The sequence below is a fragment of the Phaenicophaeus curvirostris genome, chromosome 2, assembly GCF_032191515.1.
Source record: "Phaenicophaeus curvirostris isolate KB17595 chromosome 2, BPBGC_Pcur_1.0, whole genome shotgun sequence".
Taxonomy (NCBI): Eukaryota; Metazoa; Chordata; class Aves; order Cuculiformes; family Cuculidae; genus Phaenicophaeus; species Phaenicophaeus curvirostris.
The window spans coordinates 99,389,446-99,512,424 of NC_091393.1; the positions used below are offsets into that span (position 1 = coordinate 99,389,446).

General features: G+C 38.5%; 4 protein-coding genes across 10 annotated transcripts; 3 read left to right on the forward strand and 1 right to left on the reverse strand.

Annotated features, from left to right (window-relative positions):
* Positions 1-4,908: 4,908 nt before the first annotated feature.
* SLX4IP (SLX4 interacting protein) lies at positions 4,909-80,104 on the reverse strand. Of its 6 annotated transcripts, none has more exons than XM_069850186.1 (9): positions 79,966-80,104; positions 78,663-78,845; positions 74,506-74,611; positions 44,645-44,734; positions 40,810-40,933; positions 25,865-25,942; positions 22,679-22,767; positions 8,210-8,322; positions 4,909-6,695 (listed from the first exon to the last, which is right to left on the reverse strand). In XM_069850186.1, the coding sequence occupies exons 3-9, from the start codon at positions 74,530-74,532 to the stop codon at positions 5,882-5,884; spliced, it is 1,335 nt and encodes a 444-aa protein (XP_069706287.1). In that variant the 5' UTR covers positions 74,533-74,611; positions 78,663-78,845; positions 79,966-80,104; the 3' UTR covers positions 4,909-5,881. The 6 variants fall into 6 exon arrangements, with proteins under 6 accessions (XP_069706287.1, XP_069706288.1, XP_069706286.1 ...); XM_069850187.1 differs by having other exon boundaries at positions 74,506-74,554; positions 79,961-80,104; XM_069850185.1 differs by having other exon boundaries at positions 79,961-80,104.
* Positions 80,105-80,252: 148 nt separating this feature from the next.
* On the forward strand, positions 80,253-81,510 carry LOC138716997 (uncharacterized). 2 transcript variants are annotated; one of them, XM_069850157.1, is made up of 2 exons: positions 80,253-80,378; positions 81,302-81,510. In XM_069850157.1, exon 2 carries the CDS (start codon positions 81,319-81,321, stop codon positions 81,508-81,510), a length of 192 nt encoding a protein of 63 aa, XP_069706258.1. In that variant the 5' UTR covers positions 80,253-80,378; positions 81,302-81,318. The 2 variants fall into 2 exon arrangements, with proteins under 2 accessions (XP_069706258.1, XP_069706259.1); XM_069850158.1 differs by lacking the exon at positions 80,253-80,378 and adding an exon at positions 80,656-80,676.
* An 820-nt stretch (positions 81,511-82,330) lies between these two features.
* Positions 82,331-82,621, forward strand: LOC138716998 (uncharacterized). Its single transcript, XM_069850159.1, has one exon. It carries the CDS (start codon positions 82,331-82,333, stop codon positions 82,481-82,483), a length of 153 nt encoding a protein of 50 aa, XP_069706260.1. The 3' UTR covers positions 82,484-82,621.
* Positions 82,622-82,707: 86 nt separating this feature from the next.
* MKKS (MKKS centrosomal shuttling protein) lies at positions 82,708-88,684 on the forward strand. Its single transcript, XM_069850156.1, has 4 exons — positions 82,708-83,710; positions 84,213-84,388; positions 85,084-85,194; positions 85,694-88,684. Exons 1-4 carry the CDS (start codon positions 82,720-82,722, stop codon positions 86,132-86,134), a joined length of 1,719 nt encoding a protein of 572 aa, XP_069706257.1. The 5' UTR covers positions 82,708-82,719; the 3' UTR covers positions 86,135-88,684.
* Positions 88,685-122,979: the final 34,295 nt, after the last annotated feature.

The following is a 122,979-nucleotide window of genomic DNA, read 5'->3' on the forward strand; positions in this document are numbered from 1 at the left end:
TGAGCTGCCACCAAGACCTTTAAAAAAAAAAAACCATCATAAAATCCATCCCCATTGCAGCCTCAGCTTTGCTGGGCCTACAGCAGATTGAACCTGCTGAATCTGGGTTTGGTTCAACTTAAGCTGAACATCGCCACATCAAAGCCACTGCACCTCCGCATGGAAAGGGCCCTTCTGACAGAGGCAAGTAGTGAGAAGTTGCTGATGGTGCACATTCCATCCCCCTTAACGCAAATGTATTCATGTCACGGGGTGGGGGTAAGAAAGCCTTGGGAACATCTATTGCTGCGTTGCTAATAGGAGCAAATGGCAGCCACACAGTGCTTGGGGTAACATAAACACATTTAGGGCCTAAACATGAGACTGGCATCTTCAAGCAACTTTGCTGATGAAGTTGTTTTCCTTTCCATGGAAACACCACTTGTTCTTACATCAGCTGAGACACCTGCACAGCAGGAGTTAATATTATTAATCAGCTAATCAGCTTTCTGCCAAGCTAGAAAACGTATGAGGTTACACTTTCCACTGCTCCCTGACAATTTCACGGTTCCACTTCTCTGCCAGCCATCAGTCTGAAGCTAGCCTTGCCTCCTCAGCCATCAGAGGCCCAAATCCCCACCCTGGCTCTCTGCAGAGTCCCTCTGGACCAAGTCACAAGATTCATGTTTCTGACAAGGGAAGTACCAAATTCAGCCTTTTCCTCCCCAGAAGATAAAAGTGATTGCGTAAGCCGCCCCTCCCTCCTAAAAGGAGCAAGAATATTTAAGATTATTTAAGAATTTGTCAACTTCCTCTTTTGCAGAATTGACACCAGTGCCCACCATGACTAGTGCAGTGCACACAGTTTGGTTTGAAAGGTTAGCTATTGTTCCCAAAATGGGGGAAAAACCATAAAACAGCAGCACAGTGACCAATTCCAGATTCTGGAGGTGAGGAGGAGGAAAGCAGGGAAGGCTTCGTATGATCTGTTGGTGACCAGACAGAGGTTCAGCGTACCTAGCAGTGGGACTGCAGTAGAGCAATGTGCTATCAGACAGGGCGCCAGACTGAAACCCCAGCCCAGATCTTTCAGTGAGTGACTTCTCTGTGATGTGCAAATTGTTTCAACCAGTTTCTCTACAGAGTGGAGAAACAAATCTCTATTCTTCTCATTCTAGCACTATGAGATCATGTTAATATTAAAAAGGAGCATGCCCATCTCCAGAACTGTAACTCAAGACACTTTTTTCTTTAAAGATCTGATGCATAAATCAAAAAGACAATTATTCTGGCAGCAAATAAAGCAGTTATGGAGCTGTATTACCAATTCTTACTACTGAGGTCCTATGTCTCTTGTAAGGATCTAATTTTGGCAAAATGGAAGCATATCAGTGGAATTCTCATTCAAAAAAGGTGTGCTGTCAGCTCTCACAGGAATAGATTCCCAGTTCTGGAATAATTGAAATGGGTAGTAAACAAAGTAGGATGGTGGGGGTTAATTCCCTGTACAATTTCCAGGTTACAGCTAAAACGCCTTGTGACACTACGTAATTTTCACAACCTTCTTACTACTTCTCAGCATAAGTTGACACCAAACAAACAAAGAAACTTTGTTTGAAAATGTCACCTTATTGCCACTGTGGAAAGGACAAGGCCCACTTTAATTAAAAAATAAAAAACAAATTCAGTAAAAGCTGAACAAGATGGGAGAACTGTATTCAAACCTACTTGAACAAATTGATGAAAGGATTTGCAGCAGGAGATCCTTAACCAGCTTTGCTTTAACCTTGAAGAAATTGCTTACCCTCAGTGCTGCCCCAACCATCAAAATAAGCATATTCATATCCCTCCCAGGTTCGGCTGCAGAAGGCTTTGATATCCCTTTGATGCAAGGCTCCATGTGCTGCTCTTCCCAATCCCACTTCATCCCATTCACATAGGTTTGGGGATGCTAGTTAATGCTTGTTAGAGAAGAAAAAAGCAGAAAGCAAAGTGAGGAGTGCCTTTTATTAAAGCTAATTTCTGGGGGCAACCCACACTTCTCACTGCTGTCTAAAAGACTACTGCTACTATTAACTCTGTTTGCTCAAGCTTGCATTGGTGTGCTTTAATATGGTATGAAACCTTTTATTAGATCGTCATTCAGGCAAGGAGACAACTACTCAGATCATGCAATCTGGGATGCTCTAACTACACTTCACATCCTTCACTGACAAAATAAACACCTTCAGATGGCAACTTAACACCTCACTTGGTCAAAACTTTCTCTAGCAAGGAAAGCTTTGGTTCTTAGCATTTTCCTTTTTTTTGCTAGGAACAGGTGCTCTTGTCAAGTCAAGCTCAACATAGAAATGCAGCTATGCAGTTGTAATAACATGCTAACATATGCTCTAGACCCTGGTAAGCAGAACTACAGTCTAACAGACAATATCAGAACTAGCACAAAGCTTATTACTCAAAATAACTCTTGTGATAGTTGAAACCTTCCTACCGACCAATACTGGGTAAGGGAGGCTTTGCATCAGTCTGCTTCCTCTTTATAAATAAATATGTAAAAGGCTGGTCTAGCTTTTGATGTGTGTTTAAACACAAAAGTTCACTAAACAAATATTTTTAACTACTTTGATGTAAAGAATAATAGAAACGATAGCCTGTACACATTAGAAAGTGTTTGGCTAGGAAAGGGCTGTTTCACTATCAGCAAACAGCACAGACCAAATTAACCAGATGATTCATTAAACAAAACCCCAAAGCTGGCTGGTTTTGAACAGTTATTTAAGATAAATATGCATACTTCAATGTAAGCTCTGCATTATGGGCTTTAGCCACTCTCAGGTCCACACATATTTCAGAGGAGTTCAAAGAAGCTCTGAAAATGAAAAAAAAAAACAACCAACCAACCCAACATAACAAACAAACTCAAATGAAGAAGGAATGAACCAAAGACATAGTTTCTGTGCTTCAATAGCAGTTTCAGAAAGGAACGTAGCCTTAAATATTTATTACTTTTAACACAAAGGTATGCTAATGCTGCTCTGAAGCAAATTGCTAACAGAAAGCCAAGGCCAAGACTTGCAACCTGCTAATTTAATTCCAGCTCAGTTTCCAGCTTCTTTTTTTTTTTTTCCTAAGCCTGATTTAGGAAATCGGTTTTGTGGTTCAGGAGCGTGTCAGACCACACTGCTCCAATGGTCTGGGTGCAGGCAGATTGCAGATAAATGCAAAGACTGAGAAGACAACCTTGGGCTTAGAGTACAGAGATAACAGAGGCATACAGTAACACTACAGACAGGATGTCATAGCACCACGTAAAACACCCAAAAGGTTTGCAAAAGGGAATTTTTTGTAACAGTCCTGCTGCACAGACAAAAGAAAAAACATTTTTTAGCAGTGACACCATCTAAAACCCAGAAATTATCATGAAATCAAGGCTTTTCCCTGAATATCCACATTTCTGAGAGGATCCAAAAGGCAGCTTTTTGAAGTAACTAAGCTCTAAATACACCGTGATAGAGAGCCCAGGAACCTCAGAAGTCAGTTATTACAGTAAGAGTGATTCAGCTATGCCCTTCTGAGAAAGTCCACCTGTATTTGTCTTTACTCTCTAGGCTCCGACACCTTCAGTCAATCTAGACCGACATTTCTTAGCTGGTACAAGATCACTATTTTAAAAGGAGGATGCTCCCATACCCTCAGTGACGTGATGGGAAACAGCATTGTAAGTAACGTAACAGAATATCCTAAAGGAAAAATCAACTATTTAATCTACTCAAGCCCCCTATAAATGTATGACATTCATTTGGGTGCCTGCAGGTATTTTTTCCAGTTAAGACAAAAACTAAATTGTAATTTTAAGGTTGAACTACAGATAATATGAGCATGCAATGATACAAATTATTTGTGGTTGCCCTTCGGTTTCTAACACTTTAATTAAATGGATTTGGAAAGAAGAAAGGCAAAAAAGGGAGAAGCTTCAGAATCCAGAACAAGTAAGCAGTAACAGTTTGTGGCATACCTACTCAAGACCATCCACAATTTTCAAAGATAAAATCAGTACATTTGCCAGCTGAACAAAGCAAGCATAAGGTCTTTTTCCTAATCAAAATGAACTGAAAATAAGTAACTGAAGTGATTTCGTAAACTCAACATGTCTGGTACTGCATAATCACCTAAAGCTCTCCTGTAGCTATCTGTTACAGCCAAGAACATCGTGGGAAATTCAGAGACTCAAGCAAAAGCAAAGCAGTCTAGAATAGGTGCTTGCACCACTTTTTATCAGCTTATTTATTGCAAACACTTAAAGACACCATCCAGAAAATATACACTAAACCTTTAATATAAAATATTAAGAGTAATTAAGATAGAATAATTTATTTTTCTGATAAATACTTGAATGTCCTTATATCTCTTGTATATCCATCAAAAAGGTGCTTTTTACTCCCTTCCTGGCCCAGTATCTCAAGCCCATACAAAAGACAAGAGCAAACCTACCTCAGCCTACTCCTCCCCCAAACTGAGGTTCATTGCAGCTTTGGTTTTCTTGTTACCAGGAAAGAACTTTTGTCAGAGCCTGCAGATTGGTAAGCATTTGCAAAGCACTGTGAGAGACACCACGCAAACAGGCTGAAAAGAAAAAAGAGAAAGTGTCTTCCAGCAGCCACACAGAATCTTTTTGACTTATGCAAAAGCAGAAGTTGATTATAGCAGAAAGATGCTGCTCAACAGACAGCATCTTGCTGTCAGCTGCAAAGTTGCTAACTCTCTTAAGGACCTGTATTACACTACCAACTCTAATGCTTATGGATGAGTCTTCTTATTAACCTAAATGAGGATATCCACCATCATAAGTATACGTCAGTAAGGTTTTTTCAAAACTGCCTCATGCAAAATGTCTGTGGTCACACTGATTTTGAGAGAATGATGGAAGAACTTCGCTTAGAATTTTATTTCAAAAGGATAAGCATGAAATAAGAAGTTACATTTCCTTAGCACATTGGCATACAAGTTACAAAAGCAGTATTAAAAAGCACTGTGCAATTAAAAATTACCCCCACCTTAAAATAAGAAATAACTTGTGTATCACTAACACCTGATAAATAGTTCTTGCACACAGACATGGCATGATTTTGAAACAGGAATGCATGAAGATGTGTGTGCACGTTTATGTATGAACTTCTCCCAGCAGCTATGTTGCACATCCAGGTGCCTGCATGTATAAAACCAATCTTCATTTTTCCAAAGACTGAAAGCATGACAATCACTTGCATCCACAATCCAGGTTAGAAATACATGTTCCTATCAAAACTGCACGAGCACAAACTATAGTTATTTTGAAACCCCACTGAAAAGGCTGGCCTTAAATTATCAGGAACAATAAACCCTGGTTAAAGATTTATTTGAAATAATCTCAATCCACCTTACTGTTGTAAAGATCACACAAATAAACCATGAATTTCCTAACACAGAGCGAGAAAGGATTCATTTTTACTAAAATAAAATATATGTTCAGAAACAAGCAAAAAACTGAATAATTGCAGCTGCTAAGAGACCACAAAAGTGGTTTAACTTTTGCTGTCATCAGCTGAAAGGACTTTTTAATGGTACTAAAACATACACAGATCTAAATTTTGTTTAGCAAATATTATAAGAGATTTTTCTTTCTATAAATACTACACTGGTTTGTACAAAACTAATGTCTAAATACAAAAGACTGAACAGAATTATCTTCATTAGAGTTCCAGATGACTAAAATACTTAGTTAACTAAATTGTCTTAAAAAGTTTTATTTGGCTTAGTATTGTGAATATTTTTCATTATTTTGAATCACTTCCTACTTTTTGCATATGTTTTCTGAACACAAACTTGGCTGTCCAACTATGCTATCAAGGTAATATTACAGGCTTTATGACTTCTTAAGCCTCCGTAGTTTTAACTTCCTGAGACCATTTTCAGCTTCTTTTTTTCTCTTCTGGGTAAGCTTTTCTGAAGAAACAGCCTGCAGTTCTAAATAAGACGATGGCATCACAGGCAGTAATTCTTCAGCGGTTGTGCTTGGCTCATTTTGGCTTGTCTGCATTACATTGTTCCTCACAGAAAGGGGGCGGGAGAGGTTTTCTCCGGAAGTTAGTTCCTCACCAGACGCAGTCTTTGTCAAGTCTTGTTTAGAAAACGATCTGGACTTAAGTGGGGTCTTCTCCTCCAGGAATAGACTTAAGCAATTATCATCACGCTTATTCATTTCTGTATTGCTAGGAATTAGAGTACCTTCAGAGGATACTTCTTTTAAACACACTAACTTTTCTTCTGAACCACAGCTCTTTTGTTGAGCCTGTGTTTTAGTCACTTTTTTACTTTGTTTTGGACCTAACAGTGCTGACTCAGAACTACAAGGAGGGTTCTCACTTAGAAGACTCAACTTCAACCATTCCACAGAGTGAGGTTTTTGCTGGCTGCTAACATCATCTCTCTGTCTCTGATTAACATAATTTTCCAGCTCTAAAACAGGAAGCTCCAAGTTGTTCTCAGCTGTATTTATGCAGTTCTTTAGCTTTCCTGTACTCCCACATTTCTCTTCAGATTGAGGACTGAGAGAAACCTGACAGTCTTTCTTTCTGTTCCCTGTCTGTGAGTCCACCGAGCCAAGATACACTTCCTTGGAGTCCTTGCTGATTTGAGGTTTGCTTGTGCTACTTTTCCTTGGTTTTGTCCTTTTCACACTGCAATAAAAAGGAATTTTGTTTTTAAATTAGAAAAAGAATCTTTACTGCCTCAATCCACCCTTCTTACAAACTCTGAAATACCACTAAGGCAGCACTCTTCCTGAATGTGGAAAAAATCCCTGTATATCATCTTGACAAGCAGTAATGTTTGTCTAGCATGGATAATATCAAGTGTTATCCATCTGATTTTCCACTGCACTAGGGGAACCCTATTTATTAATGACTAAGCCATGAAGGAGTTCACATTCTGTTCCAAGAGGCAGAACTGGATTCATTACAGATGTTAAAGGTCAACAATGCATAAGTATATTGAATTCCTTCCCAAACTGGCTAGATAAAATAGTATTTCATAAGTGCTTAAATGATTTCAAACCATTCCCATATATCCACATGCATAATGTATATCTAACAAATAGAGGGGACAGGCAGGGAGAGACAGTGTGCGCGTCTCTGTGTAAGAGTTCCTAATCTCTACTTTAGAATGTTCCTCTGGAATTTTTCCCAGGACATTTCAAAGCATTATTTTAAAGTTAACCACTACTCATCTAATATCAAGCCTGTTCATCTGGGAAGGACTTAGGTAATGCAAGTAGATGATATTCTGAAAGGAATTATACAGGAAAAGGGAATCACAGGGGACAAGATGGAGTGTCGGTACACAAACACTCCTCAGCAGTGTGTTATCTACAAATCTAGATTTCACACAGGCTGTAGGATGAACTTTGTGCACAAGAACTGAGGCAGCCTATGGAAGATTTTGAGTCTAAAGATATTACTGTAGATTCACCCCCATGCTGAGACCACTTTCTGCTGCTCTGCTGATGCCAAGCATTTCCCAGGTTAGCACATATAACTCCTCAGTCTTCCAAAATAGGTAAATCTGGCATACCAGCATATCTAATCTCATTTCTAAAGACAACACAGATGAGACAGCATGGGTAAACAAAAAGAAAAGTTGGCAGGATTCTCAGCAAATCCCTGATTTCCACAGTTGATCGGGGGGCTACTGGCAGCTTGCATGACTAAGAATGGCATCCTGGCACAGCACAGGACCCATAAAATGTTCAGCTGACCAACTAACCCTACCCACCCACCACACTAGGGACACCCTTTAGTTGTAACCAAAGATCCAGGCTACTATCATGGTACACTGCAGAATCTCAAAATAAACAAAGATATATTTGCAAAGTGTTTTTCACCAGATTCAAACATCGCTTATTTATTTTGGCTCAGAGCTTCATTCAAGTCAAAAACACCCTGTTTTGATTCTGCCTAGGCTATGTGAGATATCCATGTGGGTTGTAACAACTTTTTTCATGCCATGCAAAATAACAACGATCATTTTATGTGCTTATCCACACTACACTTCTTTAAGCAGTCTCTTAGTAATTTAAAATAATCTTTTGTAGAGCAGTTTATATAATTCAAAATTTTATTACATAGGCTAGGTTCAATTTACCCAAATTTCACCAGATTATAAATCTAACAATTTAGAAAGAATAGCAACATACATTTCTTTCAAGATGTCTTGCTTTATTTGCTTGTTCAGACTAATATTATGCTTCTTGCTCTCAGCAGATTCAGTAAAATATTCAGATGTCCTATTGGAAAGTTCTTCTTTCTGCTCCAAAAGAAAATACAGGTATAAGACATGACACATAAAGCTATGATTATTCAACATAAAATTCTATTCCTAATACACTTACAGATGTTCTTTATTATTTACATCTGAACAGTCTAAGGGAATCAGAATTATTTTTAAATCTTTTAATATTTGGGAGTCTAGTCAGTTCCCACCCCTTTCAGACTCCCAGCAAACATACTTCATATGCTAAAATATACCACAAACAAACAAGACTGTAATGTAAAGGATGTAGCTTTCCAAACCGTCTGAGGAAACTGTTGGCAAATATTTGACATCTTTGTGGCTCAAACTGTGACAAATGCCAGGAATCTCTCTTGCAGACAGGAGCATGTTTGTCAGTTTTTTCTCTGAAGAGACTGACTGGCGCAGTGGTCTATACACATATTCTCAGAAGAATTCCCATAATTTTCCATACTTACAAAAAATATACAGAGTATTACTTGCTCATTTAAGAAGGCAAGGGTTAAAAGTTTTAATACTAACATTCAAATGCTCACAGCTTGTAGTGGTTGCCTACTACAGGACAACAGGGGAATTCTTTCTGGTTTCAGCTAACAGCAGCACCATGCTTTTCTATAATACAAGTTTGGTGTAAGAGGGAGGGAAGGAAAATGCTCTTTTTCTTCAAGCAGTGAGCATTTCCTTTCACAGTGAAACAATCTCAATGACACAAGGGCCATTTGCTAACTTCACTATTAACTAACACATCAAAAAAGTATTACCTCTGAGGCTATGGAGAGAGAAGAAAAAAATGTGGCAAAGTCAAGACGAGAAGAAGCTTTGTGCACCCCTTTTCTTTGACAGCATTTTTTTTTCATGAGCCTGCATGATGCAACTTCTGGTTGCGGCTTATCAAACATCGGGAGTGCTCATTTATACCATTTCTTGCACCACACTGTGAAGCTAGCACTGGAGACAGGTGGTACAAAAGAACGGAAGAAAGTAGAGAAAGACTGTGGAGGCACAAGGCCAAATCATGTACATGATGGTTGCCTAGTCATAATACACCTCAGGAACCTGTCACATACAAAGGATTAAGCCCTGCACATTTTTATATTTATTTCTGTCTTAAAGAGAGTAGGGTAAATCCTCACCACTCTTTCCAAAAGAATAAACCTGTGGAAACAACTTCCTGTTTTGTCAGCAGAAAAAGGGTAGTCAAGCAAGGAAATAAAGCCATACTGCCAGTTTAAAAAACTACAGCTGTTTTGAGCTTTCTTTTCAGAGACAAATTACGCAAATGTTCTTGTGTGTATTAATAGATGCATGAAGTTCTGTCCACTAATGGTGTAACACATGTGTTTACAGAAGAAAGAAAGAAAGAAAACACATGAGATACATGCAATATGATTTCATCCTCAGAAATCAAGCCTAACTAGTTTAATCTGAGGGATTAATTGGTGCTTCTATTCTTGTTAGAAGTATGGTCTCCTCTAATTTGACTAAATATATCTTCATGTTTTGTAAACTATTAAAGAAAAGAACATTATTAATATACTCAAGAGCCTAGTTAAGTTTAAGAAAAGGCACAGACTCTTAACTGTAGAGTCTGTAGAAACTCTTCTGATTTCCAGTAACACTCTCACAACACAGGCTAATAGATCTTGCATAATCATTTGGCATCAAAGCACCTGGAGAGCAATCTTACTTAGCCAGAGAACTTCTGCCAGAGCAGAAGCATCTGAACTTTCCTTATTCTGCTTTATGGTAACTGGTAAGGCTAATTCTAATAAATTGTCTTCAGCCCTCAGCTGAGGACATCAACACGGCACATTGGGACAGCATCTCCAGTCCACTAAGGCAAGTGTTGTAGATTTGGTAAACAATGGGTGGAAAGTAGCACTTTGTACAAAATCCAGAGTAGGATGGGAGACAGTTCCTATCCACGCATACTTCAGTACTACAGATAAGCAATAAAGCTCATACTTCAATACCGCAAATAAGCAATAAAGCTCAGTTCTGACTTGCACCTGATTATGAACAGGGCATGATGGTTGCCTGGAGTGCACCATCCTGCCAGGGTGTGAAGAGCAGACCCCAGAAAGAGGCAAAGATGATGAAGCCATGTCTCCTGTGAGCTGAGTCAGACTGGAGCTAATGGTCCAGAATCGATGGGCTAACATATTCCCTCACTACACCATTGTCAACCTTTTTTTTTATTTTCAAATAGCTTATCACATAAAGTAGTGACAGAAAAGGGTTAAGGCAGTAAAAAAAAATAAAAATAAAAATGATTTATATGTGAAACACTTCTGAACATGCCCTCTAAGTACAGTAGATTTTCCCCTTCGAACCACACCCTGTGAGTGCTGTATTTTGAGAGCTGAACAATTAACATACGGCATATGAGTCAGTCTTTGAAAGACTCTGTGGGAACCAGAGAGCCTTTTGCTATTAGGAGTGATGTAAACTCCCTAAGGCTGGAATAAGTCCACAATAGAAGGCAAAGAGAGTCATAAATAACAACAATGGGCACTCCATATACTACTAAGACACTCAGCCATTATTGGTGATACTTCCTTTATTTTCTTTATTAGACTTAATAATTTTAGTTAATTAAAAAAAATAAAAAACACCATCTGTTTTGGGAATACTATTTATTTCCTATGGGAACTTCAGGACTTGCTAAAGAAAGAAAAAAAGCTAATCTGCTCTCATCCTGTCTAGTAATCCCAGATTCCTTTTAGGCAGTGAAATAATTAAAGAAAAATATTCCAGGCATAAAAAGGAGGACAGCAGAAGCAGACATCATATAAACAATGACACCATGACAGAGAAAAACGTCAAAGCACCGCCAGACTTGTGACTTGACTCTGAAAGAGCTGCAGGGAGTGGGATTGCTGCTAACAAATTAGAACCACATTTCTTGGCAAATTGTTAAAGACAGACATATTTACATTTGTTTAGAGACTGGGTGGGCACAGAAGATTAAAATGCTTCTTGAGCCCTTGAACTGCCAAGTTCTATTAGAAATATGTGCTCTTAAAATCCTGGGGTAAATTCACTCTTTTTTGTCCCTAAAACTCAGCAAAGAAGGGCTCTCAGAAATGAAGCTTACAAAGTTTTACTACCTTACCTACTCATAATACTGTCTTCTCAAAACCTGATTTTAAGATGCTTAGTACTTATCCAAAGAGATATCTAAGAAAAAAAACCCTCTATTAAGACCTACAGAGAAACATGACTGCTAGGTGCATAATACACTTGCTTTAAGGTTTATTAATTTGAAAATTCATTCTTTACTATCTTTCTTAACTACCTCACTCAAAATGAAAGGAAACCCTCAAAAATGCAAAAGTGACTGCCATCTGCAGCCCCTTCCATGACAGCTGAGTCAGCAATACAGCTTTAAATATCTATAAAAGAACAACTCACAGGTGTGCACTTGTGAAGAATCCTTACAACTCATTATCCTGAGGAAGACTGAAAAGTTTGGCCTTTTCAGCCTTACAATAATACTCATTAAAATATTGGGGTTTTTTTCTAGTCTAGGGCTTGGGATGCTGGGCTGAAAGAAAAATTTCTGAAGTGAACAATACTGCTATCCTTCCTGCCTCTCATTTGGTTTCATATTTTCTAGTTGTCTTACTGTGCTCAAGATAGGAGTTGCATAGGCTTATGTGCCAATAAAGTAACACTAAGGGATAATTAAATTTTGTGTCTGGCTAACAAATAAAGCCACAATAAAAAACACACATTGTTTCTGAATTACATTTATCCATGTGGCTTAACTTGCTCATTCAAAAAAATTAACAGAAATCATCAATGGGTCCAATAAATCAGATTTAGCATCAGAGTGGCATTACAGGAAGGGACTCCGAATATAATAATGTAGATGAAGCAATGAAATAAAGTATTATCTCAGACACACACAAGTGAATAGAATTAGAATTGGTAAAACAAGTCAGTCAGAAACACTTATGTAGGGGAGCTTTATGTGACATTGCAATTCCATGACTTCTCTTAATGTCACTCTAACCAGTATCAGGGAGGTCCTACATCTGAGTTGCGGCAATCCCCGATTTCAGTACACGACGGGGGATAATGTGATTGAGAGCTGCCCTACAGAGAAGGACTTGGGGGTGCTGGTCGATTTGAAGCTCAACATGAGCTGGCAAGGTGCACTTGCAGCCCAGAAGGCCAAACGTATCCTGGGCTGCATCAAAAGAAGTGTGGCCGGTAGGTTGAGGGAAGTGATTCTGCCCCTCTATTCCTCACTTGTGAGACCTCTTCTGGAGTATTGTGCCCAGTTCTAGAATCCTCAGCATAAGAAGGAGAAGGAGCTGTTGGAATGGGTCCGGAGGAGGGCTACCAAAATGATCCGAGGGCTGGAGCACCTTCCATACAAGGACAGGCTGAGAGAGTTGGGCTTGTTCAGCCTGGAGAAGAGAAGGTTCCAAAGAGATCTTATAGCGACTTTCCAGTACCTGAAAGGGGCCTACAAGAAAGCTGGAGAGGGACTATTCATAAAGGCTTGTGGTGATAGGACTAGGGACAACGGGTATAAACTGGACAGGGGCAGATTTAGGCTTGATATAAGGAAGAATTTCTTCACAATGAATGTGGTGAGACACTGGCACAGGTTGCCCAGGGAAGTTGTGGATGCCCCATCCCTGGAGTTGTTCAAGGCCAGACTGGATGAGGCCTTGGGCAGCCTGGCATAGTGGGATGTGTCCCTGCCCATGGCAGGGGGGTTGGAACTAAATGAACTTTAAGGTCCCTTCCAACACAAACTATTCTATGAGCTCAACCATCTAAGATAATCTTTAGGTTTCAGAACTGCTCTTATAATGACTGGCCAGACAGGACTTTCTCCAATCTGATAAATGGAAAAGGGTTCCTAAAGCAAGTGAAGACACTTGCCAGTGAAGGATGAATCAGATATTATAATCTGACTGATAAGAAATTGACAGAGACGGTACTTTGGGTCTAGTCTTCTACCCTCTCACATCACACATGAAGGAAAAGCTTCCCACAATTTCACGATGCAAATTTTTCAATGTTTCCAATGTGGTGACACATCTGTCCTAGCAATTCTACTTATGAACTCCTACTACAACATAAAACATTTATAGAAGTATTCCAAGTAAAGAAACGGATGTTACTCTCAACCTGAAATACAGTTCCTTGATTGGACTTGTGGAATAGCGCTCTGCATTTTAAAATGGACTATCCTGCTCTATATGTCAGTAAGTTTCAGAAAAGGAAAAAACACTAAGGATCATTCCATGTTACACATGGGAGTACTGATTTTTTCATCTGAAATAGCTATTTTTAAAGAATTTCTGTGGTTTTAAAAAATGCATTCTTTTCGTGATTGAAATTGGAGGAACAACTAGAGAAAACCGCATCTGTCTGGAGAGGAGCAGAACTGCATCACCTACCCATGGCCCTAGCATGGAAGGCAATATCTAACTCCTGGATGAGTACAGCCTTCATTATCTACTACCAAAATTAATTTTGGCTTGACATCATGGATCTTAATAGTTACAGTTTTGCTTGTTAAGCATCCCCGTGGTCAGTACTGTCTACTCCAAGAGCTGGCCCAATCTGTTACAAGCCTCTCTGATCCACACTCCACTTTCTCAAAATACAAGGTGTGAACCCAGGTTTCTCCTTCAATACTTATGTCCTGGCAATTCCAAACACTCCAAAGGTCCCCAGAGCATCATCAGATTACCTTAATGCATATGACTTCTTATAAGGAAAATGCCTCCTTGTTTTTGAAGTCTTTCATTTGGATTTTAGTAAAGTATAACATTTAGCAGGAATCCTAGACTATTACTAATGTAGGGAATTCAGAGTTCTTTAGATTTGCACTTGAATACTTGCTAGATAACAACAAAAAGAAAAATTCCTAATGAGCTGTAAATGGCATAAGCCAAATAAAACATGCTTCATAAAAAACCTGAAGTTGCAGGGTGGCCTTTTTAAAAATTGATACATATCTGTAGCACAGATAGGAGAACATACACATAACACTTTCTAAAGCCACATGAGGTGGCAAACGAACGATTTATTTACATACTGAGAAGCACATGATACATGCTGCATGTATTTGCTTGAAGGCAAAAAGCATTGAAATTAATGTTAAGTAATTGAGCTATTAATCATTCTGATTTTATATACTGATACTACAAGACACAGATTCTATCTTCAGAGAAAGTGTCCACTGATAAGAAATGGAGACAAAGACAATAGCTTTTCAAAAAAAAAAATTCTCAAGGATACTAAAGAAAAATTTAAAGCATACTAGTGCTGAATATTTCTTTTTTTAAGAAAACCCGTGTCTTAGAAGCATGCATCTTTAGCTAGTGTTTCCCATCAATTTTAAGGTTCCTGCCTCCAGTAGTTATGGAAGAGGACATACATGCAAGATACACGGTTTATACTTTAAAGACTTCTTAAATAAGAAGATATCAATTTTATGTGGAGCTTGACGCCTTTAGCTAACTTACAAATCATAAGGGAAGGAATCTACTACTCAATTGTACCTGGAAACATATCAATTTTATGTGGAGCTTGACGCCTTTAGCTAACTTACAAATCATAAGGGAAGGAATCTACTACTCAATTGTACCTGGAAAAGCAAAGCGCCCCTGTAATCCTGTACAGCTTTTAACTGTCTGACATGAGGATTCTCTATCTGCCTACCAAATCTAAATGGTGTACCAGAATCAACCAGTATAGATGTCTAAACATCTATCAGTGATAAGTAAACATTGTATTTATCCTTACAGATACAGTACGGGTTGTATGACATAACAGAATACAATATGTAGTACATAATGTCTACAACACCATGCTTTATATACTTCTATACTTCATATACTTCAATTCTTACAGAAAAAAAAATCTAGAAAAGAAAACAACCATTTTAAAAAGCAATCACTCTCTTCACACAATTACAATAGTGTTTAATAACTGCAGGAGATCTTGGTCTTGCTGATTATACAGAAGCAAAATACATAAAATACTCAAAACCATGCAGCTTAGGAGATAACTACTCTTGAACAATATAGTCAATGTTTAAGCTTGGTTTCCAAAACAAACACCCCAACAAAGCTCCCAAGATTTCTGAGCTCAAGCTGAGGATCTACCCTTCCAAATAACTTCTAAACTCAGAGGACCATCTCAAACAAACACAACAGACTCATTGAAGTTCCAAAGCCAGTAAGCTATCGTATAGCTAAAGAGAGGTGAGAAGAAGAAAAACACTTTTGTTTTAAGTATTTTAAATTGTTGTAAATGTCTCCAAAGAGGGAAAGGCAGAGCCAGCTTGGTTGCTGCAACCTCTCAGTCTGAGGACTGAGAACAGTTGAAACAAGGCACAGCATTCTGGCCAGCAGTTCAAAGCCACATTACAGGCACAAGTCAACCGAGGGAGTTTCACTGGGCTAAGAAACCCAAGGGTGGTACTGAGACCTATGAGGGCACCAAGAAGCACTGCAAATGTTGCAGTGGGCAGTTTAGGGAACATAGGAACAAGCTGAAAGTACGTAGAAGATTTTTATACCAAAGACAGCTGGGAGCTGGGGTCACTGACATGGATGTGGCATAGGAAACATGAGGCTATAAGCAGTATCATGATTAAAGTTGATTGGCAGGAAGCAAAAAATGATTCAGGATAAACACAAAAGAAAGCGGTTTTGTTAGTTCCAGTAATGACAGAACGGTCTGTTATGATTTTTGTCCTCCTAGGGATTAAGGACATTGTATGAGGAAACAGTGAAAAAAACAAATGCAATCAGTATCAAGATACACTTCCAAACTCAGCCTTGGTTAGGCTGTAGTCACCATCCATTAGAACCAAATGCAAGCTTATGGACAGTGAGACTACGGTGAGAAAATATGCACATGAGAACTATTTGCATAAAGGCTGGGTGTGAATGACCCAACTGAACTGAAGACACTTCAAATCATTCAAAAACCCTTTCGTGAACTTTACCATCACATATTTCAGCTTACTGTTCAGTCAGGTTATGAAATTCTTGTTAGTTGTAACAGATTTCTGCTGAAGACTGGGGAATAGATTCTCTTTAAAACAATTTAAAAAAATCTGTCAAATATTCTTTGCCCAACAGGAATACAGAGAATTATTATTTATTATCAAAACCTGAAGTAATCAAAATTTTCTTAAGTCACAGAGTCATCAAAATCTCACAGATGCACAGCAGATAAATACAACCTTTACCTCATTGTACTTCTAAACTTCAACACTGCCACCCTTTTAACCTGCACCTTTGCAGGAGGTGCCCATCGTCCCAAAGTCCGCAGAGAGGAAAGAACATCATTCAGCGCAAAGTCCAGAATCTTAGCTCAAATCTGCATTAACCACCAGCCTAAGCTGCAAAAGCAAGAGTGTAAGAGGGGAGAGGAAAATGAAGGAGGTGAAAGGATGATGAGAGATCAGAATATATTAAAAACCACAAGGCTTTAACAAATGAGATCTTGTGAACACTGGTAAGCAGTTAAATTTATATCAATTGGAGGAACTCATACAAGAGACAACTACCAAAATCAGTAAGAGGTTACTCAATTTGTCCCTATTTTTAAAGACTGCTTCATATGGAAATAATTTTTTGTAACTTATACTGCAGTTACAAGACCTTTTGTATTTCTTTATTCTACCTTTCATATGGATTTTGCACAATGAGAGGTACTACTGTTACTGCAGATGTACTCAGATGCATTACTTTTTAGTTCGTTCCACATATCTTGTCTGTTTTGCAGATAAATAATGCTATGGAACAAAGATTTTCAAATCAGTTCCTTGTAACAATATCTTGGCCTTTTTCCAGAGATTGTACAGTTAATTCACTCGGTGGTATGCATGAACACATTAATTGCTCTTTTCAGTAAAAATACTGGTCATTTATCAACAGATGATTTTCATTTATAGTCCTAAGGCCCCTCTACTCAGCCCTATGAGATTTCTCTGAAATTCTTCACAGCCTTTTCCAGTCTTGACTAATTGAAATAATTGTGTCAGGTTTCATTTCATCATTTGTCCACTTCTCTGGATCATTAATATAACAAACAGCAGACAGCTATTAGGCATTTGCCATGCAGAAAATAAATCAGTCAGCTTGTAAGCTATAAGAAACTAAGACAAGTTCAGACAAATCTGACTGAGGCAATTCACAGTATTACCGCTCTCAGGTGACCTCCCTCTCGTTTTGCAGGGTTTCCTACCCCCACTGCTGGGTTGGCAGAAGGGAGCACACACACCCCCCAGCTGCTCCCACCCACAATTCGATGAGCTAGCTTAAAAATCAGAAAAGTTTGGTTTGCATGAATTCACAAGGCTGTGATATGCAGCAAGATGAGATGCAGGCACACAGCCCTTTTGGCAAATTCTGCTACAGGAACGGTAATCTCCAAGGAGAAGAGGCAGACAGCTGGGACAAAAGGCAATACTGTAAAACTGCCAAAGCGTTCTTCATGACAGGGTCAAAGACATTAGTACAATTACTTTGTGATGTAGTTTCTTAGGGAGCACCCTTATGATTCAAGCTAATTTAAAACTATCCTAACACTGAAAGGGAAATCTCACCCTTACCCAAAACACGGTTCTGCCAAGTCTATCAACACCAGCGTTTATGTAGCCATGCAGTGAGACTTTGACTGATGTGATCCAGCTGAAAGCTAACCATGCAAACAACAGAAAAACTTCAAAACCAAAAGAACATCCTTGTTTTCAGAGGGGTCAATGAATTAACTGAGATCCCCACAAATGCCACTAAAGACAGATACTGAGGACAAAAAAGCGTGGCTAAAAGAAGGGAAAAGAAGGCAGGAGGGAGGGCACATTTCAGCATCATCAGTCTTGCATCAGCTTGAGCAGAATGTGAAAGATGAGTAGAAAAAGTGATCAAAGCCTGAAGTGTAAAAAGTAATAGCCCACCAAAAGATAAATGCAATTCTCTACCTGTTCCACTATGTGCTATTTGGATAGGGTTCATTAGCCTGCAGTTTCCTCCTCTCAATGTTATTTCAAAAGTAGTGAGCCCTCTTCATACAGTTAGTCTAGCTATGTTAGCTATATTGACTGAAAATAATTTAGCATGTTATCTGAAAACACATGAAAACTAGATTTTATAAAATTTAAAAAAGGATAATGAAATCAAAATCCATCAACCAGACAAGTATAACAACAAATAACTTGTGTTTCTGATGTTATTTCAAACCAGGGTAACTATCACCTGCTACTTAAAGGGGTGGTCCTGCTTTCTTCTTCCAAATCTTGGCTATGTGCTCCCACATTTATTTATGCAACAATTGGCAGCTGTAGGGGTACAGGATATATCAGTTCAGTGAACTGACATGATGGAAAACTAATCTTCCAATAAAAAAACAGAAACTTCACAAATAAATTGTTTTCTGCTGAATCAAGTCAACAAACTTACTCATTCTCAGCTAAAGAATCACTTGGTCCATTGTAATCAAAAAGGAAAAGGAATACATAGCTGGAACTAGAGGCAATGTGGACTGACTTTTTCAGTAGTGGCCCAACATCACAACAGCTTAACTGTGGTATTAAATATATATGCATATATACACACACAGAGAATGTTCCATGCCAAGATTAGCACTTATTCACTATGAATTGTGCAACTGTATTTCAGTTTCCTTCTTCCCCTACTCAATCTGTTATCACTTCGCAATAATCTTTAAAGTATTTAAGATACCTTAATTCCACATAAAGTCTTCCATTAATTTTCACAAATCGCCCCATCTGAAAAATCATTTTCATTCTACCTTCCAATAGACACACTGTTTCAGCAGCACATACTATAATATTAATAGTCTCCTGTACATGTTTTCATGAAAGAACCAGAAGCATCTTCCCAACAATATCAAAATCCAAGCAAATCATGCCTATTACACACTTAGGAGTTTTAAGAAAGAGAACTGCCTAATGCACCTGAAGTATGGTACAATGACACAATTTCTTAAATTAGACATGTATAAATATGAGTGGTGTGCTTTTCTTTATCTGTTGGGGATTTAATAAGCAGTGGGCATATCTTTAGCATTTTTCTTCTTCTTGCATACCTATATAGGTTTTATTGTTTGCCTTTTTTTTTTTAAGAGTAATATCCTGTTTGGAAAATAATCTCTTTTCTGGTATAATATTCTCTGTAACTTAAGAAGGCTTACTGGAAACTTCGAGATCTTTTTGATCAACACAGTATCTCCTAATCCCCACTTTCTTTTCAGATTTCAAATGAATTGGGATGCATATTTCCACTTTAATATCATCATTAGCTTAGCTTCCTTCATGCTTTCCCTACAACAGCTTCCTCTCCTAGATTCTAGTATAAAGCCAACAGTTATCAATGAATACTCCATTGTAAGCCCATTTTCAAACGCTCTCAAGTCTCCAAGAAGCTTTCCACCCATTTCCACTGTTTCTTCAGATAACCCATTTCCAATTTTCCATTTTAGCTGTCTACATAACAATCATCTAGACAGTGTCATAATTGACAAAGATGACTAATCTCTCCAGAGCTCTTACATACTTCCCTGCATTTCCTGTTTTGCCATGTTCCCAAAACTACCGTCTTTTTCAAGATAAAATATTCGAGATTACAAACAGTTTGGAAAACTAGGAAAAAACTGGTTTTATGTTTAAACTCAGCATGAATCAGCCACGCTGTTCTCCCACCTTTACCTTGAGTCTCCAAATATGCTTATGTATTTTCACTAACTTGCTGTATTGTTTCTTTCATAGAGATTTCCCTTCTTCCAAAATGATTATCACTGCCTGCAGCCTGATTTTAGATATGACCACAGGAAAACTTGTTTCTAAATAGATTTTAGAAAACAGAAAATTACATATCAATAGATTTTCTTCTATTTTATTTCAGCTCTACTCCTTAGAAGTGCTCTTGGATCTTTTATTAGTTTATCTGTAAAGCTAATTTGACAGACTGCCTAAGCCACCTTTTCCTTGGTGTTACAAGATGCATCAAAGAAGGCTTCAAATTGCTTCTCTCAGCAATTGATGCTAAGGTTTGTGCTTATGAATATCTCAAATGCAATCTAATTATGATCTATCCTAAAACATAGGACATAAGAATTTCATTTCATATCTGGCTACATCCCTTGAAACTCTTGATCTAATCAAAGCCTATTCAGAGAGAATAGCCTAGAAAGCAGTAAAAATGCAAAGAATATAGTGCTGAAGCCAGATGAAGAGAGAGTTGCAATGAGTGAAAGAAACATGTCTTCATCAGGGTGATATGAAAATGGTTCCAAAGTAAAGGAAGGACACTAAGCCTGAGCTGTCTTGACAGAGCTAAGGAATGAAAGCTGGACCCAAGCTGTAAAACAGTACAACAGCAGTTAAAAAAAAACAAACTTAAAAGTGACAAAATCTCCATTAACTTATAGTCAATTACTTTTATAAAACACAGATAGGCCCTGAAAACCAAGGGTGTGAGCTGATTAAACGTTTGAAAGAACTTACATGCAACATTATGAAATTATTTAAACCTAAACAAAATACAGAGGAAAACAAAACATATGCCTCATTTTTAGCCTACAACACTGGAGTATATCAACTGAAAGGTCTTCTGGGTGGTCTTTTGTAGTCCAGTTTAGCGTTCAAGCATACTCACTGCTAAACCGCATACAGAGAAGTATACACACAAAGCGCAGACCCTTAGCCTTTACTTCTGGAGTACCAGAAACTTGAAATTACCTCTCAGTGGCAATCAAACCTTCCCCCAGTTTGGCAAGTACTAAACTTGGTACTTTATATATATAACCAACTCAGTACTAATGTGCTGAAGAAATTCTGGAACAACAAAAGAACCTGGAGTGGACCCTTTTAGTTAGAGTGGCAAAAATTAATAAGATACTCCAAGGCATTTGCTGAGGGTCTGTTCATATCTTGATAGTTTTTCAAATCAGCAAAAATGCCTGAGGGATAACTTCATCTTTTTCTCTCCTACTGACCTCCTGCACTGACTGTTCCAGCCAGTTCTATGTGCACATATTGCATCTGTAAGTAAAGCAAAATTCCAAGACTTTGTCATTGCTTAGGTTATTATCCTACCAAGAAATTTATTTATTTCTTTTTAAACATAAAACTGCTTAAGCCTCCTTTTTAAACAAGGAGTTTCCATAGATGAAGATCCAATTTTGAAGTAGTCAAGCTAAACTCTATAATATCTTATTTTTCATTTGCCTTCTTTTTAGTAGACAGAATCATATGAAAGAAACTAAAGAGAATTTCTTATCTTTTATGGAAAGCTTAAAAATACCAAATGGGATAGTTGGATATCTCATAAGAGATACTTAAGCAAGGGAAAAAGAAAAGACAATTTTTTTCTCAGTCAAAAGGGAGAGCTGGGATTTTCTACTTAAAGTATCTACGTAGTTTTCAAGACAATAACAAGAAAACGATAATTTTCAAAGTAGTAAAATACTTCCAAACCAGTGAGACATTTTTCTGAGAGAAAAACATTTGCTTGATCCTTTGACATTGAAGGATACTTACCCATGTAAGAATCAAGATAATAAAATCAGCATTTAGTACAATAAATCAACACCCTGCTTGATATTAAAAAAATACTAAGTTGAATGAACACTAGAAAAACTTCAAGGGCCAAATATACTCTAATGCATCTAAGATAAGCTACTAAAACTATACATAGACCTCAATGTGTAATTCTGACTCTTACTGTGAGCACGCAAGAGACTGCCTGCCATATAGCAGCCACCTGGGTCAATGTGAGCACTCCTGAGACAATCAGCAGTTAACTGCAGCATAAAATTCATAAGTCTTTGACCCTGATAAAGCCTTAAGGACGAAATATTAAAGTAGAATTGCTTATGGCATTTAACTACACACCAGTGCCTTTTTCTCAATAAATGGCTGAGGACTTTTTTTGCCAGCAGGGCTAGCACTGCTCCATTTTAGTTGTTTTACAGAACAAGTGCTAAGAAAGCAGACAAGAAACCCATGCACATTAAAAAAACTGCCCCACTGTAATACTGGAAAGTATAATTTTACAAGGACAAAATATTAAGGAAAACAGATTCTTAAATCAAGGCACTAAGACCATACCTAGCTTTCTAAACACATCGTGTTTTTCTCTGAGAATACACGGCTCAAAAATGTTGAGCTTCCAAAAATTACCATTTTTATCTGTTTCAAAGTCACTTCATGATCTCCTTTTGAATATGTTGGCCCAACTGTTAATGTGGCTTTCTGTTTCCAAGATGTCAGTCACAAATATGTGATAACTGCCTCCATATACAAATATTGATCTTAACCACTATAAAATAAAGCAGAAAGTTTAAGGAACCGGTTTGTACATACCAATACACCATTCTCACATGTCCAAGTACTTGGGTTAGATTCAAGTTTATTGACACAAACTATAAATCGGTCCGGAAACACACGTAGCTCTATACAAAAGTAATTGAAGAGAAGATCAGAAAAATTATATACGTGATCAAAAATGTGAATAACAATGCTTATACATGGTATTTTAGTAAGCAAAATAAATTTTTTATAATTCCGCACTAACTCACCTTGTACACTCCACTAGTTTCTTAACTACTCTCTTCGACATCCCACCCCTACTTCTGTTTGGCTTTTTTAAATCATTAAAAAAAAAAAAATCAGTAAGTCAGAGAAAGTTTAGTTCCCAAGAGGAACGCCATGGCTGCAAATTAGTCCACCTACATCCCTGGACAAGTATACCAGCCAGAACCAACAGACAAACCACGTAACGATGATTTCTTTGCACTATTCTGGTGATGAGTCTTTTCATCACAAAAGCTCCAAATCATGTTTATAATACAGCACAACATAATCAGTCAGGACTTGGCATAAAAAGTCAGCATAAGGCTAAGTGTTTCAAACTCTGATGACATTGGTTTTTGAAGGCATTAAACAAATAGGTTAACTGCTACAGAATTACATACTTTACTCAAGATCATGAGTTTGTTTTGAACACAAGAAAGTTTCTATTACAAAGAATGAAAAATTGAAGGGTTTTCAGGTTAGAATAGACCAGACAAAGCTTTATTGAGTAAGCAGCAATGCTATGAAAAAAAGCATAACTGGATATTTTGCTATTTTATGTATCAGATTATTTTCAGATTAGTATCTCAATATTTTCAAGTTCAGTTGTTTTTGTTGTTGTTGATTTTGCTTTGGCTTAGTTTTACAAAAAGATAGTTACTAATTTTTTAAGTTTGTCATACTTCAAAACCAAGCTGTAGCAGCCTTCCAGACCTGAAGGAGGCCTACAAGAAAGCTGAGGAGAGACTTTTTACAAGGGCATGTAGTGAGATGATGAGGGGGAATGGTTTTAAATTGGAATGGGGAAGATTTGTATTAGACATTAGGAAGAAATCCTTCATGATGAGGGCAGTAGGACACTGGAACAGGCTGCCCAGATAAGTCATGGATGCCCCCTCCCTGGAAGTGTTCAAGGCCAGGTTGGATGAGGCGTTAAGCGGCCTGGTCTGGTGGGAGGCGTCCCTGCCCACGGCACGGGGATTGGAACTGGAACTGCTTGGAACTGGTTGGATCTTTAAGATCCCTTCTAACCCAAACCATTTTATGATAATAGTCTGTTTGCTGAGACAAGAAAGAGACAAAGCATGCAGAAAAAAAAAGATGAGGTTGACCTAAGATTTTTTTTTGTAGTCTCTTCACAATGAACTGAGTATAAGGCCAATGTGCACTATTTGCCAGTGATGACCAGATCATTCATATGGGTGACTGCCTGTCGCACAAGGTACTGCTTCTTCAGCAACAGCACATCTCCATTGCTATCTGACAAACCCCTCCTGAGGGTGTAACCAGCAGCGACTTTTCTAGGGTCATTACAATGAAAGATGGGGATGTTTAAACAGATTACCTTGCATATGCCATTGGTTGAAAATGCATGCAGAAAGACCTCAGATGCAACTGTGTTGGCACAACAGCTTGTTAAGCTACTATAACTTGATAATGAAAATGAACTTTTCATAATTCTTTCAGAAATATCAACTCTTTTAGCAAAACTGTGTCCAAGGAAGTAGTCACACTATGCCTTATGTCCAGACTTTTGTTTCCCTGCTTGTATTCTCTAGACCAGAAAAGCCACCCCCAAAGGTCTAATACAATGGGTTTCAAGCTGAGAGCAGTCTACGGACAGCTTCTAAATGGGCTACAAAAGAAAAGCAGGAAAACAGTTGCAAGGACTGACTGTGTTATGTGGTGTTCCAATAACAGCCTCTTTGGTAAGCTTACTTTAGATACTGAGCGAGCAACACTGATATAAAATGTAGAATGTTCTTCTATTGGGCTCAAAATCTCGTTTTTGTTTGTGAAGGACTAGGTGTATCACACAGAATAGAAATAATGGTGCCAAATTATCCAGGTTTTGAGGGTATATGATTATTTTGCTATTTACTGGGAGCAAAAAACAGCAAAATGAAGTTCCTTTCTTGTTAAGGACTTCATATGGAAGCGAAGTTTTGACAGCAGCATCATAGCCCTTTTTTTTCGCAGCACTGGTAGGGCGAGTTCACTCCTGTTAGACACATTTATTGTTACATTTTATAATAATCTCACTTGCCAGCTACCAAAATGAATGTATCATTAGGTGTATGCAGACACTTAAAAATAACTCAAATTTAATACACAGAAAACAATGTTGGAATACCCAGGCAGACACTCTGCTATCCTATTGTAACTTTTCTTCTCCAGGAGGCTGAGAGAACAATTTTGACAAAATATTTAAAATCAACATGCCAACCTCTTTAACTAATATGGACTTAGAGTAGAACTAGTTGACATTTTAAGGCAGATTTAAACATTTATGGATAAAACAAATTCCTATAAAACTATGAAAATCCTTAAAAATATCCATTCAAGTATTCAGTATTCCTAAGGGCAGCTAACTGATTTATTTTGTTTTCTTTTAATACAAAAAGCTTAACACAAAGGGCAGTGATCATTATAGCACCTTTTTACTGCCGTTGGCAGGACAGGATTGATATCACTTCCTTACAGATCATCTCGGCTTGAGAAAACATGAAAAAGATCTGGTCCAATGACATCACCTATGTATAGACTTTATAGCACTGAGGTGAATGAAAGCCTTTTCTTGCATACACTTGTACTGTACAGCTGATGTCATAAGACACTCAAGCAATAACGAAGTGATTCATACTGCAACCTCTAGTTGATTCACCCTGCAGAGACTCAGTAAAATGCTGAGTCTCATCATACTTGCAGAATTTGGTGTGGCTTAGCTGATTACCCTGGAGCAAAGCATACACAACTTTAAATTTAAGTTTAAAAAACATCCATTGTATGTTAAGAAACACTTATCCGTTTTTTTAGCAAATGTTCTCTGGAAAAAAACAAAACCAAGCTCTGAAAAAAATTTGACTAGGTAGACCAAAATCTGACCAAGTATTAGTTTATGTTCCCCTTTTTTTATAATTCCAGAAATGCAGAATACAGAATACTAAGTAACACTATAAGAAACCGATTACTTACCACGATAATGTTTCCCTACAGCACAACGGAGATTAACCCATCTCTTCATAAAGTAGGCAGTAATGTGAAAACTGTTGGCTGCAACGTAAAACAAAGACATAATTATAATTAACTGCAAGGGTATATCTTGGGCATTTTTTTCTCTAAGTGTTACACATCTATGAAAACAGGAGTGAGACAAAACAGCAGTTCAAGAATACAAAAGAAAACATAACATTAAAGGAATATTTTTAAATATTAACATATTGAAGTCTCAAAAAGCTGGTGGCTAAAGTACAGGAAAAATCTAAACAAGCACCTAGTTCTGGTATCCAACCAGAGAAATAAATTTAAATCAACTAATTGGTCAGAGATGTCATCTGCCTAATAGCCTAATGTCATGGTCACATGTCCAATAGGCTGGAGTCCTATTCACCATGATGCTTTCTTATGTATTCTACACAAACTCTACAGACAACCCTTTACTTCACTGACTTCTACAGAAAGGTGACATACTCAGAGCTGATAGAAAAAATGCCAGCTATAAAAAAAACAACCAACCAACCAAACATGAAAGGTCTTAATTATCTACAATTCCACTGAATTTAGTGATAAATGCATACATTTATACTTGTTAGTATATACAAGTAAATAGAGCTAACCTGGCTGACCCAGCAGATACCTACATAATACACAGATGCAGCCTCTATTCCTGAGAATGACAGAAATCCTTGTGCACCAGGAGCATAAGAACAGGACAGAGAGGATTGTATTACAACGAAGAGACTATTAGACTTCAGCTAAGGAAATCAGCTTTTACTTTTGTTCTACTTAAATTCCCCAAACGACCCTGAGTAAATCAGTTACGACTTGATTCATAAAAGTATTTAGCAACCTAATTCCCACTGAAATGGAAAGAAGTTAGCAACTGTTACTCCTCCTCCACAGTCTCTCTGTACACCTCACTAAAATGAATGCGCAAAAGAGGGTGGTATTTCTCCTAACTCTGATGAGTTTTGCAAGACTTAAATTATTGCTGCTTCCAAGACAGTCAGATACCCTAGGTGCAATTACTACAGAAAAATTAGAAAATCAAGTGCTACTGCTGTTCTTCTAATCTGACTGCTTTGTGAGAAGAAAGGAAAGCTTGTCCTGATCTCAGTCTCTACTGAGAAAACGCCAAGGCAGGTCTTATTTCTAAGGATAAGCCCCAAAATACACGTGCTCTTCTGCACAGTCTACATCTCTCCTACTTGTATAAGATATCCTGGAGCTCACTAACAAGTGCTGTTCAGCATCACCTCTCAGTAAGAACTATGGCTATTGATCACAATCAATCCCTTTGAAATTTATCAGCCATCTTTTTTCCTTCCCCTCAGGAAAAAACCTAAAATTTGACTTCCCTTTAGTGATCAAATCAAGAAGTAACAAGTTGAACCATCTCTTAAAAATGATGAGCACTAATGAAAAATTTGGATGTAATCCACCAGCTTTATTAATTATATACTTATGAGCACAATTAAAGAAAATTACTTTTAGCTATTTCCAGTTTGGCACTCACAATTCTTTACTGTCATTAGTAGGGTTTGCCAAGTCGAAGAATTTACCTTGTATATAAATAATTTATCAGTGTGATAATAGTATCTTCCACTGAGACCTCTGTTAATGCTGAAAAAGTAACACCTACTTCAAATCTAACAAAATAATTATGTAAGAGATCAAGACACCGCAACACTATTTTTGCAGAGTCAGCTTAATTCTGAAAGCCTTATAAAAGCCTTCACAGTGAGTTACATCTGAGCTAATAAGCTCAGCCCAGAGGGTCTCACACTAGAAAACAGTTTTCATTTCCATGATTATTTACTACTTTCTGAAAAAGCCTGAATAGATAACTTGCTGCTACTTATTGCTAAATGTGAGAAAATTTTAAGATGCATTGCATAAAAGATACGTCTGTTTTGAAAGTATCATACAGCTATGCTCATCAAATGTTTTGAAATCCTCTTATATGTGACATCTGATCTAACCCATAGTCAGCTGGAGTTTGCAAAATTTCCCTAGTTTTGAAGTTTCCAGAGTCACTGCAGAACTATAAAAACTGTGATATCCTCTTTCTCCTTATATATTATCCAATGAACCATTCTGCTTCATGAAATAAGAAACTAAAATATAAGCTCCACAAGAAAACCTTCTTACCCAACAACTTCATGCAGCTTTCAGCCTTTTAAACTTTCCACACAGTTACTCAGCATGAGTCTAAGTCTGTTCTCAGTTCCAAACTTGTCCACCAACAATGCTGTTTCTATACTGGCATACGCTAATGTTGGCTTTGGGCAGGCTGAGGGTTAATCCTCCAGGGAAAACAGCCACCCTATACTCAGTAAGGACCAAAAGTTGCTATTCCTAATATCATTTGGTCCTTCCTTCCATATATGTACCAAATGATCCATCACCAACTTATTTTAAGCATACCATCAAAGTTTTAACTTCAAGTTACATACGCTGTTTTGCAGCCAGTGACAAAGAGAAACTTCACAGATCTTACGCTCAGCAAATCCACTTAGCCCAATCTGAAGTTTCCTCTTCATCATGCGATGAAGACATAACTTCATTCGTAGATTACCAACACAGGCAAAGAAATAAAATTGCTGTAAGTTATTTGGACTTTTGTTTCTCTTGCTTCGAAACTGTGTACCCAAATCATCAGATCTGGGTTCCAAAGAAACAAACAATAATGAAAACCAAACAAGAAAATAATAAAAAAACCCAACCAAACCAAACAAGCATCAAAAACCCCCAGACCCTGAAACCTAAAATGAAACTGAGTAAAAGTGGTTCTAAAAAAGCCACAGTTCAGTTTCAGCCGAAATCCACACCAGTTGAGCGCTGCCTTTTAAGGGAAGGGTAATTGGCCCTGCTTGTTATATTTCATAGCCCCATGACACCAAGAGGAAGTATCAGACACTGACGCCTTACTGTAAGACTATCCAGCAACACTCATTTTCCAAAGGAGTCACAGCCAAGCTGACTTGTGCTTCCAGAAGCCTGCCAAGAAGAGGGCTGTGGTACAGTGTGGAGCAGTGGGAAGCCTTCTCCCACGGCTATTACAGACCATTCATCTGGGAGCCTGGGAAAATGCCTCTGAGCTGCTGAGTTATCTGGAGCACCCTGGCAGGTGTTCACTTCCCAGTACAATCTAGCACCTGCATGGCTCTGTAACTAAGTTCAATCAAGCCTTCTCCAAAGCCACAGTACAAGCCCAAGAAGGCTGGCTGCCCCCCAAACATTTCCATATCTGACAGGCACTTATTTCTCATCTCACAGTATTTTTCAATCACCATTAAGAAAAAAACCTATTTTTCCTCCCAGCCCAGATCTTTCGCCTTCATGATTAGTGCTGCCTCTACATTTGGAAAGTCATAACAAAGTAAATCATTGCAACACAATATTAAAAAATCTTAAAAAAAAAATAGGATTAATTTCTAATGTTACAATGTGAAATTAAATACATAGGTGCGTTAGACTTTCTGAAACTCTATATTGTACATTTAAAATATATCTACATTCTGCTTGTGCTAATTATTCCACACAGATTAAGCTACGCTAGTAATAATGTTTACAGTATATAGAGCTTTTCATCTTCAAAGTGCTCTACAAACATATTATTACACTGCTTTTTAGCAGTCATACTTCTCCACTTAAAATTATTCACCACCAAATCCAAATTCCTGATAGTTTGTAAACAAAACAAAAAAGGAGCATTTCATTCTAAACCTACTGTTAATCACACAGCTTTCCTTCCCCAAAACAAACATTCATGTTCATAGCATGTGCTCCAGAGTAGGTTGTCATTTCTAATTTAGAAGAGATTCAAAACCAAACTTTGGCAGGTAGCTTTAAGTTCAAGTCTAGGACAGATCAGGGACAGTAGACACAAGACAGCTGTAAAAAAGCCTGTAAAGACTTCCTGAGCCTGTTCTGATGTTCGGAATGGGTACAGAATTTCTCTATTATCTCCTACACACACATACACCCCACAAAAAAGAAAAAAACCCCAACTGCATAGTTAATGATAACAAACTATTTCACCTAGTACAAATTTTTATGCACCAAATAGTGGGTTTGAGAAGAACTTAAGCAGCTCAGGTTGGCATCCATTCCTTCTATCCGTTTTGCCTTCAGCTCTAAGAATTTAAAAAATTACTTTGTTAAATTTTCATTACTTCAAGTGATAATCACAAGCAACTACACAACAAAGTATGTACTGAACAATGCAAAATAAAGTCCATAAACTTTAAATAGATGTTCAATACCTAAGAAAAGACATTCAAGCCACTAAATTCATATACAAAAAGTAGAGATTAAATAAAAAAACAAAAAACCCAAGACTTAGGTGCAGTATTAAGTGCGTGGGCATTGCTGCAGGGTCTAATCCTGCAAACTCTTATACCTGCAAATAAATTTAGTGATATAATTTGCCTCTGTCTTTTTCCAAGGCACCTTACAGTCAGTTCAAACCAAGTATAGACAAAATAGATTACTGATTTGCTTTCTCCTTACTTCACAACTTTATTAGTATTACCGCCATTCTTCTATCTGCTAAATCTTCTAAACCCAGGCCAGTTGCTAACACATATAAGTAAGAGTTCTGTTCCATCAAGGATATGGGGACCAGAGTTAGTTCCTATCAGAGAGCAGGGTCCCCAACTGGTGAAAAGACATTAACCTTTAAATGCCTCTGATCAAGCCAGGATTAGATATGCCTAGCTGAATCCTCTCTGCTATCAGAACACTGATAGCTGGGCATGGCAGGCTGTCTAAAACCTTCAGAACGAAGCATCAACATTGAAATTGGACTGAGCCATTTTATGAAATCCAACAGTAGGGTTGTTGTGCTCTCCTCTGGCAGGAGAGGTGCAGAATTCACTCCAAAATCAGAACTATACTGGCCGAAGTGGATCCAGGATAAGGCATTTCTTAGCCTGCTTGTCATAGGTATCCTGGAGGAAAGAATTGAGAAGAAAAACCACGTAAGAGACCACTTGGCTGCAAGATGAAAAATGCACCTGGTGGACGTCCTCAGAACACACCGGCTCTGAAGGAAAATCAACCTCTTCCCCTCAACTAGTACTTGAGAGTGGAGAGGCAGTCTGATGCAGTCCTGGAAAATAGCTCTTAAGATACAGTATCTCAACATCCATTCCTAATTTATAAGCAATAATAGCTAGTACCAGCTGATAATAATACATTCAAGCTGATAAATGTAAAGCAATGTATTTGATGGTCAGTGTACCATTACCATAGCCACCTGCTTTCTAATAGGACACAGCATTTGATTTCAGCCTTTTGTTTCAGACTTGATGACCGTACTATTAGTTGTACATGATGGGCTTTAACACACGAACTGAAAGCTATTTATGAATCCTCACTGTTTTGAACATATCAACTGTATTCTATAGAAAGCCACATGCCTGGACTTCCTTAACTACTGGAATGGGCCAAACAACCGAGAGAAAGGCTGAGAAAGGCATCTGTTGTTACCAGCCAAAAGGCACAGAGAACTGGAAAACAAGACCTGTGGTAAATTCTGTCTCTTTCTTCAAAGTGGCTGTATCACCATGAAGGAGCAGCTTAGATAAAAACCGCCTGATGCCACATTTGCACATCAAGATGAGCATCTCCCTCAAACTGCCAGACACCACTGTATCCAAATGGAGCAATGTTATTTATATCAATCAGTCAAGGTAGATTCCAGATAAAATGAAACGCAGTCACTGTGATGGTGAAAAGTTTTCCAGGGCACAAGAGAATCCATACAGTTGCCTTTAAAGTACATACCTTTTTCAAAAAATAAGTCCTTTCAGCCTAACTTTCCCTGTGTTTTTTAACTTGAGAAAGCCCATGAGCTCTGAGAAATTTTTTTGATGCCATGAAATACTTGCAAGGGAGGATTTTGTATTTTAAATGTCAGGAATCTCTACAAAGCAAAGTCTCTTTTAGCACAAAAACTCAAAAAAACAAAAGTGGAGATTAGGCTTTCCGAATTTAACAGACAGGACTGGCTCCCCTTACTGTTCACTAGAACATTATTGTGGGTGACACTACTACAATGCTGAAAGACTTTCAAGTAAGGTCAATCAAACCGTTCACAGTTCTCAGGATCTGTTTCTTTTCCCTGGTAATAGGAAATAACTTCTGCAAAACTTCTTACCAGAGAGGAGAGAATTTTAACCCTATACCTCCCACAGCTGACAAGGTTTTCATCTTATACCAATAACAAGTTCCTTAGGCAAGGGTCACTAGAAGAGTCAGGGATCTATTACATCACGTGGCTACAAAAACCTATGGGTTTGGTGAAAAAGCCCTACTACAGTCTGCCACTGGAGATATGATGGAAGGCAATAAGAAGGAAAGAAAAGGTAGTAGCAGGTATTTTCAGGAGGACTTTAAAAAGATGGCATAATTGTGAAAAGGTGGCTTCTGCAAAGCTGATCCTGATATATAGCAGTAATAAATGTTCTTGTCTGTCTTTCTCGAGGAATCCTGTTGGGATAGGACAATGGAGCTAAGAGGTAGATGCTGATGTCATGAATCCTCTTTCCTTCTATGCCACCATCTAGAGGACACTTCAAAAGAAAGTGAGTTCTAAGAGATGTGTGCAGACTTGAACCAGTATGCGTTTCATGCTGTTGTCTGAATAAAGCAAATCATGCCAGAGGTTCATGGGTTTTTTGTCTTTTCACACAACAGATTCTTGTTAGGTTTATAACAAGTCAGAATGTAAGGAAATTCTGAAGCTTAGCAAATAGGTGGAAAGTCACCACAATGAAGCTTTCTGTATTTTCTCTTTTTAAATGCTAGCAAATAGACCGTAATTAAGTCAGCTGCTTAAAGACACTACTTCCAAATAACTCCCACTCGCTTTCTGCTCTCAAGAACTCTGATGCAAATGAGATATCACCAAAAAGACCAAGAACAGCCTATGACCTTGATTGCCTGATCAGTACCACTCAGCTCTAGCAGCGAAGCAGGTGCTGGTTGTGTTGCAAAGAGATGGAGGCAGCAAAACAGTTTGTAGCAAACCGCTCATTTTAGCTTACACAAGAAAACTTTATTATAAAGGACTGCCTGAATTATACAGTGCAGTATGTTGGAGTTTCTGCCATTAATGTAATGAATGCTAAGCGCAAAAATATCCCAAAAGGAACATTCTCTTTCTCAATATTAGATCTCAAATTTAAGGTTGAAAAATCTCAAATTAAGATGAAAAATCTTGAGATTTTCTTGTGCCATGGGAAGACAACAGAAAAAGAACAGATAGGCATTGCCTGTATCCTATAACCCATATGCGCGCACACACAAAAAAAAGAAACTAAATACCTTAAGCAAAAGAACAAGAGAAAGATACTCTAAATAAATACAAAACTGTCACCTTCTAACCTTTCTAAAGCAAGCTTTGTCATTTAAACAACTTTGTTTTTCATGAATTTGTACAGCAGGGAGTATGTTTCTCTCTTGAATAAGTGTAATTCACTCTGCATTAGAATATCTCTTATCTGTTTGAAGTTGATGAACTATATCAAGTTCTGTCACCATACCCACAATGCCTATTCAAGATTATTTTCCTCCTCTTCTCAAGTAAAAGTCTTTATTATTTGCTGCACACTACTGCATTTTTATTTACTTCTATACGTTTTTAATAAATTAAGGCCTAGGCGCTGCAAAGCTTTGCTGGTGTAGTTTTGTCTGCGGTCTGTCACTTGTGCTTTTGTAGTCAACAGAAATACTTAGAGTGTAATAAATGCAACGCACCTAGCACCCTCTTTGGTGAAATGAATGCACATAACACTGCTCTCACTTAACTACTTACACAACGAAAGCACTCGTAACTTTTTTTCAGGAATTGGCCCTCCATCTTTATCTGGATGGATTTCTGTACAGCCTTAATAAAATTTTCCAAATATAAATAAATCCACAAAAATGTTCGCAATTTAAAAAACTGTACTTGCTCTCCACCTTTGTCATATGATAACAAAACTTAAGACCAAAAGAACACAAAGGAGAATAATATTGTGTAATATGGTAACATGGAAAGTTTAAAAGAAATTCCAACACATATTTGGCCATGAAATTATACCCACAATTATTTCCAGTTATAATAAAAATAGAAAGGACATCAATGTCCAGTACATATCTATAATGATTTTTTTTTCTTAAAATGTAATGACAATTCTTTTTTTTTTTTTCCCTTGGAGTGCTGGTGACAGTTTGAGGACTTTTATATCGAGACTTCTAGGGAATGCAAAGGTTAAAGATGTGTTTAAAAAAAAAAGAGGTTCTCACAGTTTAAAGAGAGCAAAACAACACATTTAGGAAACCAGACAGCTAAAAGGTCAAAACGTTACACTTCCAGGTCAAACTTCTGGTTGCAATTAAGTAAATTCCTCTAAGCATTTCTAGGGAAATCATATTTCTTTTAGGTTTTATTTCAAATCCCTGATCTTTCTTGCTTACATTGTAACCAAAACAATAGTGCAGTCTTTAGAAACATTTGGTAAAGAGTGCTTACTTTTCTTTTTTTTTTAAACGGAACCTGACATTCCATCTCAAAGTAAAAATCAAATCCTTATTTTTTCCATCCCATATAACATAAAGTGAAGCTAATTAAAAAAAAAGGGAAAAAGAAGCTATCAAATCTAGTTAATTATTAAAGAATAGATACAGTCTTTCTTTTCCCCTTAGATTTCCCTTTTCATCCACTTTCCTTAACTGTATTTTCACGGTAGGGTTTGGTTCAGAGTTTCTGGGCTGCTTTTAATAAATCAAGCTACTTTCCTCCTCCCGTGAAGTCATCCAGAAAACCTTCACACCTAAGATGCTGACAATAGTCCTGATGCAAAAACTGATGTGCCAGCCTACCAACAATCTCATGACTCCAATCATTGCCCAACAAGACTACCTAGCTCTAAAAAAACAGAATCTCTAGCCCCGTGACACAGAGTTCCAGAGTTTTTTCAGAAGTCCCAAACACACAGCCACCACAGCTGCCCACAGACAAAGCATTATCTGCACATGGACAAGCAACACAATAGGAAAGCAGTGTACGTGGGTTATTGTAACGCACCAGAGGTAGATCTGGTATGCATCTAAACAACACAGCCCGCTATGCAAGTTGGCAAGTGATACATGCAATCATATGTACCCAAGATGAAAAAATAAAAAGCCTAGAGGTGTAGTCATAGTACAGTGATACTTTACCCAAGCACAATATATATGACCAGATTCACACATTATTTGTAAACGTTCTACTTCAGCAGAGTGCACAAATTACATTAAATTGCCCTCACTGCTTTATCTGTAGCATATTCAGTACAGCACAGTCTTCAAGCTATCCCACACACATATTGGTAAAGATTGGACAGCTAAGGAAAGTCAGATCTATCATACTAACCAATAATTTCTTCTCTAGTATTTTACACATTCCAATGCAAGGAATTTGAGCCTCCATTAAATAAAGGCCATAATTTAAAATTTGCTTCTAGCAGAAATCCTATTCACCATCTTAGCAAAAGATGTGAGAAGATAATTTCAAGTCAAACTTATTCTTCAAAAAATTTCAACTGAAATGACAAGTTCTCAAAATCCCCCCAAACCTGTCTGCTACCCAGTCCACCTGCACTTCATAGTAATTAAACAGGTCCACAGAAGCTGTACACTGAAAGCCTGTCTTTTGTATTCCTGCTTCTAAGTGACCACAGAAGCTTAAAAAAACCACACAGAGCACAGAATAAAGAGTACCTTTGAGAGGAACAGACATCAGACAAAAGAATCAGGCAGTCAAATAAGAAATAGCAAGGACAGATGAGCTGGCTGTAAAAAATGGAAAAATGTAATCTGAAACAAATACAGGAAATATTAAGTACAAGATACTAATCAAAACATTTTTCATAAGTTATTGCATAAGTTACTGCATACTTCAGGGAGCTATGAGGTTCTGTTGTCACAGACAGATGAATGCAAGTGTAAAGTTCACAAAGTTCTGCAGGACTTGGCTACAAATCATAAACGAGTCCCTTGTAAAGAAGCTGCAACATAATTCTTTTGAGAGACAGAAATTACAACGTGCAATTGCAAACATCAAAGTTAATTTAAAATACTTCTGTCCTCCTCAGTCCCATGGGGAAGCTTATCTGCTATAGCTCACCTTCCTTCCAGTTGCACCCATCAAATTTCTGTGAACAAGGTTAAGTGAAATTATTCTAGTTAAAACCAAATAAAACACTTGAACAGCAGAGGAGTAAGAATTAACAGCTGGAAAGGTGGGAATAAATCAGTTTTGCTGCTACAGGATTGTAACGTGGAACACACCCTGTGAACATCTTACACATTTCACATTCTACAGTAACAGCAAACACTCCTAAAGCAAACCAGGGCAGTCTGAAAAGGATGTTTTACATAAAAATGTCATAATGTTCAAACTTAAGTGCAAGGCCAAAACATCTTGGAATATTTACTATCATGATTTATTGTGTATTTTTTGTGTGCATACAGTAGCCAAACAGTTTCGTAAGCAACAGTATTTTCTTATGAAATCACATCTTTTGCATTTTTCTATATTAAATGATGCACAATTTGACTCCAGGTCTTTGTAAAGCTGAACTATTCATAATATTACTTGTACTTTTCAAAGTTTCTCACTTCAGTAAGCTTATCAGAAGTTAATGTCTGAAAACTTAGCACCTAAGACTTCTACCTGCTAATAAAGTTCAATCATATTTGCAAAAAGCAACTTGGGGAAAAGATGGATAGACACATACAGAGAAAACATGACCAAAATAGGCCAAATTTCCTTAGAAAACGAGGTTAAATTATACAGAATCCCAGAGAAAGTAGATAAAATCAAGCTGGGAGCTCATTGTGCCATGTGACAACATGCTCTCCAATTATTTTCACTGTAGAAGAGACTGTACAATAAAAAAAATCTGAAATCAGAGCAAAAATGTTCCACATTCAAGCCAAGAAAAACAACAAAGATGCTAGGGAAGGAATGAGAAAAGATCTGAAAATTACTTGTAGGATAAACCAAGTTAACTTTTTCCTCCCTCTAGAGGGGAAAGAAGGTCAGTTTACAAGATACCTTCTCCCTTCCTTCCATTTCTAACATGGACATTTCTACCAGCCATATTTTCTTTCTGCATCCTCCTTTTCATTTCCTCTGTGCCCATGTCAACTTTGCCTTCTCCTCTAATTTTCCCCAGTCCTTCCTTGTCATTCTCTTGTTTTAATATCTCAGTCCACTCTGCAGCCTCTTGATAATTAATTTTCACTGTTTTTAACCAAAACCAGCCACCTTCCACAGAACATGAAAAACACGCTCTGCTTTTAGCTTGTTAAAGTCTACAGTAGGTGAGCATTACGACACACCAACTGCTTGACATCATCACTAAAATCCAGCATGTGTTATTGAGTAGGACAAGAGGTGTAAAGTAAAAACATATGGCTCGTATATATAAATGTACTACCTTTAAAGATTATACATTATTGAAGTAGGGTTTACTGTCTAATGAATGAAAGAAAGTCACTAATACACGGGTTTGTTATTGGATGGCTTACATTCAGTGAACTTCAAATAACCATACCTGATTGATGACTCTCTTGCATGATTTTGGCAATGTAAACTGGATGCAGGTAAAAGTGAACCTTTGACAACCTACCCAATTTTAATTCTCTCTTAAAAAAATAAACCAAAGCAGAATCAAACCAAAATCAAACACGTTTGGACATTAACTAAAGCAGAAAATGGAAAGTTTGTACCAAAGCCTATGTCCAAAGACTAAATTTAAGCTTACTTTGGCAAATCATTCATACTGGCCATTTGGGAGGGGTGGGGAAATTGTTCAGACAGAAGGAAGAATAGGAAGAACTTGCTTGTCTTGGCTACTTTCTCTCATTTTTCCATTCTTTCTTTCTTTCTTCTCCTGCGTGTAACACCCACAGATTTCCTAATGAGATGGTATGCGACCCACCACACACTGCTGTGTGGGCGTAACTTAAATGAAAAAAATCTAAATTAACAAGTAACATGCATGCATATTTATATTATGTCCCACAAAACTGAAAGGTGTTATTAAATAATATTAAACATTATATAACATCAATGCTAAAAAGAAATCGTGATAAGTGAAAATTTTCTCTTCGAAATCGATACAGTAGCCAGTTTAACAACAGCCTTCTCTGCTCAACAGATCTAGACAGCAGGATGAGATCTGCTCACAGTAAGGGAGCTTGCCTTTTATTTCTGAAGAAAATCCTAATACAACATGCTTCAATATTAGAGGCAGTCAAAAATTTAGTGATACTGGTCTAATAATTTGGATTCTAATAGATTTTGAATACATATTGAAACATGGAGAACAAATCAGTTAAAAGCAACCTGAAAAGTTGCAAGTTCAAATAGGGGTGGAATGCTGACCTGGCATATTTATTAAAGTGGTAAATAACCAGCTAATAAGCATCTTAATGGTCCTTCTACAGATACGCTCTTCCTGGCAATAGCCAGGGTTTTACAGCAGTGAAACTCTAGACACAGACTTGCATAACTTTGAGCAAAAGAAACCACATTTGGTTTGAAGAGCTCAAAAACATTAAATAACCTCCAAATGCAACAATAGCTGCAAGCTTAAACATTTCACCAGCAGCTCCTACAGTACACATACGCAGTAGCCACATTCCAAGCTTGCGTATTTCTTTGTAAACTACAAAACACAATCAGACAAACACTGACCAGCTATCTCGCATTTCATCTGTTTGTGAAAAAACACAAAAACTTCTCTTTGTACTCTACAAACAGGACCTATGATCCTACAGAGGAAGGCAAAACACAAAAGGTCTCAGAGCCACATTTGAGTGACCGTAACTGCTAAAGACTATTAGACATGTGGCTCAGTTAAACAGGTCGGTACCTTAGAGGCAGGTCCCAATTGCTCTGGTGAACACCCACCTCTGCTGCTATTTCCTTCTCAGGTAAGAACAGACTTGAATGTAACTTGAATAAACTTGATTCTTGGACTTGAACAAAGCACTCCTTTCTTACAAATTACAGCCCAGAGCAAAGTAGGCTCAGAAGAGGAAAGACACGGATTGGGAAATTCGGTTCAACATGAATGTTCGTTATCACAGACTGTTCTCCTCCTTTATTTCTTTAGTGTTAATTAATGACAGTGAGATTAACTGCAGAAAACAGATAGACAAGTAATTCTGTCTCATCCAACGTAAATATTTTTCAATATAAAACTGTCACAGATATTACCGATGACATCTTCAAATATCCTTATACTTTTCATTTTCAGGAAATAAGGGGAAGGGTCAAGCAGAAGATCAGCTCACAACCCTGGGACAGCATACCAGTACTTTTACTGAAAAGTTCATGATATCAAAGAAAATATAGGACCCTGAAATCTCATGAACACCATGAAATTAATGTTGCATCTGTGTGTATATGTATAAAAACAATTATTACGCCTGGCAGTTAGTTTTATCTTACAAAATATTGAAAACCTACTTTTTACTGAGGCAGGAAACTTTAAAAATAAATAATAAGTTTTATAAACACTACCAATATTTTAAAGGGGTAAAATGTAGTTACAGCTCACACAGGGAAAAAGGGTTTGAAAATCCCTGAGTGTCCTGAAGTGCTTTTTACTTAAGCGGCATTGTGTTCTTGGCATAGAAAAAACCCTCCTGTCATGTCACACGCCTAAAATATTGCAGTAAGCCAACCATACAGTATTTAACCTGTACTTTCCTTATTAAAAACACTCATTAATATTGATAATACTGTTTAAAGCTGAAACCAGCAACTAGAAATCTATAGGAATCTATCTCCTCAACAACCAAAAATATTTTGAAAGGCAAATAATTTGTTCAGGATTAGTATTTTTAATATAATATACATTGAAGTCAAACCCTTGTATCAGTATATACACTGATGGTCTATTCTAAGTATGCAATTACATTCATGGCAGAATTCATATTTCAGTAGAGATCTATTTCAATATATTTAAGGAAATATGAGGAATCATAGTCAACCTTTCAAGTCAAGGCTTTACTATTGCAGCCCTTCTTTTCTGTGACAAGGCTGGTGCTCCAGGCTGGTAATAAAATAATTTTTTTTTAAAAAGTCATTATTTGCTAAGAACCATTTGAAAAAAAAAATTGGTTATGTAACACCAGCAGATAAGCCTATCAACAGTAAAACTCACCATGATGACCAGAACAGCTACTGAAATAATATTAAACAAAAGCTGGCAAGCCATGTAGCCCCAAAGCTGATTTAACATTGGAGCACAAGCTACAGTGATCATTATCTTTAAAAAACGCATGTACTGAAATTGCACCTATTAATCTCACTACCTTCATACAGGAAAAAAAACCAAACCAAAAAACATTACACTTGGGTAAATGCTCTTACTACTGTTCTGTTCTGCATAATAATTACACCCAAGGCCATGGACACTACTCCTAAGCCTGCAGTAGCATCAGTGAAATGACAATGCTGTTTATCACATCATGGCAACTTTTAAAGAACAGATTGTTAGAAGAGGGAGAAGTAAAGATGTTATTTCTAAATGAAAAGCTTCTGAACTATATGTTCATGTGGAAATGAGACTCAGCAGAATAGCAAGATTTCCATCAAGTTTGGGGCACCCAGGATTATACCATTTATTCATGTAACCCTAACAATATACTCTCATACTAATAGTACAAGCATTCTATTTATTATTTTAATGACTAGAAAATTAAAACCCACTTAAATGTTTTCAGTAACATAGGTGAAATAATTCCAGAGCCAAACACCAACTATTTCAGGCTTACTGGCTTTCCCAATGGCAAATTTCTCATGACGAAAATAAAGAACACACAATCCTACCATGTTTTTTCACAGTAAGTTAAAAAATTTATTTTACCGGTAAGAAACAAAGGACCAGATGGTGCTCGTTCCATTGATTTACACTGACCACGTTGTTTAGGCGCTTCCAAGTAATGTTTTACCCTTGAAGCAACAACTTCTTCTAGCAGCACGCAGAGCTCCTGAAAGAGTAAACATTGGCCCATTTAGATCGATATTTACGTACATGCCTCCAGACACATGACAGAAATCAGAACTCTGAAGGCTGAGAGAGTTGGGGTCTTTCAGCCAGGAGAAGGGAAGGCTCCAGGGAGACCTTGGAGCAGCTTTCCAGTGCCCAAGGGAGACCTACAGAAGAAAAGCTGGGAAGTAAGGAGGGGAGTGCAGCAACAGGGTGAGGGGTAACAATTTTAAGCTGAAAGAGGGGAGATTTAAATGAGATATTATGAAGAATTTTTTTCCTGTGAGGCACTGGAACAGGTTGTCCCCAGACAAGACACAGATGCCCCATCCCTGGAGATGTTCAAGGCCAGGTTGGACGAGGCTATGAGCATTCTGATGTAGTGCAAGATGTTCCTGCCTATGGTACGGGGGTTGGAATCTTTAAGGTCCCTCCCAACCCAATTCATTCTATGATTCTATGAAAATCACTCCCTTTCACATAAAGAGGAAAAACATTATTTGCTATTAAGTACACAGAAGTGAGAAGCACATAAGAAATGAATAGGAACAAGTCAAGGTGAATTTGCTAGAAAACAAGAGAGGAAGTACATCACGAAATTCTCACTTGGCAGATGAAATACACGATATTACAATACAAATAATTTCGGAAGAGCAGATTAGTTTCATTTGTATGCAAAGTAGGAAAAAAAATGTTAAAAATTTAAATTTCATTAGGCATTTAAGTAAAATATTAGTAAAAATCTGCAAAGGAATTAGCAACCCTATTTCTCTACAATATCCTTATAAACCACAAGAAATATTTTGCTTCAATTCAGTGTAATTCTGGGGGGAAGACTCAGAGCTAATTTGGTCAAAGCAACCTAATTTCTCTAGTCCATTTTGATTTTTCTGCTCCTGAACATAATCATTCATATCTTTCACACTTCTTTCAGAAAAGCACAATAATAACCACATACAACTCAAGCAGAACTAACCCTTCAGCCAGAATAACCATACAAGAAAACTTGGAGTAAAAGAAAAAAATTAATCTCTTGAATACCAGAATAAATTTTCAGATTAATACACACATACATATTTGAGACTTTTCCCTCAGTATTCTTATTTTCCATTGTGCATAACTATGTTCTCAAAGAAATGATACTTTGTGGTACACAAAAATATCATTTTACCTTTTTACAGCAATTTGGACAATGGACAGAATTATATTAGTACCATCTAAACTAAAATGTCTTGGCTTGAAATTTACTTTGATTAACCTAGAAAGAATGCAGAGCAACAAATTGTTTGAAGTATTGCTCCAAATGGAAGCAATGCAAATTATTTGTCAACCACAAATAGCAATTTCTCCTCACAGTAAGAAATACATTTTCCTTTCTGCTTTAAGAGTAGAATTATAAAATACTGTATATACTTACACTTCTGTTTAACTCATTAAAATTATTTCATTACACATTCCTTCACAGGACTTTGCATTCAGAATAGAATTAAAAGGTCTAGAAAGCAGAGAAAACATAGTGTGCATTTGGTTCTTTCTACGACAATAAAGATTAGGATGCACTTCCTTAATCTACATGGAAACTATTTTAGCTGTTATGCTTACGGAAATTTTATTTAAATTATCCTCCACAAAGAACTATATTGACCTATATTTAAGAAAACAGAAAGAAGAGCAGGTTTCAAGAGAATTGGCTTTTTATATTTCCACCATTAAAAAGAACTTGTAACTGAGACTTCCGCTATGCCTATGGAGAAATCACAGCAAGGACCTAAATAAAAATAAGTTTAATAAATGTTTCTCGAGGTTTATCTCTGACAAACGTTTGACTTTTTTATTCCAGGGGAAAAGAGACAGGATAGGAAGTGCAGAGAAATTTGACAGGCAAAAAGAGAGAAAATTTCCCAAATGCCTCAATTTGCATTTTGCAGCAATCTCAGGATGACTCTATATACCACACACATGACAGCAGCACACAAACTGTGTCTTCACAACACCCAGCCAGACAATTTGCACTGCATGTTCTTACACTAGCCCCAAGCGTATGGGCACTCATTTAGTTCCAAGGAGCTGACAGGCTGGCATCAATTCCTCTTCCTCCTGCCTAGGACCACAGCACCAGCAGAAGGACTGCCATCCCTGTTCTGCACCCCTGTAAGGGGGCTCCAGCTCCTACAAAGAGCAGCCACTGACTTTCATCCCGGATGCACAGGGGATTAGTAGAAACCGTTTGTGTTACAACAGCTCTAAGAAGTAGCTGCATATTCCACATACAAGCAAAGAGAACTCTAATACCCCTAGAGTCTTCCAGATATCGGAAACAACAAAAAATTTAGAAAACTGCTTGTGATAAATAAGTAAGAGCTCTCATTAAAACAAAAACAACAAACACATGCATAATTTGCCTATAACACCTTACAAACCTTTTTATTTCCACTGTAATAAAGACTCTGCATAGAACTTTCAGGAAGCAAATAGCAGAGCTACTGGAATCACACTTCTCGGTTGCTGAAAATATGCAATCTTTGTACTTCACTCAATATAGGCAGTCACAGAAATGTAATGAATGCTGCCCTGTCGTGCCTCTTTATTAAATCAATCATGATCTAATTTCCTGAAATTCATATCTTTCGTTTTGGCAGTCCTACAAAACACATTTTGAAAACACTTAGAAGGCAGATAAATGGGATAGAAAAACTGGTTATAAATAGAAGGGGTAATGAATATTCATTTAGTCAGGAAAAAGAAGTCCAAAAGATTTTCTGCATTTAATTCTTTCTCTGCTTAATAAAGCACAAATTGGATGTCAATATTTAACATGTTGTTAAATATTCTGCTTTTACTCCCTCGGGATATTAATTTATTGTTTCTTTTAATTTTATTTAAAGTTACTACTTTAAGACGTATGGGGATGCTCTGCAGTGACAAGTTAATTATGCCATTATTAAGAAAGCTATCTGCTGAAAATTACCGTAACAGAGACTTGCGGGAAAGTCCACAGGCATTCAAAACATGTCCTGCATTCATTTTCAATAGGGAACTTCTCAAATTCCCACACAGACTGAACTAAGTGAAAACTACAGCCAGTAACTCATCACAAGATTGTAGCAAAAATCACACTGAATCTGATGAAAGTTACATTAGTAATTTTACTGGTCACTAATGCACTTATTTTCCAAAATTTCAACTGTTGTCAGAATGTACAAATGATAAAAATAAAGTCTGGAAGTTTCCATTTCTAAGATACAATGGTTCTATAGTTTATGATTCATTCTCATTATGTTTTCTTGCACTCTCTAAATGCAACATCATTTACACTTCTCAGAAACAGGAAAAACAATTAATAGAAAGATATTTCAGCAACAAGCTCTGCAAAAATGATACCTGTCACAACCTGTTTTTTATCTCTCACTATAATGTACAAACATTCATGAAAGGTATATTTTTAAAATTAGAAGTTAAGTCAGAAGAATCAGGACAGCATGCACACATGCAGGTATGCATACACAGTTCAAAAATTAAAAGGCAAATGGAAAGTGTTCATTCATGACCAAAAAAAATGCACATATGGTTCACATTGAGGTCCCCCAGCAACTGCTGAGTTAGGTAGAACAAAAAATATTCTGATATCACTGAAAAACTCTGAACAGTTCAAGGCAATCCAACTTCCCCCCACAGCCGTATGGTTTTGAAGCAGAATTGATACTTGTTGTACCTCTTTCTCATGATCTGAAAACCAGCTGGTGTCTTTACTGGAGCCTTGAGGCAAAATGTGAGCATCCACCAAAACAGCGAAGTTCCCACACTGGAAAAAAAAAAAAAACAAAAACAGTAGCTTCAACAGTAGCTGCTAGGAAGCACATGTGGGACAAAAAGATAAACAATCAGGTAAGCATATGCATCTGTTTCAGTGAAAGAGCAGGCAGAACGTAAAACTGTGGGAGACTATGAAGCATGGAATTACGAATTAGCCATTGTTTGTGGGCTTAATGAGACACAAGGCACCAGACATATCTTGGATAGCTCATTGAAAAGTTTAAACAATTACAAGCACAAGTACATGGAATTTTCTTCTGCTATCTATACGTCACTTCTAAATCTCAGTTCAAGCAAATTTTAATGTGTAAAGAACTAGCTATTTCTTCACCATTCTATTTTCTGAGATTTTAGTACCACGTAAGTTATCTAGTTTGCATTTTAAATCTATTAAGTGTTTAAAAACTCAGCCTCTGTATGAGTCTTTTTCTCTCTTCAAACTATCTGAAGAACTTGTGGTTACTACCTAATATTCACTGACACCTGTCATTTAGTCAATACTACACTTTTAACGGTTAAATGACAATAAGGCTAACCTATCAACAAACACTAGATAGACTTCTTAGGGTGATACAGACTACATCCCAAGACACATCAACTATTTCTGAAATTCCTTGATAGGCTTTAACTGAGGACAGTTTGAAATAAGTGGTTTAATTATTTTGTTTTGTCACTACATCAGTCATTACAATGACCTTCTTTAATATAAGGAAAAGTGAACAGCACAAACACATCTCCTTAGTTCTGCTCTGCACTAACTTGCCCCTAACAAGAGAATACTGCTTCTTTCCATATACAGAAGTACAGCACATTACAAGCTAATGCTTTCCCTTTCTTCTACTGTAACACAGCACCAAATCTCAGTCAGACATCCACTAGCTAAACAACTTGCAAGGAAAAGACAATTTCATCATTTTGTTTTGGCTGCTTGTGCAATGCTTATGATGCAATAAACCCATTCTTCGGGAAAACTGGACACGTGTGGTCATGGCAATTGCATATCCGGAATGTCTAAAGGAATATAGACAACATCCTGATTCCAGACAAATCTCAGATGTGTATGTATAATCTAGCAATAGATTGGACTCCTTTTAAGTGGACACTGCAGCACACGTTTCCATTTGTAACTCACTCTCTCCATATTTGCTCTTCATTGCCAGAATTCCAATTGCTAAAAGAATTAGGTCTAGAAATAGTATGAAACATATTTTACACCATAGTTCTACATCACCTACAGTCTAAGAGGCACATCTGTTACTTAGGCTAATGGTATAGGAGAACAGTCTTTGAGGGTACCTTTATCTGTACAGTACAGACAAAGAACAAGATTTACCATCAATTTTATTAATCATGACAGCGTATTTGGTAAATTAGAAATCCCTGGTTTTATGAAAGACTTAGATCTGCAAATTATCCAAAACCAGAAGTGTTTAAATGATGATGTAAATGTAATTACAATATAATTCACTACCTATATTGTTTTGCAACTAGAATGCAAAAGTTTGGTAAATGAGATAGGCATTGTGAAATCATTTTGAGAAACTTCTAACTTCCTTATAGGTGTCAGTCACTGAAAGAGCAGAATGCTTTGATCTACTTTATCAAAAGGCTTCCTTTTCCTCCAGAGAACCAAGAATTACCAGATGGCTGCAATAGCAAACCTCTCCAAGCTTTAAATTGATGACAAACTATCTCTCAAAAATCTCTTGTGAATCATTAGTCAGCTCCAGCAAACTTTTGAGTTAACTACTGAACTTCAAAGTTAGCAGACACTGCATATTATAAAGAGAAAGCCAGTAAACTATTCCTGGTTCAGTATTTATAACAATCAACAAGTATTTGATACATGAAGAAACTACAAATCATCAAGTGCTACATGTTAATTTGGTTTATGTTCTATTGACTACAGAAACTTTATATATGGATACAGATGCAAAGAAAGGACCTGTTTTTCAAGGATAGATAACGTTTGTAATTATTTTCTTTTGAATTGCAGTATTTGTCACATTTGCCAATCTTGAAATAGCTGGAAAAAAAGAAAATAATGAATCATATTTGAAACTATATAATGGAACAGTCCAAAAACATCTTAAAAATATTGCAAACATACCAAACATTTGTAGTACTTCAAAGAAAAATAAGTATACATGAACAACTCATAAATCCTTATGCTAGAAAAGCTTTCCCAATGTAAGATTTCTACCCCTCTATGTTTTGGAGCACTTTTCTTGCAGACAGCATACCTAGAACTATTTCAACGTCTAGAAGACAACAGTTTTGCTACTCAATTCGAATAGCTTTGGGACACAGCACAAAGCAGCATAACTGTCACAGACAAAGAGGAATATGCAGAGTAAGAGAATACAAGCACAGATCTTTCTGGGTCCTGTTGCCTCCTATTTTTCTTACGTCATGAGTAAGATATAAGCAACAGGTCCCATGTGCTCTCAATTTATACAACACATTGTATACCCTGCATCTGTATTTATACTTTATATGCCTTCATAAGGTACAGCTTCATGTATGATATTTACAATAAGCAGCTCAATGTAGCTTTGGCTGCACGAGCAGCAAAAGAAAAGTTCTCTCTACAGACTAAATGCCTATACTAATAACTCTGGGGAACAGAGGGAAGTGGAATAAAACTGTATACTGTTTATGTTAGCAGATTTGAAGACCTTATAGAAGTTTCTAAGTAATTTTTATTTTTATTCTTAAGATGTGCACTCCCATGAAAACACGAGCTTCTGTTTTAGAGGAAATTAAGCATTTCCAGTCACTGTGGCTACAAGAAGCAACTTGTGACTCCTAAGTCCTGTAACTGAAAGGCAAACAAAAAGTACAGAATTTTTTAATTCTGTGTTTTTAACCTCAATCTCAAAATTCACACTGGAAATCATTTTTAGAGGTGCAACTGTCAAAACTGAAAACCAAATACCTGATTTGACGGTAAACACTTTTCTCTAAGAATCAATAGAAAAACATTTCCCTGAAAAATTAAAGACAGGAACAGATGTGCCTGTTTAATACTGTCCCTAATTCTACAATTAAAAAAAATCTTCATTTTTCCAACATTTTTTTAATGTTAATTTATTTACTGTAACAGTCTAATAGCATTCACTGTGTTATTTAACAAAGGGCTTTACATGATCTCAGAATGTTGTTAGTGTATTGTTGTAAAACAATGGTGTTTAGTTCAGAACATATTTTCAGGAATCAAACTGATTATACAAATACATCAAACACTTCATAGATTCTGTAAATGGAAAAGATAACCAGACATATAATGTAAACAGAATGAATACCAACACAAAGTTGTAAGTCAGTCAAGTACAGTCATCTGCTTATAACCTGTTAAAACGCTGGCCCAGGATAAGCCCATACTAGAAAGTGGATTATTATCTCAAATGTCTCAATGAGTAGATAAACCCAAACAAATACTTTTTATTGCTATCATATCTACAGTCAGGGCACTGATACATGGGTATTCTCTTTTCTTTAAACTGCATCACTTCCAATAGTATAAAAACAGATATTACAACAAACACATTTGGGATGCTGGGGATAAGCATGGTAAGTTTATATTCAGTTATATCATCCCAAATGTGGTCTATCATTGAGCCAGACAGGACTGGAGATCCAGCCACCCAAGACATATATAAGCATTTCCCGTTTCTGTGATTATTCTGCGATGCGGGCTGTAGGGCCAGAATTAATTGGAGCTTTGTTCAAAAGGAAACATATGACCCCATTTCCAGGGTGGGTGGGGAAGAAGCTAGGTACAACTGCCACAGATGCTTTCTCTTTCCAGGATAGCTGCAAACATAGGTGACATCATCAGCATAATAGCAGCAGTTATCTTGAAGTTCGCTGACTTTGCTTCAGATCAGAATGGTCTGTGCTGTACTAAAGGGCTTGGAAAGGCTGTTATATTAATTCGCCTACAGAAAGACAATACCTTTCCTTATAAACCTTGCTCTGTTTATAATCAATTTTAGTTAAAGACCATTTTCAAACACATTTCCCAGGTCCACTGGGACAGGAACATGCCCTATACGTTAAAATTTTAGTTCTCCAGTCTAAGCATACAGGGACACTTTCTGATGCTACCTCTTCTCTGAAAGGTGTGACATTTAGTTGCAGTGATAATTTTATTCCATTCTCAAAGTATGTCAATAGTTTAAAAAAATAGACTAGATCCTCGTAACTACTCAAAAATGTCATGATGCTGAGAAGGGCTTCCAAAGACATAACTGGTAGGAGGTAGCATCAGTTCCCAGGTAGCAAAAGCGTGGCTAAGAGATTTTGTGGAAAAGAAAAAAAGGAAAAAATAAGCATATAAGAAATATCTTCTTTTATAATAGACAGGAAAATTTTAATATATTCTATGCTTTCCAATTTCTTTCTAAAATCAGTAAATCTTCTAAGTTCAATTATGTAAGTTCAAACATCTACAGCACTAAGTACAATTATGTACTGCCATTGGTCTACACATGGCACCACCTATATTATGACAAAACATATATTCAGTTTTTCCAGCATTTTCGGAAGCAAAAGTTTGTTCTCCTCCTTTATCTTTCTGACCCCAAGTAGGAGGAGTAGGCTTTATCTTCCTAGGATGAAAAAGGGAAAGGAAGGCGAAAAAGGATAGAAATTTTTTTCACCATACAGACAAGCTGCATGGAAATACTGCCTCTCTAGTTACTGTTCAACCAAGGTGGTTTTTCAGCTTTGACTTCCAGGAGAATGCTGAGAAAACAGCAAGTCACCAGTGACTGTTTTTTTCTGTCATGAGATTAATCAGAAGGTCAAGCTGACAGGAGAAACTGATGATTACAAAATGATTTCTCACCAGCTGATTCAGAAAGTGTGTAGAACAGACCACAGAGAAAGCTTTGGAAGAAGCCATGAGCAAAAACCCTCAAGGAATTTATGATCCAAGTCCATTCTTCAGAATGGCCAAGAATTAAGAAGCAAAAGTATGGAATTTAACATTTTGATCCGTTGCCTTTTCTGGAAAAGAACTGCCTGGTTCTGGAGATTCTGAAAATCTTGTAGTTTATAATAAATATTGCATGGTTCCATGGAAATCAGTTGTAACCCAAAACCATCCTCAGCACCGAGCCATTCACTATATTAATGGGGAAATCACAGCTGCTTGTACTAGATGCAAAATAGGACTGAAGAAACTTTAAGATTGGAAGACTAACTAGAATCTCATACCCACAGACTGAGCCCTGCTACATTTCAGAAAACTTTACAGCACCTGGGCTGTATAATTGCAGTTTCGTGAGCGTACAGCAAACAACCAGGCTGCCCTCCAGAGATCTCAAGTGGGAGTCTATTTTATTTGCTAGAGCTGTGAAAAAGTTTTGACAAATAGCTGGTCTTGTTAAAGCAGGGTTATAGTCATTAGTTGGTATTATCTAGATCTTTTTGGTTCTCTGCTTTCAAAAATCTATGGGATCACTCTGTAAGAGTGAAAAGGTGGCAGCAGTTCAACAGCAAATGCATAGGGGGTTCTAAACTGAAGATCTGTCCTCAAAGATACCTGTATGAAGTTATACACAGATTCAGCAGGAATCAGTCAACCTAAAATGCATTCAGACTTTCCAAACGCAGGAAGGAAACTCTCCCTTTTACAAGCTGAATACAAGTTCTACCTAAGTAATCTTTCATAATTGGTTGGCTTGCTTTTTTAGTAGTATATTTCTGAGAAAATCCTTCAAAAATGCCCTAGGTATCTGCTGTGGTAAAGAACCTGTGTGATTTTTAGTAATATAAGAATGCTTCAGTGCAAATACAGCCCTTCAGTTCGTCACCCACAGTCAGGCTAAGCAGTAATTACTTAATCTAAACATCTGAACTGGTCTAGGAGAACTGCTCTATCAGGTACAATGTTGAAAAAGAGGCCTAAATTACATGCAAGAATTAAGCTTAATTTAGGTTGTCAATCTATGATGGTCAGGGCAAAATCTCCAAGTGGCAGTGCAATCTCAACATTGTTTTGAAAGGATATATACCATGTCCCTGCCTGTGTCAGAACTGATCCAGAAAAACAGAAATAGCAACACAGTATTTGTTCAAGATAATGGAAAGATAATTCAAGATTCCAACAAGCTGCTTTCATCCTTTTGTCATTATTATAAAAACTACAGTATCTTTAAAATCATAGCTAGCAAGCCATGAAGAAATCATGAAGAAATACTAATCTCTGCAGCAACCTACATTTATGACACTATGGTCTGGGGAAGGTGAGAGGCCATATTAACTGGAACATAATCATAATCTCCCTAAACGCATTTAATTCTTAACTGCACATTTTAAGGACATTTCTTGGGGCTTGGAAACACCAACGGGGTGCCACAAGGTAATTCATTATTGTGCATCACCTTATCTTTGTTAAGTGAGTGCAAATAAAGATTAGAGCTACCTTACCTAGCTCTCATCCTAAGCTATCAACAACCAAAGTTTGGTATCATGAAAATGACTCATGCTGAGAAGAATGGCCTCGCCACTGCTGTACTAAACGGGAATTTGGGATGTCCTTTTTGGTTCTAGAAAGCTGGTGCTGGAATTTAGTTTCTTACCCAGGTGGAAAGACAAAATAACTACTATGTACCCTATACAAAAAACTCTGCACCTCTGAATTATTTATTCTGTAATGACTAGATACTACAGTAATAGGTATTATCATGTTAAGTATTGAGAAATGGTAACCCCAGCAATGATCATTACTTCCTTTGATTCTGCATTGTATATCAGAGAAGTACCTAGTTCACTATCAGCTTCTTCAATACTTCTTCATAGTAACTAAAGGGAATTTCAAATTTAGCTATTTCTAACTATCACGGGTCTACCACTGGTTAAAACAACTAGAATGATTAGATGTTAATAATACACAAAAGGGCTTGCTTATTGAAGTCCTGCTAAGAAACAGCAGGGATGACTACAGCTCCAACAAACCTAAAAATCATGAACAATGAAGTGACATCTTCTGAAGAAATTACAGCCAGTACTAAAAAGACTTAGGGCCTTTTTCAGACCTTCAACTCATTAAATCATTTTCAAATATTTTCACACATATGCTCTACATGCTATATTTTAGCATAAATGAGCCAAACTTTTAAGTATAACAAAAGATTACTAAGCATGAATTGACAAGCTGCTGATGCATTTGTTAAGCATATGAAAAGAAGAATCACAAAGAACAGCTAAGGAGCTTAGTAATGTACCATCTGATTTCATGTGTTTCTCCATGTCAGTCATGACTAGAAAATTAAGTGCAATAAAAATCAAGGTAAAAAGACACCATCTTCAGTATATTTTGATGTAAACTCTATTGGAGGAAATAAATCCAGATGTTGGATCACAGGGAAAACACAATTAACAAAAATTCTCATACAGTGAAGAAGAGTTAAACCACAATGTTTGTTTGGGCAAGTAATGTGCACATTCTAAGATGAAGGGGGGCAGCAGTCCTCAAGCATATGATACATCCAATAACATATTTCTAAGTTCATTGTACAACAGCTGCAGGGATGGGCCAACTTCCCTCTCACAAAAACAGAACGGGGAAGTGAGGGCAGGTCCCACGCAGGAAATTGTTCCATATTACCCAACTTTGCAATTATTTCACAAAGCCTCTGTTTCCTTTCTTTACTAAGAGACAAAGTCTCACCTGCCCTAAAATTTACTTCCTTCCCTCCTTCTCATGAAGATGTTACCTACCGCATGCAGCTACTTAAGTGGGAAGCAGAAGGCAACAGAAAACCACACATCTGCAGTCCATGTTTCAATATAAAATATTTGCAGATGTTAAATTTTTATGCCAGAACAATTTAACACATCAAAGATACACTGATTACACATGCTTAGACTTTAAGACCAATACATAGAGAAAAAGTATTTTTATTTGAAAAAAAACACTAGCAAGCCAAATTTCTTAATATTGTTAAATTTGCTTAAGTGATTGAAATGTCACAATTTCCAAGAGCATTAAAGAAATACTTTTTAACTCTGTGTTTTACTTGATCTGCTTTTGAAACAAAGCTAGGCCAGTAAAGTTTCAGAACTGCATGAAAGCTTTTTTTTAGAAATAACATAAGAAAAAGCAATTCAGTTCTAAAAAAGACATATTACAAAGCAGAGGAAAGCTCAACAAAATAATCAATAATTTATCTAAAAAGGTACAAGGGAAGAAACAGATGAGCTTTTAAAGTGAATAAGTGATGCTCTAAATCTTACTGCTGAAAAAGCCGAATCGAATGGACGAAGAATACAAAGTATTTCAAAACGGAAACAGATCAGCAAAAACTTCAAGGAATTACTAGCTGGAAAGCAAAGGAATGTAATTTTTTTTTTCATGTCCAAGGGAAAAAATTATTTTCATCTGATATTGAACAGAGTATATGATAATTAGACTTTGTGCATAAACACAAAGAAAAAATGGATCCAAAAGGAACAGGAGCCACAACTGATTTATAAAACCATGTAAAATATTTAACATAGTTGAACACTGAAGAGCTAGTGACAAGCAAGAATAAGTTCTGCAGTGTAACACTGATTCCTAGTGGAGGCACCTATCACCAGAAAGGCTGCCTAGACTAAAACTTGACCTGCTAAGGAAGTTGACCATTCTGACTCCATCTTGCTTCTCCCAGAAATTACTGCTTCCAGAACTGAACAGGTACAATTCTCCTCTAACTAAACCAGCTTTCATGCAACATTTTTTTTTAAATGCATACTAAAAACTACTGAGTTCCATAGAAATAAATAGGGAACGATTATTCATATATCTCTCCTAGCCAGCTTAGGAAATAGCAGCCTCTGGCAGGAGAATATGGCAATGAAAAGCAGGTAGTGGGCAACCACATTTTAAGTTAAGTCCTATGCAGCTGAAAAAGTACACCTGAGTGTTCTAACATCAGGCCTTCAGGAGGCATCTGGTAACACACCAAATACATATAAAGGAAGGCAGGTGTGTACAGCATCAGATCATGCATGTTAATCAATATTTGCATGCACCTAGCAGGCACATAAAAAAAAAAAATCTGTAACCAAAAAAGTGAATCCTTCTGCAAATATTTCTCTTTGTACAACTCAGTTTCTCAGGTTACAGGGGGAGAACTGCCTACCATTTTTCTTCTAAAGATTTGTCAAAATGAGTTAATCAACTTGAGTCTCTTCCAATAGGGGAAAAGAAGATCCAAACTAAGTGTGATTGGTTTTAATATGAAAACAAACATTGAACGGACATAGAAAGAAACAAACTCAGTACTGTACACAAGCTTAATCTATAACTGGTTTTGTCAGCCTCTATAATTCTTTTTCACACCAAGTGCATTGATAGGTATTATCATCACTTGTGGTCAATCAAGTAATGAAAACCCAAGAGAAAACAGTTGGGTTTAATATGAGGTACAGATAGTATGGGTAACACATCACCCATTTTCACCTATTATGAAGTATAATAGAAACAACGTGTTCCCAAGGTTTCAGAGAAGTCTTCCCTTAAAGCTGGGACAGGGCGGAATGGCAACCAGGACTGAATTATTCTTGAAAAATATTTACCTATGTCACTGAGATCAAAAAATCTGTTACCTCAAGGAAAAAAAGGACGTAATTTCAGTGATGTTAAGGACTATCAGTACCTAGGATTTCAACTGATATTTGGGAATGCCTTTTAAAAAAAAGTTGAAGCTTTAAATTTCAAAGCCCAATTTTTCAAATTTCCCATGGATTATGTTGCTAATTGGAAATACGTGGGAAATATTTCCCACAATTATATTTATAAAAGTCAAGTTCCAGTGATAATTAGCAGCAATCCTAACACACGTGGAAAACATTAAAATCACTTAACATGATAAATAGTGTTAATTTTATGTAACAAAATGTACATTTAAAATACATAAAAAGTTATATTGGTTAATCCAAAGGTCCAAAATGGCCCCTATGCTCTGACAGCAAATAGTAGATGTCTACAGGAAAATGCTACACAAGATAAGCAAATAATGACAGTTGCCAAAGTAGATGTATTAGACATTTGGTAACATGAGATTCTGTGTGTTTCTATCCCATAGACTGTGTCTGTATTTAGAAATCACTAGTGATCGTTTTCTTCCAGAATTTGTTAAACTGGTTTATAAAGCTGTGAATTTTTGCATGCACAATATCCTGTGGCAAGCAGTTCCACAAACCAATCACATGTGCATGAGGAAGTGTATCATCTAGAATATTTCAAATCATCATGTTGGTGTAATTAAATGCCTTTGGTTGTTAAATTAGAAGATACAGTCATTTCTTATTTATCTTTTCCTGCCATCCATGATTTAATAGGCCACTATTATTCCCCACCCACCTCCAGCTTTCTGTCTTCAAGGCTGAACAGCATTAAATTGCTCCTTATTGTGAAGAAGTTTCACACCTCTCACTAACTCTTCTAGTTCCTCTAAAGAGACTATATGTCATGCTTCAAAAGTAGATGTGCCCTCAATTTGTAACATGGCACAGTGACGGTATTCCGTATGCTTTCCTATTGATTCCCTAAAATGACTTTGCTTTCTATTGTAAAATGCTGCTGTGAATTGAGCCGATGCTTTAATTAAATATTTATAAGCTTCAAAAAGGTCATTCCTGTGTGGTGGTCCTGTGTTCAGGACCCATCACCTGTATCCCTAAGTTCGGAATCGTTTTCCCTTGAGCCCAGACACATGGCATTTACCTATTCATCCATTATTTTACTGAACAGACAGTGAACGGTCTCAGATTTTTTGCAATACTTCATTGTATCCCTTTGCTATTCAGCTCACTTCTCAGTCATTCAGAAATACACACAGTATCCACCCCAAAGTACCCTGTTTGACTCCAGTACTGCCTCCTTCTCCATTTATCCTTTAGTCAGATAATCACAGGATCACAGAACAGTTGGCTTTGGAGGGGACCTCTGGAGATCATCCAGTCCAAACTAACTGCTAAAGTAGGTTCACCTGCAGCAGGTTGCATAGGGACATTTTCAGGCAGGTTTTGAAGATCTATAGGGAAGGAGACTCCATAGCCTCTCTGCACAGCCTGTTCCAGTGCTCTGTCACCCACACAGTAAAGAAATTTTTCCTTATGTTGATGTGGAACTTCCTGTGTTTCAGTTTGTACTCATTGCCCCTTGTCCCGCCACTGGGCACTGTTGAGAAGGGTCTACCCTCATCCTCTTGACACCTGCCCCTTAGATATTTCTAAGCATTGATGTGATCCCTTCTCAGTCTTCTCTTTTGCAGGCTGAACCAACTGAGCTCATTCAGCCTCTCTTTGTAAGAGAGATGCTCCAGTACCCTGATAATTTTTGTGACCCCCAGTTGGACTCTCTCCAGTAGTTCCTTGCCTTTCTTGAGCCAGAGAGCCCAGAACTGGACTCAGCAATCCAGGTGTGGCCTCACTAGGGCAGAGTGGAGGAGTAAAATAACCTCTGTCATCCTGCTTGCTACACCCTCCCTGATGCACCCTAGGATACCACAAGGCACATTGCTGGCTCATCATCAACTTGTTATATACCAGGACTCCCACATCCTTCTTCACAGAGTTGCTTCCCAGCCGGTCAACCCCTGACCTGTCCTGGTCCTTATTTCTCTCACGGTGCGTAACCCTACACTTGCCTTTGCTGAACTTCATTAGGTTCCTCTCCACCCAACTTTCCAGCTGGTCCAGATCTTGCTGAAGGCAGCACAGCCTTCCAGTATATTAGCCTCTCCTCCTACTTCTGTATCATCAGCAAGCTTGCTGAGGGTACACTCTATTCCCTGATCCAGGTCACTGATGAATACATTGAAGGAGACTGAGCAGACTGCGAAACCCCAGGCCACAATCTTCCAACAAGACTCTGTGCTGCTGATCACAACCCTCTGAACTCTGCCATCCAGCCAGTTCTCAATCCATCTCACTGGATGAGAAACATCTTAATTTATGTAAGGACCTTCTTTTTCAGCTCACTTAAAGCAACTTTGGTGAGGCAGCCTGTCAATCAGTTTTGCAGAACCTAAATGGGTTATAGCAACCAGATTTCTCTATTTTCAGATTCACCAGTCCCTGTAAAGAAGCCAGGAGACTGTGATGCATGACTTGTCTTTACAATGGGCATTTTGCCTCTTCCCCAATTACTGCACAAATCCATGTATCCATTCATTATGCCTTCATGGATTTTGTGCTGCTGTGCCTCCTACAGATGTTAGGCATTGAACTGACAGCTTTCCAGTCCTATCATACAATACATTCTCAAAAACATGACACTAGGGCTGTTTAAAAACAATAAGATTTGCCAAAGTTTATTATTCACACATATGCTAAAATCAGGCTATGTACTTATTCCAGAGCAAAGTACACATCTACTAAAACAGACAACTATATTAAAACCCATTGTTTCTTTTGCAGTTAAGAACACTATGAAGCCAGAAAATTAGTTGTCAAAGTTAAAGCATCATCTCCAAAAATTCTGACTTTGAAACAACTTAGTACTTAGCAAAATGCTACAAATGAATCTTAGTATCCTCTCCTGTTGTGTGCAAATGCACAGAGAGAATCATTCTTAAACAGTGCTTTCTCAGGAAACTAATTCTGCTTCACCTGTCTCCCACATTGCCCCTACACTGAACCAAACTGCTGAAAAAAACTCCACTTTCTCCACATAAGATGATAATCTAGTGTAAAACAGCCCCTTAATTTTATTTTCATCATTTTCTAGCCAAAATACATATATTTCTATACTTACCAGATTCTTTTTTAACTTGCTCTATCAGTAAGCCTACTGCAAAAAATTGCCATAGGTCTCTTAATGCTTCATGACATTTTTCATTAATTTAAATTCATGATTCAAGACTTTCTCCACATCTGCAGATGCCACAATTCCTCCTCAATGCATCTTCCAAATGGGTGAGTGCTATAATAAAACTGACAGAAGAAAGCAGCTCAGTGAAGTAAGGTTTGCTACCTAATAGCAGGCATCTGTCACCTAGCTTAATTAAAACCTGCTTAATTGCAATGTTTCTGTCCATCCAGCAACATGTTAAAACAAAAAACTAAAATTGAATTACTTAACATACCTGCAGTGCACCCATAGCCTGTATTTACCTGATTAGCTCTATAAGGGGGAAAGAAATACACTTTACATACAAGAAACATCCCTACCTGCTGCACTGCAACTTAATGCCCATCATCAATAAAAACAAGACAACCACCATTGTCTACTGTTTCATACTGCACAAAGAGTATATAATTTTCATCACTTCTAATTTTGCTCCTCTGAAAAAACGGAATTTTGAAACTGATAGAGCATTTTTCTTTAAAAAAAGGCAACAATCAGTTGCTAAAGCTGTAAAACTAGGCCCAGTTCACACGACATGCCAAGAAAAACAACTGTTTCTTAACTTGCTAGTCCTTTTAATTTATGACCCTAGCAAGGAGATAGAACTCAAGTTTGCAATCAACAAAATAATTATTGGTGCCTCAGCATAAGAGAAGATTTTTTTCCTCCTGCTTGCTGAAGTACAGTTCTGGTCTACATCACTCTCAGTTCCCAAGCCTCTTTCCATCTCTCCTTATCTCAGTCTTCATTTTCTCACTGTCAAAGCCTGTTTTTCCAGGAAGGAAAGTTATGGTAAAGATGAGGAATATTGTTCAGCACCTCTTTGCCCTTTGGCACTGCTATCAAACACTGGGATTTTATCTGCCACATTAGCAGAGATCTTACAAAAAACACATTCCTTTTTGTATAATGTACATGGTGGTCACTCAAACAATAACCAGTAACAGATGTCTTAAGTGAGGAGAATGGATTATTTAAATTGAGCTTTATAAATTCAGACGATACTTTCCCAGATTTCAAACTTTGACACTTAATTTATAACTATCAGTATGACCATATACTTTCCTTTGTGTGTTTATTTCTAGTTCCAACTTCAGTAAGTATACTTTGTCCATCTTGCTTTAAGTTTGCCTATGACCTTGTAGATAATCTTACCCTCAACTTGCATTCACTTAATAGTGTAAAGATAGTGGTAAAAAAATGAAAAACCCTTTGCAAAGAATCCAATACCCAAATAAAGGATTCTGACAGGGGCTAAGAACTTAAACGCTTACGTAAAATTACTGGACACATTCAGTACCCTGCAATGATCATTTGAGAAAGTTTCCCTTTCAAAGGAAACACAAAAGCATGAAAGAAATACAAACTGCCAGAGTCTTTTCCATTGAAGTTTTAATGTTATAATATTTGTATTTAGTTCTGCTTCCTAGGGATTTTTAAAATGCACTCTCTCAATATGCATGAGAAATTGAAGAGTAACTGCTTTAAATATCCTTACAGTTTACCACCGCAAGAAAGTATTGGAGGGTTTCAAAGAAAATTCTCCATGAATCTGCATATGCAAACCATACCTGCCAAGATCACTTTTACTCATATAGAAACAGAACTGGATCGATTTGACACAGTACAGAAGCAGTTTTAGAAGACTACACTCTTTATAAAGACGCATTATGTTAAATTACTTGTTTTCACAATCCCTTTTAACAAATAGATTTCTACATGTATTTCTGGCTACAGCTGCTTAAGAAAAATCAACTATTTTAAAAAGTCATTAAAAAATCCTTCTCAGCTACAAAAACAAAGAATACCAACAACAGTAGCAGCTATGGAATGTATTTTAAAAGACAAGGTGAAATTCTGCCATTGCAACTTCTCTGAATGGATGCAGATATGATTTACAAACACACACACCTGGAGACAATAAATTGTACAAAAAATTTGTTGCTGTATAAGATGTATCTCCTTCAGGATCTTGAAACTCGCTGACAGGTAAAAACAAGCAGATCCAGCAGATGCTCCACATCCCTGATTAAATTTTTAAAACAGTAGAATACAACGCATAATAATCCCAGAAAAAATGCAACTCTGACATTTTAAAGCTTTACAGGCAGCTTCATTAGCACAAATTCACTTGCACTTTGCTTAAGCCATTCAGCCATGAATCTCAGGGTCATTTTTAGGGAATATACTTCCTGTTCAGAAGAAAGGCAGTGCAACAGTTGTATCCCCTGTAAAGGTTTTACCTTTTGTAGGCAGTAGATAAATGGATCTATGAAGCATTCCTCCAACACACAGATCATATTACAGGCCAGAAAGTTTCTTTTCTTCCCATTACAATATTCACCTGTACCCTTGTTATTGGAAACCCTCAAAGTTCAAAAAGAGAGGTTGATGAGATGGAAAGGCCTCTTTGCATCCAGCAATAACATTTTCCTGTAGACCTTAAGCAATGCCTAGCAGTACTCAGTAATTTTATATTAAAATATGTGACAACAGATGCTAGTAATATAACATGAGTGGTTTAAAAAAAGCTACAGATTTCATAGCATGAAAATCATACGAGGAAAATCAAAGGACAAACTCTTATATGCTGCAAATATCATCTGAAAAAGACAATGGCTGATAAGATTATGCCAGCTAAGGATCTATCTGCCACACTAGACTGCTATGGCTGAGTTTTCACTTCCTACGTCTGCATCTTTTTAAAGAGACACCGCAGGAAAGAATACACTTTATAAATTAAGTAAAAATCCCTATATTTTTTCCATTTTTTCCATTTTTCCATTTTTTCAACAGAAAAAAAAAAGCTCTACATTACAGATCAAGAGGGAATTACTCCCTGGAAAGCAACACCTCATTTTTTAATTAAAAAAATGATGGTATGCTAACCTCACAACTGCTTTTGTTAAAAGGAATGTAGAAAATAGAGATGACAGCATGTGACAGATTACGGTCCCTGGATGTCAGGAATGCAGAGTACCACAGAGACAGGAACAAGTGAATGCACTGTCCATTTTATCTGATTCATGTTAGTAAGAGGAATACAAAAAAAACCCCCTTCACTTTAACATGACCAAGAATGTTGTTAAGCTTCATTTGACTTACACGTAGACATGTATTTATATCTTCATATTATTCTTTGCTCGAACTTAGTAACAAAGTTTGCCTCAGAGCTTATTAAAAAGACAGAAGGACAAGCATTTGTATATATAGCAAATATACATGTTATTAATCAACTATTAAGACCTCCTACATTGCTATAGGACATAGTTAAATGAAAAGGAAATATTTCCTCACTTGTCTGACACTAAGAGCGAATTTATGTGATCTACTGCAATTAGCAGCAAAGAACACTAGAGACTAGGGCGTGTAAGCATTTTAATTCATTTATATTAATAATTATCACATGGCTGAAGTGCTAGATGCTCCAAATATTGCTGGCTTTAAAGTTTTTCAATATGGCCTTCCACCTTCCTTCATTAGGCTGAAGGTTACCCTGAAATAGTTACACTAAAAAGTAATAGATAAAAAGTTATCTTGAGCTTAACAAAAGCTATATTACCTTGGAATTATATAATAGGTAGTGAACAGATAAATAAGTAAAAAAATTATTAATTGCTAGCATTCATTGGAAAGTCTTCCCAATGTATATTTGATACTTCAGAAAAGCAAAGAAAAATTATGACCTATAAAAAATCTGCCATTTTATCAATCAAGCATTTTTGACACATTAAGGCTCATTCACAAGTGTTTAAAAGCCATTAAGTGAAATATATGCTTTTTGGATAAAATGCTAATCTTTTACATAACCATAGATGACAAAAACATAATAAAATCAAAATGAAAAATCTATTCATACAGATTCCCTTTTTTAAAAGGAGTTTGGTTTGTTTTCTAAAGAAGCATTGTTTTTCTGGACTACTGAGGATGTGGAGATCATCCACATTTATTTTATCCTCCATTAACTGATTACAACTAGGAACAGCCAGAAGATAAAAGTTGAAGAACAGGCCTGAACTTCCTAACAAAGTCTTGAGAAACAGACTCCTGAGATAGCTTACCTACATTCCAGTTAAGTACACCTTTAAAGACTTGTTCCTATAAGAATACCACACTGAAGTGAACTTCATTTTTTCCAACCTTACACAGATACTGCTCATCTCTTTGTAAGAAAAATGCACACAGTGAAGCAATGATGTACTCAGATATCAATATACTACAAGAAGTCTTTCTAAAAAGGCCAAGGGCTTCACAGGTGCTCCTAGATGACTGCAGGCAGATTTGTAACTTAAACAGTTTCTGAATATGACCTTGGTAAGGGCAGGCAGAAAACTGATTAAGTAAAATCTACCATATGGTGACATGCTGACTCCCACAGGGAAATTAGCAGGATTGAAAGCACCACAGAAGTCTCCTCCAATTGAAACAATACAATTAACCTACAGTAAAACATCATCCTTTCTGTGGATTAGTACCAGAGAAATATAAAAGAACTGAGACTTTTCCCTTCTCCTTCCAGGTTACAAAGGAGAGTACAGACTATCAGGCAAAGAATTGTGCCCACCATCCCCAAAAAAATGACACTTTCCAGCATCTGGATATTCCTAAGCTCTTCCCTATTTCAAACTGCCAAAACCAGTCTTTTGATCAACTAATCTTGCTACTCAAGATCTTCCATCAGTTTGAATATTGTTTACTACTCCTGATCCTCATCTCATTATCAAGCCGTTACTGTTAGTTCCTGTTTTTTTCCCCTGCTCCACACTTGAGAAACAGAAAGAGCAAGCAGGAGACTACTGCCCTGATCCTAACCTCTCCATTCAACCTTTTAGTTCAGCTTTCCGTCTGACGCTAGCTGCATATCCCTGCTCTACCAGAACCTGTAGTCTTCACAGTTCTTTGTGATAAAGACAATATGGCACTTAGACACTATCGCACATGACCATGGTGACTGCATTTCCTACTAGTAATAAAAATGCTGAAAACCAAAATAAAAAACAACCCAGCTATGCTGAAGCCATGCCAGATCTCACAATAACCAAGGCCTGAAAGACTTTCCTCTCCTACAGCTAAGTTCATATCAAGTAGTCATTACAGATTCTTATTTAATGTACTGTACCTTTGTTTACTAATATCGAACAGGTATAAGAATAATATTTATGAAATTTATTGCTCCAATGTCCCTTGTGAGAGCACAAAGCCAGCTGGAAAAAAAAAAAAATCCTTTGTTTTACTAAAACCAGAGTGATGACGCAAAATAATCCTTTGATCTATTATCTATTTGAAAGTACTAAGCTAAATGCAGACAGTAATTGCTGACAAATCCCAGTAGTAAACAAACCAGTTTCACATTTTACATATTATCAAGAGGCTACAGAATTAATGGTTACAGCCAAAGAAATGTTGACACAGTTGCAGACTGAGCCTTAACATGCTGATCATGTTAAAATACTACACGAGAAATATTTTTCCACTTTGTAAAAAGCCAGACTGTTTACATGCGTAAATGGCTAGAGACCTTGTTGTCTGTGTGTGGTCTTAACATTTCAGTATCATAACCATGAATATAATGAGAAGCAGCATGAAATAACCTATTATACTTACAACGAATGCCAGACTGTTAATATTACAAGCATTGAGGTTTAACTTTTTTAACTTTCTCAAAATGAGCATTACAACATACACTTAAATCTCTACCCCTTTTACAAAGTAATTAATAAATAAATTGAAATAAAGCTTTTAGAAAAGTAAACAGAGAACTCATAGGCTATTTTTTCTTCCTTTTACATTGTTTAGAAAGGAAAATAATTTGGAAAAAATTTCAAGAAATTAAAAATAACACACTTCATTAAAAGCCAGGACATTCTGAAACTATGGTAACTTCACTCACATCCTCTTAGCATGTAAGATGTATTAATATTTTTTTTTATTAACTGTAACTATTACATCAGTTTTAGCCTAAATGTCTTAAATTTCTAATTTTACCAAATTTTTGCTGAAAAAATAGTAATTTTTTTTCTGCAAATTGTTAATGCTGATTTACTTAAAAATCAGTGGCAAGTCTTCTGCAACTACTGGTAATTCTTTTTTTTAAATAAAAAACAAAGCCCTACTGCTGTCATGGTTTACTGAGGAAAGCACTGTGAGGCCGTTAAGGAAAAGAAGGTGCAAGCTATCTGTGACACAGGGAGGTCAATTAGTAGCTTTTCCATTCACACACTTCTGTCTGAAGACTGCCACAGCTAAAGGACATCAAATTGTCCCATCTACCTGTTGATGTCTAGTAATAAAACATGCAATTGTAAAAGGCCAGTATACAGAAAAAATAAAAAAAAAAAGTCTTCAATCACTCAAATTAAGAATTCTCAATATTTTTCGTATTAATTGAGGTCTCCTCCCATAGGCAGCAATAAAAAGCAGAGGCCATCATCTTCCTAGCATCTTTCTGTGAGCCCATGACTGACAACCGTAAGACGCCATTGGAAAAAAAAAAATACATAAAAGATAGATTGAAAGTACAAGGTTGTTATCAAGAATGTAGGTGTTAAAAGGCCAGAGACAGATTTCTGCATCTATTTGCCTTATTTGCATTTCTAATGCTCATTTGCATATGCAGGAATGTCAAGGAAGGAAGGAAAGAGAAATTGCCTGTTAAGCTTTCCATAATCTTATATCCTAATGATATTTTCAATGTATGCATGCAAACCAAGTTTCTTCAAAACAGTTTCTTCTCTAAAATAACAGGATTAAAGTTATAACAGAAGAATTCAGAGATGTAATAGCTGAGTAGAATTAACACTGCGGGACCATTTGAATTCCATTTGGGACACACATGCCTCATGAGGTTGTGTTTCTGTTCCACAAGCATTGAAGAAAAATAAACATGTCACAAAAAGTCTTTAAAAGTATACTTCCCAAATTAGTGAAATGATCAAGAAGTCATTAGAAAAGAAATACATATGAAGAGTAATTCACTTTAAAAACAAACAGTAAATGACCCTTGAATGGGGTCCTTCTGAGTTTCCTCAAAGGGAGCAACACAGCTCTGTAACTAGGCAGAACTGAAATGAACCAATGCTACATTCCATCTCTCTGTCTTTGAAGAGGCGGACTAGTTAGCTAAACTACACCAGGGAGAAAGAAACCAAGCAGCATTACTCGATTCCCATGTCTATAGCAGCCAGTCAGGCCAAGTGTTGGATGCAGCCTACAACACAGGACTTCCCAGAGCAGAGGAGACAGGTCTTCCATGGAGGCTGGACAGTACTGACAGGACAGCTGTGGACAGCCGCACAGCCCAAAGCACAATTGTCCCAGTCAGACCAGTTGCTGAAGCTCCCCATGCCCCACACTAGTGGGTCAACATCACCAGCTCAGCCAGCTAGAGCAACTTCTATCTTCCATCAAAGGAGGAATGTGAGAATTGTATCCCACCATGACTGGGCTCATTAACAATATTTTTTAACCTAAATAAAGCTTTATGCTACTCTTTTTTTCCAGTAATTATTTGTAAACATTCAGCTTTTGCTCTAGTGCCAAAATATTAATGGAATGGCTGAAGACAGACGTAAACATCACAGAAAGGCATTATTATTTATTTTGTATATAACCAGGTTGCAGAAACTTCATGTGGATAGAAGTCACAGAGGGAAACTCCAGACTACGTAAGTATTCAGTGGCAGATATTCATTCCTTTCAGTTAGCAGCATAATCATTTCAATCCCATTACCTGTTCACATGCAGTCTGTTCCTCAGGATATTAATGGTATACTATTGCATTTTCATGCTTATAATCTGTAGTTTAAATGGTGGACGGTGGATAAGAAACTGGTTAGATGGTCGTATTCAGAGAGTAGTGGTAAATGGCTTAAAGTCCAGATGGAGATCCATAACAAGTGGTGTCCCTCTGGGATCCATAATGGGACCAGTGCTGTTTAATATCTTCATCAATTATATTGACAGCAAGATTGAGTGCGCCCTCAGCAAGTTTGCAGATGACACCAAGCTGAGTGGTGCAGTTGCCACGCCGGAAGGACAGGATGTCATCCAGAAAGACCTGGACCAGCTAGAGAACTGGGCCTGTGAAGAACCTCAAGAGGATCTACAAGGTCAAGTGCAAGGTCTGACACCTGGGTCAGGGCAATCCTCAATTTCAATACAGGATGGGGGATGGTGTGATTGAGAGCTACCCTGGAGAGAAGGACTTGGGGGTGCTGGTCAATGAGAAGCTCAACATGAGCCAGCAGTGTGCGCTCACATCCCAGAAGGCCAAACGTATCCTGGGCTGCATCAAAAGAAGCATGGCCAACAGACCAAGGGAGGTGATTCGGCCCCTCTACTCTGGAGTATTGTGTCCAGTTCTGGAATCCTCAGCATAAGAAGGATATGGAACTGTTGGAACAGGTCCAGAGTAGGGCTACAAAGACGATCAGAGGGCTGGAGCACCTCCCATACAAAGACAGGCTGAGAGAGTTGGGGTTGTTCAGCCTGGAGAAGAGAAGGCTCCAAGGAGACCTTACAACGACTTTCCAGTACCTGAAAGGGGCCTACAAGAAAGCTGAGGAGGGACTGTTTACAAAGCCTTGCAGTGACAGAACTAGTGGCAATGGGTATAAACTGGAGAGGGGCAGATTTAGGCTTGATATAAGGAAGAATTTCTTCACCGTGAGAGTGGTGAGACACTGGAACAACTTGCCCAGGGAAGCTGTGCCTGCCCCATCCCTGGAGGTGTTCAAGGCCAGGTCGGATGGGGCCTTGGGCACCCTGATCTAGTGGGATATCCCTGCCCATGGCAGTGGGGTTGGAACTAAATGATCTTTAAGGTTCCTTCCAACCCTAACTATTCTACGATTCCATGATATTACTCTCCTATTTTTGTACTATAGGAATGTCAAAAAAAAGAAGGAGAGTTATACATTGGATGACCCTGCCAACTGTCAGGTCCTAAGATCTTGGCATTGAACAGATACTCTTTAATGGCTCAAGACTTAGCTCTTCCCCAACTCTTTAGTTCAGCAAATATTTTATGTTAGGAGCTATATACTTCTTTTCTAATCAGCTTTTATCTGTGTGATACAAAGCAGGATAAACCACAACCATGTATATTTGGTTAATTATGACTGCTATTAAATCACTAATGCATTCAACGAACAAAGTCGACCCTCTCAAGTTTAAAATAAGAGATCAGTGGTTTGAATTTGAAAAGCAGTATTTAACTGTGTCTTACATAAACTATTGTTTCACCAACTGAGAGGTGCCAGATATGCCAGGCAACTTACCACTTCCTGGAAAAGATGCAGGGCCATGCAAAGTGAACCTTGCATGTATACAGGACAGAACTTAGTTTAGTTACTGCACAGCTTGTTAGAGTAAAATGAGGACACCAACAACACAAAAATGCTGAGGAAACATTCTGTGCCTGGGTCACATTTTGTTACGTAGAAACCAGTGATATTACAACATTCTTTTCCTCACTCTCCCTCAGGACTAACAACTATTCTTCAATGTCCATTTGATGCAACGTCTTTAAAGTCATTCTCCGCTTGAATGCTATTTAGTACGTACGTAGCCAGCCAGTGACACAGAAAAGGGAATAAAATCTTTGTTTTGCTGAAGCTTGTAGATTCAGGATTTCATGCAAGAGGATTTGTCTGTAAAACACACAGATAGCAGAAATAGCAAAGAAGCTTCCATGAAAGAAGTTACAAAGACAAGAAAGTACAAAACCAAGAAAGATGACACTTGCTCTTGAGGCTTCACAAATGGACCATGCTTCACTAGCAAAGCGTACACAGTCAGCAGGAAAAGATCATCTTGAAGCACTCAAATCACTGAAGTAAAATTTGGTTCAAAACTGCCCGCATATGATCAAGACCACAAACTCCTCTGTTCCCACTTTGCCAAGTGAAAATCTCTCAGCTACAAATACTGTTTTATTGTAAGAAGGCAGAGTTGTATTTGTAAAGGCCTCATTAAAAGTACTGCATTCTATGAAATATGGAAATAAAAAAAATGTGTTAGTTCGATATACAAGATACAGATACCATGGCTTGGCAGGACCTATCTTTATTTACCATTTTTTTGTATGATTAAATGAACCTATACAGATAATCTGATCTTCATTCATTACATTTATTCTTTCTGTTCATATGGCCAAGCACTATCACACAAAGGCAAAAGTAGACAGACTCTGCTAAAAAAAAGCCAGAAGGACAGAACAATACGCAACAGTAGAAGGCCTAGAATACAGACAAACTCTTCAGAACTTGCCCCCTGTAGTAAGAGCTCTTTTTTTGTCCACCAAGATATCACTTTACTCCATATTGTAGTTAATTTCTCAAATGCATTTCTGACATTATTTCTAAATTACTAAATCTACAACTTTTTGCCTTATCATTACCACACTGCTTGTAGTAATTAAAACTGGCAGAGAGGAATGAAGGGGAGAACTTAATTCAGCAGTGGCAAATGAAATCTAGCATGTACAATTTTATCAAAAAACACTCCAAGTAACACTTCAAATAATGTCATTGACTTCTTCACAGATCATACAGATTTTTAGTCCCTTAAAGTCTGGAATTTATAGTTTTTGCCAACCACATTGTCACAGCTTAAATGAGCAGCTGTCAACTGTTATAAAATAACTGCATCATCATCCCTTTTAGAAGAACTAGTGTGGGAAATGAAACACTTCCACGGGATCTAAAGTTTCTGGAGTCATGGTAATGAATCTGTTTTCATCAGGCGACCATGAGTCATCATTTTATCAGCAGTTTAATGGGTTTTCACAAGTTAAGTGTCATCAGTGCTCATGCTTAGCAATGACTGCAGCAGAACACTGAAATAGGGTGCTATGTCCTGTGGTACCATTATTTAAGGAAAAGTTTGGCTATTGAGTCAAGAAAAATACTGCAAAGTCATGGTTGAGTAAGTGCTGCAGCAAACACAAAATGTCCAGAAACTAAGCTTTTATTTGAGAATTGAAACCAAGCAATAATTTTGCTTTTAAAAACAGACTCCTTTTAAGGAAGTTGTGAACCACATGGATGAAACATAAGGAAAAAATAAAAATGTGTCATTGGTCTCTCTTCTCCCTTCTACACTATAGGCCAGTCAGAACACACTCATATATAAAATATTCACATAACTCCCACATATCAGAATCTATCTACATTGTCCAAGGTTGGGAGAGGCCACAAAAAAGAATATGAAAATTGTTATATTAAATTTGCATGATAGCAATGTCAAGAGCAAAAACTGCATTACTGCATCATTAAAGTGTTTGCACATGACATTACCAGGTACTATATGAAACATGGATCCCTTTACCTCTCAGCCTACTAACCTCCTTCTGAACTCACTGGAAAGAATTGAAGAATTTCACCTACAGCGCAAGCTGAAGCCTCTCCCAGGACCTAAAGACATTCAGTGACCCCATGCAGCATCGCTGCTAAGCCCTGATGTTTTGCTGGACTCGGAGAGATTGAAGTTTGCTTCTAAGTTTCCCACCCCTTCCTCCTTTCACTGCTAGACTCAGGGGTCAGGCAGGCAGTACCACAAAGATCACCAAGAAGCAGAACAGCAGAGGTGTAAGATATGTTAGCAATGGTCAGAAACAAACCATATGCCAAACTTCATGGAGATTACATCTCTGAATTAATTAAATCTAAAAAATTAGTACCACTTGGTATGGTGTGTATTTAGAATCCTTTATCGTTGCCACAGTAGTGTAGTGCTCACAATTAGAAAAAACTTAATTTTCTGGCATAACTGGTACTTTTAAAGTTAAACAGATTTATTTGAATTACCAAAAAGAAGTAAAGCAAGTTGAGCCATCCTTTTATTCCTTATTTGAAGTGATCCCCATGAAAGCAGTGTTTCCACTATTGATGTTTATCCCTCTGGCTTCCTATTCCTTTCTCCTTCTGCTAACACTTTAATCTCTCAACTCTTCATCTACTCATCATTTCCCTAGGCTTGAAAATTAATCCTCTGAGGTCAGTGAGGAAACTTCCATTGACTCCAGGAGGTTTAGAATCAGATCGTACACTTAATTTTTTCTCCCCGCTCTACCTCCCAGCTTCCTCTTTTCTTTCTTCTGGAACTTATTTACCCATCACTTTAGTCATTCCATATCTGGTCCCATGAAATTGGGAATTAAATGCAGAGTTAAGGGAGAGAATTAAAACTATGTCCCTCCATCCATTATTATTGTTTTCTACTTTCTATTTTAAATTATACTCCTTCCTGCCTCCGAGTCCCTTTTTACCTTCTTTAAGCAGCAAATGTGCCACATAGGGTAAAATATTTACAGAAATATACATCACTAATTCAATGGGCACACTTCACAGATATGTACCCTCTAATCTAGCCCACTTAGACGTCCCCCAAGATCATTTGAACAGACACGTTTGATACAGAAATCTTTGTTGATGCATTATCACTGTATTACATTTCAACTGGCAGCTGAAAAAAAGAAAGGCCAGAGATATGATGAAACTTCAGCATTAGAGATCTATTAATATATACAAGCATACATGGAAATACCAAAAACAGACCCCTTCAAAATAATCTGCTCATTTTCTTATTCCAGATCAAGGACAACAACAGGAGCCTTCTATAGGTCTGCAAGCAGATCCTGAAATGACCCATACAGCACTGTAATTACATACTACCACACTGTCTGACATACAGATATCTTCCCATTTCATTCTACCTACTGTTAGGGCTTATAATCAACATTCTTTCTATACACTCTTTCATGGAGCACTTCTAAGACATGCAAAGACAGATGCTAAGGTGCCTTTGATTATAAATCAGTATCTTAATGATCATATTAAGATACATCAACATAGAAAAAGTAAAGGATACATCTATAAGCAAAATGAAGGGGAAAATTGACCACATTACAGTTGTACTGTCATTTTTCTGTTCAATAATTTCCAGTACTTCCATCTTTGTTCCTGATACAAAACAGAAAAGCATGCTTGCTGCTTCAAAGGAACTCACAATTTAAAGCAAGCAAAAAGTTTGAATTATGAGGGACCAAAAAGTTTCATACACACTTCTAGCATGCAATAATTTAAATTGCTAACAAGGAACACTTTTGAAAAATCAATTGCAGAGTGTGCTGGATGTCCAGATGGAACACGGAAACTATAATTATCTTAACCTAAGATATGTGCTAGCAAAGGCCTACAAATTTGAGACAGAACAGAGCTCTCAATTTTTCGCAGTAGGAAACAACAAAGGAAAACAAGTTTCTTTTTAAATTGAGCTATTGAAATATAGTAACGACTTAAAGTCTTCAGTGTTTGGCAAATGAAGAGGTTGCAGAAAACAGTAAATGAAATTTTTCTATTACAGCCATAAACATTACTATATTTAGTTCTGCAGTTTGGCATGAATAAAGTCAATTTACACAATACTGGAAGAGCAATTCTTTCTAGTTTGTCCAAAGTTTTAAACAAGGCCCTAGTGATATTATTTTTCAAATCCATATAGAGTTCATGATTTTGCTTTAAGCCTCACCACTAAAAGTTAAGATTTATTTCTCAGAACAGCAGTAAAATATTTTAGAAACACACAAAGAAAGCTTAATTAAATTCATATGTCTTATTTTCCAGATTTGGGAATATCTTACCATGCAGTGCTTTATGAAGGATCAATATTTCCTAAAATTGAAACTAGCTGATCAAATTAATTTGCATGAAATATTACCTACTGCACACCAGAACACTATGGTATCCATACACTTGGCAAGTGAAGAAAGTGTGTCTAGTATCTAACTGTAGTTTTTGTATTAAGGTTTAAAGCTATTTTACTGCATCAATTATTTTATTTCAATCGCTCCTAATTATCCATAAAACCAACCTTAGGATCGCCTTTCAAAAGTAGGCCAACTACTCCCTCTACTGAAAATAATTTACAACTACATTGGAAGTACAGAGATTCTCATATAAAACACATGTTGTTAAGAAGCAAAGCCGTTAAACACATTACAGGTGGTTTCCTCTTAGTTAACTTCCAGTTAGCCAAGACTTGAAAGACAGTAAGCTGTACTTTCTGCTCAGTTACCAAAAACATTAACATACACATGCTTACAAAATCTAAAAACTTAAAACTAGACAATGTAGAAGACGAGGTATGCATGAAACTTTTTCAGACTCAGTAAAATACCCCTATCAACTTCAAACACAAGGAACCTAAAAGTAAGAATATATTATTTTCTATACTTCTGCAGAGAGGAGTGAGAATATTTTCTGCCTTTTAATGGAGAATCTTCTGCACAGGGACCTTCCTTGAAAAATTTATAGGAAAGTTGAATGGTCTTTAAAAAGGGAATAGTCATATTAAATACAAATCCAATGAACGTAAAGAAGAAAGAATTTCTCACAGAAAACCCCTAATCTAACAAGTAAAATGTTACGCATCTGTGCGTAAAAGTGAATTCCAAGTCATTTTTTCCACATATTTACCTTAGATATTAGATACATTTTAGTCAAGGCAAAGTTAATTCTCAGCATTCAGTACATGCAAAAACTTAACATAATTTCTCAAATACTACCAGAAAGAAAATAAAGTTGTACCTCAATGGCATACTCAGAAATCATATCTGTGATATTGTTTACCTACAAACACATGCTCAATGACAGTTTGGTCAGACAGTCAGTGATATTCAACTAACTTGTAGTTTCAGGATACATGCTGAATACCAAGAAAGTGTCTATGCTGGAACAGCAAGCTGTAATAATGCAGGTAGTAATCACATATCTTAAGGCTTTTTAGCTGGTATAGACATTTCACAGAATCATAGAATCACTAGGTTGGAAAGGACCCCGAGGATCACCGAGTCCAACCAGTCCCATCAATCACTAAATAATGCCCCTCAGCACCTCATCCTCATGCCATTGGTCTCAGTCCATTGGTCCAGCCTGTTCAGATCCATTTGTAGAGCCTCCCTACCCTCCAGCAGATCAACACTTCCACCCAGCTTAGTGTCGTCCGCAAACTTGCTAAGGGTGCACTCGATGCCTTCATCCAGGTCATTGATAAAGACATTGAACAGGGCTGGACCCAGCACTGAGCCCTGGGGAACCCCACTTGTCACTGGCCTCCAGCTGGATTTCACACCATTTACCACCACTCTCTGGGCCTGGCCATCCAACCAGTTTTCCACCCAAGAGTGTGTGCCTGTCCAGGCCAGAGGCTGACAGTTTCTCAAGCAGAACGCTGTGAGAAACTGTGTCAAAGGCTTTACTGAAGTCCAATACCACCACATCCACAGCCTTTCCCTCAGCCAGTAGGTGGGTCACTTTGTCATAGAAGGCGATCAGGTTAGTCTGGCAAGACCTGCCTTTTGTGAACCTGTGTTGACTGGGCCTGATCACCCGGTTCTCTTGCATGTGCTTCATGATAGCACTCAAGATCACCTGCTCCATGACTTTCCCTGGCACTGAGGTCAGACTGACAGGCCTGTAGTTTTTTGGGTCCTCCCTGCGACCCTTCTTGTAGAGATGGGCACAACACCAGCCAGCCTCCAGTCCAGTGGAACTTCCCCAGTTAGCCAGCACTGCTGGAAGGTGATGGAAAGTGGTTTGGCCAGCACATCCGCCAGCTCCTTCAATATTCTTTGGTGGATCTCATCCGACCCCATAGACTTGTGGGTGTCTAGCTGGGCAAGCAAGTCTCCAACCACCTCCTCTTGGATCATGGGAGCCTCATTCTGTTCCTCTAATTCCAGGGGTTGTACACAGAGGGAACAACTTTCTTCACAATTAAAGACTGAGGCAAAGAAGGCATTAAGTACCTCAGCCTTGTCCTCATCCCCTGTCACTGTTGTTCCTTCTGCATCCAATAGGGACTGAATATTCTCCCTAGTCCTCCTTTTATTGTTAATGTATTTATAGAAAGACTTTTTTATTATCTTTCACAGACTTAGCCAATCTGATTTCTAGGTGGGCCTTACCCCTCCTGACTTTTTCTCTGCACAATCTTACTTCCTCCCTGTAGTTCACCCAAGACACCTGTCCCTTCTTCCAAAGCTCATAGACCTTCCTCTTCTTTTTGATGTCTGACACTATCTGTTTTCTTCAGCACTTACATTAATGTTGACGAGTTCACAGCTGAGAAAAACAACACCATCAGCCTCAGCTCCTGTTGTTTCCTACATCGGTGGCATAGAGACTAAGCATATCAGCTACAATCTGCTCAAAATCAAAAATGTTTCTCCTAACTTGAGTAGTGTAGTTATATCATAAATTTATTGATAAGCTGGTACAGTTACAATAGAATAATGAAATGCTGTGTTCATTGCAGAATGTTTTGAAAAGCATTACTCTTCAGATATATATATCACCAAAACTCAGAGATTGGTTGCAATATCAAGTGCAGTGGCATTTTACTGGACATAAGATAGAAAATTAATCCCTGAAAAAGGGAAGAGTAAAAAAAAAAAAAAAAAAGATGCAAATAGTCCAGTGTGATAAAGAGCTTAAGAACGTGGCTACGCCTTAAACTAGGAACTCTTAGATTACCTGAGAAGTACACAAATAATATTGCAAGTTTATAGTAAGAGAAGAAGCAATACTAGAATTTATTTTGGGTAGCAAATACTATTTTACTGAGAACTCATGCAGTTTATAATTCTAATTACACAACTAATAACTTCTAGTTACTTGATTTTAATCTTCAGCTGACTTCAGACACACTCCACCATGTTAAGGAACAAGTCAACAAGTTCACTTCCAAAGAGAGAGAAAAAAGTTTATATAAAATATGCTGCTATGACCAGATGCCTGAACGGTGCACGTCTTCATCATTAATTTTTAAAACCAACACACTCACATTCCAAGCAGTATTAAAGAGCTCTTTTTTTACTTTTTAAATGAAAACTACAATGTTCTACTTACCTTAATGACAAATTTGTTGGATGCCATGAAAGGTCGGTGTAAGCTGGTCCTATTGGTATAAAAATACCAATTCAAAGTGGTCAGTGCTAGAGAAAAACTCAGATACCTACACCAACAGAAAAAAAAAATTAAAATCTATTATATCAGAGGTACAGAGATTCTCAAAATCTATAACTAATATTTTTCATTATTGCTGTTCTTCAAACCCTATACTTTTCTTTAAGAAAATTAAGAAAAATTCTTATTTAAAGAACTATTTTTTTTCAAGAATAAACTGTGTCAGTTTCTTTCAGTGAAACTTCCTAACTGTTTAGGCACTTGGCATCCAGCACATGAAATACAACATAAGAACTATTTTTCAGACCAGAACCAAGACAGTGACAAACCCAACTTAACTTATCCTCAGGAAGCTTTTCAGGGAGCAGCAAACTAAACCCGGACTATTCCTTTACTACCGTCTCAACCACTTGTCCCGGTATATACAGCCCCTGGCCTAGTTTCTCTTACAAAACGATAGCTTCACAGAAAACCCATGTGCATAGTTTTAATAAAGAAACAATGAAGAAGACAGAAGAAAACACACAAAATTTAAAAAGGTATTGTTTCCAAGCAAAAACAATCTTGATAAATGAAATAACACCCGCTCTAGTCAGGAGAGTCCTCAAACCTCTCTATGTAAAGTTCTTAACTTCCCGTCTTGCAGATACTCCATTTCTACGTGGCTAGGGAGCCCATAAAAGCCTGCATATACTGATGGCCCCATAGAAATAACATCTTCTATCACGCTATCTTAGCAGCATTCTCAGCAACACCAATCAGAAGTCAGCAAACTTCAGAACCAAGACACCCATTCACTACAACTCTGGTCATCAGCAGCATCAGAGTTTAAACCAGCTCAACAACAAAGCACAGTCACTTTTTTAAAAAAAATACATAGGAAACTATGGCTTCTGGTACACCTACTATGCATATATATGCTCACACATATGTATGTTTAAAATTTTAGACTACTACGTACATAAAACAATGTGACCTGAACATTATTTTGGCTGCACAAAAGTAAAGAGAACTTTGGACATCCTTTTTTCTTGCTTATCCCAAACAGTATTTAGATTGCTTAATCTGAGATATTGAGTGAGGTACACGTAGCAGCACAGACCCTGACCCAGCCTCAGACTATTCTAAGTAACTCAGGAAGCATTAATTCATGCTGGAAGTTAAACGCACCCTCCCTTGGGCGCAAAAAGAAACCTTCAATGAAATTACTAAGATTTCTACTCCATCAGAAGAATGATGTGCAGGAGAAGAACACTGTATCTCACTCAGATTGACTACAAGCTTACAGTTAGCTTGCAAGCCAAACCATAAGGCTAGTCACCTTCCAGACTGATTACAGTTTTCAACTGCCCTTTTTTTTTTTCCCAAAATGACAACTACACTCACCGCACTGAAACTACTGGGGAAGCTCATCATTCTCCACATAAATGGGAGCTAAACATTCACTTGTCAAAAGGTAGAAGATTAGGTTAAATTTATGAAAGTCTCTCCAGCTAACGCCTCAAAGCTGGGGCTCAGAAGAGACAAAGAATGGACCCTATGGTACCAGATTAATACCTACAAAACCCCAGGAATAAAAAAAATTACAATACTTCCTGTTTCCACACAGGTTAAGAATACAGGCAACAGACAAGAAAGATACATGGATTGGACAGAAAAATAGGTAAGCAAGGGCCTCATCATACTGGCAATTCAAGTTTCAAAATCACAGATTCACAGAATCACTAGGTTGAAAAAGACTTCCAGGATCACCGAGTCCACCCATTCCTACCAACCACTAAACTATGCCCCTGAGCATCTCATTCACTTGTCTTTTAAATGCTTCCAGGGATGGCGACTCAACTACCTCCCTTGGCAGCCTGTTCCAGTGCCCAGTGACCCAATGACCCTTTCTGTAAAAATTTTTTTTTCTGATGTCCAGCCTGAACCTCCCCTGGCATTACTCCCCTCTTCCTGCATATCTTCTACTTTCCTGAACCATCTCTTACAAAACTGACCAGATTTGTCTGTCTTACCAAAAGACTAATTCTTTAGGAAACTTTAGAGTGTACAAAGCAGCTCTGTTCTCAGTGTAGTTTCTGTTACAATTTGTCTGTTGCAGGCAGCAGCTACTGACACTTCTTTCTGAAATAAAAATCAGAAATTCTTGGAACGGCAGCTGCTAGAACTAGGTCAAAAAACATGCTAAAGGGAAACAGCAAGCACCAAGTGAAAACCAACTGTACTTCTCTGTTCCTTATAACAATGTACAAGATCATATTCTTCATGTTTCCCAGAACTCCAAGGAAGCTGCGTGATCCAGCTCATCATGCAAAACGAAAAAGCTAACAGTGAGATCATAGAAATGTTGAGGCTGGAAAAGACCTCCAAGATGATCAAGTCCAATCATCAGCCGAACACCACCATGCCTACTAAACCACCTCACAAATTGCCACAACTACACATCTTCTGAACATCTCCAGGGTTGGTGACTTCACCACTTCCCTGGGCAGCCTATTCTAACGCTATACCACTCTTGCAGTAAGAAATTTTTCCTAATATCCAATCTAAAACTCTCCTGGTGCAACTTGAGGCCGTTTCCTCTCATCCCATCACTTGTTAGTTGTGAGAAAAACCAACACCTGCCTTGTTACAAGCTCCTTTCAGGTAGTTGTAGAGAGCGATAAGGTCTCCCTCAGCCTTAGATCCCTGAGATGCTCCTCATAATCCCTGTGCTCCAGACCCTTTCCCAGCTTTGCTGCCCTTCTCTGGACATGCTCCAGCACCTCAATGCCCAGACCTTTCAAAACGCCACAAGACATGGGCACACATGACTCATCAAATTCTTTTTATGGTCTCAGCAGCATTTTAGGACTGGGTTTTTAATTCGAATGCAAGGCTTGTATCTAGAGCTTTAATAATGAACCCCAAACAACCAAAACCCAAGTATCAATAATAGGGAAACAGCAGGCAAGAAAGAGCAAAAAGAAATAGTGTTAAGGCTATTATCTCTTCTCCAAGCAGTTAGAATCTTGACCTGAAGTTAGGAAATCTGTAGTAACAAATGTAATTTCCTGTGGAGCACACCATCAACTAAGAGCTCCTACAACAGCAACAGCAATATTAAACAAGTCTAACATTGACCCAGGATTAAATATACCTTGGGATATGACAGAATATGAGGTGTTTGCCTCATGCCAGGAACATATTTTACCTAGATTGTACGTAATTTTTGAGCTGCATATGGCATCCAATTCACATATGTGCTACAAGTCTGTGATTTTAAGAACAATATTTGGACTGCTGATGTCGTATCATTAATCTTTACAGAAGCAATAATATGAAGAAGAGTTGCAACAAAACATTTCAGAGCATTATCTCATCTCTAAATACTCATGCCCTGCTTGAGAACAAATCACAAGGGTGAATCAGCATAACTACTTTGGCATCCCCAACCTCCTTTTTGTAACAAGTTGCCATTCAGAATAGTACTGTTGCAATGTCTGCTATTATTGATGTAAGAAGGACTGCTGGCAGACAGAAATCCTCCCCAAAACCTATTTACAAAATAATAGGGGGGAATGTAGGCACAAGAAAAATTAACTATGGTTCAATTCGCTCTTCATGGGAATAACCTGACTTCGGGACTTTGCCGACTCCCCATTCTTTTCACTGACCGTGTAGATAAGACAAAGGAAATAAAGCAGTCAGAATAAACGTAAGCAAATCCTTAGAAAACAAAAAAGAATAAATATAATACGTGACTCACCAGGAAAGTCACTGAACTACCACTAAAACATCAAAAATGAGAAAAACCACACATAAATTGTACAAGAAAAAAAAAAGCCAGCAAGCCTCAAAATACTTTGACATTTTCTGTTTTGGAAAAAAACCCAAAACAAACCAAAACAAAACCAAAACAAAAACACAAATCCATTACAATTGCTACTATTTGGTAACAACGATCTACTTTACAATTTGGTATCTGCTGCATACTAATGTGAGCCTCTAAAGGAAACTGACGTTAAGAAGAATAGTAGACACACAGCAGAAACCAGGAAACATGGCCTCCCAGTGAGTGAGCTAAACTGTTTTCTGTCACTTGATGAGCAGCATCTTACCTTAGCAAAGAAGTAGCTTCCTGCGGTGAGGGAACTGGGAACTCTGTGGGAATGAGGAACTGAACGCTCGTACAGCACACACACCCACTTGAAGATACAGCAGCTTCTAACACAACAGCTGCAAACCGCTCACACACTGCCCACGTTTGGGTGCCTTTACCAAGTGCGGGGAGACGTGGCCATCTGGAAGAGCCAGAAACAAAACCAGAAATATTAGTTAACGAACTCTTTACAATTAGTTATTATTAACTATTTTTATTGTTCAAAACCACCACATTTGTGAACTTTCCAGTCCTCAGGTACTGGAGTGAAGCACTGCCAAGCCCAGCCCAGCCCAGCCCCAGCACTATTTTAGCTGGTTTCTGAGAGCTGATCCTAAGCTTAGGACTCAGCTCCTCACCTATTTTAGTGAAGTATTTCTAGTTCTGAAAAGATGTACCACAACCTTCACATTCTCCAGTTTCATTTTTTTTAGGTCCACTGTTGCCAATTTCTCCACCAACCTTTGGAAACCAACTCTTCCAAGATGTCATCATATTTTTAGCCCATTGTTACCTAAGTACCCTTACTCAGAAACTGCCAGTTCACCCTAGAAGTTCAATAATTCATCAAAACCGCTCCCCATTCATCACACAACTGCAGGGAACTAGAGGAGTGAGAGATCCTGAGGAACATCAGAGTGCTCATTACAGACAGGGGCTGACTAGCAGCTTTCTGCAATTGCAGAATATACTTGTACTGAAATCAGGGAACATTGCACTCAGCTGTTTCACAAGAGTTTAAAAAGAACTGTTATAATGTAGAGATCAGGCACTAAAAACTTGTCTTTTGGCTAGTCATAACCTCTGCAATTATGCACACCAGAAACAAATTTGTCTGCTAAAATATGAATATAATCATAGAATCACTTGGCTGCAAAAGTCCTTTGAGATTGAGTCCAACCGTACCTGTCCACTACTAAATCATAATTCCCTAAGCACTTATTATCTACCCATCTTTTAAACACCTCTAGGGATGGTGACTCAACCACCTCCCAGGGCAGCCTCTGCTAGTGCTAGATAATCCTTTCGGTGAAGATTTTTTTGCCTAACGTCCAATCTTAACCTCCCCTGGCACAACTTGAGGCCATTCCCTCTCGTCCTATCAACTGGGCGAAGAGACCAGCATCCTCTTTTCAGGCAGTTGTAGGCAGTGACAAGCTCTCTCCTCAGCCTCCTCTTTCGCTAAGCTCAAACACAACGTGTTCTCCACGGGAGCCGAGCGGCACGGCTGCCGGCCCAACTCCCCCCGGCCATCACCTCACACGCTTCTCTAGGGAGGAGAGCGACACCGAAGACCGAGGGGCGGCCACTCCCCGCCAGCGCGGAGGGTCCCGGGCGGTGCCGCCTCAGCCGCGCGCGCCTCCAAAGCTCCTAACGGCTCCTCTGCCCCCAAGCAAGATGGCGGCTGCACACCGAGCTTCGCCTCCCCTATCCAAAATGGCCGCCGGCTGTAACCGTCTTCCCCTCCGTTGCCCGAACGCAAAATGGCCGCCGGGGCAGCCAATGGCAGGCGAGAGGCGGTGCGCCCCTCCGCGCGAGTCGCGCTTCCGGTCTGCGCGAGGCCGCGTCGTGGCGCCGTGGGTGTGAGGGCGGTCCCGGCCCGACCCGGCCCGAGGAGGTGCCGGTCGGCCGCGTCCTCCCCTCGCTTCCCCTCCTCATTGGGGCGAGAGCCGAGGTGAGCGATGGGGCTACCTGAGGAGAGGGAGGAGAAGCCTCAGGTGTTCCTTCCTCAGGCCTGCGGGGAACCGCTCTCTGCGAGGGGACGCTGGGGACGAGTTGCGGCCTGAGCAGAAGGGTCCCCCCCCAGCGGGGGTGGGGGGGATACTAAAGTAACTAAAAAGTTATTTTGATATAAAATCGGAGCAGACATAGTTTTGTTTTTTTTATGGTAGCTGGTTGAGTCCCCACCCCCGAAGGTGTTTAGAAAACGACTTAGTAGTGGCCAGGTACGGTTGGGCTTGATGATCTCAAAGGTCTTTTCCAACCTTGTGATTCTCTGATTCTCAATGAGATCCTGTGGAAAGTAGAGGCTTTAGGCATTCTGTTTAGATAAGGATGAATTTATTAGGCTTGTAGTAATATTTTTGTAGCTTCTGAAGACTATAGGGCTAAGGTTGCTAGGTGCAGCTGCTACTCTGAGCAACATAGAGTGATGTCGCAAGCATTGCACCTTGTTTAGCCTGTAAATTAAAAGTTCTATATTCTGTTGTGAGCTTGGTTAGTCACTGAATTTTATTGTTGGGGAGGAGGGGTGGAGAGTGGTGTATTTTGAAACTGCTTTGGTTTAGACTTCAAATATTTGCCATCTGAAGTAGTATCATCTGTAATTAAATAAACATAACAAAGACTTTAGATTTAGCAGCCAAAGCTTGAAGCAAATGCAGCAATTAATACTTCAAGTTGTCTGAACGGAGGTTATTTTTATAGCCTTTTTTTTTGAAGTTCATAAAGTGAGACTTTCTTGTGTAATTTTGTGTTTTAATCATCTGCTGCGCTGTAATTAAAGATATTAACATTCAGGTTCATCTATTCTGTGCTATTATTATAAAGTAAAAGATTTATAGAATGTATGTAAAATAATAAATTGTCTTTACCTAGGTAGATGCCAGTTTGCAATGGGTCTTAAAACCATCTGGAAGAACTACAAAGTTCTGATTGTTATGGGAACTGGCCTTGGGCTGGTGCACTGGGGGTGGTTTCACATCAAATCCAGTCCTATTTTTGAAGTGAAGACAGAGGAATTTGTTCCAGAACCTGGGATTGTGGCATACGTGCTGCAAAGTGAACGCAAAAATAAAGAAGAATAGCATTAGTGCTATATATCGTGGGTAAGTTGCGTAATTAGTTGTATCTGTATCTTTGAGGCAGGAGATGAGTCAGTTAAATGAGAATGTTCTAACAGATGTGGTCTTGCTGCTCTAATAGTCTTCCAGAGTTTTATTCTTTTTTGCAACTCAGTTAATCTGGAAATTACATGGACCCAAAAACATCCAGCATACATTTCAAAAACTACAGCTAAATCCTATGTGATAGGATCAATTATTATACGTCTTAAAGATATTTACAGTCAAACTCCAATAACTTCAAGGCAACAGTTCAACTCTTGTGACTGGACTGGGTCTATAGCAGTGTCCTTTCAGGTTCAAAACTGCCCAGAAGTAATTGTGACTTTACATAGCAACGTATTCTGTATTGTTAGTAGGGATGGTAACTACAATAGAAAACAAACAAAAGTATAAGAAAGGTCTAAACGTTCTAGAGATTACATAGAAATGTGAATTAATATCCTATCTAAGTTTTGAAGCGTTCAAGATCTGGGAAAAAAAAAATCTTGAAGTGAGAAATTTTTTCTTTCAGAGTCAGGTTTGAAGCTGTTTGAATATTAAAAGCTTTTGTTATTGAAATAGTTGCCCGGAAGCGGTACTGGGTGGTTCAGTTCTTTTGTTCTGGAGTAAAAACAGGTTCGCATTAAGAGATTTTCTCAATTAAAGGGCATTATAGTTTGGTATTTGTCCTTATGTGAGTTTTTTTGTGAAAAATAAAATAGCAATGCAAGCTATGCAATGTTGTCATATTGTTATCCTAATATCTGTATGTTTTTTATTGTAGGTCTTACCAGAAGAAAAGATGAGGAAAGCTAGCTGGAGTAAAAAGAACTTCCTGCTTGTGGCAGGACTGTCACTTATAGGTGTCCATTTTGGAAGCATGCTTGTAAACTTTGTTGCAAAGAAATCTGCTCGGTCACATTCAGAAGCTAAAAAGGAAGATCGTCATGAATGAAATAGCTTACTGCTGTCCTTATGTACCAGTCTCACAACAGGATTTAATCTTCATTTTAAGAAACAAATGATGAGCAGTCACAGAAATGTTGTTGTAGTGTATGCACTGTTTCACAGTTTAAATAATTGGCTGCAAAAATAAATGTGCAGCTTTCAATTTTATAAGTGCTATGAATTATAGATCCAAGTAAAAATGAAGTCTGTTTTGTTGGGAAAAATTAAAATCTTACTTTGAAAATGTCTCGTCTTGAAGCTAAAAAGCCTCCCTTATTTATTAGTGATCCTTTAACTAAAGATATATTTATTCGGTCACTGTCCTTGCTGAGTGGGATATTTAAATCTTGTTATGGTCCTGCTGGTAGGCTCAAGCAGCTCCACAATGGTGTGGGAGGCTATGTTTGTACAACTTCACAGTCTTTGGCCATACTCAGTCGTCTTTCTGTCAGTCATCCTGTGTTAAGTGTTTTAACAGCCTCTGTACAGAACCACGTATCCCGCTTCAGTGACTGTGGTTTATTTACTGCCATTCTTTGCTGTAGTTTGATTGAAAACTTTAAAAGCCTAAATGTTGCATCCTGCACTGTCATTAAAATAAGCAACCACCTTCTGAGTTTGTGTATGGACTACCTCAAGTCTGAGGCCTGTGGTTGCCGAGTATCTGTGGATTTTAGCAGCGTAGAGAGTCTTCTTTGTTTAGTACGTAGTGTGTTAATAAGCAAACCTGCTTGTATGCTTGATAAAACAGAAGTTGATCATCTCGCCATGCTGGTGGTAAAGGCTTTTATATTTACTGTTCCTTGTCATGTTGAGACTAATACTGTTCTAGGGAAGTGTGTAATAGTACCTGTGAAAAGTAGAAGGGTTGTGGATTCTACAGTTCTTTCTGGACTACTGATAGAAACACCAGAAATTCAATTGGCAAAACCACTTACTGTTAAAAGAACTTGTTCAAACGTGATCAAGATAGCACTTTTCAGTGTGTCTATGTCAGGAGACTGCCTCAGCCCTGAAGAAGGAACTATAACGGTCCATCACGGAATTTCTCTGGAAGTATTAGAACTGAATCAGTTGCTTGATGTAGGAAAGCAGCTGGTTAATGATGAGGTCGGCCTTGTGGTGTGCCAGAAAGTTATCCATCCGTCCTTGAAACAGTATCTGAAAGAGAACCATGTTATGGCTGTGGACAGAGCTGGGCTAAATCTGATGGAACCCCTCAGTCGGATGACAGGTAACAAGTGAGCTTTCTGCACTGAATTGTCTTTAACGTTCATCTCGTAGTGAAAACCTATCTAGGCTGGTGTCATTGCATAAGGATTCTCTTAATTCTGCGTGTATCCTGCTTTAGCAGTTGAGAAAGAGTTGTTCTTTTCTAGTCTGAAAGCCATTTTGAAGGCAAGTTTGAGCTTTTGTAGGCTGTAATAATGACATACTGCATATGATTACTGCTTGCTGCATGAGGGGTATCCAATTATAGTAACTTTGCAAATATAGGTGATTTTTGAACTCTGAGAATAAAACAATCACTTTTTTTATCTTAAACTATCACGAAGTTGCACTTTGAAAACGTGTTGGTTTCTGTTTATGATTTCCTGTGTAGATAGAAATGATATGTGTTGAAGAATATATATATAAAAGCCAAGAGGAAAAAAGTTCACAGTTCATGAAATGCAACAGATAGATTTTCTGATTACAGCAGTGCATGCTGTTCTCTGCTTTTCTTAATTGGACAGGTGCAAGGCCTATAGCTTCTATACGGTTGTTGTCTCTTGATAGTTACGGCAGTTTGGAAGATGTGCGTGTTGAGAGTTTTGCTTCGAAACATTTTGTACATCTAATTCCTAAGGACACAGTTGTCTGCAGCTTGATACTCTGTAACAGAAATGAAACAGCATGGGATGAATTGAAGGTAGGCAAATCTTCTTGAATTCTTGAAAAGTCATGTTTTTAATGGAAAATAATGAGAAATAGATACAGAGATCTTAGAAAAGTGATTTTTTCAGTACATAAATGGAGTTGTATTAGAGATTAGATATGCAGTTTCAGGAAAGCAATCTCGAAACATCCTGATTTCTAGAATTTCTTAATCCTGGAAGTGCTCATGTTTGTTTAATGCCTCTATTTTAATACAGGAAGTTGTTTAGACACAGAAGCATTTTTCAGCTATTCTTGAGGCCAGTGCTGGATAAGCATTTTTGTTTTCATTACTTGCTATGTGAGAGCATAAATTAAAAATTGCACAGCAAAAGACCAGCAGCAATAACTGCAGTGGTAGTCAAGTATAGTTTTGCATAGAGCAGTTGCTCTAGAAATGTCATTGATAGCAACTGACTTGCTATATATAACCCTGATTTGCAAAAAGAAGGAATAAAATACAGTTTCTTTTATTTCTGCTTTTCCTTATTGACTGTGGACCGATAAAGACAGTTTCTCATTAAGTGAGCATGGTTTTGGAAGTCTCTCAGCATTTTTATAATCGACATGTAATTCAAGTTTATAAAGTCTGTACCAGAAACTACTGAAAACTTACTCCAATGTTTTTTTCAATGGGGGCAAATCCTATTAATCATGGTTTGTCTAATGACGAATTCATATGGTTTTTAGCGTGCTTGTGAAACTGCACAACATGTGTTACAGTTAACGGTCAAGGAACCTTTGGCATTATTAGGTGGTGGCTGTACAGAAACTCACCTGGCTTCGTACATCAGACACAAGGTATGTAAGACAATTTTTTTTTTAAAGCTGCTTAATATGCTTAGAAACAAGAATTGATGTAGAATGACTGCTACAGTTAAAACATTTGTCTTTTCTAGATTAACACTGCATTTTTGCTGCTTAACTATTAATATAAATCAAAGGGGTCTATTTGAAACGCTCAATGCTAATTACATCTTTCAGACTTGTTAATACTATGCATGTTAATCTTTCTCTAGGCATACTTGCTAGAAGTAAGTGCTTGATTTTTAAGTGTTAGATTGTGTAGAATTTTCATATTGAAAGATAATTGTGCGGAACTTGGCCTTGACTTGTCTACAGATCTTTCAGGTTGTGGAATAATCAATACGTGAACAAATTTTTTTAGTTAGGACTGAACTATCTGTTTAAAAAAAAAAAAAAAAACCAACAAAGCAGCATTATGATATGTGTTTGATGATGTGTTTTATTTCAGTAAAACAATGTTCTAATTTTCTGTTTTCCTGATTTTGTTTTTTAGAGCTGTAGTCTGTCCGCCAGCACTTTTAAAGAAATAGGTTGTTCTCGGACACAATACCAATTGGTTGCTGATGGTTTTTGCCGTTCCCTGGAGTCTGTAGCTTGCTCTCTGAGTCACGATGATGGAGAAATTCTTACAGACACGGTTTATGGACACTGTTGGTTTGTTCCATCAGGTTTTCCCTCTGTCTCTAATTGGTCAGATTTAGTTTCAAAATGTGGCTGTGGGATCAATGGTAGCACTGAGAATCTCAACTGGAGGCTTTTGCAAGGCCAATTTGGCTCCCCTATTATACAGAACAGCCCTAAAGAGCCCTCTGTAAAGGTTGCTGACTTTCTGACGTTGGACTGTTTTGCTGCAAAGTGTAGTGGCCTACAAGTAGCTCTGGAGACAGCTAATCTGATTTTGGATCTCTCATGTGTAATTGAAGATCAAGATTAGCTTATGTGAATATTATCTTATGTGAATTATGTTTGCACAGCAAGATACTTGATTGAAAGCAGAGCAATATATAACATGTTAAGATACTTTAAATGGTTAGAACATGCACAACAGACAAATTTTAAATCAAACAACTGGCCATTAAGTGCTCTTCTGATTGTTAATCAGAAATAGTATTTTCAAGCATTTTCTAATCTTCAGCATTGTTAGGAACTGTTAAATGATTAGCCTAATACACAATGAATCATGGTAACATATGAGTATTCAAATTAACGTATTCAGAAGAGTGAATGACACTGATATTCCCTCTGAGTTAAGCAAAGTTTTTTGAATGTTTGTTTGCTGTGTGTCATCTTCAAAGGAATGGGAAAAATTGCTGAGAAAACCTATGTTATGGATTAGAATATATGTAGTCTCAGCAAAAGCTTTATACATTTAAACAGACTTCTTTATTTCAACAGAACTTTGTCACTGGTATTTTTAATTTTGTAGTTAAAAAAGAAGATTTTCCTTAGTAAATATCTTGAGTGACTTGTTTCCAGATTTTGTTCTGAAGATCTTATAAGCGTGCACTAGACGCAATTTCTGTTTCTAAATGGCTGGAAGACATTAATTCATAGACATAATTTATTTAGCAAGTTATTAAAATTCAACCTGGAGATCTTAAGGTAGCAGGTAGGTAATAGAAGATTTGAAAAGAAATGGCAGGCTGTGCGGAAAAAAACCTAATGTAAAGTGGACCTTGATTGTCTTCTTTGGAATACAGAGCAGTTTATAAGTAATGATGTTTTTATCATTTAAGCGAAGCTGCAAGCAGGAATGTCCTGCTTACCATTGAATTAACTCTTTGACTGTGCATAGCTTCTTTTCTTTTAATGAAGTAAGGCTCAGGCTTGTTTTGATCTTTAAATAAGTCAGTGGACTGAATGACCGAAATTTTTCTCATTTTCAACTTGCATGCAAGATCAAAAGGGGTGTTACAGTTTCTTGCTTAAACTCATTTTCTTTATCCCTTTTCTTCTCCTTCTATTGTTTTCAGTCATGGGGGACAAATTGTTCATGACATGCTTTTCCAGAAAACATCCAAGTTAGTTATGGATTAGTCTGCTTATTTGCTTCCTGGTTTCATAAGTTTTTAATATATTTACTGAGTATAAGCAGTAGAATTGTTTTGTAAAACTTTGTTTTTGAAATATGTGTTTAAATCAGATCTTTCCAGACCTTTTGTACAAAGTCTTTTTAATTTTAAGAGCATAAATAATAATTAATAGCATAAATAATAAATAATAATTTTCTCACTGAAAAAAATGAAAAGTTATTAAGTTCTTTATCTTTTTATGACCTGAAAAGGTTGCTTCAGTGCTATGAGACGTCCTGTTACAAGATTTGAGATGGAGGCTTTTCAAAGTTGGTTACTAAAAAGGCAGCTTTCATTTTTTTCCTCCCATATACCATGAACCACATGAAAACATCATGAATAATGAAGCCAAATGATGGTGTATATCTTAAGGCATAGAAGAATCTTGCTAATACTTCATCTAATATGAGTCTTTAACTTGGAGTGTTGAATTAGAGTATTTTACTTCCTATAACAGCAGCTTGTTAGGCAGTGCAAAAATGTTGTTTCAAGACTACAGCTGTGAAGTGAAAATTAAAACAATCTTTAACTAGTAGTTGCTAGTGTTCTTTTTTCTTGGCTTCTGAAGGCTGATTCACAGCTCCCATAAAACTGTAGTTAGCTCCTATTCTATTCTTGCCCTCCCTATCAGTTTTTAGAAAATCACACATTAGAAAATTGTGAAAAACTTAAATACAATTTTTGGAGAGTAGGTAAAAATTCACTTATACCTGAACGAAAGATTTTCATCTATAGATAGTTTTAATAACAATGAATTTTTGTTTCCCAACACAACTAAAAAGGATAAGTAAGCAGCTGGTACTGCTGCTTATGGACAGTTCAGGTTCAGTTCTCAGTTGTGCTACAGTCTTCCTGACCCTTTAGTGATTAGTGTTACCCTATCCTTAATGGGTAACATGGGAGGAATGCAACTTTGATACAATTTAAAATGCAAGTAAGCAGAATTTTTACTGTCCGTGCAAGAGCAACATAAAAATTACTTTGCTGAACTCCAGTGATTCCTGACAAAACCTAAGTGCAAAAATAATGGTTTTCTCTGCTTTGTTTTGAAATTAACAAAATTAAATATCCCCATTTGGAAGTCCTCTGAGAAGCCACTATGGTTTTATTCTTGCTCCCCTTGGAATTTAAAGCTTATTCAGTGGGAAAAATTAGCATTATACAAGCATTATTAAGAAACCAGTGTTTTCTGATCATGACCTCAGTCATATCTGTTGACGTTCACAGATTGCCCAGAGGCTATTCAGTTCAATTTTAGTAATTCTGCTGGTAAAGCACAAGAAATAAGAACATCCATCTCCAGCTTTCTCAGCTATGTTAGTGCTCCAGGCTTAGCAGGAGCAAAAAGAAATGCTGATGCTATAATCATTCAGGTCAGCATATTTAAGTAAGATACCAGTTTAACATAGTTGCTCCTCAGTTCAATGTTTCAGTTATCATTTGATATTTAAAACTTCAAAGTGAAGAAGACCTGAAAATGCCGATTAGTTTAGAGATCATTATGATTTCTATTATTGCGCCCTATTTCAAGTAGACGTATTATTAAAAGTTACTGTGTTGGCTTTAGGAAAGAATGCAGAACACCTGTTTTTCACTGATTCTGCTACTGGTTTGTGAATTTGTAGAGTCACTCGGAGCCACATTTGAAGTCATCTTCTGTCTGGTTTTCTATCTATAAAATGGGAACAAAGATAACTCTTCTTAAGGCATGGAGAGTTGGGGGTGAAGAGTTTTAAGTAACATGCAGGTGTAAAGTGAACTACTCACTGCACGAGAACAAAGAAATAGATAATTCAAAACAAACTCAAATCCTTGCTAAAATACTCCAGTAATTTCATTAAGGGAACTTTGGCCAGGATATATGTAGACTTCTTAAACTAGTCTGCTAGGTAAAACTCCATTTTTATCCTGTATATCAAACCTGGATGCATTTTCTAGGTAACAGCATATTACTGTTACTAACAGTAATCATAGAATCATAGAATAGTTTGAATTGGAAGGGACCTTAAAGATTCTCTAGTGCCACACCCCCTGCCACAGGCAGGGACATCCCACTAGATCAAGCTGCCCAGGGCCCCACCCAACCTTGCCTTGAATGCTTCCAGGGGTGGGGCAGCCATGACTTCCCTGAGCAACCTGTGCCAGTGTCTCACCACTCTCATGGTGAAGAAATTCTTCCTTATATCAAGCCTAAATCTGCCCCTCTCCAGTTTATACCTATTGCCCCTAGTCCTGTCACTGCAAGGCTTTGTAAACAGTCCCTCCCCAGCTTTCTTGTTGGCCCCTTTCAGGTACTCTCTCAGCCTTCCCTTGTATGGAGGGTGCTCCAGCCCTTTGGTCGTCTTTGTAGCCCTACACTGGACCCATTCCAACAGCTCCATATCCTCCTTATGTTGAGGATTCCAGAACTGGAGACAATACTGCAGATGAGGTCTCACAGGTGAGGAATAGAGGGGCAGAGTCACTTCCTTCGACCCGCTGGCCATGCTTCTTTTGATGCAGCCCAGGATACGTTTGGCCTTCCAGCTTGTGAGCGCACCTTGCTGGCTCATGTCGAGCTTCTCATCAGCCAGCACCCCCAAGTCCTTCTCTGCAGAGTTGCTCTCAAGCATATCAACCCCCATCCTGTATTGAAATCGGGGATCACCCCAGCCCCAGTGTAGGACCACTTTTCTTGTTGAACCTCATGAGGTTCTCACAGACCCACTTCTCCAGCCTGTCCAGATCCCTCTGGATGACGTCCTGTCCTTCTGGTGTGGCAACAGGACCACTCAGCTTGGTGTCATCTGCAAACTTGCTGAGGGTGCACTCCATCTCGCTGTCAGTATAATTGATGAAGATATTAAACAGCACTGGTCCAAGTATGCACCGCTGAGAGACACCACTTGTCACAGATCTCCATCTGGACTTTGAGCCATTGACCACTACTCTCTGAATACGACAATCCAAACAGTTTCTTATCCACCATACTGTCTACCCATCAAATCCATATCTCTCCAATTTAGAGAGAAGGATGTTGGGGAGTGTGTCAAAGACTTTACAGAAGTCCAGATGGATCACATTCATCAGTTTTCCTGTGTCCATTGCTGTGGTTACCCCATCATAGAAAGCTACTAGGTTGGTCACACAGGACTTGGCCCTTGTGAAGCTGTGCTGGCTGCCGTTAGTCACCTCCATGTCCTCCATGTGCTTTAGCATAGCTTCTAGGAGCCTCATTTTGTGCCTTACATCTTCTGTACACATACCCGGAGAAATGTGACCTTAAAGCCCTGTGCAGGAATGGTTGAGCTTCAAGGCAATCGTTGTCAGACACCTCAGCAGTCCTAACTGTATCAGAGCACACAGTCTGTGTTCTGTATGTGTTTCAGACCAGATGTTCATATGATGCTAATCCTTTAAGACTACTGGGAAGAAACAGATTTATGATTCTGGGAAACCTAACCTTACTGTAATGGTAGTGTAAAACTGATTTTTTTTTTCCACAAGTTTGGGCATACGTAGGCTTTTCAGCTGTTACAGTGTTAGATCTGTCCCATTAAGGAATGAAAGTATTTATTGTTGTCAAAGCTTGTAAGAAAAATCCTGCCTGGAATATTACAAGCACAGTAAAGCATGTAGAAAACAATTCACCTTATCCCAAAATTAAACTTCTAAATTTCACTTGTGCCCATATTTTGCTGTGCGGTGTAGCAAAATGTAGTATTTGTCACATGTTCAGCAGTGCCATGTGAACCATCATGTAAGTACTAGGCTTTTCAGTCTCAGAAAAAGAGTTATCCGTGAGTCAGTCAACGTCATAGGAAGAACTTTGGATTTGCATTTGCTACGTTCTGAAGATGCAGAAACAGTCTTTCTGATGCAAAGAGAGTGCTTCTAGCATACTTATAATCTGTGCAGACAGGCTTTTTGAGAAGTTGGCTGCTGGTCAGTTTACAATGTATTATTTTGAGAATTTTAGTAGCTCTCATCCTGTAATGTAAATATGAGTTATTTCTACCTGCTTACCAGCAGAGACAAATTACTCTGGCCAAAAAAAGTTATTTATTAGTACTTTAACACTGTGATCTTAAATTCTCAGACAAAACGTAAAGGTATTTCTTAACTACTTACAATGCACTGTATAAATTAGTCATTGACTTTTTAAGTTCAAGAGTATATACTGACTTATTCTTTATGCTGGGAGCAGAAATATAGCCACAACATACAGAGACAGAGCAACTGTGTTGTTAGTCCAGACTTCAACAGAATTAATTGCAGAATATGTTCCAGGATTGGGCTGGGCCCTTTGCATCTTCAGCTGTGTTAGCTTCCATATTCTTGACCTAGATTTACAGTAAACATATATAAATATTTTGCAGGCATTCCTCTTGCAGAACTCTACTTTCATACCTTACTAGAAATACCTTTATAAACTTGAACTTTCAAATATGCTTGCACGTGAATACCCTTTAATTCACACTTTTACCATGTGCTTTGAAGACCACAGCTGTGTCCTGTCTGGCTTCTGCAAAGTGATTACTGATGTTTGTTATTTTCCATCCTGAGGACACCAGATCTCTTCAGGTACACATTTAACACATTAAATGCTAGATGCTAATTCTAACACTATTACATGTTGTCTGCTAAGCCTTTGTGTAGCAGCATACCACAACATCAACAGCTATTCTTTTTCAAGAACTTTCTTTTTGTAAGCCATTAAGTCTTTTTATGAGTAGAGAAGCTGAATCACTTCTCTTTAATCTTTAAATGCCATCCTTAGTATTTTCTCCCTTAAGGCTTATGATGTTAGGTAGTGTCATCTGTTACACATGGTGAGCGTTCGATTAAAAAAATGGGAGGATGGGGGAGAAATTAGTTCCCTGGTCTGTAGTGAAGACTTGAAAATACTCTAAGTCATCACTTGTGTAGGGGGCTATGCAGGATCTGCTGTTGAAGATGACCCAAGGGCGATGACAGCATGATTTTCAGGGAATTCAGGGATTTTGGGGACTGTGGTAGTTGCAGTTCTTGAAAGACCTTGAGAAGTAGGAAACAAAACTCTTACTTCTGTATTTATTGCTCCTTGTTCATGTGCCAGCAAACAGTATGCACTAGTAGGGTTTGTGTTCAGGTTTCTGGTACATTTGATTTGATTATGAGTGTGCTTTGGCAGGTGAATCTCTGGGTTGTCAGGTGCCTACCCAGCCGCTTGCTCACTCCTTGCCTTAGCAGGACAGAGGGAGAAAAAACAGGATGAAAAACCTTCATGCTCGTCCCCCAACCCATTCCTTACTGCCACATGAAGTTTTGCCCTTTCTTAAATCTGCTTTAAGAGAGAGGCTGGGCTGTGCCCTGTGATGCAGCTGCTGAAGCCACCCAGGACCACCTGGAACTGGCCTCTCCCCACAGAGTCCCTGCAGCCCCACTGTTGATCCCCCCGGAATACCTCACAGGACACCATTTTGTAAGCCCTCTCTAAAACATTGCTGAGGGATGTGGGAACACATCTGCTTTTAAAGAAAATTGGAAGGGGGAGAGAACCAAGGAAGAGCATTAGAGCTGTTAGCAAAACCTAATCCTGGAGGAGGTGCTGGGAAAAAGAGGCATTGCCTGTGCAGTGAGCTCTTCATGAGGAACATGGGCCATTCCTGGAGATGAACAAGCTGGGTAGTTCTGTGATCAGCATTGCACTGACTTCCACGCTTTGTGTTTGGCCCAGCTATCTTCGCCGAATCAGGTATTGTACTGTCCTGTTGCTTTACTTGTAAACATGAATTTTTCCATAAATTATTGGTTTTTTTCAGTATTATAAGCAGGCACTGAAGTGTTTGGTCCCTCAAATGTGTTAATGTTCCCCAGCTGGGAACGTTTCTAATTAAAAGTTGCTCTCAGCTGAAACATGATTAATCAGGCAGTAGCTAAGACAGTTGAAGGTGTCCCTGCTGTCTCTTACCTTTGGAATAAATTGTTTTGTGTGTGTTGGTAATTAGAAGAATATAATACAAAATGCTAAGAAAGTGGAATACTTGAAACCTCCATTGAATTATCCAGTCTTCTTTGTTTTATTGGTATGGTGCAGGCCTTTCCAAATGAAATATTCATCTCCAAAGCAAAGCAGCAGAGAAATTAGTTTAGATTTTTAATAAAGAAAATTGCTGTGTAAATCTTTCTTTGTGTACTGACATATTACAGTGTCAAATAAGAAAAACTGTGTGCATGTGATGCCTTTATGATTGTAAAATTTCTTCAAGGACAGAATACTTTATATTAGAATTCCACAGACTAGCAGCGTTCTGAGAGGAGTGTAAGTGAAAGCAAGTGTCCTGGTTTTAGGTATTAAGAAGATCCATTGCATCTGTTTAATCAAAATGGCTGCTAAATGAAAAATCTTGTTCCTGAAACAGCATGCAAAACAGCAGATGTCACTCCAGTCTTTCTCTGTGGCCCAGAAAAGAATTTGCTCCTGTACAAGAATAACTCCTACATGATACTGTTATGTTTAATATAGTACCTTAAGGAGCAGGTAACAATACATTGCAGAATTTCTGAGGTTAACCATGGATTGCTGGTTTGCCTACTAGAGAAACACTGTTTCTGGACTGTCTCCATTTGAATCTGTACATGTTGGCGTAGATACAACCAGTTTATGGAGAGATATGGACAATGAATAGCAACATATACCTTCCTCTAATGTGTAGCTTATGTTTAAAAGGGGAGATTATTTATTAACTAAGGAACATATACAGTTGCATGGCTAAATTTTTCTAAGCAATTGCTTCAATATTGCATTAAGGTTCTTAAGTTCAGAATGAAGTTAACTTTTTAAGCAACCTACAGGAAATAGTTTGAATGAGACGTTCATTTCAGTGTTCATACTTTGGTCACAACAGTTGCTAAATTTATAATAAATTTATATCTATAGGAGCTCAGAATGTAAGTCTTAAGTTTCTTGAAGTAGTGCTGGTTTAAGTACACACATCTTATATGACTTTATTTTGCAGCATGCACTACCTATGCAGGCCAAATATCTCATGGTAAGATGGCAAAATTAGTTTACTGCATCACAAAGAGAATCATAACCATCCACAAACTCAATGGTATGCTGTGAGTACTCAGCATAATCTTGAGAATGTGGTTTTCAATGTGGGTATTTTTGTTTGTTTGGCTTGATTTTGCATACTGGTTGGGATCTAAAGCCAACCTTGCCATTGACTAAAGACATTAGAATAGAAAGCAAGATACTTCGTTCTTACAGGTTACTTTTAGTTGCTTAGAACTTGTGGCCATAAAGTCAGCCAGGACCACTTCTGTCTGAAAGGAAGATGGAATCGTTCTTACATTGTGGGAAGAAAAGAAAAAACGTTTTACAATATCAAAATGCACTTCACAGGAAAAGAACTGTGGTGTTTTCTTTTGCTTTTAATTAAAATAACAGTATAGCCTATAACAGTATAGCCTATGTCATTCTGTTTTAAGAAAATTAGACTTAATGAACCAGTGTAGTTATGGAAGACAAAAGCTTAGGAATTGTAGGTATCCTTGGCACAGCACAAAAGTGTAAAATTTTGGCTACCTCTAAGTTCACTCCTCCATTATTAGTTTCTCTCCTGCGACTTGGCTCTTAGCAATGTTAAAAGTTCTGCTGTCCTAAAAGCCTTACAGGAACATACCTCCTCTGCTCTAGCAAGCGCATAGTCTGAATTTTGTTACTGGGTCTTGGTATTTTTTTCTGTTGCACCTTTAAAGCCTATTTTTCTTAATCTTGTGATGTTTAGGAGAGGAATGGGAAAGGAAGAACTTGGTTGGCTTTTCCTGTTTTTGTTTCCTCTTTTAAATCCACAACACTGTTAAGCAATTGAAAAGACCTGAACTTACCATCTTTAAAAAGTGATTGTAAGAAAATTACATTTGAGCACTAGACATGTTTTTTATTCTTTTTTTTTTTTTAGGGAGTTGGAGTGTAATTCCTTGTGTGGTTCTTGACAGTTCCTTAAAGGGCCTTTGAGCAGTCTCTGAAAATTTCAGGGGCATAATAGTTGACTAGGAAATGCTTGGTTTCTAGGAGAGGAGTGTATGTGAACTGAACAAAAAAACAAGGCTTAACATTTCATCATGCTTTGCTAGGAATAGTTCTACCTCTGAGACAGAGCAGAAGTGAGTTTACATTTTGCTGACATTTTGCTTGAAGCTTTGCATAATGAAAGATGTTGCAGATAGTCCTAAGGTTGATAGGCATATTTATGAGAGGTTAATATCAACCTTTTAAAAAGTTAACTAACTGTATTATTGGGGAATAGGAACTTATTTGCCATAATTATTTGGTTATACATAGTAGTTGTTGCAAGATGCCAGGCAGGTGTTATTAAAGGATTCAAAATAGATGTGAAAATCTACTTTGGAAGTTTTATATTTCTTTGTGCTGCTGTGAGACCTTGTGTCCAAGCTGCCTGGCTTACTACAAATTTTGCCTTCGATTCATCACCAGTTTGCCATTACTAACATTGCAGGTCTATCTTACCTATCTGTATTTATATTTATGACTTCATATAAGGAATATTTACTGACCTAAATGATGACTAGGCATAATGAATGGCAAACCCAGCAGTAATTCTAAGGCACAAAATCAATTCCATAGCTGTAATAAATACAATTTTAGAAATAGCCAAGAAACGCAGAGGAGCAAGTGGATTTGGGGTCACAGGCAAAATTATTTATGTATGGTGGGGAAGGAAAGCACTCAGTTTTATCACAATTGTGTAGAAAGGCTTCCTGAGGAGAGAATTAGATTGATATTTCCAGGTAATAAAAACATGTGATAGTTTCTGTGGCAAGTACACTATGGTCTTTACTGTGCATTTAATGGAAGGAAAACCTGAGCAGAAAATCAGTGCATTGCATATATAAGCTTAAATTTATTTGGTAGAGATAGGCTAACTATATCTAATATGCTTGTCACTTGCAGTCAGTAGTAAAGAATTAGTCTACATTCCTACACTGACATACACTTTATAGCTGTCACAGTTAGGAAAAAAGGATGGGTCATACCTGGGGATCTGGTGATCAGTAGGACTCCAGCTGAACATGATGTTTATCTTTGTCACAGGTAAGCTATTTAGTCATTTTATGCCATAAAGAGACAGGCAGAAGCTTAAAACACTGTGCTTCAGCCTTTTCCTAACAAAATCCTCAGGGGCAGGTTGGTAATAAATAGAGTTTAAGAAATTATCTGAAGAGAACGTTCTTTGTGTGATAAATTTAAAGACTGTCATAGGTCTGTGTGGTTCTGGATATTATCACAGTACAGCAGGCTCTGCTCTGTATGTAGAACTTGGTGGGGAAAAAGGGAGATTTTTTAAGAGTGAATGTCTTCTAAAGAGATTCTCAGCTTCAGCCCGACCGCAGGTGCAAGAATTGCTGCGTTACAGAGCTCCCATAGTTGCTGGTTTATTTTGGCCTTAGACATCGTGTCAGGAGGATAGCGCATAGCATTAGAACAATCAGCTTAGCTTGCAGAAGCTGGAGCTGCTGAGATTCTGGTCTTTTGGAAAACTAGCTTGTCTATTTTTCTTTTTTTTTCCTTGTTTTATTTGCTTCCTTTTTTTTTTTTTAATGAGACAATTACAGTGACTTGTATGGTTGGAAAAACTGTGAATGCGACTTTGTTCCAGTGTTTAAAAAGGGAAGGATTTTAGATTTGGACCAGATCTTAGGAATGTCAAGAGAACTTTTGTCTTTCCTTGCCTTGGGAGGGTGGAAAGTGTCATTTTCCCACCACCACATTTAGAATTCGATTTGCTCCTGGACGCTGTTTGAGTTCAGAAGGCACAAAGCAAGCTACTGACCAAAAAGGTGGTCCCTGTCCTCAGAAGGTATGACTGGAGATGATGCAAAGTAAACACACTCTCAGATAAGATACAATTGTCTTTACTCCCTACAGTGGCCTTGAAGTGCTGAGGGAAGAAAAGCAAGAACTCTCCTGGACTACTCTTTTAGCTTCTAGCAGTCAGCAATTTAAGGACTTTGTGGGCTGGGTTGCATATGGATTGTCAGTTTTAATACATGCTGTTAGGACTGTTTCTCAGTTATGCCTAAATGTGTGGGGTTTAGGTATGTCCGTATTTGAAGCAACAATATATACTTGCTCAAAAGCAAGTAAGAGCTCAGTTGAGACTTCAGTTCCGTGAAGGAGTATGTCTAGGGCTAAGCCTTGCTTGGTCTACTTCTGACTAACACCAGTACCTAAAAGCCATGGTGAAAATGCTGAAATGGCAGGATGAGATATAAAAGTGTTTAGGTGAACCACTTCTAGGACCCTGGACCATACTTTAGAGAGAGATTTTCAGTCTGTGCTTTGGTCATAAGAATAATGACATAATGTAGGTCATTTATATCTGCTTCAGGGACAGAGCAGGAGGACTAAAGATTTATTGTTTGACAGCAAGGAAAGAAAACTGAAAGATGTACTTGTCCTACTCTTGAATTCTCTAGGTGTTTCTGTTCTTCTGCCCACCCATACTGAGTGCTGTCTCTTATATAGCTCCCAGAAGTGGTTGATAACAGCCACAGTGCTGAATACAAAAGTTTACATGTAAAGTTGCTAAAGAAAACTTACTTCATAGTAATAGTACACTAGACTGGTTAGCTATTCTGTAATAGCAAGTATTTAAGATAATTTGGGTTCCTGATGCCTAAATGGTCACGTCGCTCTATGAAAACAAATGTGCTAAGTTGTTATAACTAAGCAGAACAGCAAAACATCACTTCAGAAATATATCTGCAAAACACAATGTAGGCTAGACAAACCACCCGTGATGGAATATTGTCCTTCATGGCAGGAGCAGCCTTGATTTATTCATAGTGTAAGTGCTAGGAGTAAGAGACCACAAGATGAAGTTAACAGATCTGTTAACACACATTGGAGACTTGTCTTTTTACTTGTTTCCTGTTGTAAATGCAGTAAAATAAGCCTTACTCGTGTTTTTTTTTTTAATGAGGATGAAGGAAGTTAGTTGATGCCCACTTGGGTGTAGTCAATATTCTACTGATTAGGTCTTTCACCTGAGAATCCAGTAAAAATCCCTGTGCTTTGTGGCACCATCCCACAGTCCCTGGGACTGCCTAACTACCAGGCTGAGATTTTGGAGAGGAAAAAACCCACATGTATTTCCTGGGTTTAGTTTAAAAAATAAATTTAAAAAAAGATTGTTCTTCAGTCAGAACTGTCTACTTATAAGATAAAGGTCAGAATCAAGTTTGCTTTTTAGATAATCATTACAACAGAGCAAGTGTAGAGAGATGCAGCTTCTGGAGGAGGCCTAATGTAAGATGCTGTAGGTCACACCTTAAGTGAGAAGAGGCGATATTTGATCTTTTGTCTCATGAGTCCTAAATTCCTGTCTTGTCTACAGCCGGGCTGAGATTTTCTGCTTTACATCCACATCCTTATAAATTAAAGAGTAAGTGCGTGTTTGATCTGGACATTTGGGATTTTGCAGCTCTCTATCAGTTTTCCCTATATCTGTGTGTGAAGTTAATAATGAAGTTCATGTTGTATTAAAGGTTGAAACCTTTGAGATACCCTTGATATCAAGGATGGGAATCACTATACTTCTAGAAGTAGCTTTTTGGCAAATGGTTGCACTAGAGAAGCAAGCATAAGAGAGGAAATCTGTGCCTTTTGCTGAACTTAAATCTGGAGTAACTATGCAAATCAAAGAGAAGGTCTGCTTTTCTGTTTTTGCTGCTTTTCTTCCCTCTGTTGTTTGTATTCAGCACTTTTGTCAGCCACAAATGGGCAGTGAGCAGAAGACAGAGAAAGTAGCAGGTGTCCAATCCTTCCAAACCCAATCCCATTTTAGCAAATTTTTTTTAAAAATAAAAAATTTGGTTGCTATGATATGAGTAAGTCATCATTAACTCTGGTTGCAGTGCTGCCATGGGACTGCAGTCAGGCTGCTGTGGTGAGGCAGAGACCTTCTTCCCAATCCTTTGGTTTAATTTGCACAAAATATTTGTAAAACTTGGAATAATGATAAAGGTGGGTTGCAAATGTACATTTTATATTTCTCTTATTACTGGACATACCTATTTCCAGAGCAGCTCAGACCTTAGCAGCATTTGTCCTCAACCCTGAATACACCATGAAACATTGCAGTTTTGCTTACATTGGTTCGTAACACTGGCAAATGAAATATGCAAGACTCATGGCAAATCTTTTAAAGAACAAGATGTTGAACTTGGATTCTTAAAATGTTTTGATACTGGCTGATAGGTGGGAATAGCCAGACCAAAGAGGTCAAACCCTGCAGTGACCTGGACAGCCCCTGAGCTTTTATTGCTGAACTGCAGCAGTTTAATTCACTGCCTCTTAATGCAGGTCAGTGATTACTGACACTAAAAAAATGCTATGCTATAAATAGAAGATTTCAACAACTAATTTGTAGATCTTTCAGTCCATTGTGTAATAGGTATGGGCCAGCTGGGGTTGTTAACCTTGGGCATTGGAAAAGGCAGCCAAAGCAGTAAGGGGAACACGTAAAATCACTTTTAAGCTAACAGTAATAGCGCTCTGTAATGATCTACATGAGACTATTAGCTTTCTACATGGTATATACTGCACTAAGGAAGAGCTAGCCTGGGTAAACAAAGGAGCTAAAGTTGGAGGGTTTAGCACATTGAAAGCTGTTCATTTGGATCTATATTTATAATAATTTTCTTTAATACCTCTGTTTAGAAGGTACTGTCATGCCATATGTTTCAGCAAATCTAGTATCAAACAACTCCTGATGGCTAAAAAGCATTTTATGAAATGTTTAGTCTTTTTTTTTTTTTTGCCTTTTCAGTGGGTAAAAGCAATATATGAAGTCATGCAAAGTGTATCCATATGCTACTGTTCTTCCAAGAGCTACCTAAAAAAAAATTCTTCTGCTGTAGCTTTAAAAGCAGAAAAGCTAGAAATTCAGGTTAGTTTGAATTTTCTACTTTCCCAGTGTGTCCAGGATGAATGCAAATACCTCTTTCCATAATGACAGTGTGGTGTGAATTCCATCTGTTTTTTTGGTTTGGTTTGGTTTGGTTTTTTTGTAATAAGATCAAGCTAATCTATTGCTTTGGGACAACCAGCAGATATTTCTTTCACTCTAAGTTTTGTATCTAAAATGAGTAGGTAATGAGTTCAACATATTTTAATATACATTTCCATCCAAAAGCATCAGTTTTCCCGCCATATCTGGTCATGACCATGTCTCAAGAGTTCTATTTTTGAGAGAAAATTTTAAACTTACTTTTCTTATACAAGTAAATGCATTCTGGACTATGTATGAAAACATTCTAATCAAATTATTTTATTTTCTGATGTATTTGCTTGATTCACCTATTGGTCTCTCCTGATTTTGAGGGTAGGGGTTGGAGAGTCAGGAGAATGATTTTTCTTTTCCATAAGATGAGCAGAAGTGATATCTAGGAGTGAAAAGCACTTATTTGAATTTCACAGTCAGAAGTGTCACGGCATTCACAAAACTGCTACATGGATGTTCAATGCTTCTGCTGCATGAAGGATAATCATATATATACTTGAGGCACTGCCATGTCATGTGTAGCAAGCAGTATCTCGCTGCACGGTAGTGCCGTAGCTCATGCAAATCCCCTCTGTGTAACCCATCATTTGTTTTCCGTTTTAAAATGGATCTTCCAATACTAGAGAAAATCTGGCATCACTTCAATAGGTACTTGTTAATGGGGTTTAATGCTTATATTTGCGTATTTATTACGAAGGAAGTAGCTGGCCATGAGCTGTAGGTCCTGTTAAGACACCTCATGTTGCATCACCTTAATCTCCTGTACCTCATAGGTAAAGTGACTGTGACTTTTTAGTCACCTCCCATAGCCAAAAGAACCTGAGCTCCAAAAGTTGCCAAGCGTTACATTTTTTAAAAGAAAAAGCAGCATTCAGATTTTGCGCTGGTCTCTTACATACTGTTTTATAGCAAAAATCACTAGTCATCTCTGAAAATCATCATCCTGGGGTAGGTTTGTGGTTTTCGAGCTGCTTCACACCCACTCACAACTCTCTGTCGCTGTGACTCAGCAGCAGGAGTGTTTCTGCGCTTCTGTGGCTGGCCTAGAGCTATGCTAGTCATTGTATATTCGTCAGTTTGAATCTAGGCAGTTCTCTTGGTTCTGATATATTTTGATTACTTGATGTGAACTCTGAGCACTGCACAGACTACTGCTTCTCCTGAGCTTACTGTGAACAGGAAGGTGCTGGCTTTTATGTGGTTAGTGAGCTTCCTATGTACTCCCAGCCTCTTTGCTTGCTGACTGGGTGTCCCTGATGCTTTTTATCAATTCTCTTACAGCTAGCTGGGTCAGAGAACTGATAGTTTGCTCTGAAAAAAATAAGAACTCTTGCACTCTACAATTTCTTGCATGTTTTCTCTATGTGCAGTTCTCCAGTAGCCCCTAAAGTTTTATCACTGTAGCTCATCCAGTGCTTGGATATCTTCTGTATCAGTGTATTGCATAAGCAGATCTTCTTTACGAAAAAAAGAAGAGAGGTTTCTTTACATTTTACCTGGATACCTCGTTCCATCAGCTTGTTAATTGAATGTGGGAATCTGAAGGGCAGAATTGTTAGAGGCAAACTATTCCACCAACTTTCTGAATTCAATGCTGTTGTGTATAACCTACTTGCTAAAAGAAAACATTCTTAGGCATAAAATGTATTTTTGTTACTGAAATAGTCTTGTAATGAAAGTATGAGAATTATGCACAAAGAAGAAATAAAAAAGTAAAACAAAACACCAAAGCTCTTTTTATTGTTGTTTAGTAGCAAAGAGCAAGTACATGTTTAATATGAAAGAAAATACGGATAAGATTAAAGTAATCATTAACTAAACTAGTTTCACTGCAGGAACTTGATTGAATCCATTTAAGCTTATTGCTTTGTGATCTCTTTTCAGAGTGTGTTTTAGGTTAAAATACAATGAAACATTATTTGATCACCGGAGGATATGATGAAAATAGGATTACTGCAGGGCTTTAGAGGAAAAGAACCGGTGCTCTATAATTTGAGTGCTTAGACACTTTAAATGGGCTCGTTAAATTAAAGGTTACTCAATAAGGGTGAATATTAAGTGGCTGCCTTAAATTATAATATTATATAGGAATGACAAGAATGTTTTTAGGAAATATATTTCATACGTATATTTGATGAAGTTAACAGAAATCTTTCTGTAGTTCTGTGTAGAAGTAAAGCAAGAAACTTGTGGGGAACAGAATTGTACAGGAGTAGAAGGAACAGTCAGAGACTGCAGGACATAGAATTGTCCTAATTTTACCATTCACAGGACTCCTTGGTGTGCTTAGTCCAGTAGTTTATCAAGAGATTTCTAGTTTCAGATAGCCAAAGCAAGGATGGGATTTTTTGCTGGAGAAAACTTACCAAAAGAATTTTTGCCACAGTCTGTCACTAGCTTTCTTTGTTATGTTATGTCTTTCTAAGTACACTCTTACAGACACAAAGGGGATTCTTTATTCTGTCTCCTTCAAAGGGAGACCACAAAATTCCTTGGTTTCCATTCCCAGTAACACAAAAATTAATGGGTAATCACAGAATAACTTAACATTTCTGGCCCATGGATTTGTTGTAGAAATTGTTTTTAAGTATTCTTCAGTCTTTATGTCTTACAACCAGTTTCCTATGTTGCTTTTGTTTTCTATCCAGATTAAACTAAGCTTTTCAAGAAAAATTTCCCAAAATACTTCTCTTTGTCAGTGAACCTGTGCATTTAGACACATATTTTTAAATGCTACAGTTCCTTCTCTGAAGTGACTGAGATGTTTTGCCTATATTTTGGCACTTTGGTAGCTCCTGTCTTGAATCCAAAGTCAGTGTCCTCTTTTCCTCCTTGCATTATTCTGACTTTGTGAAAGACATTCAGCAGTACAGAAAAGCTGAAAATACTGTTTGACCTTTCTGAAGATCTGATTCACTTTATCCCAGTAGTGGACTGACTATTATTAGTCCAAGCCCTATTGTACTCATCTTTATGTCCCTTGATCTTTTTAGGGAACCGCTTCAAACGATGTTCAGTCTGTCTGGATTCTCAGACTCCCATCATGCATTTATATTGTTTCTCCTAGGAAGGCTGCTTCTTAATCACTGTTGTGGCAAACACAGTAGAAATTTGCTGGAAAAAGTACTACTTTTTAAGGAAGAAATCCTTCAAGAAGGTTCCCTTTTGGAATCAAGGAAAAAAATCCAAACCTAAAACCGATAGTTGCTATACTCTGAGGTCCAAAAAAAAAAATATCCAGGTTCAGGTTTAGGTTCAGGTTTACCTGATTAATTCAGGTTCTTTTTTTTCTAGGAGGGTTCCCTTCATTTTGTTAGATCTGCTTTACTTCAGTCTTGTTTCATCTTGTCCTGTCCGTTTTCACCACCTCAGCCAAATGCATTCCTGGGAAGTCATCGACTGCAATGGCCTTCCTAATATTTGTGTTTTAATATGCTTTCATATATGCACATGTATATGTATGTATATAAATGTTTTTTGCTTAGAGCGCCATTCAACAGAAGCAACCATCATGAGCTGTTAATCTCAAACTAAGTCCAAATCATCTCTACAGAAGAACAGTGGAAAATAATATAAATGCCCTTTGGTTAATTTGCTAAAAAATGCGATATTATTGTTGACATATTTAGATCATAAATAAGGCCTAGTTCTTCCTTTACGTGTGTGCTTCTGCAGCTAATAGAATTGTAGTGAGGCTATTGTATGTGTAACAGGGCAAATGCAGGCATCATACAGCACAAAACCTATCCCAAATCCATAGTTTGGAGATAATCTGTAACCTTAATTTCTGCTGAAGTACTCTTATATTCATGCCCATTTACTTATCTTGAGTGTCCTCTGGGATCTTAGAGTGTTCAAAACCAGCCACGAGCAGTTCCACCTTTTGGCAGCGGGAGCATTACTGTATATCTGGTTGTTAATTCCAGGTAAATCACTGTGCACACATCTGCTCTTCTCATCTAGGAAGACTGGGGCACTCACCCACTGCAGTGGTAAATTATCAGATATTATGATTTAACTTGGCAGATGCACAAATTTTAACTCTTGAGATTTCTGTCTTGAAGCAGTAGAAATGAGCATTCCTGCCATTCCTGCAACTGCATGCAGTTATCAACACTTGGAGTCCCATTTTTCAGGGTTGTTGGTTTGTTTGTTTGTTTATTCATAAAAGTAAATCCATGTGTACTGACTGCAGTACAGAGAAGGATGAAAATATGAATCTGACAGTTTCCAGCCAGATGAAAAACTGTAGCTATAAAAACAGTCTTTTGGTCTATGTTATTATAAAGGAGGAGGGGTAAAGGTTTGATGTGACTAATACTGGTTTTAAAAATGTGAGTTGGATTAGTATATATGCTAGAAGTTTCCAGTGGAGGGTCATGATGAGTCAGACTGCCCTATGCAGGTATTTTGTCCCAGAGATGTGTAAGGAACATGTTTGCTTTCCCCACCGATGTGTGCAGTGACACATTCACATAGCACAGCCCGGCATCTCTGTTAGCTCTATAGCTGCTGTAGCATTTTCAGGTTTCTACTTTCCATCCCCACCCCTCTTGCTTTCTGACTTTGCCCTGTTCATCCCAGCTTGAGGAATTGGACAAACCACCTTTTTTCTTTCCTGTGGTCAGCGAGTACAGTTCTTCCCGGAACTGTGAGCTATAGGAAGCCTCAGGAACAGCCTGTTTTCCTCCACTGTAGTGTTATATAAATAATGGGCTCCTGAGACCTCTGCTGTCTCTGCAGTGAGAGGATCAGCTGACTGACATGCAGCCAAAGCAATAACTGCAAGGTACAAGAGGACCCTGCTGTTTTGAGGGGGAAGGCAAATGCCTTTCTTATCCTGGTGCTGTCAGACAAGTTATTTTTTAAGATTGTTTTGGGGTTTTGTTTTGTTTTGGTTTTTTGTTGGTGTTTGGTTTGGGCTTTTTGTTTGTTTTGGTTGTTTGTTTTTTTTTTTGTCAGAACCTCATTAAATAATAGGAATATGTGAATTTATCTGGCAGTTAACAAAGTAGATTGTCTCACAGTCTTTCACTTTTTCTTCTGGGCATGTGGAGATTAAAAATGTAAGAACGAAGAAGGAAAACAGCCAAATCTCAATAGCTGTCTACTGTCAATCCTTGCTGCTTTTCCACATCATCTGTGTGGTAAGGGTAGAAAGGAAAACACAGGACAAGTTCTGAAATCTGCACTGGTTTCTGTTTGTTTTTTTTCTTTTGGGAGAGAAGTTGCTACTTGTCGATGGCAAAAATGGGTCATGTAGCTGCTGTATCTTAAAAATAAAATCGTTGGCAGACTTCCCTGCCTGCAACATAGTGCGCTGAATTTCAATGAAAATCACCCAAATGTATTGAGCTCATAGGCAGCTCAGAATGCTGCAATATAAAATGCTGCAGCATACATTTCTAGGCAAGTTCCGTGCCATTTGATTTGCTTGTTCATAAATCTTTTCTCAATCAAAGTACTATTATTTTTTTTAGATGAATATCTAGATTCTGAATTGAAGAGCATTAATACTGTTTCCTCTTCCATAACTATACAGGGGGTGACTGTTACTTTGAAAATATAAGACATTCTTCTGAAAGCAGTTAGTTTAAAAGGCAAAAAACAAAAGCCTATGGTTTTGAAGGAGTGGAATAAATAGTTTATTGTAACAATTTATTTTAATGGACATATATGAAGACTGTCATACTCAGACCTTTGAGCATTCTCTTTTCCCTTTGCACTTTCTTTTTTGTGAGTGCTTTTGCATGTACCAAAACTATCACAGATGTGAGATAGCAATGTAGGATTATTGGATTATTGTTGCTTAACCAGCCTCCTGGCTGGTTAACAAGTGCTATGTTGATGCTGGCATTGTTCCCCATGCTAGTTAGCCATTAGATCTTTTATACCACATTACGCTTCTATCACAGTACTGTGCCAGATAATGTGTATAAGCACACTGCAAAGTATGTGTGATCAAATCTAAATCGTCACCTGGGGTAGGATGAAATCTCTAAAACCTCTCTCAGATTTTCCACGGTATTTCCCATTAGGATGAAGCACAAGCTGAACAAAGCAAGAACCAAGTCTTTACATTTCTGTATTCCTCCCACCAGCCTCAGATATTTTGGCAGGTCTTCATCCACAAACAGATTTTATCTAAGCAACTAGCATTAGTAGGAAGTTGTATAATGAAAAGGATATCACTGTGTGTTTTTGGCTGCCAGTGGAGTCTCTCAGTATCTCTAGTGGCTGAACGTACATGCTGAGAGAACAGGAAGTGGTTTGATTCTGGTGTCATCAATAAGTGAATTTCCTAGTGGAGGACATGCATCCTTTGCACAGGGAGGAATGTCTCTCCAGAAGGACTAGAACCATTTTAGTATGTTTGCCTAAAACCTTGACACTTACGTCTGGCAAACACACAGCAGGTTCTCACTTTTCCTGGTGCCTTGGTGGTGCAAGAGATGAAGATGGATGTCTATCTTCCCTCCTTTTACAACGCATCATGCATGAGTGGTATTAATGTATTTTCAGTTTTGTGTCTCAGTCTAAACCCAGGCAGTGGCAGACCTAAAGTAGAAGCTTTAGAGGAACTAGTGGCTGTGGTTTGGCAAGGTCCTTTATGACGTTGCTCATGAATGGAAATCTTAGCAGCTGGGGAGCTCCCTGTGACTGATCTGTCTAGCAACACTATCATTAGAAGGGAAGGGCTCATCTCTGAAATAATACTTAAATCACATGACTTTACTTTCACTGACGATAGAGAATATCTAGCTGCCTTTACCATTTTACGTAGTTACCATAGACAAATTACCCTTGATGTATTTTTACATCAGTTAGCACTTGCTGTGTGAAGTTTGCTGGTGTCCAAAATCACTAGACTGTGGAGTCATATTCTCCAAATATTAAGGTTTCCACGTGTAATATCTAAAGGGAATGTTGACCGCATTTCAGTCTGGATTTATTTAATTTACATTTGTTTTGAAAACATTAGTTGTCCTGTCTTCTTTCCAGTGGTTAAATTTACCATATTTATTCTTGCTGGCTCATAAATATCTCTGTGCTAATTGTTTAATTGGCAGTTGGTTTCATTTAAGTTGATAGAAGACCTATCTGTGAAGGGAAAGATGTTATCAAAATGCATAGACTAATCTTAATAGGTGAAAGTATTTCTGCTTAGATGGAAAATTATTAGACTATCTTCAGTGCCTCTTCATGTATGGCTACATCTGATTCCTGGAGGCTCATATGCTATTTCCCAAGTCATGTAACTGAACAGAGAGGCAATGGAAAATGTTTTCCCTTAATTCTAAATGGGGTACTCTGTCTTGCTTCCCTGGCTGAAAATGCTTTATTGTTTTACTCTCAAATATCGTTGGAATAAGCAATATGATACAGCACATAAAGGGAAGTATATGAAATCCCTTCTCTGTGTTTGTTTGTTGCTTTTTTTTTTTAATCATCCTTCCCCTAACTGAATCCACTCTGTTTTATTCATAGCTGTCCCTGCAGCTGAAGTCATGTGGTAGTACATCTGCTTTACACCAACAGGACCGTTTTACATAATTCATTCTGTGCAACCACAATGTCAGCTGCTAATCCGGGCTAATCCAGCACTTCCCTGAAGAGCTGCATTAACAAATCTTGCTTCAGCATTTTCAGCTAAGCCCTTAACAGCTAGCAGTCCACTGGATAGCATGTGGCACAGAGTTCAGAGGAGGTCAAGCCGGGGTGTGCAGAGCCACCAGTCTCCATTCATCCCTGATGACCACAGCCCTCCAGGGCAAGGCTGCAGCAGAAAACTGTAGGCTCTCCTGCTGGACTTGCTGCTTAGCCCTCTGCAGAGGCTACAGTGACACAAGGAGATGTGGTGCCCAGGAGAGCCAGTGCTGAAAGTAAAGAGCTGATGTGCCAAGACAGGCAGAGCCCCTGCTTTGCAGCAGTGACTTCTAAAACAAATCCTGACCAGAACTTCTCTGGAGTAGTGCAGATTGTGGTGTGCAGCGTGTACTTGCATCCCTGCATGGCCAAATCCAATGCATGCCCAGAGATCCTATTTGTTTCCCTGAAGGGAAGTGGAGAGTCATGGTCATTTCTGCAAATTGCAAGAGTATAATTGTGGTGTGTGTGTCTGAAGGCTGAGGGAGCTATTGTTTGCTTTTGGATTTGGGGTATTTTTTGTGCCTTTGTTGACAGGAGACGCCTCCTGGCATTTAGGGAAAAGGAGCTCTTCTGAATGGCAGTGAACACCTGAATGGGCTCCTCAAGTGGAGCCAGCAAGCACAAAGAGCTCAGGCAGTACTCACACAGAAATTCATGAATTTCAGGCTGGTGCCTCAGAGCCCCTTCTTTCATTACTATGGGACTTAGCACCTCACTGTTGAAAACTAAGCACTTTAAATCTGTTATCCTTCTTTAATTTATCCTTAAGTTCTTATTTCTGACTGAAATTTTCTACCTACATATTTACAGGCCCTTACATTCCTGGTACATTTCCTTACTTTCCCTGCCTGGAAAGAAAAATGCATCTTGTTACTCTTAATTTCTCTTTGTTTGGCAAATATAGATGTTAAGGTCTAATTTTTGTCTTGAAACTGCTCTGATAGTGATGATGGCACAATTTTACATCTTCAGAGTCAAGAGAGCCCAAGCTGGCATGAAGCTGTGCTACAGGTATGGATATGCAAAAGCAATCACCACCTTATACTATCTGCTGTTGTGAGCAACTCCAGATCACATTAGTGCATTTTTAAATAGCATTTGGCCCAGAGCAACAGAGTTGTCTGAAAGGTGTCCCCTGTCCAGGCACCTAAATCCCTTGGAATATCTATAAATGTTATCTCAGTGTTGCTATTGGCTATCCTTGCATGCATGTGCTTGTGGGGCTGAACATCAGAAACCCATGAACAGCTGGAGAGCATGTGCTGTCTTTAACACTTTGTACCATGTGTACAGCTGTGCTGATTTTAGCTGAACTGCTTGAGACTGAGGAGGAGAAATGTTCTGTCATGTTCTAAAGTATTTGTTCAAAGAACAGTAACAACAAACGAACCACAAACCATGGAAGTATGACTTAATCTTCTCATTCTTTTCCACGCTGTGCTGGGCAGAAGAGCAGCTAAGGCATTTGCAGATGCAAAAATACACTTCTGGGACTTCTCCCTGTGGGAAGCCATTGCTTCACAGAGGAATGATTTAAACAGCTCTAGTTTGTCTTGACATCATATTTTCTTTAGTCTGAGCTGCAAAATAACCTTTTTGCCAAAGTTGCTCTGAGCTGTGAAAATCGGATGCTGCAGTGTCCGCCTTTGCAGGTGTTGGGTGTTTCTTGAAAGACGCAGAGGTGGCTGAAAAATGGAGGCACGCTTTGAAAAAAGACCAAACCCAAACAAACAAACCAAAACACTATTCTCCTGCCAAAAATAAAAAAACCCTGATTTTAAAATGAAAAAGTCTTGCTCACCTAGAAACCAGGATAAAGTTTAGGGAACGACAACAACAATCCACAACAATATTTGATCCAGAAATGCTACCATATTGTTCCATGGAATTATTTGTCCAAGTTTTTGTGGACTTTCTGATTTGGGTTTTTCTTTGTTTGGGCTTTTTTAATTCCTCACACCACCACCACTCTCTCACTCCTGCCATCCATGAGGGTAATCTTACTTGTCACACAGAACTTGTATTATTTATGATTGCACGAACACAGTGTTACATCCCCTTTCAGCACTGAAATTCAGCTCATACAAGAGAACAGGAACCACTGTTTTAAGTTTTTCAATCACTGGATTTTGTTTTAGGCTTGCCTAAACAAAGTGTTAAAGTTTAGGTTTTTTTACTAGAATAATAAAAATTCTTTGTGGGGAAACACTCCTTGCAGGAAAAAAAAAATTGCTCAAAAGACCTCATTTCTTTAAAGTAAAACTAGATTTAATATGTCTAGTCATTCGAGTAAGTAGAAAGAAGTGTTCTAGAAAGGACCATACATGCAAGGAAAAAGAATATCTACAAGGCTGTTCTGTAAAAGATGGGCCAAACCTAAAGAGTATACCAGACCCAAGAGGTTTGGGGTTTCTGTGTGGTTCTTTAAGTGTTCGATTCAGACTCAAGTTCTGCCAACCATCCCTCACTGAAAGGATCAACAGGGCTTGTTTAGAGAGCCTTCTCTTTCCTGTCTTGCCTTCTGCTATTTTTTTCCTTGCTTCAGTAATTAACTTTTCTGTACACGTGTGACTTGCTGGCAGTAACTCAGTGTGCTTGTGTATCATGCAATCATTTACTTGTACATTTCACAGAATCACAGAATCACAGAATAACCAGGTTGGAAGAGACCCACCGGATCACCGAGTCCAACCGTTCCTACCAAACACTAAACCATATCCCTCAGCACCTCGTCCACCCGTGCCTTAAACACCTCCAGGGAAGGTGACTCAACCACCTCCCTGGGCAGCCTGTTCCAGTGCCCAATGACCCTTTCTGTGAAGAATTTTTTCCTAATGTCTAGCCTAAACCTCCCCTGGCGGAGCTTGAGGCCATTCCCTCTTGTCCTGTCCCCTGTCACTTGGGAGAAGAGGCCAGCACCCTCCTCTCTACAACCTCCTTTCAGGTAGTTGTAGAGAGCAATGAGGTCACCCCTCAGCCTCCTCTTCTCCAGGCTAAACAACCCCAGCTCTCTCAGCCGCTCCTCATAAGGCCTGTTCTCCAGCCCTTTCACCAGCTTTGTTGCTCTTCTCTGTACTCTCTCCAGAGCCTCAACATCCTTCTTGTGGTGAGGGGCCCAGAACTGAACACAGTATTCGAGGAGCGGTCTCACCAGTGCCGAGTACAGAGGGAGGATAACCTCCCTGGACCTGCTGGTCACGACGTTTCTGATACAAGCCAAGATGCCATTGGCCTTCTTGGCCACCTGGGCACACTGCTGGCTCATATTCAGTCAGCTGTCAACCAACACCCCCAGGTCCCTCTCCTCCAGGCAGCTTTCTAGACAGACTTCTCCCAGTCTGTAGCACTGCATAGGGTTGTTGTGCCCCAAGTGCAGGACCCGGCATTTGGCCTTGTTAAACCTCATGCCATTGGACTCTGCCCAGCGGTCCAGCCTGTTCAGATCCCTTTGCAGAGCCTCCCGACCCTCCAGCAGATCGACACTTCCACCCAGCTTAGTGTCGTCCGCAAACTTGCTCAGGGTGCACTCGATGCCTTCATCCAGATCATTGATGAAGACATTGAACAGGGCTGGACCCAGCACTGAGCCCTGGGGAACCCCACTTGTCACTGGCCTCCAGCTGGATTTCACACCATTTACCACCACTCTCTGGGCCCGGCCATCCAACCAGTTTTCCACCCAGGAGAGTGTGCGCCTGTCCAGCCCAGAGGCTGACAGTTTCTCAAGCAGAACGCTGTGAGAAACTGTGTCAAAGGCTTTGCTGAAGTCCAGGAAGACCACATCCACAGCCTTTCCCTCATCCAGTAGCCGGGTCACTTTGTCATAGAAGGCGATCAGGTTAGTCTGGCAAGACCTGCCTTTTGTGAACCCATGTTGACTGGGCCTGATCACCCGGTTCTCTTGCATGTGCTTCATGATAGCACTCAAGATCACCTGTTCCATGACTTTCCCTGGCACTGAGGTCAGACTGACAGGCCTGTAGTTTCCTGGGTCCTCCCTGCGGCCCTTTTTGTAGATGGGCACAACATCAGCCAGCCTCCAGTCCAGTGGGACTTCCCCAGTCTTCCAGGACTGTTGGAAGATGATGGAAAGGGGTTTGGCCAGCACATCCGCCAGCTCCTTCAGTACCCTAGGGTGAATCCCGTCCGGCCCCATAGACTTGTGACTGTCCAGTCGGGCTAGCAAGTCTCTGACCACCTCCTCTTGGATCATGGGAGCCTCATTATGCTCCTCTAGCTCCTGGGTTTGTACACAGACGGAACGACCCTCCTTACGACTAAAGACTGAGGCAAAGAAGGCATTAAGTACCTCAGCCTTTTCCTCATCCCCTGTTACTGTTGTCCCTTCTGTGTCCCATAGGGACTGTATGATCTCCCTAGTCCGCCTTTTATTATTTATATATTTGTAGAAAGATTTTTTGTTATCTTTCACTGACTTGGCCAATCCGATTTCTAGCTGAGCCTTAGCCCTTCTGATTTTTTCCCTACACAATCTCACTTCCCTCCTGTAGTCCACCCAAGAGGTCTGTCCCTTCTTCCAGAGGCCATAAACATTTCTTTTCTTCTTGATATCCCTCAAGATCTCTCTATTCAACCAAGCTGGCTTTCTCCCCTGCCGGCTTTTTTTCCGGACCACAGGGATGGCTTTCTCCTGAGCTGCTAGGACCACCCCTTTGAAGAGCTCCCAGCCCTCCTGGGCTCCCTTGCCCTTGAGTACTGTCTCCCATGAGACTTCACCAACCAGCCTGCTGAAGAGATCAAAGTCTGCCCTCTGGAAATTTAATGTTACCGTCTTGCTAACCACCCTCTTCACTTCCCCTAGAACAGAAAATTTTATAATCTCATGGTCGCTTAGTCCTAGGCGTCCACCTACCGCCACATCCCCTACAAGGCCTTCTCTGTTCACCAACAGGAGGTCCAGGAGGGCACCTTCCCTGGTTGGTTCATTCACCAACTGTGCAAGGAAGTTGTCTCCCACGCACTCCAGGAACCTCCTAGACTGCTTCCTTTCTGCTGTGTTGTACACCCAGCAGATATCAGGCAGATTGAAGTCTCCCACCAGAACGAGAGGCATCGATCTAGAGATTGACCGCAGCTGTTTATAGAAGAGCTCATCAGCTGCTTCTCCTTGGTTGGGTGGTCTGTAACAGACTCCCATCACAAAATCTACCTTCTGGTGGGCTCCTCTGATTTTGACCCACAGGCACTCAACCTCCTCATCTCCACAATCCATCTCAGTGATGTCCAAGTCCTCCCTTACAAAGAGGGCTACCCCACCTCCTCTCCTACCCTTCCTGTCCCGTCTGAAAAGCTTATACCCCACCATAGCCGTACTCCAGTTATATGAGTCGTCCCACCACGTTTCCGTGATGGCAACGACATCATAGGCCCCTTGCCCTACGACAGCTTCCAGCTCTTCCTTCTTATTTCCCATGCTGCGTGCATTGGTGTAAATGCACTTCAGCTGAGCTGCCGAGCCTTCAGCCCTCCTAGAGGGAACAGGGTTCGTTCCCAACTGCCTGGTAACTGGATCAGTTGACACCAGAGTGGCTGCATCTCCCTTAACACCCCGAGGTGTGTTCTCCCCCACTTTTTGTGCGGTGAGGTACTGGTGGTCCTCGCCCACGCACCTTCTCCCAATCACCAATTCCCCACATCCAGGCTCATTCCTGTCTAGCCTGGGCTCAACCCCCTCCCCCTTCACATCTAGTTTAAAGCTCGATTTATGAGCTTGGCTAGGTTTCTGGCAAGGGCTTTAGCCCCCCTAGGAGACCCATGTGTATCATATGTACCCATTCTATCATATGGACCCATTTCTATCATATGTAATTACTGTAACTTCCACGATACATTGATTTTGGGTGCTTTGTGGATCACTGACTTCATAAAAAGCTGATTGTATCACAGTGTTATACAATACATAAAGCGGCTTCTTAATCCTAGAGAGTTTTTACAAGACAGTGACAATTGCTCACAGTGTTTCTGTTTGAAGAGGTGTGTGTTACAGAGCTGGTATGGACCTGCACCTTCTTTGTTTTTCGGGTTAATTTTACAGTTGCCTGTGTCACTTCATTGACTGAAGTCGTGTGTCCTAGTTTCCATTTAAATTAAAAATGATTAAGGAATCCAATTTCAGACAACACTGAAACTAGCTAGTTTACACGCTAGCTCAGGATTGAACACTTGGCTAGCAGTCCATGTCAGAAGACTGGGGAAATAAAGGAGGAAAAATGTTCTGCTTACCACTCTGGCATGGTTTCATAAAACTCATAAAATCTCCAGTCCTGTCACTCTCATCTTACACTGTCTCTTCATTCAAAAGATTTTCTGTATTTCAAAGGATTTGCAGAAATAACTGAAATTATTTTAAAGTGTTTCCTGCCTCTATGATACTCAGATCTTCAGAAGTTTGTCTTAGGCAAGAAAACCTGTCAAACTGAGCATTTCCAGGAAGTACCAGACAGACGTTGGCACGAGGTAAAGTCCAGCTTACAGATCTCTGTGGAGGTTGCAACCCCACTCATCATTTCTCAGGTTTTCTTAATATTTTATTGCACTGGAACTCTAAATGACTAATAACGTGCTTTGTTGTTTTAGACAGTTAAGTAAGGTGTGAATAGCTAAACTGGTACATAGCAATGGTATTATTTTTATACATATAACTCCTTTAATAATGGAATCAATTCTCAGCAGCCATTCTCACATTTAAAACTGCAGAAACAAATTCTGTGTGTTGGACCTCGAACAGCAGGTGAATGTTGACTAGCGTAGAATGACTTCCATCATTGCAGAGTCTCTAGATAGCTGTGAAAAAAAGAACTGCATTCTCTCCAAATTCTGCACTGTCAACATATTTGCCAACCAGACTCAACCAAGATCAGCCTTTATTGGTAGAGATGACTGAAATAAGAGAGCCCTGATCCTGTTCATTTTCTCCCTCCCATGTATGGATGTTGCCTTTTGAGCAAACTGCCTACATACAGTTCCTTTTCTGTGACTACCTTTGCCTGACTTGTCTGCTTAGGCTGTGAGCTTGTTGGGCAGTGACAGGCTGTGTGTGCCTGTGCGAAAGGGGTGCTGACCTCGGGAGGAGCCTTGAGGTGCTGCAGTGACACAAGCACTGTTGGTGCAAAGGATTTGATAGGCGTAACAAGTCAGACCCTTTTCTGCAATAAACTGCTACCACCTGAGGTTGAACTAAGATTTTTAGTTCACCTGATTTGCTTTAAACGGAAATATTTTAAGGGGAACTATAAGCAAATATTTTGACTAAGTTACCAAGATACTTTGGTAGTTTTCTCCCTCCTCTGGATTGCTTTTCTTGGCTTAACTTTTATTATCAAGCATAGTCAAAACTTCTGGAGTAATTTCATCACACAGTAATGTGCAGTTGACAAGTTTCTTACTCAGAGTCAACTGAGCCCCCAGTCTTATTCAAATCTTTATTCACTCAGGTAACTGTGCGTGTTTACAGTGATCTGTACTGTGAAGTTCTTACTGACTGTTTGCGTTCTGTGTCCTTAAATGAGGTCACTGCAGAGCACAAAACTATTGCAAGGCTGTGGCTTGAGTTCCCACTGTGTCCTCACATCCACCATAGCAGCTCTTCTTCACAGCATGTGTTTTATTGTGTACATATTCAGCTTCAATTTTTTTTGTTCTTTGCACCCTCCACTAGCCTCAACCCTTTCCCCCTCTCCAGCTGTCTGACTTAACAGTGCTTCTGGTTTGGTTTTAGGGGTTAAAACCTAATTATACTTTAGTTTGAGGCTTTCTCTCTTTTTCATCTTGAGACCCAGCAAGAGTCAGTGAATATGGGTTGATTCCTGAAGGCAGGCTGTAAGGATTGCCTGAAAGAAGCAGCAGTTCATTAAATTTTATGTTTCTGGTTTGTTTCCCCTCGTATTTTAATTTAATCCAAGAAACAGAAATGTGCAATGGGCACTGAAAATATATCGAAAGATAAGGGCTTACAGTTAAATGTTAGAATTATAGCTGCTGTTTCTTTGAAATTAACTATTCAGCATGTGTTTTTGTGGAGTTTATAAACTGATTCCAGAGCTATCGAGGCTTTCGGGGGTCCTGCAGAGCATCAGAAGTAGTTAATGAAATACTGTCATCAGCTGGATTTGTTGTTGTTGATACAGTAAAGCCTGGGAGTACTGTATAGTAAGGTCAAAATAGGTAAGGCTTTTTAAAGGTATTTTGCCCAAGTTTGCATATTGTTGGGTATGATACCAAATACCCTTGGTGCTTTGGAGATCTAATCAACCCCTCAAATGTGGAAAAGAACCATTTTAAGGAACTGTTGATCAGAACTGAGATGGAAATCCTACTCTGCTGTAAGTGGAACTTACAGCTGCCTGTATTTAAGTTAACACTAAGCAAATTATCTTAGGACTGCCTAAGACAGTGAAGTTTGCTGAGCCACATTCTGTTGTAGTATTTAATTTTAACTTTTATGCCAACTTGAGCTGTTCTGGATTTTGGATTAAATAACTGAGCACTGAGATGTTGTTCTAGGTGGGTGCTATGTCCTTTACCTGCTTTTAAAAGCACAGTTTTAAAAGTTTCAGTTAAAAAAAATAGAAGAAGAAATATCTTGGTAGCTTAATGACTGAAATTTAGGGAAGAAGGGAAGGAAAGTTTTTCTGCCTGTGTTAGAAAAGATTGTCTAGCTGTCTCATGGAGAAGCACTACAATCCACTAGTACTGTGGACCAGAGACATAAAATTTATCAGGCTGAAGGGCCTCTCAGTTATTGCCTTCTTGAGAAATGCCCACCCAGTGCTTGCCTGTCTGTCCTCAGCTGTCCAAAGATCTTTGTCTGCATCAACCTACAGAGACTTTTTAGATCCTTTTGGACAGACTATCAAATAAAAATCCCCTGGCAACAAGCATGCTGCCTTCTAGGACTGAGCAATACTTTCTTGCAGATGTCCGTCTGAGTGCTACTGGCATTGTGCTCAGCTGTGGAGTGGAAAGCAGGAGGCTGCTTGTTTCTTCAGTGTTTCTTCTGCTGAAGTCATGGAGGAGAGGACCTGACTGAAAGCCCAAGGGTGAAAAACATGCAGGTGGAGGGATGTGAAGCAAGTGAAATAAGGGATAGGGCTGAAGGCAGGCTAATTCAGCCAAGATAAACAGAAAGAAGACAAGCACTTGGGTAGGCAGTGGGAAATGTAGGAGGGAGAGCAGAGAAGCCGGGGGAGAAGGGGACAGACATGCAGGGTGCACTGGAGTAGGAGCCAGTGGTCTGGTAGGTGAGGTAAAAAGATGGTCCAAGTCTGAGACTCTCCAATGAGACATCCCCACAGCACTGTTATTAACCAAGGCTGTAACTGAACCCTGATACCGTTTGTTGCTGCTTTTCACTTTCTGCAAGCAGCTATGAAGCCTACCAGTAAACGAGCACCTCTTCTATCTTCTGTCCACTGCTTGTCAAAGTTGCTTATCCCATTATATACAGGGTTTTACATGGGCAACAGTGATCTTGGAATAGATCCTGAATATACGGAAATCAGAATGGTCCTACATAATGATTTATTTTCAGTCTTGGGTTGAAGGGGGAATGTTTTGTGGTTGTTTGGGGTATTTTTTAAATTGCAAAGTAAAATTCAAAACTAAACACATTAAAGCTTCTTTGTATTTTACAACACAAACAATCTCTCCTATTACTGTTACAGAGACAGTCCAATGCTATTTGGCAAGGGCTTTGCAAAATAAATCAGCCAGAATGTGTTACTCTCACCCGCACGGAACCAGCCCAATGCCCTAACTTCTCAGCAGGGTTTATCTCCTATGTCTGCATTTCTTGTAGCTTTTTGCAGGTTTTAAAAATACTCTATGTTCTTCTAACTTCCAAACAAGCTGTCCCCATCTCTCTCTAGAAAAGCAACAAAATGGCTCAGAAGACAGCAGTCACATCCCGCACACCTACGCCCACAGGCGCACACAGCAGCAGTGCATATACTTAAGCTGTCTCTAACACACATAATTTTCCTTATTACGAAGTACTTGTCTCTTCCCTTTTCAGTGGTTTTAAAATAGAAGATTTATATGTGCATATGTATACATAGTAGAAGAAAGATAAAGGAAAAAAAGTGCAGGAGTTGATTTATCTGCCTCTAGATCCCTCAAATTGAAGTCTTGAGTGGTTTCTCCAGATGCAGGTCCAAATCCAAAGCCTGTGGAGGTTTTCAGACACTATAGTGGCACAGAGAATATTTTGGAGAAAATAGTCATCTCTATTTCTAGAGGACTTAAAGTGTGCTGATAAGTGTGTCATAGACAACTCCCTCGGGGTGGGAGTGGGGAAGGGATGCTTTTGAATTTACCATGCAAGCTCTGGAATATTTGGTTTTCTTCAGAAATCATGGACTAGAATCATAGAATCATTAAGGCTGGAAAAGGCTACTGAGATCATCAAGTCCAACCATCGGCCCAACACCACCCTGCTTACTAAACCATATCCTGGAGTGCCATGTCTACTCGTTTGTTTTTTTTAACTACTACAGAGGTGGTGACTTCACTGCTTCCCTGGGCAGCCTGTTCCAGTGCTTCACCACTCTTGCAGTAAAAAATTTTTCCTAATATCCAATCTAAACCTCCCTTGGTGCAACTTGAGGCCATTTCCTTTTGTTCTATCACTTTTTATTTGGGATAAGAGACCAAACAGACACCTTGCTACAACCTCCTTTCAGGCAGTTGCAGAGAGCGATGAGGCCTCCCCTCAGCCTCCTCCAGACTAAATAGCTCCAGTTCCCTCAGCCATTCCTCAGAATCCCTGTGCTCCAGACTCTTCCCCAGCTTTGCTGCCCTTCTCTGGACACATTCCAGCACCTAAATGTCTGCCTTGTGCTGAGGGGCCCAAAACTGAACACAGTATTTGAGGTGCAGCCTCACCAGCGCTGAGTACAGGGGGACAATTGCTTCCCTGCTCCTGCTGGCCACACCATTTCTGATCCAAGCCAGGATGCTATTGGTGTTCTTGGCCAACTGGGCACACTGCTGGCTCACGTTCAGCTGGCTGTCACCCCAGGTCCTTTTCCTCCAGGCACCTTTCCAGCCATGCTTTCCTAAGCCTGTGGTACTGTACAGGTTATCGTAACCAAAGTGCAGGACCTGGCTTTTTGCCTTGTTAAACCTCATACAGTTAGCCCCAGCCAGTCAATCCAGCCTGTCCAGGTCCCTCTGCAGAGCTTTCCTGCCCTCAAGCAGATTGACACTCCCACCCAGTTGGTGTAATCTGCAAATTTACTGAAGGACCACTCAGTTCCCTCATCCAGGCAAGTGATAAAGATGTTAAGCAGAACTGGCCCCAACACTGAGCCCTGGGTAACACCGCTTGTGACCTGCCTCCAGCTGGATTTAGCTCTGTTCACCACAACTCTCTGGGTTCAGCCATCCAGCCAGTTTTTTACCCAATGAAGAGTACACCTGTCTAAGCCAAGAACCACCAGTTTCTCTAGGAGAATGCTGTGGGAAATGGTGTCAAAAGCTTTACTGAAATCAGGGTGAATAACATCCACAGTCTTTCCTTCGTCCACTAGGTGGAAGGAGATCAAGTTGATCAAGCAGGACCTGCCCTTCATAAGCCTGTGGTGGCTGGGCCTGATCTCAGGTTGACCTCAAGATGAACGGTTCCATAATCTTTCCCAGCACCAAGATCAGGCAGACAGGCCTATAGTTCCCCAGATCATCCTTCCAGCCCTTCTTGTAGATGGGTGTCACATTGGCAAGCCTCCAGTCATCTGGGACTTCCCCTGTTAAGCAGGAATGCTGATAAATTATGGAGCGTGGCTTGGGAAGTTCCTCTGCTAGCTCCCTCAAGTCCATCTGGCCCCATGGACTTGTGAATGTCCAGGTGGCATAGCAGGTCATTAACTGCTTCCTCCTGAATTATGAGGGGTCTATTCTGCTCTCCATCCCTGTCTTCAAGCTCAGGGGTCTGACTACTTTGAGGATAACTGGTCTGACTATTAAAGACTGAGGCAAAGAAGGCATTAAACACCTCAGGTAATGCATGAAGGATGCATCATATTTAACTCCTGTAAGCTAATAAAACTTAGATTTCTTTAACAACAAAATACTCATCACTGAGGTTTAGAGTTATCATTTTCTGTCATATGCAGTAATGCCACCAAATCTTCAAGGAATATTAATCGCTTATTTTTCATTCCATACCTTTACATCAAGTCCATCTGCTTTTTGTAAGATGTGTTCTATGAAATCACAAGGTGCTGTGTATGATTCGTAGTTTCTTTTCTTGCATTTGTGTCAATCTGGAAAGCCATAACAGTCTCTTCTGAGTTTAGAAGATATATATTTATGCTAATGTTGGAAATCATGAATATCCTAAAATTTTTACTTTTTTTTGCAGATAAGCCACTTTAATTTTTCTTAGCTTTTCCAGTTTTCTCTCTTATTTATTGCTGAAATCAGGCTAGATATGAAGGTGAGCTATTACAGTAGTGAATTTTGCTCTGTTGAGGAATAATATTAAAAAATCTTTCCTTGGGATTATTTTGAGATTTCCATTTCCAGCTTATATGGGAGAATCTGTGATATGAAAGAAGTCATTACTTGTGGATTTGTGGAGCTCAACAGAAGTTTGTCTTTTAGTTGGACTTCAGTTCTTAAGCAAAATTTTAAATAAGCCAGCTGGGTAGTTTGTTCAGCTTTGGCACCTGAGAATATGAAAATAACTTTTCCCTATAACTACCTCCAACCAACACCAACTTGTACATTTTTCTGTGTTGCACATAAACTGTTGGTGAAATTGCATTGCAAGTCTAGAAAGAGATAATATTTCATGCAGCTTTGTGCCTTCAAGCACTCATATTTTTTGCTTTCCTCTCAAACGTCAATTTCCAAGTGGGACATGTACAAAGGCAAAGAAAGTTACTGATTGGAAAACATAATGTGGTCAAAGAGAAATTTCTTATTGGGAAAAGAAGGCTTTGCCTTCATAAAAATCTGGGTGTTTTTTTTTTCCACCATCAGTATGACCGTTTTATCTTATAGGAGTTAGGATTCCAGCTCCCTCCTGCATCCTTTCTTTCTAGTGAGCCTTGCTCCTCAAATGGGTAACTGCACTGCACTTTTTCAGCCTCAGAGAAAGCCTGCAGCATACTGAGGGAAATGAGCTGGCCAGAGAGGGAAAGGGGCGGGGCTGGGGGGGAAGAGAAATGCTACATTTCAGGCAATGTTCTGTTTAAAATGTCCTTTTTTTTTTTCCTATTGAGTCAGCTGCTACACCAGGGGTCTGGTGTGTGTGCAAAACTTAATGAACAGAAGTGGCTTGTGTTCTAATAACAAGCTGAATGAGATTGAGCCTTTCTTTGAATTATTTCAAGAGTAATTAATCCTAGAAAAGTCAATTTCCAAAACTGTCAGAGCAATCTGCTATGCGATAGTTACACATATTGATTCAGTAATTTTCAGCCATCTCCTAAGAGACCCTGCACGCAGTGCAGGAGGATACAAAGACAAATGCAATGAAGTATTTCAATATTTCTATCCTTTAAACTTTCCATTTGGCAAAAAGTTCCAATAGTTTGGGTTTTATAACTTTGTTCAAGACAAAAACAGATGTGAATACGTAGTGACTTCCTTCACAGCAACGGCTTATACTTTTGACCAGCTTTAATGGCTTTTGGAAGTATGATCATCTTCAGATAAAGTTCTTGTCAAACAGACAGGAATAATATCTTCATTGCTTTCTCACATATTTCTTGTCCTTCTTAAATATCCTTGTGTTTGTATGTTCCCATACTGATGCATTTTCCAGTGCAATTATTGCCCTTCTTCAATAGACTTTGACATTGCAGAACAGTTACAAATACTAGAATCCCTGAACGAACAGGATTGGAGAATGCCAGCAGATTAAGAATGTTGGCTTGAAGTTTGGTTTGAAGTAGTGGGGGAAAATATTTGCATAAATGAATTTTTAATGGATACTAAAAATAAAAAGCTGTTAAAGAAAATATAGCTTGTCTACAATATCATGCGATTTTAATTATGCAAGCTATTATGTTGTATATTTTGACTTAGGGCCATGTGAGACACATGAGTGAGCCGTCAGTCATGCAGAGTTAATTATAATTTGTCCATATAAGGGAAAAACCCTGGGAAAATATGAGAACGCTTTTCATTGGCAGTAAACACTAGTTGTTGTTAGTCATTTGAGAAAAGTATTTTTAGCAGACCAGACAAACTCTGTAGTTCAGTCTGTTCCCTGAAAAGAGGTGTATTAGCACGTGGCTAGATCTACTACAGGAATAGATTTTATTGACTAAGAAACTGTATCCATCTGTACCATAACATTTCTCTTATTTTTTCTTTCCCTCGAACAAGAGAATATATTTTGATATGGTGTTTGGCAATCCAAGCCAGGTTATTTCAAATGATATTCAGTTGGAATATGCTGAGTATAAAATGCTATTTTCAGAGTAGTTGCATTTATATAGCATTGCAAACAGAAATCTTTAGTTTCCCATGTTTAACACAGAACCAGTTTATACAGCGTCTTCAAGTCTTTGCATTTCTTCTTTTCCCAGGTAAGTGGCAAATAACTAATTGTCACTGACAGGTAGGGCAACAAATGGATAAATCAGGCATGGATTCTGAGATCTATAATTTTTAATAATTTTTAAACTAGCTACAAAATGTCAATCACTTCACAAACTGACAGGAGACATAAGGAATTTCATATTACATGCTGTAAATTATATTTATCTCACAGTTTATCTAGAGTTCATTCATTTAGGTTTTTTTATTATTTTTTAATTAAGTCAGCTACTAAACATCTTAGCGATTTGGTGTGCATAGCTCTAGGTAAGCAACAGAGAACTGTACCGATAACAAACCACATGGGGATAGCGACTAGTAAGAGAGAGCCTTATAAAAATTACATTTCTTTGCACCATTTCATATGGTAGTCATTTCCTCCAAAAGATAGTCTTCAAAAGCAGCAGACAAACCCAATATATTACACTTATTTC

Bases quoted from the DNA above. Each gene is read 5' to 3' on its own strand.
- LOC138716997 (XM_069850157.1), top strand. From the start codon at position 81,319: ATGGGTCTTAAAACCATCTGGAAGAACTACAAAGTTCTGATTGTTATG.
- MKKS (XM_069850156.1), top strand. From the start codon at position 82,720: ATGTCTCGTCTTGAAGCTAAAAAGCCTCCCTTATTTATTAGTGATCCT. The intron at 84,389-85,083 runs GTAGGCAAATCT...TATGGTTTTTAG, and splicing joins CAGCATGGGATGAATTGAAG to CGTGCTTGTGAAACTGCACA. The intron at 85,195-85,693 runs GTATGTAAGACA...TTTGTTTTTTAG, and splicing joins CTTCGTACATCAGACACAAG to AGCTGTAGTCTGTCCGCCAG.
- SLX4IP (XM_069850186.1), bottom strand. From the start codon at position 74,532: ATGGCATCCAACAAATTTGTCATTAAG. The intron at 44,735-74,505 runs GTAAGTAGAACA...TTTTTTTTCCAG, and splicing joins CCAACAAATTTGTCATTAAG to TGTGGGAACTTCGCTGTTTT. The intron at 25,943-40,809 runs GTAAAATAAATT...TTTACGTTGCAG, and splicing joins TGGTCCTTTGTTTCTTACCG to CCAACAGTTTTCACATTACT.
- LOC138716998 (XM_069850159.1), top strand. From the start codon at position 82,331: ATGAGGAAAGCTAGCTGGAGTAAAAAGAACTTCCTGCTTGTGGCAGGA.